Source organism: Nomascus leucogenys, chromosome X, assembly GCF_006542625.1.
Source record: "Nomascus leucogenys isolate Asia chromosome X, Asia_NLE_v1, whole genome shotgun sequence".
In the NCBI taxonomy this organism is placed as follows: Eukaryota; Metazoa; Chordata; class Mammalia; order Primates; family Hylobatidae; genus Nomascus; species Nomascus leucogenys.
In genome coordinates, this window is record NC_044406.1 from 22,629,766 (window position 1) to 22,773,944 (window position 144,179).

Below are 144,179 nucleotides of genomic sequence, written 5' to 3' on the forward strand. Positions count from 1 at the left end.
ACTAGAGGTGTGCGCCACAACAGCTGGCTAATTTTAAAAAATGTTTTGTAGAGAGGTCTCACTATGTTGCCCAGGCTGGTCTTGAACTCCTGGGCTCAAGAGATCCACCTACCTCAGGCTCCCAAACTGTTGGGATTATAGGCGTGAGCCACTGTGCCTGGCTTATTATTTTTATTAGAGATGAGGTCTGCTAAAATTTGGTTTGTTACTATTTTTTTTGTTTTTGTTGTTTATTAGAGTTGGGGTCTTGCTATGTGGCAACGGCTGGTCTCAAACTCCTGGGCTTAGGAGATCCTCCTGCCTCAGCCTCCAGTTAGCTAGGACTACAGGCATGCACCACTGCATCTGGCTTATTTTATTTAGAAGTTTTGCATGCATGTTAATAAGTGAGATTGGTCTAAAACATTATTTTTTAACACAGTTTTGTGAATTTGATATTAAGTTTGTATTAGCTCGTAATATGGGTTGAGTAAATTTCCCACTCTGTTTTCTGAAATATGTTATTTCAGAATTATTTAATATAGAGAGATTATCTTTCCTCTGAAGGTTTGGTAAGACTTTTTAGTAAAACTGTATGGGCTTGATATTTCTTATCGTGAGAGATACTTGATTATCAGTTCCTATTTTGGTAATCTGTATTTTTCTTGAAATCTTTCCATGGTATCTTGGTTTTCAAATGTCCTGGGACAAGGTTGTTCACAGTGTTCTCATATGTTATTAAAAATCTCTACTGTTATCATTTGTTATATTTCCTTTCTGTTCCTTTTATTGTTTATTTTCTCTCTTCTCCTTTCTGATGATCAGACTTGCTGGAATTTTTTCCTTTTTCTTTTTTAAATTAGAAATGGTGTCTCACTCTGTCGCCTAGTCTAGGGTACAGTGGCAGGATCATAACACCCTGTAGCCTTGAACTCCTGAGCTCAAGTGATCCTCCTGCCTCAGGATCCTGAGTAACTGGGTTTATAGGCGACAGCCACTGTGCCCAACGTTTTTTTCTATTTTAGTAGTTTTGTCAGAGAACAGGATTTTGGTTGCACTGATTGTCTTTTTCTTTCCTTTCTGTCATTAATTTCTGCTCTTATAGACTTTATACCCATCTTTCTACTTCTTTGGGGTTTACTTTTTTCAGTCTAAGATCCTGAATTGAATATATAACTCACTTATTTTCAGTCTTTCCTATTTTTCTTTTCTTTTCTTTTTTTTTTTTTTTTTTTTTTTTGAGATGGAGTTTCGCTCTTGTTGCCCAGGCTGGAGTGCAATGGTGTGATTTCCACTCACCGCAACCTCCGCCTCCTGGGTTCAAGCAATTCTCCTGCCTCAGCCTCCTGAGTAGCTGAGATTACAGGCATGCGCCACCACGCCCGGCTAAGTTTTGTATTTTCAGTAGAGATGGGGTTTCTCCATGTTGGTCAAGCTGGTCTTGAACTTCTGACCTCAAGTGATCCGCCTGCCTCGGCCTCCCAAAGTGCTGGGATTACAGGCGTGAGCCACCACGCCCGGCCCCTATTTTTGTTTTCACAACTTTTTTTTTTTTTTAATCAGGCCCCTTCCCCAGGAACCAGTGGGTTCAACATCCAGCCACAACAGGAACAGCCACTGGGCCTTGTCCTGTTCCTTGAGGCTTGAGGGATTATTTATTTTTGTTATTTATTTATTTTTATTATTTTTATTTTTATTTTGTTTTTTGAGATGGAGTTTCACTCTTGTTGCCCAGGCTGGAGTGCAGTGGCGTGACCTCGGCTCCCGGCAACCTCTGTGTCCTGGGTTCAAGTGATTCTCCTGCCTCAGCCTCCCAAGTAGCTGGGATTATAGGCACCTGCCATCATTTCTTGCTAATTTTTGTTATTTTTAGTAGAGATGAGGTTTCACCATGTTGGCCAGGCTGGTCTCAAACTCCTGACCTCAAGTGATCTGCCAGCCTCAGCCTCCCAAAGTGCTGGGATTACAGGCATGAGCCACCATGCCCAGCCCTTATTTTTATTTTTTTGAGACAGAGTCTTCCTCCGTTGCCCAGGGTGGAGTGCAGTGGCATGATCTCGGCTCACTGCAACTTCTGCCTCCTGGGTTCAAGTGATGCTTTTTTTTTTAATTTTATTATTATTATTTTTTTGAGATGGAGTCTCACTCCATCGCCAGGCTGGAGTGCAGTGGTATGATCTCGGCTCACTGCAACCTCCACCTCCCAGGTTCAAGCGATTCTCCTGCCTCAGCCTCCCGAGTACCTGGGACTACAGGTGTGCACCACCACACCTGGCTAATTTTTGTGTTTTTATTAGAGATGGGATTTCATCAGATTGGCCAGGATGGTCTTGAACTCCTGACCTCGTGATCCGCCCACCTCGGCCTCCCAAAGTGTTGGGATTACAGGCGTGAGCCACTGTGTCTGGCCTGGGTTGAAGTGATTCTTCTGCCTCAGCCTCCCAAGTAGCTGGGATTGCAGGCGTGTGCCACCATGCCCAGCTAATTTTTGTATTTTTGTATTTTTTTTTTTCTGAGATGGAGTCTCGCTTTTGTCACCCAAGCTGGAGTGCAATGGCACGATCTCGGCTCACTGCAACCTCCACCTCCTGGGGTCAAGCAATTCTCCTGCCTCAGCCTCCCAAGTAGCTGAGATTACAGGCGCCTGCCACCACTCCTGGCTCATTTTTTGTATTTTAAGTAGAGACAGAGTTTCACCATGTTGGCCAGGCTGGTCTTAAACTCCTGACCTGAAGTGATCCACCTGCCTTGGCCTCCCATAGTGCTGGGATTACAGGCGTGAGCCATCGTGCCCAGCCTTTTATTTTATTTTTTTATTTATTTTTAGATGGAGTTTCGCTCTTGTCGCCCAGGCTGGAGTGCAATGGCATGATCTCGGCTTACTGCAACCTCTGCCTCCCAGGTTCAAGTGATTCTCCTGCCTCCCGAGTAGCTGGGATTACAGGCGCCCGCCACCATGCCCGGCTAATTTTTGTATTTTTAGTAGAGACAGGGTTTCACCACGTTGGCCAGGCTGGTCTCGAACTCCTGACCTCAGGTGATCCACCCGCCTTGGCCTCCCAAAGTGCTGGGATTACAGGCGTGAGCCACCAGGCCCGGACTTATTTTTTATTAAATACAAGTCATATACTATAAACTTACCCTTTTAAAATATATAATTCAGTGGTTCTTAGTATATTCCCAAAGTTATGCAACCACCACCACGATCTAATTCTGAAACCTGAAACCCCATATCCATTAGGCAGCCATCCCAGCACTACCTCAAACACACACCCAGCCCCTGGCACACACTAATCTACTTTCTGTCTCTATGGATTTGCCTATTCTAGACACTTTTATTATGGACACATATAATATGTGGCCTTTTCTGCCTGGTTTCTTTCATGTTGCCAAACGTTTTCAAGGTTCATCCATGTTGTAGCAAAGTACTGCAAACTGGGTGGCTTAAAACAACAGAAATGTATTGTCTCAGTTCTGTAGGCTGGAAGTCTGAGTTCAAGGTGTTGGCAGGAATGGCTCCCTTCTGAGGGCTGTGAGGGAGAATCTGTTCCAGGCCTTTCTCCTAGCTTTTGCTGCCTTGCTGGCAGTCTTTGGCATTCCAAAGATAAGATGTGTCACCCTTATATCTTTTTTTTTTTTTTCTTTAGAGAGGGAGCCTCACTCTGTAGCCCAGGCTGGAGTGCAGTGGCGTGATCCTGGCTCACTGCAACCTCTGCCTCCCAGGTTCAAGCGATTCTCCTGCCTCAGTCTCCTGAGTAGCTGAGATTAGAGGCGCCTGCTACCATGCCTGGCTAATTTTTGTATTTTTGGTAGAGACGAGGTTTCACCATTTGGGGAGGCTGGTCTTGAACTTCTGACCTCAGGTGATCCGCCTTCCTTGGCCTCCCAAACTGCTGGGATTACAGGCGCGAGCCACTGTGCCTGGCCATGTCACCGTTATCTCTGCCTTCATCTTCATGGGGCATTTTCCTTGTATGTGTGCCTGTCTCTGTGTCCAAGTTTCCTCTTTTTTAAGGACACCAGTCCTGTTGGGTTAGGACCTATCCTAATGTCCTCATTTGAACTTGATTTCCTCTGTAAAGACCATATTTCCAAATAAGGTTGCAATCTGAGGTACTGGGGGGTTAGGACTTCAATATATCTTTTTGAGGGTCACAACTCAACTCATAGCAGCACTTCATTCCTTTTATTGCCAAATAATATTCGAATAATATGGATATACCACATTTTCTTTATTCGTTGATGGACATTTGGGTTGTATCTGCCTTTTAGCTGTTATGAATAATGCTGCTATGAACATACAGGTTTTGCGTGGACACATATTTTTGATTCTCTTCGGTATATGCCTGGGAATAGAATTGCTGGGATGTATGGTAACTCAGTGTTTAGCCTTTGAAGAACTGCCAGGCTGTTTTTCACAGCTGCTGCAGCATTTTACATTGCCACTAGCAATGTAGGAAGGTTCTAATTTTTCTGCATCCTCACCAGCATGTATTATTTTGATTCTAGCCATCCTAGTGGATGTGAAGTGGTATCTCATTGTGGTTTGGATTTGCATTTCCCTGACAAGTAAGGATACTGAGCATCTTTCCATGTATTTGTTGGCTATTTGCATATCTTCTTTGAAGAAATGTCTATTAAATCCTTTGCCCATTTTTTTTTTTTTTTTCCAAGACAGAGTCTTACTCTGTCATCCAAGCTGGAGTGCAATGGAACAATCTCGGCTCACTGCAACCTCCACCTCCCAGGTTCAAGCAATTCTGCCTCAGCCTCCCAAGTAGCTGGGATTATAGGCACCAGCCACCATGCCCAGCTAATTTTCATATTTTTAGTAGAGACGGGGTTTCACTGTGTTGGTCAGGCTGGTCTCGAACTCCTGACCTCAGGTGATCCACCTGCCTTGGCCTCCCAAAGTGCTGGGATTACAAGCGTGAGCCACCGCGCCCGGCCTCCTTTGCCCATTTTTAAATTTGATTATTTGACTTTTTATTATTGAACCCTTTAGGTACTCTAGATACAGGTTCCTTATAGATATATAATATGCAAATATTTTCTTCCATTTTGTGGATTGTCTTTTTACTTTCTTGATCATTTACAGCACGAAAGTTTTTAACTTTGAGGAAGCTCAGTTTATTTTTTCTTTCGTCGTTTGTACTTTTGTTACTGTGTCTAAGAAACCATTGCCAAATCCAAGGTAATGAAGACATACTCCTATATTTTCTTCTAAGAGTTTTCCAGTTTTAGCCCTTACACTCAGGCCATGATCCGTTTGAGTTCATTTTTGTGTGTTGTGTGAGGAAGAGGTCCATCTTCATTCTTTTGCATGGGGATATCCAGTTGTCTCAGCACCATTTGTTGAAGAGACTATTCTTTCCCCATGGAATTGTCTTGGCACCCTTCTCAAAATCAGTTGACCACAAATGTAAGGGTTTATTTCTGAGCTCTTAATTCTGTTCCATTGATGTATATGCCTATCCTTATGATGGTACTGCACTGTCTTGATTACTGTAGTTTTGTAGTAAGTTTTGAAATCAGGACATGTGAGTCCTCCAACTTTGATCTTTTTCAATATTTTTTTGGCTATTCTGAGTCCCATGCATTTTCATATGCACTTTATGATTAAATTATCCATTTCTGCAAAACAGCCTGGGATTTTGATAGGGATTCCATTGATTCTGTAGGTGAATTGGGGGAGTATTATCATCTTGACAGTGTTTGTTTTCCAATCCATGAACATATATATTTTTCAATTTTTTAGATCAAAAATTTTTTCAACAGTGTTTTATAGTTTTCAGTGTACAAATCTTGTGCTTTTTTCTTAAATTTATTCCTAAGTATTCTTTGGTTTTGCTGCTATTACAAATGGGATTGTTGTCCTAATTTGGTTTTTGGATTCTTCAATGCTAGTGTATAGAAATACATCTGACTTTGGCATGTTGATTTTGTATCCTGACACTTTTCTGAACTTGTTCCTTAGTTCTGATTGTTTCTTTAGCAAAGTTCTTAGGATTTTCTACATTTGAGACTGTGTCATCTGCAAATAGAGATAGTTTTGCTTCTTTGTTCCATCTGAGTGCCTTTTTATTTCTTTTTCATGCCTGATTGCTGTGGCTAGAGCCTCTTCTACAATGTTGAATAGAAGTGGGGAGAGCAAGTCCAGGTGCAGTGGTTCACACCTGTAATCCCAGCACTTTGGGAGGCTGAGGCAGGTGAATCACCTGATGTCACGAGTTCGGGACCAACCTGGCCAACATGGCGAGACCCCATCTGTACTAAAAATACAAAAATTAGCCGGTCGTGGTGGCTGATGCCTGTAATCCCAGCTACTCTGGAGGCTGAGGCACGAGAATTGCTTGAACCCCAGGAGGCGGAGGTTGCAGTGGCAAAATGTTGATTTTCTAATTCTCTCATTCTTTCTGTACTTTTTTATCTGGAATTCTTCTATGGAGACAAAGTATTCTCCATTAATTACTTGGTGACCTTGGGGTTCTGTCTGGGGACAGAAATGCCATGATAAATGTTTAATTCTTTCCATTTATCAGTTTGCAGAGTTATGAGATGGTGCTTTAGCATGGTGAGGGTTATTAAAATTATCTCTGTGGGCTCACATATATTATATATTTTACATACTTCAATCAATTACACTCATTATTGTTTCTGATGCTCAAATTATCCCTTGTTTGGCCAGTGGGAGCCCCTTCAAGGTGACTCCTGTGTCTTCCTGATAGTATCCTGGCAAGCTGTCCCAGGTTTGTGTTATAAATTTCCCGTCTCAGATGTGGAATCAGCCATCTGGGGGCTTTTCTTTTTTAAAACTTAATCCACTGGCTGGCCATGGTGGCTCATGCCTGTAATTCCAGCACTTTGGAAGGCCGAGGCAGGCAGATCATCTGAGGTCAGGAGTTTGAGACTAGCCTGGTCAACATGGTGAAACCCCACCTCTAAAAAAGTACAAAAATTAGCCAGGCATGATGGCGGGTGCCTGTAATCCCAGCTACTTGGGAGGCTGAGGCAGGAGAATCGCTTGAACCCGGGACCAGAGGTTGCAGTGAGCCGAGATCATGCCACTGCACTCCAGCCTGAGCAACAGAGCAAGACTCTGTCTTAAAACAAAAACCAAAAAAACCCAACTTAATCCACTTATGAATAAAAATTACCTCAAAATACTGATTTGCTACATCCAGTAAGTTTTGGTATGAAATAATAACATTCCAGTTGAGATATAAATATTTTGTTTTTTCTTTTTCTTTTTTTAATCTTGAGACAGAGTCTTGCTCTGTCACCCAGGCTGGAGTGCAGTGGCTCAATCACGTTTCACTGCAGCCTCAACCTCCTGGACTGAGGTGATCTTCCCACCTCAGCCTCCCAGGTAGCTGGGACTACGGGCATGGCCACACCTGGTTAATTTTTTCTATTTTTTGTAGAGACGGGGTTTCACCATGTTGCCCAGGTAGGTCTCGAACTCCTGGGCTCAAGTGATCCTCCTGCTTCGGCCTCCCAAAGTGCTGGGATTACAAGCCTGAGCCACTGTGCCCGGCCTATTTTGTAATTTTTATTTGGATTTACTCTTTTTAAAAAATAGTTTTATTGGGATGTAATTTACATACTATACAACTGACTGATTTAAAGTGTACAATTCAATGGTTTTTAGTATATTACCAGATATATGCCACCATCATGACAGTCGGGACATTTGAATCACTTCAAAAGGAAACCGTTCAGTAAGCTGGGGACACAACAAAGAAATACAAAAGAAAAATAAGAAAAGGAGAATAAAGAAAATCAATTTCTTAAAAAAAGGAAAAAAACAAACCATATCCTTTAGTTATCATTCACTCATCCCTCATCCTCCCAACCTCCCAACCTTAATAACCACAAATCTACTTTCTGTCTCTATAGGATTTTAGGTTTTTCTATATTGGACTTTTTTTCTTCTTTCTTTCTTTCTCTTTTTTTTTGAGACAGGGTCTGGCCGTGTCGCCCAGGCTGGAGTGCAATGGTGATCTTGACTCACTGCCACCTGCGCCTCCTGGGCTCAAGTGATCCTTCCCCCTCAGCCTCTCACATAGCTGGGATTACAGACGTGAGCTACTGCACCTGGCTGCTATTCTGGATTTTCATAGCATGGAATAATATAATATGTGGTCATGTCTTTGAAATTCATCCATGTTATAGCATGTATCAGTATTTCATTCCTTTTTAATTTTAAATTATTTTATTTTTTTTAAGAGACAGACCTGTCTCTCTTTCTCTCTCTCTCTGAGACAAGGTCTCACTCCGGTTTCCCAGGCTGGAGTGCAGTGGCACAATCTTAGCTAACTGCAGCCTCAACCTTTGGGGCTCAGGTGATACTCCCACCTCAGCCTCCCGAGTAGCTGGCACTACAGGCATGTGCCACCCACGTCCAGCTAGGTTTTGTATTTTTGGAAGAGATGGGGTTTCGCTATGTTGCCCAGGCTGGTCTCCAACTCCTGGGCTCAAGCGATCTGCCTGCATCAGCCTCCCAGAGTGCTGGATTACAGGCATGAGCCACCGAACCCAGCCCCTTTCCTTTTTTAAAAACAGCTTTATTGAGATATAATGTACACAGCACACAATTAACTCATTTAAAGTGTAGAATTCAATGGCCATTCGTGTATTTATAAAGTTATGCAACCATCACCACAGTCAATGTTAAAACCTTTTTATCCGGCCAGGCGTGGTGGCTCACGCCTGTAATCCCAGCACTTTGGGAGGCTGAGGTAGGTGGATCACCTGAGGTCAGGAGTTCGAGACCAACCTGGTCAACATGGTGAGACCCCCATCTGTACTAAAAATACAAAAATTAGCCGGGCATGGTGGCTCATGCCTGTAATCCCAGCTACTCCGGAGGCTGAGGCACGAGAATTGCTTGAACCTCAGGAGGCGGAGGCTGCAGTGGCAAAATGTTGATTTTCTAATTCTCTCATTCTTTCTGTACTTTTTTATCTGGAATTCTTCTATGGAGACAAAGTATTCCCCATGAATTACTTGGTGACCTTGGGGTTCTGCCTGGGGACAGAAATGCCATGATAAATGTTTAATTCTTTCCATTTATCAGTTTGCAGAGTTATGAGATGGTGCTCTAGCATGGTGAGGGTTATTAAAATTATCTCTATGGGCTCACATATATTATATATTTTACATACTTCAATCAATTACACTCATTATTGTTTCTGATGCTCAAATTATCCCTTGTTTGGCCAGTGGGAGCCCCTTCAAGGTGACTCCTGTGTCTTCCTGATAGTATCCTGGCAAGCTGTCCCAGGTTTGTGTTATAAATTCCTGTCTCAGATGTGGAATCAGCCATTTGGGGGCTTTTCTTTTTTAAAACTTAATCCAGTGGCTGGACTCAGTGGCTCATGCCTGTGATTCCAGCACTTTGGAAGGCCGAGGCAGGCGGATCATCTGAGGTCAGGAGTTTGAGACTAGCCTGGCCAACATGGTGAAACCCCATCTCTCAAAAAGTACAAAAATTAGCCAGGCATGATGGCGGGTGCCTGTAATCCCAAGTGGCTGAGGCAGGAGAATTGCTTGAACCTGGGAGGCCAAGGTTGCAGTGAGCCAAGATCATGCCACTGCACTCCAGCCTGGACGACAGAGGGAGACTCTGTCTTAAAACAAACAAACAAACAAAACAACCCAACTTAATCCACTTATGAATAAAAATTACCTCAAAATATTGATTTGCTACATCCAGTAAGTTTTGGTATGAAGTACTAACATTCCAGTTGAGATATAAATTTTTTGTTTTTTCTTTTTTTAATCTTGAGACAGTCTTGCTCTGTCACCCAGGCTGGAGTGCAGTGGCTCAATCATGGTTCACTGCAGCCTCAACCTCCTGCGCAGAGGCGATCCTCACACCTCAGCCTCCCAGGTAGCTGGGACTATGGGCACTGCCACACCTGGTTAATTTTTTCTATTTTTTGTAGAGATGGGGTTTCACCATGTTGCCCAGGTAGGTCTCGAACTCCTGGGCTCAAGTGATCCTCCTGCTTCGGCCTCCCAAAGTGCTGGGATTACAAGCCTGAGCCACTGTGCCCGGCCTATTTTGTAATTTTTATTTGGATTTACTCTTTTTTAAAAATAGTTTTATTGGGATGTAATTTACATACTATACAACTGACTGATTTAAAGTGTACAATTCAATGGTTTTTAGTATATTACCAGATATATGCCACCATCATGACAGTCGGGACATTTGAATCACTTCAAAAGGAAACCGTTCAGTAAGCTGGGGACACAACAAAGAAATACAAAAGAAAAATAAGAAAAGGAGAATAAAGAAAATCAATTTCTTAAAAAAGGAAAAAAAAGAAACCATGTCCTTTAGTTATCATTCACTCATCCCTCATCCTCCCAACCTCCCAACCTCCCAACCTTAATAACCACAAATCTACTTTCTGCCTCTATAGGTTTTTCTATACTAGACTTTTTTTCTTTTTCTTTTTTCTTTTTTTTTTGAGACAGGGTCTGGCTGTGTCGCCCAGGCTGGAGTGCAATGGTGATCTTGGCTCACTGCCACCTGCGCCTCCTGGGCTCAAGTGATCCTCCCCACTTCAGCTTCCCACATAGCTGGGATTACAGATGTGAGCTACTGCACCTGGCTGCTATTCTGGACTTTCATAGAATGGAATAATATAATATGTGGTCATGTCTTTGAAGTTCATCCATGTTATAGCATGAGTTCATTCCTTTTTATTTTGAAATTATTTTATTTTTATTATTTTATTTTTTTTAAGGGACAGACCTCTCTCTCTCTCTCTCTCTCTCTCAGACAGGGTCTAACTCCGGTTTCCCAGGCTGGAGTGCAGTGGCACAATCTTAGCTAACTGCAGCCTCAACCTTTGGGGCTCAGGTGATACTCCCACCTCAGCCTCCCGAGTAGCTGGCACTACAGGCATGTGCCACCCACGTCCAGCTAGGTTTTGTATTTTTGGAAGAGATGGGGTTTCGCTATGTTGCCCAGGCTGGTCTCCAACTCCTGGGCTCAAGCGATCTGCCTGCATCAGCCTCCCGAAGTGCTGGATTACAGGCCTGAGCCACCGAACCCGGCCCCTTTCCTTTTTTAAAAACAGCTTTATTGAGATATAATGTACACAGCACACAATTAACTCATTTAAAGTGTAGAATTCAATGGCTGTTAGTGTATTCATAAAGTTGTGCAAGCATCACCACAGTCAATGTTAGAACCTTTTTATCCGGCCAGGCGTGGTGGCTCATGCCTGTAATCCCAGCACTTCGGGAGGCTGAGGTAGGTGGATCACCTGAGGTCAGGAGTTCGAGACCAACCTGGCCAACATGGCGAGACCTCATCTGTACTAAAAATACAAAAATTAGCCGGGTGTGATGGCTTATGCCTGTAATCCCAGCTACTCCAGAGGCTGAGACACGAGAATTGCTTGAACCTCAGGAGGTGGAGGCTGCAGTGGCAAAATGTTGATTTTCTAATTCTCTCATTCTTTCTGTACTTTTTTGTCTGGAATTCTTCTATGGAGACAAAGTATTCTCCATTAATTACTTGGCGACCTTGGGGTTCTGCCTGGGGACAGGCGTGGTGGCTCACGCCTGTAATCCTAGCACTTTGGGAGGCTGAGGTGGGCGGATCACTTGAGGTCAGGAGTTGGAGACTAGCCTGACCAACATAGTGAAACCCTGTCTCTACTAAAAATACGAAAATTAGGTGTGGTTGTGGGTGCCTGTAATCCCAGCTACTCGATAGGCTGAGGCAGGAGAATCACTTGAACCCACGGAGGTTGCAGCAAGCCGAGATCATGCCACTGCACTCCAGCCTGGGGGACAAGTGCGAAACTTTGTCTCTAAAAAAAAAAAAAAAAAGCCAAAAAAAAGAACCTTTTTATCCCCTCAAAAAGAAACTCTGTGCCCTCTAGCCATCATCCCTCTACTCCTCAGCACCCTCCTCCACGCCCAGCCCTAAGCAGCCACTGCCCTACTTTCTGTGTCTATAGATTTCTAAGTTGCAAACTTTCGTATGACTAGAATCATATAATATGTGGTCTTTTCATTTATATGTGGCTTCTTTCATTTAGCATAATGTTTTCAAGGTCCATCAAAGCTGTAGCATCTATTAGTACTTCATTCCTTTTTATTGCTGAATAATATTCCATTGTATGGATATAACACATTTTGTTTATGCATTCGTCTGTTGATGGACATTTGGATTTCTACCTTTTGGCTTTTATGAATATTGCTGCTATAAACATTTTTTGTTTTTATTTTTCATTTGTTTGTTTGAGACGGAGTTTCGCTCTTGTTGCTCAGGCTGTAGTGCAGAGGCACGATCTTGACTCACTGCAACCTCTGCCTCTCGGTTTCAAGCGATTGTCCTGCCTCAGCCTCCTGGATAGCTGGGATTACAGGCACCCGCTACCATGCCCAGCTAATTTTTGTATTTTTAGTAGAGACGGGGTTTCACCATGTTGGCCAGGCTGGTCTCGAACTCCTGACCTCAGGTGATCTGCCCGCCTTGGCCTCCTAAAGTGCTGGGATTACAGGCATGAGCCACTGCCCCTGGCCTGCTATAAACTTTTTATATAAGTTTTTGTGTAGACGTATGTTTCCATTTCGCTTCAGTGTATACCTAGAAGTGTGATTGCTGGGTCATATGGTAACTATGTGAGTAACTGCCAGACTGTATGCCACAGCAGCTGCACCATTTTCCATTCCCACCAGCAATGTACGAGGGCTCTGATTCCTCCACATTCTCACCAGCACTTGTTACTATGACTTCTTTGGCTGTGTTCTTTTTATTTTACTCTTCAGCAGGTTTTCTTTTTTCTTTTCTTTTCTTTTTTTTTTTTTGAGACGGAATCTCACTCTGTCACCCAGGCTGGAGCACAGTGGCATGATCTTGGCTCACTGCAACCTCAGCCTCCCGGGTTCGCACCATTCTCCTGCCTCAGCCTCCCGAGCAGCTGGGACTACAGGCGCCCACCGCTGCACCTGGCTAATTTTTTGTATTTTTAGTAGAGACAGGGTTTCACCGTGTTAGCCAGGAGTCTCGATGTCCTGACCTCGTGATCTGCCTGCCTTGGCCTCCCAAAGTGCTGGGATTACAGGCATGAGCCACCGCGCCCGGCCATGTTTTCTTTTTAACTGAAGTTCGTAGCTTACATTAAGGTTCACTCTTTGCACTGTACATTCTGTGGGTTTGGACAAATGTATAATGACATGTATCTACCATTACGGTATCACACAGAATAGTTTTGATACCCTAAAAATTCCCCATGTTCCACCTACTTGTCCCTCCTTCCTTCCCTCCCTTCCAACCCTTGGCAACCATTATGTTTCCATAGTTTTGCCTTTTCCAGAATGTCATATAGTTGGAATCAAACAATATGTAGACTTTTTAGTTTGGCTTCTTTTACTCAGCAATATGCATTTAAAGTTCCTCCATGTCTTTTTCTGGTTTCATAGCTTGTTTCTTTTTTATCACTCAATAACATTCCATTGTATGAATGTACCACAGTTTGTTTATCTATTCACCTATTTTAGGACATCTTGGTTGCTTCCACATTTGGCAATTATGAATAAAGCTGTTATAAACATTCATGTGCAGGTTTTTTATGTGGACATAAGTTTTCAATTCATTTGTGTAAATACCAAAAAGTGCGATTGCTGGATCATATGGTAAGAGTATGTTTAGTTTCGTAAGAAACTGCCAAGCTGTCTTCCAAAGTGGCTATACCATTTTGCATTCCCACCCACAATGAATGAGAGCTCCTGTTGCTTATTATGACTTTCTGATTCTAGCCATCCTACTGGGTACAAAGTGGTATCTCATTCTCATTTTGATTTGAATTCCTCCAATGGGTAATGATATTGAACATCTTTTCATGTGCTTATTGGCCATTTATATATTCCTTGTAGAAATACCGATCATGTTATTCAGATCCTTTGCCCATTTTAAAAATGTTGGCCTGTCTTATTATTATTGAATTTTAAGAGTTTTTAATTCTAGATACAAATCCCTTAATGGATTTATGATTTGCAAATATGGTCTCCCATTCTGTGGGTTTTCTGTGCAATTTCCTTTTTTTTTTTTTTTTTTTTTGAGACGGAGTCTTGCTCTGTCGCCAGGCTAGAGTGGAGTGCAGTGGTGCAATCTCGGCTCACTGCAACTGCCACCTCCTGGGTTCAAGTGATTCTCCTGCCTCAGCCTCCCGGGTAGCTGGGACTACAGCCGCCCGCCACCACGCCCGGCTAATTTTTTTTTTTGTATTTCTAGTAGAGACGGGGTTTCACCGTGTTAGCCAGGATAGTCTCGATCTCCTGACCTCGTGATCTGCCCACGTCGGCTTCCCAAAGTGCTGGGATTACAGGCGTGAGCCACCGCGCCCAGCAATTGTGACTTACTCTTAAGCCCATGAGTTATTTGGTAACATTTTAGTGTTGTAAACATTTATTTTTAAAACTTATCTTTTTAGGCCGGGCGCGGTGGCTCACGCTTGTAATCCCAGCACTTTGGGAGGCCGAGGCAGGCAGATCATGAGGTCAGGAGATCGAGACCACGGTGAAACCCCGTCTCTACTAAAAAATACAAAAAAATTAGCCAGGCGTGGTGGCGGGCACCTGTAGTCCCAGCTACTTGGAGAGGCTGAGGCAGGAGAATGGCGTGAACCTGGGAGGTGGAGCTTGCAGTGAGCCGAGATCGCGCCACTGCACTCCAGCCTGGGCGACAGAGTGAGACTCCGTCTCAAAAAAAAAAAAAAACACAACTTATCTTTTTATTGTTCTTTTCTTTTTGAAAGTAAGGTTCTGACTGAGCATGGTGGTGCATGCCTGTAGTCCCAGCTACTTGGGAGGCTGAGATGGGAGGATGGCTTGGGCCCAGGAGTTTGAGGCCAGCCTGGGCAACAGACTGAGACTCTGTCTCTAAAATTAAAATAATAATAATAATAATACAGAGTGAGGTCTATTTAATATTAATTCTTTCCAATTTGTTGAGATTTCATTCATCATTTATATCTTTTTTTTTTTTTTTTTTAACAGAGTCTTGCTCTCTCACCCAGGCTGGAGTACAGTGGTGCAATCTCAGCTCACTGCAACCTCTGCTTCCCTGATTCAAGCTATTCTCCTGCCTCAGCCTCTCAAGTAGCTTGGATTACAGGTGCTTGCCACCACGGCTGGCTAATTTTTGTATTTTTAGTAGAGATGGGGTTTCACATGTTAGTCAGGCTGATCTTGAACTCCTGACTTCAGGTGATCCACCCACCTTGGCCTCCCAAAGTACTGGAATTACAGGTGTGAGCCACCGCATCCAGTCCATCATTTATATCTGAATTTTTTTTGTAAATGCTTCATATGTAACTAAGGAGAATGAACACATTTTTTCTTGTTGGTGAGTTTATCTTGTTTGGGGTTTGCTTATCTTGAATAAAAAACTTGCCTTTCTTGGCCGGGTGCAGTGGCTCACACCTATAATTGTAGCACTTTGGGAGGCCTAGGCAGGTGGATCACCTGAGGTCAGGAGGTCAGGAGTTCGAAACCAGCCTGGCCAACATGGTGAAACCCCATCTCTACTAAAAATACAAAACTTAGCCTGGTGTGGTGGCACACGCCTATAATCCCAGCTACCCAGGAGGCTGAGGCAGGAGAATCGCTGGAACTCAGGAGGTGGAGGCTTCAGTGAGCCAAGATCACCCCATGGCACTCCAGTCTGGGCAACAGAGGGAGACTCTGTCTGAACAACAAAACAACAACAACAGCAAAAAACTTCCTCCAAATTTGGGAAGTTCTCAGCCATTATTTCTTCAAATATTTTTTCTGCACCAATCTGCTGGGACTCCAGAGCCACAAAAGTTAGGTCTTTTGATATGTTTTCACAGGACTGAGGATCTGTTAAATGTTTTTCAATCTTCTTTCCATTCTTTATTTTTTTATTTTTAAAAATTTATTTATTATTATTATTTTTTAGATGGAGTCTCGCTCTGTCACCCAGGCTGGAGTGCAGTGGCACGATCTCAGCTACTTACAACCTCTGCTTCCCAGATTCAATTGATTCTCCTGCCTCAGCCTCTCGAATAACTGGGATCACAGGTGCTCACCACCACACCTGGCTAATTTTTGTATTTTTAGTAGAGACAGGGTTTCACCATGTTGGTCAGGCTGGTCTCTTAACTCCTGACCTTGTGATCTGCCCGCCTCGGCCTCCCAAAGTGCTGGGATTACAGGCGTGAGCCACCGCACCCAGCCCAGCCAGTATATTTTTTTTAGGTGTGATTAACATTTAAATCAGTGGACTTTGAGTACAGTAGATTATCCTCTATAATGTGAGTAAGCCTCATGCAATCAGTGGGAGGCTGTAGAAGTAAAGAGGAAGAAAGAATTCTGCCTCCAGACTGCCTTCAGACTCAAGATTGTAGCATGCACTTTTCCCTGGGTCTCCAGCCTGCTGGCCTGCCTTACAGAACTTGGACTTGCCTATGTGTATATATATCTATATATATATCTATATATATATCTATAGATATATATATATATATATATCTATATATATATATATATCTATATATATATATATATATATACACACACACACACACACAGACACACACACATATGTCCTATTGGTTCTGTTCCTCTGGAGAACCCTGACTAATATACATGTATTTCTGCTATTGAGCCCATGTAGTGAGCTTTTAATTTGATATGTTGTATTCTTATTATTTTTAGTGCATTGGTATTTTGTAGAGACTTCTTATTTATTTATTTATTTATTTTTAGATGAAGTTTCCCTCTTATTGCCCAGGCTGGAGTGCAATGGCACGATCTTGGCTAACTGCAACCTCTGCCTCCCGGGTACAAGCGAATCTCCTGCCTCAGCCTCCCGAGTAGCTGGGATTACAGACATGTGCCACCACGCCCAGCTAATTTTGTATTTCTATTTGAGACGGGGTTTCACCATGTTGGTCAGGCTGGTTTCAAATTCCTGACCTCAAGCGATCCGCCTGCTTCGGCCTCCCAAAGTGCTGGGATTACAGGTATGAGCCACTGCACCCGGCCAAGACTTCATTTTTAGAGCAGTTTTAGGGTCACAGCAAAATTAAGAGGAAGGTACAGAGATTTCCATATATCCCTTGCCCCACACATGTATAGCCTCCCACATGATCAACATCCCCCACCAGAGTGGTTCTTTTGTTACAATTGATGAACCTACATCAACAACCATAATCACCCAAAGTCCATAGTTTACATTAGGATTCACTCTTGGTATTGTATATTCTATGGTTTTGGACAAATATATAATGACATGTATCCATCCTCATAGTATCATATAGAGTATTTTCACTGCCCTAAAATATATTGTATTTTTACTCTCTAAAATTTCCATTTGGTTATTTTTGATAGTTTCTTTCTACTCTGCTGAGTACTATATTTTCATTTATTTAAAGAATGTTCAAGCCAGCTGTGGTGGCTCACTCCTGTAATCCCAGCACTTTGGGAGACCGAGGCTGGAGGCTTGCTTGAGCCCCCAGAGGGCGAGGCTGCAGGGAGCCGAGATCATTCCAGTGCACTCCAGCTTGTGCTACAGAGCAAGACCCTGTCTCAAAAAAATAAAAATAAACAAGAAGAAGGCCGGGTGCGGTGGCTCACGCTTGTAATCCCAGCACTTTGGGAGGCCGAGGCAGGCGGATCATGAGGTCAGGCGATCGAGACCACGGTGAAACCCCGTCTCTACTAAAAATACAAAAAAAAAAATAAATTAGCCGGGCGCGGTGGCGGGCGCCTGTAGTCCCAGCTACTCGGAGAGGCTGAGGCAGGAGAATGGCGTGAACCTGGGAGGCAGAGCTTGCAGTGAGCCGAGATCGCGCCACTGCACTCCAGCCTGGGTGACAGAGCAAGACTCCGTCTCAAAAAAATAAAAATAAAAATAAAAAAATAAAAATAAATAAAGAAAAAGAGTGTTCACCTTTACCTTTACCTCACTTCACAGAGCATAATTATAATCACTGCTTTGAAGTCTGTCTTGTAATTTCAACATCTGAATCATCTTGGATTTTGCATCTGTTGAATGTCTTTCCTCTTGAGAATTAGTTTCTTGGTTCTTTGTATGCAAAGTAATTTTAGATTAGATCCTGGACATTTTTGAATACTATATTGTAAGAATCTGGGTCCTGTTCAAGTCCTCTGGTGAATGTGATTTTTTTTTTTAAATCAGGCAATCAACCTGGTTAGGCTCAGACTGCAAGTTCTATCTTACCTTCTGTGTGCAGCTGGTTCAGTGTCAGTTCAATTTTCAAAGCCTTTGCCACGCTATTTTGGGCTTATTTCACATATGGCCTCCTCAGGGGTTAGTCTGCTGTTTTAAATCGTAGTTCAGTTTTCAAAGTCTGCTGTTTATTTGGGTCTGACCCACGCATGCTTAGCTCAGAGATGAGTCTGGGATTTGTGCCATGTTCATCATACACACACAATTAAAGGATCCTCTCTCCAGTTCTCTCCTCTGTGATTCCCTCCACACTGTCCAGTTTTCAGGGGCCCATTTTCTCAGTCTTCTGGCCAGTAAAATGGGGCCCCTTGGAGTTTTCTTCCTTGCACCGCCTACAGCAGCTTTGCTGGAGACTTCCTCACTGATAAATGTTGGAAGAGAGGGTGGGGAAAAAAATATAAGTAACTCATCCCTGTATGAGCACTGTTTCAAGTTTTGGTTTTTCTTCCCAATTTACCTAGTCTTGCTTACTTTTCAGAGTTCTCAGGTAGTTGCTTTTTGTGTTTTCTACAGAAACTTTAGTTGTCATAAGTGGGAGAGAGAGACTACAGTGGACTTACTCCATCTTGGCTGGCAACAGCAATCAGTACATCCATAATATTTCTTTTTCTTTTTGAAATGAAGTCTTGCTCTGTCACCTGGGCTTGAGTGTAGTGGCGTGATCTTGGCTCACTGCAACCTCCAACTCCCAGGTTTAAGCAATTCTCCTGCCTCAGCCTCCCGGGTAGCTGGGATTACAGGTGCATGCCACCACACCTGGCTAATTCTTTTTTTGTATTTTTATTATTTTTATTTTTATTTTTTGGGGGGAGACAGAGTCTCACTCTGTCACCAGGCTGGAGTGCAGTGGCATGATCTTGGCTCACTGCAATCTCTGACTCCCTGGTTCAAGCGATTCTCCTGCCTCAGCCTTCCAAGTAGCTGGGATTACAGGCATGTGCCACCATGCCCAGCTAATTTTTGTATTTTTATTAGAGACAAGGTTTCACCATGTTGGCCAGGCTGGTCTCAAACTCCTGACCTTGTGATCCGCCCGCCTCAGCCTCCCAAAGTGCTGGGATTACAGGCGTGAGCCACCGCGCCTGGCCTTTTTTTTTGTATTTTTAGTAGAGACGGGGTTTCACCATGTTGGCCAGGCTGACCTCAAGTGATCCACCCGCCTCGGCCTCCCAAAGTGCTGGGATTACAGGCGTGAGCCACCGCACTGGGCCCATAATATTTCTTTTAGTGAGTTTGTGAGTGGTAAACAATACTTTTTTATATGTCTATAAATGTCTCTATTTTGCCTTTACTCTAGAAAAATCATTTATCTAGGTATAAAATCCTAGGTGGCTAATTATTTCTTTTTTCACTTTGAAAATATCATTCTGCTGTCTTCTGGTATCAGTTGTTGGCAGATGCAAAGTTGGCTAATGATTTAATTTTCATTTCTTAGTGCTAATGCCTTTTTTTTCCTCTTTTGTTTTTTGGTCTAGACAGGTTTTTTTTTTTTTTTTTTTTTTTTTTTTTTGAGACAGAGTCTCGCTCTGTCGCCCAGGCTGGAGTGCCGTGGCGAGATCTTGGCTCACTGCAAGCTCCGCCTCCCGGGTTCACACCATTCTCCTGCCTCGGCCTCCCAAGTAGCTGGGATCACAGGTGCCTGCCACCACGCCCAGCTAATTTTTTTTGTATTTTTAGTAGAGATGGAGTTTCACCACATTAGCCAGGATAGTTTCGATCTTCTGACCTTGTGATCCGCCCCCCTCGGCCTCCCAAAGGCGTGAGCCACCGTGCCCGGCCTAGACAGGTTTTTTGTTCACTCTGACACCCAGGCTGGATTGCAGTGGCCTCATCATGGCTCACTGCAGCCTCCTCCTCCTGGGCTTAAGCAATCCTCTGCCTTAGCCTTTTGAGTAGCTGGGACCACAGGCTTGTGCCACCATGCCTGGCTAATTTAAAAAAAAATTTTTTTTTTTTTTTTGGTAGAGATAGGGGTCTCCCCATGTTGCTTCAGCTAGTCTAGAACTCCTGAGCTCAAGCTCTCCTCCTGCCTCAGACTCCCAAAATGCTAGGATTACAGGTGTGAGACACAGCTGGCCTCTTTTGCAGTTTTTTTTTTTTTTTTTTTTGAAACAGGGTCTCACTCTGTCACCCAGGCTGGAGTGCAGTGGCATGATTGTGGCTCGTTGCAGCCTGGAATTCCTGGGCTCAAGCCATCCTTCCACCTCAGCCTCCTGAGTAGCTGAGACTACAATGTACGTCACCATGCCTGGCTAATTTTTTTTTGTATTTTTTTGTAGGGATGGGTTTTTGCCGTGTTGTCTAGGCTGGTCTCAAACTCCTGGGCTCAAGCAGTCCTCCTGCCTCGGCCTCCCAAAGTTTAGCCACCTCGCCCAGCCTACTCTCTCTTTTGACTGAGGTTGCTTTTTTGTCCAGAAACTGGCTGGGTTGTAAGAAGATGTGGGCTGTAGATCTCCAGTTTCTCATGAGTTCAAAGGCTAGACTAATCCCCTTTTTATAGACAAAATGACATGGGTTCCAAAATTTTTAGATAGGGGTTGTTCCCACAGTCCACATAGTTCTCCTTTCTGGGCTTATATCCTACCAGTACCTATTTCTTTCACTGGTTCATGGAAATCTGCAGCTTTCATGAAGATAACTTCCTTCACTCGCTGACTTCCTTCGCTACATTTCTTTATTCCTTTTAAGATATTTAAATATATTTCTTGTTTTTGTGTTTTGTTTGTTTTGTTTTGTTTTTGTTTTTGAGATGGAGTCCTACTCTGTCGCCCAGGCTGGAGTGCAGTGGTGCGATTTTGTCTCACTGCAACCTCTGCCTCCCGGGTTCAAGCAATTCTCCTGCCTCAGCCTCCCGAATAGCTGGGATTACAGACATGCGCCACCATGCCCGGCTGATTTTTGTGTTTTTAGTAAAGGCGGGGTTTCACCATGTTGGCCAGGCTGGTCTCAAACTCCTGACCTCAGGTGATCCACCTGCCTCGGCCTCCCAAAGTGCTGGGATTACAGGCATGAGCTACTGCACCCGGCCTTAAATATATTTCGGAGTAACTTTAAAGCCACTTAAGGCCATCTCATGGATCTTTTGTCTCCTTCCTTCCTTCCTTCCTTCCTTCCTCCTTTCCTCCTTCCTTCCTTCTTTCCTTCCTTCCCTCCTTCCTTCTTTTCTTCCTTTCTTCCTTCTTCCCTCCTTCCTTCTTTTCTTCCTTTCTTCCTTCTTCCCTCTGTCCCTCTAATTATCCAGTCATTTACTTAACATTAATTGAATTAATATGCCAGGTTCTATACTAGGTCCAGGGATAGAGAGAGAAATAAAACTCAGACCCTTTCCTCAGGATTCCTCAGCCTCTTCAATGCATTAATCCAGGCTGGGCTTGGTGGCTCACGCCTGTAATCCCAGCACTTTGGGAGGCCATGGCGGATGGATCTCTTGAGGTCAGGAGTTCGAGACCAGCCTGACCAACATGGTAAAACCCCGTCTCTACTAAAAATACAAAAATTACCCAGGTATGTTGGCACATGCCTGTAATCCCAGCTACTCAGGAGGCTGAGGCAGGAGGATCGCTTGAACCCAGGAGGCAGAGGTTGCAGTGAGCTGAGATCACGCCACTGCACTCCAGCCTGGGCAACAGATCGAGACTGCATCTCAAAAAAATAAAAATTAAAAAAGTAATAAATAAATAAATAAAGCATTGTTAATCCAGAGAAAACAATTTCATGATGTAGAACAGAATTGTGAAGAACTTGTGAAGTTGTGCTAGAAAAGTCTTTGATTTAAGTTAATTTATTAGCCAGGCATGGAGCTCATACCTGTAATTCTAACACTTTGGGAGGCCGAGGCAGGAGGATCATTTGAGTCCAGCAGTTAGAAACCAGCCTGGGGAATATGGTGAAACCCCGTCTCTACAAAAAATTAGGCCAGGCTCAGTGGCTCACGCCTTAATCCCAGCACTTTGGGAGGCAAAGGTGGGCAGATCACTTGAGGTCAGGAGGCTCACTGCAGCCGTGATCTCCCGGGTTCTAACGATCTTCCCACCTCAGCCTCCTGGGTAGCTGGAACAACAGGCTCCTGGCTAATTTTTCTTTTTTCTTTTTTTGTAGAGACGAGGTCTCACTATGTTGCCCAAGCTGGTTTCAAAATCCTGGCCTCAAGTGATCCTCTCGCCTCAGCCTCCCAAAGCACTAGGATTACAGGCATGAGCCACTACACCGGGTCCACTTCCCTATTATAAGGATCTTTGAGATTATGTTGGCCCTGCTTGGATAATCCTGGATAATCTCCCCATCCCAAGATCCTTAATTTAGTGACTTCTGCATAGTCCCTTTTGCCATGTAAAAGGTTCCAGAAACTAGATTATGGATATCTTTAAGGGGCCATTATTCTGTCTACTACAGAATGTGGGTTTTAGTTTTTAGTTTTGTGTATGCATTTTCTAATTTTATGTAATGTGCATGAATTACTTAAAGTGCAGATGTTAAAAATAGGACAATGTTATAGTTTATTTTCAAGTGACATGAAATGTGGTTATTTATCTTTTATTAACTATCTATTAACTTTTTTTTTTTTTATTGTTTTTGAGACGGAGTCTGGCTCTGTCTCCCAGGCTGGAGTGCAGTGGCGTGATCTCGGCTCACTACAAGCTCCGCCTCCCGAGTTCACGCCATTCTCCTGCCTCAGGCTCCCGAGTAGCTGGGACTACAGGCGTGCACCACCATGCCTGGCTGATTTTTATATTTTTAGTAGAGACGGGGTTTCGCCATGTTGGCCAGGCTGGTCTCAAACTCCTGACCTCAAGTGATCTGCCCACCTCGGCCTCCCAAAGTGCTGGGATTATAGGCATGAGGCACCTCGCCCGTCCTGAAGCTTCAGTTTCATATGTAGCCAGTTATTACTTCATGCTAAATCAGAAAATTCCAATTCATAATTTTACGTTGTCAGAAATGGCAGCAAGTGTTTGGTAGCTAGGTCAGAAACTTCTGTGTGTTGGATGGAACAGTGACCCACAAATTGAGAAGTCATTTCTTCCATTTAGTGGACAGGAGCCAAGAATGTCATATGTCCTTCAATGCATGTGACATTCCTGCAAGGAAGAATTTTCCTACGTCTAACATAATTTTCAAATGTCTCCCTAGACATTTGTGTATATGAAAACCTATTTGTGATTATCTGAGCCTAAACTTACCTTGTTTTACCTGTAAACTCAAAGTACTATTTTTTTATGAAATTTATTTTTTAAAAAATATGAAATGCTTTCACAAATGTGCATGTCATCTAGCACGATGTCGTCTAACACGGGGGCCATACTTATTTTCTTTGTATCAATATAATTCCACTGTTAGTATATTGCTGCTAAAGCAAGCAATAACTCAAAGGATTTTCTGCACGGTTTTAATACATGTGGAATTTTCCAGGAATGGAACTACTATGTAAATTGAAAGGAGTGTGTGTTGTTTTGTTTGGAACTTTTCCAAGAATAGCTTAATGTTTTAGAAAATCACACCAATGACATCCATGTCATTTATGGGCTGTGCTGGATATCTTCCATTTGCCTTTCCAGACTCACTCCACCCTTCTTTACCTGCTCTGTGCCCAGCAAAGGGGCTGTAGCAACAGGTTTCCTTGCCTTCTCCAGCTTCTGGGTGGGTTCACTCAGTGGGAAGCATTGGCAGGAGATCTGGAAGGTGGGAGGAGAGTGAGGTGTGCCATTTGAAATGACCATCAAGGCTAGGTTGAATGTGCAAAGCCATACTCCATTAGAAAATGAAACCGTAATATATAAGTTTGGGTCCAAGCTGGTTGGAAGGCACAAGTAAACTGCATGAAGAGGTGGTTCAGACCCTCAAACGATGCTTGCTGCTACTGGTTTACTTCTCCTTTAACCCAGATCTGTGACTTCCCGGAGAGTTCCCTATGACTGGATAACAGAGAAAAAGCAAGGTTTATGATGCACAGTTTCCCAGCACCACCTAAAAGTGGGTGGTAGCTGCATTCTAGCCCCTGAAAGACAGTGGTGAAGGGGCAACACTTTGGGCAGTACTTCTTGTTGTCCCTTCCATGTGGACGGAGAGATGGCCTATTTTCTCTATGGGCATATTGTTGGGAGACGTGATCCCCCATGGCCCAGAGAGTTCCTGCTTGTTCTTGTTGGGCATGCCAAAAATGCAAGGTCCTGACTGCTCTTTAGCTGGGCCGTTTCTCAGGAGGGCTCTATTGCAAGGAGCTGCCTTGGGGGATGAGGTGATATCTCCTTCTGGGACAAAGAGCAAGCTTGCTTTCCCCAAGGCTGGTATTCCTTGGCTGTGAGGCAAACCTGCACTGTGTACACAGTATATCCACCTGGGCCCCTTCGCAAGGTCCTGTGGGACTTGGAGACTCAGGGAACCGCATGATCCCGTGGGAGACTTAGAGAACTGACACAAATATGCTGATGCTCATGCTGCTAGCTCGTGTTGCTGACATCCATGAAATGGATATGTGGATCCACAAAAGGCTAACGTGTAAATACGGGGAAATCCCAGACCCTGGCAAATATTTGTTAGAAACATTGCAGTTGGTTTTACAAGCTTTTGGACATCATGTGACTTGTATGTGATTTCACATTGAAGGGTACAACTCAATGATTTCTCTGTAGTTTTGGTCCCTAAGGGAAAAACTTTGTCACTTTTGTGTTTGAATGATTTTTTTTGTTGTTGTTATTCAGGCAAAACTCCACTGGCAAAGGTATCACTGCACATCTGTTGAGAAAAAACAGGTCATTTTCAATAACTTCATGAAAGTGTTTGACAAAGTTTCATAGCAAACAGTACTAATGACTAAGGGCAACTGGATTGCCAATATAATAAACCAGAAATTTAAATATTGTCATCTCAGGTGGACCACCTGAGATTGGGAGTTCAAGACCATCCTGACCAACTTGGAGAAACCCCGTCTCTACTAAAAATACAAAATTAGTGGGTGTGGTGGCACATGCCTATAATCCCAGCTACTGGGAGGCTGAGGCAGGAGAATCGCTTGAATCCGGGATGTGGAGGTTGCCGTGAGCTGAGATCGCGCCATTGCACTCCAGCCTGGGCAACAAGAATGAAACTCCATCTCAAGAAAAAAAAAAAAGTTGAAAAAATAAGAAATAAAGAAGCAGAGAGTAGAAAGGTGGTTACCAGGGGCTGAGGAAGTGGAGGGGTGCTGGTGTTGGGGAAATATTGGTCAAAGGATACAAAATTTCAGTTAGACAGGAGGAATAAGTTCAAGAGGGCTATTGTACATCATGGTGCTTGTAGTTCATAACAATATATTGCATACTTGAAAATTGCTAAGAGAGTATATTTTAGGTATACCACGAAACATGATAAGTGTGAGAAGTAATGCATATGTTAATTAGCTTGATTTAGCCATTTCACACAATGCATACATATTTCAAAACAACATGTTGTACAGGGTTAACATACAATTTTTATTTGTCAATTAAAAATAATAAAATAATTTAATTTTATGAAAAATATATGACATTACTGAAGATGGTGGGGAAGAAGTTGCTGATTAAGCAACGTTTGCTAAAAAGTGTTTTGACTAGATAGTGTGAGGCTAAAGACAAAAAGGACTGTACGTAGGCCAGGCGAGGTGGCTCACGCCTGTAATCCCAGAACTTTGGGAGGCTGAGGCGGGCGGATCACCTAAAGTCAGGAGTTCAAGACCAGCCTGGCCAACATGGTGAAACCCCATCTCAACTAAAAATATAAAAATTAGCCAGGTGTAGTGGCGGGCGCCTGCAATCCCAGCTACTAGGGAGGCTGAGGCAGGAGAATCGCTTGAACCTGGGAGATGGAGGTTGTGGTGAGCTGAGACCCCACCACTGTACTCCAGCCTGGATGACAGAGTGAAACTGTGTCAAAAAAAAAAAAAAAAATGTACATAAACACTGTACTTTAGTTGGGAGCATCAAAGAACAAAATCACAACAATGTAGTTTTAAGATCTTAGTTTGCTTTTTTGTGTGTGATTCTAGAATTGGGCAACACTTTATTCTGTAAAATAGAGTAAATATTCCAACGTACTGAGCAGAGGAGGTTGATTTTATAGACAGGGCTGAAGAAAGCAGAAACAAAGAACAAAAAGTGGACTGGTCATTTCGAAGTTACTTTCCTTGTAAAGTGGGAACAGGGAAACAGAACAATAGACAAATAATTGATTGGTTAACATGAGGTTACTTCAGATTACTTTTCGTTGTAAGGACTAAAGGCAAAGGGAACTTCATTATCATGCCGATGGAAACTGGCCTGCTTGGGAAATTGGGCTTTGTCTGTCTCCTGATTTCTCAGAAGGCCAGCTAACAACTCAGTTTTAGTCTGATGATGTAGATCTTTTGTTTTGTTTTGTTTTGAGGCAGAGTCTCGCTCTGTTGCCCAGGCTGGAGTGTAGTCGCACGATCTTGGCTCACTGCAACCTCTGCCTCCAGGGTTCAATCAATTCTCCTATTCTCCTGCCTCAGCCTTTCTAGCAGCTGGGATTACAGGCATGCACCACCACCACACCCAGCTAATTTTTGTATTTTTAGTAGAGACGGGGTTTCACCATGTTGGCCAGGCTGGTCTTGAACTCCTGACCTCAGGTGATCCGCCCGCCTTGGCCTCCCAAAGTGCTGTGACTACAGGTGTGAGCCACTGCGCCCAGCCATGATGTAGATCGTTAATATGAACGACTCCATTCTGGTTTGTAGTCTGCTCTGTTGGGGCCTAGTGTAGGAGCTTAGTCCAAAACAATGGCCTGATATAATTTTTATCTAATAGGAGATGTATACAGAAATATAGATGTATACGCATACATAGGTTAGTATACATAGATATATTTCCTAGCTTTGACTGTTGAGATGGGCTAGAAGCAGTGACATCCCAGCAGCAATGAGCACCCTTAGCACCCAGATCTTCGTTTCCAAATACCAGTCTCCAATAAAGGAAACCAGAGTTCCTTGAAGAAATGGCTGCCTCTAGGTCTAAGGCAGGAAAAATACAAGATGCGCATGGAACACGTGGTAGTACCAGAAGGAAAAGATAAGAAGAGCCTGCACCTGGCTTCTCCAGGCCCCTTGTGGAGTCGTCTGCTGTGGTGTATAGCCTGACTTTCATGCTCTTGCTATAGTGGGTCCCTTCCCTGTAATAAAGTGTAGACTTGTAAGCTTTGTCATTTGAGGTCCCGTGAATCTTCTTTAGCAAGTGAACCCTATTTAAGTGCCACTGTTAGTGCAGCTATACTGTATATTCAGTTTTTTTAAACATTGTGCAGGCACTAGGAAAAATAGGTATATTGTCTGCTATATGTGTTTCTTTCCAGGAAGCTGTTGAGGCTTATTATTAAGTGATTCTCTATCCTTAATATATTCACTTCATCCATTTCAATGCCACTTATTTATTTATGGAGTGTCAAATTCTATTAATGTAAGTATTTTTATCTTTGATTTCTCCTAATTTGCATTTGTTTTATATATGTCCCCTTCTCTTATTTTAATCTTTTTGTTGCATTTTGTGCTTATTTTAAATAACATAAAATTGAAATCTGAATTCAATTTGGGAATCTTAATTTTTAATAGAGGAGTAGAGTCTATTTATATTTATCATCGCTAATACATCTGTTTTTTTTTTTTTTTTTTTTTGAGACGGAGTCTCACTCTGTCTCCCAGGCTGGAGTGCAGTGGCGTGATCTCGGCTCACTGCAAGCTCCGCCTCCCGGGTTCACACTATTCTCCTGCCTCAGCCTCCTGAATAGCTGGGACTACAGGTGCCCGCCACCACGCCCTGCTAATTTTTTGTATTTTTAGTAGAGACAGTGTTTCACTATGTTAGCCAGGTGGTCTCGATCTCCTGACCTCGTGATCCACCCACCTCGGCCTCCCAAAGTGTTGGGATTACAGGCATGAGCCACCGTGCCTGGCCTCATCTGTTTTATTATACACGTCAAATTTTTCTTTTTTTGTTTTTGTTTTTAAGACAGGGTCTTGCTCTGTAGCTGGAGTGCAGTGGGGTAATCTCGGGTCACTGCAATTTCCATTTCCCGGACTCAAGCGATCCTCCCACCTCAGCCTCCTAAGCAGCTGGGACTACAGGCACACCTGACCACACCCAGCAAATTTTAAAATTTTTTTGTAAAGACAATGTCTCACTATATTGCCCAGGCTTGTCTCAAATTCCTGGGCTCAAGCAATCCTCTTGCCTCGGCCTCTCAAAGTGCTGGGATTACAGGTGTGAGCCACTGCACCTGTCATATTTTCCTATGCTATTTTTAATGTTTCCTTGTCATTTTTTCTTTTATGATTTTTCTTTTTTTAAAATTTTTTATTGAGATGGAGTCTTGCTCTGTTGCCTAGGCTGGAGTGCAGTGGCGCAATCTCAGCTCACTGCCAACGTCTGCCGCCTGGGTTCAAGCAATTCCTGTGCCTCAAACTCCTGAGCTGGGACTACAGGCGCATGCCACTACGCCCGGCTAATTTTTTTTTATTTTTAGTAGAGGTGGGGGTTTCGCCATGTTGACCAGGCTGGTCTCGAACTCCTGACCTCAAGTGATTTGCCCTCCTTGGCCTCCCAAAGTGCTGAGATTACAGGCGTGAGCCACTGTGCCCAGCCGTATGGTTTTTCTATTGTTTTTTTTTTCTTCTCCCTTTTGAGTGTTTGCTTTTATCTTCAGTTCCTTGGAAGGCATATACACTCCTTTTGATACTGGCGAATGCAACCTTTCAGTTTTTCGAAAGCATTCTGTGGGTACTGGGAAAGTAATGTATAAGGTGTTTTGTTTTGTTTTTTGAGATGGAGTTTCGCTCTTGTCACCCAGGCTGGAGTGCAATGGCGCCATCTCAGCTCACTGCAGCCTCCGCCTCCTGGATTCAAGTGATTCTCCTGCCTCAGCCTCCCAGCTAGGGATTACAGGCATGTGCCAGTATGCTTGGCTAGTTTTTGTATTTTTAGTTGAGTTGGGGTTTCTCAATGTTGGTCAGGCTGGTCTCGAGCTCCCAATCTCAGGTGATCCTCCTGCCTCGGCCTCCCAAAGTGCTGGGATTACAGGCATGAGCCACTGTGCCCGGCCTATATAAGGCATTTTAATAGCAAGAAAGTTATCAACAATTGCTAGGTTCCCGTCAAAAGGACTAAGGAGCTAACTTAAAGAAGTTCCTACTAGCCAAAATTAAAATAATTTGAGTATCAATAGAAATAATTGCAGTTGATTGAAACATCAAATAAGTTTGAGCCCATTAATATATAATATTACTAAACAAACTTATTTTTACCTTTAAAAAAACCTGATTGAGGTAGAGGACTTCCAAAATAGTGGGATGAGGAGATCAGTAGATATACTCCCAAATGGAACAAACTTTAACTGGTGAAAATTATTATTTTTTTTTCTTGTTGTCTTCATTTTTTTGGGGGGGAATAGGATCTCGCTCTGTCGCCCAGGGCAAAGTGCAGTGGCATGATCATGGTTCACTGCAGCCTCAACCTCCCAGGCTGGTCTTGAACTCCTCAAGTGGAGAAACTTATTCAAGAAAATCTACCTACTAAACCTTGGGAAGAACAATGGGAGTCTGTGGCATTTGAACCCCAAAATGCTTCCTGTCCTCTCACCTCAAGCTCAGTGTGTTAGAAACTCTACTCTGGGAAGACACAGCCAAGAAGATGGGGCACCCTTTCTTCCCAGATCCCAGAGTAGGGCTATGGTTTTACTCCAGGAAGGGCACGCCATCAGCATCTTTCCTCACCACCAGTTCTGTCTTACAGAAGTTGTATTCCAGGCAACTGCAGGGCAGAGGATTGGAGCTCCCTCCTCCTTCCAGCCTCCACCTTAGAGCAGAAGTTCTACTACATGGAGGCAGGCTGCAGTACTTTACTTGCTTATACATAGGGTAGAGTTTCCACACCAGGAGGAGGGAGATGAGAAGACCAGGGGCTACTATCTTTGCCCTGTGCCCCTCTTGAAGAGCAAGTGTGTCATTCTGGGAAAAGCAGGCCACCATCTTCCTCCCCCAGTCCAGCTCAGGAGTAGTGGTACAGAGGTTCTGTCCAGCAGGAGAGGCAAACCAAAATAACAGATTGCTGGCCGGGTGTGGTGGCTCACACCTGTAATTCCAGCACTTTGGGAGGCCAAGGCGGGCGGATCATTTGAGGTCAGGAGTTCGAGACCAGCCTGGCCAACATGGGGAAACCTTGTCTCTATAAAAAATACAAAAATTAGCCGAGTGTGTTGGTGGGCACCTGTAATCCCAGCTAGTCAGGAAGCTGAGGCAGGAGAATCACTTGAACTGGGAAAGTGGAGGTTGCAGTGAGCCAAGATCGCGCCACTATACTCCAGCCTGGGCAACAGAACGATATTCTGGGAAAAAAAAAAAAAAAAAAAACAACCCATAGAACAATCACCTATAAATTAGAAGAGGCTAACAAGTGGGTGTAAAGTAGACCAGCCAAAAGCTTAACAGTTCATCAGGGAAATAGATAGAGAGCCTAGAGTCAGTCATCGCTGGTGGTCATGGAGACTGTGTGTGCCCAAGGCTGTGGCCTTTGAGGAAGACACCAGCGGCTCCACATTGCATGGAAACCTGGACTTCACCGAACTAGTCCAATCAAGTCACTAAACAAATAACAAGCAAATACAATAGGTCCTGGAGGTAGGTAAGGGGGAATCAGTATCCAGAGTTGCTACCATAGTCTCTAAAATGTCGTTTTCAACAACAACAAAATTACAAGACATGCAAGAAAAAGGAAAGTGTGACCAATACATAAGGAAAAAGCGGGCAATAGAAATTGCTTTTGAGGGGTCAATGGGTTGAACTTAGCAGAACCTCAAAGCAGCTATTACAAATATATTAAAAAAACCAGGGGAAACCATATTTAAAGGGTTAAAGGAGGCCGGGCAAAGTGGCTCATGCCTGTAATCCCAGCACTTTGGGAGGCCCAGGTGGGCAGATCACCTGAGGTCAGGAGTTCAAGACCAGCCTGGCCAACATGGAGAAACCCCGTCTCTACTAAAAATATAAAAATTAGCTGGGTTTGGTGGTGCGGACCTGTAGTCCCAGCTACTGGGGAGGCTAAGGTGAGAGGATCACTTAAGCCTGGGAGGCAGACGTTGCAGTGAACTGAGATTGTGTGCCACTGCACTCCGGCCTGGGTGACAGAGTGAGACCCTGTCATAAATAAATAAATAAATAATAATAATGCACTAAAGAAAAAAGTGTCAAAATTAATTGGTGTTACCCTCTGGGACAGCTGTCCCTTAAAAAAAAAAAAAGAATCAGTTGCACCTAAACCCAAAGAATCACTGTTTCTTGAAGTGGTGGTTTAAACAGAGGTGCAAACAGCAAGCGAATCTCATTACTTTTGGTGGCTGTGGCCATGCTCCTTAAAGTGAACTTAGAGGCTCTACATCCCTGGTGGCCAGTGCCTGCTGGGACCAGAGGCTGTGGCCATCTGGCCCCCCAGTCAGCCCCAAGTCACGGCCCCCAGGCAATGGCTGTGCCTGATAGAGTGTACCAGGTCACTGGACAGGCACTCGATAGGAGGTTTGCCAAATGCCTAGAGTCCAGGAAATGCGGTTACCCTGCTCCCTCCCCCTTTTTATAGACCTAGACATGGGTGCCCAGCACCACACCCTGGCCCACTGGAGGAGATTACAGCCAGCAAGTGCAGTTCCATGACTCCATCAAGTTCCTGCTGCTCCACCGCGTCCTGCACCATCAGCACAAGCCATGCTTCACTACCAAGAGGACCAACACCGTCTGCTAGTTGCAGGGGCCTCTCGCCCCAGTGTGCCCCACATAAACTTGGGTATGCCAAGAAAGAAAAAAAGAAAGGAAGGAAGGAAGAAGGAACAAGAGAGAGAAAGAAAGAAAGAAAGAAAAAATCAGTAAATTTGAAGATCAATAGAGATTATGCAATCTTAAGAACAGAGTGAGAAAAAGAATGAAGAAAAATTAACAGCTTCACAGAAATCTGGGACACCATTAACCACACACCAATATACATGTAATGGGAATACTAGAAAAAGAAAAGGAGAAAGGAGAAGAGAAAATATTTGAAGAAAGAATGATTGAAAACCACAAAACATTGCTGAAATAAATTAAAGAAGGCTTAAATAAAAGGAGACATCCCATATTCTGAGATCAGAGAAGTTTACAGCATGGGCTCAGAAGATCAGACTGCCTAGGCTCAATCCTGACTCTTAGGTAAGTTACCTAACTTCTTTGGGCTTTGGTTTTCTCATTTGTGAAATCAGGATAAGAAGTCTTGTATTATAGAGTTGTTCATGGTGTGAATGGCTCAATATACATATAAAGCACTTAGAACAGTGCCTGTCACACGGTGTGTGTTTAATGCTTTTTAGCTATCCTGAAATTGTGAAAGACAATTTGGCAGAGTGTATGAATCTTCAGTTACAATCTTTTTCTCCAGAAAGTCCAGCTGTTGCTCCATTTTCTTCTGAAAGCTAATGTTGCAGAGAATTCTGAAACCAAAGAGGCTTTGTTTCCTTAGAGCAGGGTGGTTAAGAGTCTGGGGTTGGACTGCCTTGGTATGAGTCCTGGCTCTCCCATTTACTGGATGTGTGACCTTGGACAAGTTGATCTCTCCTGTAATGTGGGGCAACTCATAGATCCTCCCTTTCGTGGACCCTTTGCATTTGTTGGCCAAACCATCCTTCCTCCCTTTTAGTTGTTTGGGTTTTTTTCACTCCAACCTTTTGATTCAGGTGGGACTTCCATTCATAGCAGCTTCACCCCCTGACCAATATCTCACTGAATTCTGTTGGCCACTGTGCTGGATCTAAGTGTTCGAGCATGTACCCTGAAGACAACAGGAGTCCTTCTATGGGCAAACCAGGAGGGAGACTCTTTCTTCTTTCTGGGGTTCCTGAGCTAGGATTACGTGGACCTGGAGCTGCCCGGGCCTCACCTGGAAGCCTGTCTGCAGTAGGAGAGGCTCAGGCTACCACAAGAACCAACCGGAGCTGAACAGCTGGAGAGCAGAGGCACCCCGACAACATGGGTTGAGTTCCTGCATCCAGCCAACTTCCAGGCCGGCGCCGCCACTTTATTGGGATGCTGCGTGGTTTAAATAAGAGAATTCGTGTAAAGCACCAAGTACGTGTCAGACACAAGGCAAGTCCTCAAGAAAAGATGATCTGTCTCCTCCTGTCATAACGATTGCAGGAGTTTTTTTCCTTGTAGTTAAAAATTGTTGGGCCTGGAGCAGTGGCTCATGCCTGTAATCCCAGCACTTTGGGAGGCCAAGGTAGGAGGATCACTTGAGGCCAGGAGTACGAATCCAGACTGGCCAATATGCTGAAACCCCGTCTCTACTAAAAATACAAACATTAGCCAGCCATGGTGGCACGTGCCTGTAGTCCCAGCTACTTGGGAGGCTGGGGCAGGAGAATTGCTTGAACCCGGGAGGCGGAGGTTGCAGGGAGCCGAGATGGCGCCAGTGCACTCCAGCCTGGGCCACAGAGCAAGACTCTGCTCAAAAAAAAAAAAAAAAAAAAAAAAAAAAATTGTTGCCAAATGTGTGTACGTGTAGATAGCTGATTCTCCTGAAATGTGGTAAATTCCTTCAGTCTGCAGATACTGATCTTTCTTAAGCTTAGGAAAATTGTTTCCAAAGCTCTTTCATGATTGCATCTCTTGGCCAGGAACGGTAACTATCTGTGTGTTGGTGCCGCATTCTCTGTTCTCCATATCTGTCATCTCTCTCATAATTTTCTCTCTCCTCCACCTCCGAATGTAGGAATTCCTCAGGGCTTGGCCTTGGTGAAAGTATTAATTATGAGAGCAGTTGACTCCTTGTTCCACCCCAACCTTCCATCCAAGGGCCATCCAAGGGACAGAGGAGGAATCTTAAGCCACCGCCTGCCTGGAGCCCAGCCCCTTCCCACAGGCCACCCGGGGGAATGGGTTTCTGCCCCATCCCGGTCCCCCATTGTCTTTCTAGCAGTGGTGCTGGCAGGTGTGGGCGATATAGGACTTGGTGGCACAGACTTTATGCAAAGCCAGCGGGAAACACAACAGCTCTGCAGGATCCCAGAGAGCCCTGCTGTGCAGCCCAGCAGCTCCAAAGGCCGCATCTGAGAGCCCGTTGGAAACGCAGTCTCAGGCCCTAGCCTGGACCCCCGAATCAGAACGAGCATTTCCACAACATCCGTGGGTGATTTGTGTGCACATTAAAGTTTGCGAAGCTCTGCTCCAGGGTGCAGGCTCAATTTAACCCTTTTTTCGTAATCCATTTTTTGTGTACCTACAAAGTCATTCTTTACGGTGAAAACCCCCAACTCCTCACCAGACGAGATCATGTAATACTGACTCTCTTTACTATTAATACCTACTTCATTTTTATGTGATATTTTCCCTCAATATAATGATTTTATTTTATTATTATTATTTTTTCAAACTCAGAAATTCTTAAGAACAATGTAATATTATTACCATAAAGTGGGAGCTCCGTTGCCAGGGCACTTTGAAGTTTTGTATGCACAATTCAGACTTCGTTGAAACTTTAATTTTACTGTGTCCTTGGCTTGCCTCACCTTTTCAAGAGTTACAAAACTTTCCACAGTTCTGCCAGCTGCTTCTTCCTGTTTTGTTCTCAATTTGGGATGTTTATTTCTTTTGCTTGATGTCTGTATGCTAAAAGAAATAAATAAGCAGAACACATTGCGGTTCATTCAAGCACAGGGCACGATCCACATTCGTTCCATATGATAGTCTCTGACTAGGAATTCTTATGTCCTATAATTGGTGAGTATATTTTTGCATTAAGCTGTAATGTTGAATTATCACTTCTTTTAGCATATTTATTTAAATGTATGTTGGGGGTGAAAAGTCATCATGTCATTAAAAAAAGGAGTCTTTGTTCAAAAGGTGATATAAGTTTCGAGAGCTGCTTTGACAAATGTTAACTGAAGGGTCATTATGTAAGGTAGTTGTGTATTATGTTATATGTTATATATATTGTACAAACCCCAGTGCCATTACAAATATAGTTTGTAGAGCGGTGCCAGTCAGTGAACTCTTTGTTACCCATCTGTGATGAGATAAATACAGAAATTGAGAGTGTTTAGAAACTTTTATAACATATTTTTATGTCTGCTGCCTTTAACAGTAAAAATTTGGCTTTGTATTTTATACATCATTTTAAAATTTTATTTTTCTAGTGATTTATTTTTATTATATCTTACAGAAATATCAGTGTGCAATAGATGGGAAAATTTTTTTAAGTTGGTTTTTCACTGCAGATGGTTTGAACAGCACTGATATAGAGCATATTATCTGGCTTCAAGAAATCAAATTTGGTATAAATAATAGAATGAAAGTATAACCTTCTCCTGCCCCTAGTAGGGACATTTCAAAACATTTCTAAATAATGACTGGGTTAAAAAAAGAAACTGAAAAGAAAATTACAAAATATTTAGAGCTGAACAGCAACAGAACAGAATCCATGAAAGGTTGTGTGGGCTGGGTGCGGGAGCTCATGCCTGTAATCCTAGCAGTTTAGGAGGCAGAGGTGAGAGGATGACTTGGGCCAAGGAGGTTGAGACTGCAGTGAGCCATGACTGTGCCACTGCACTGCAGCCTGGACATCAGAGTGAGACTCTGTCTTAAAAAAAAAAAAAAAAAAAAAAAAAAAAGCTTGTGTGATAAAAGGTGGTATTTAGACAGAAGTTAAAGTTTTAAATGCATATATTAGACAAAAAAATTTACACTTAATGATCAGAATGTTCAGGAAAGGTAGAGAATCAGTACTCAGTACTTTTTTTTTGTTTTTTGAGACGGGGTATCGCTCTGTCGCCCAGGCTGCAGTGCAGTGGCAGAATTCAGCTCACTGCAGCCTCCGCCTCCCGGTTCAAGCAATTCTCCCACCTCAGCCTCCTGAGTAGCTGGAATTACAGGGGCGCACCATCACACCTGGCTAATTTTTGTATTTTTAGTAGAGACGGGATTTCACCGTGTTGGCCAGGCTGGTCTCGAACTCCTGACCTCAGGTGATCCACCCATCTCGGCCTCCCAAAGTGCTGGGACTACAGGCATGAACCACCGCACCTGGCCAGGCTCAGTACTTTTATCAATGAGTCCCCAAAATATAGAAACTTAAATAAGATAGACCACTATTTTCTTCTCATAAGATAGTCTTGTGGTAGGTGGCAGGTCCAGGGTTGGCAGGCATTTATGTGAAACTCAACATAAGCCTTTCATTTGCATGTCAAAAGTAGCACTATCTGGTTGTCATCACCTTTCAGTAATCAGACAGTGGAAATGAGCTCAACAGAGTGCACACACAATTTTTTTAAATGTAAGACCTGGGCTGGGTGAGATGGCTCCTACCTATAAACTCAGCACTTTGGGAGGCCGATGTGGAGTTCAAGAGGCCCAGGAGTTCAAGAGCAGCCTAGGCAACATAGTGAGACCCCGTCTTTACAAAAAATAAAAAAATTAGCTGGGTATGGCAGCAAACACCTGTGGTTCCAGCTACTTGGGAGGCTGTGGTGGGAAGATTGCTTGAGCCCAGGAGGTACAGGCTGCAATGAGTCATGATTCATGGTGCCAATGCACTCCAGCCTGGATGACAAGAGGGAGACACTGTCTCAAAGAAGAAAAAAAAAAAAAAAAAAAAAAAAAGACCCTGAAGGGTTCCTCCATTCCATTGGTTAGAACTTGGTCATATGATGACAGGTAGTGGCAAAGGGGATTATTAAGAACTATGCAGTTTAGATAAGAAGTCCTGAGTCCAATTACAATTCCATATCTCTGAAGGAAAGGGAAAAAGATATTGGGGGATGATTACCAAACTGCCATAAGCAACCATATTAGTAAACTCAAAGACAATTGAAGGAAGAAAACAGTAAGTATAAAAGCAGAATGTTATAAACAAGGATAACAAGGAACAATAGGTGATCAAAACTGAAAGTCAATTACTTTAAGAGAATTAAAAATAGGCTAATCACTTGGACTAATTGAGAAAAATAAGAGGCATAATAGACAATAGTACGAAGGAAAAAGGGCACACTATGATAGAAACAGTAAAGTTGCCAAAACTCATAGGAGATTATTATGATCTCTATAGAAATGCATTAGAAAACTCACAATGAAATAGACACTTTTCTAGAAAAATATAAATTTTCGAAATGAATTCAAGAGGTAATAGAATTCAGACACAGGCCATTAATGAACTGATACAATAGTGAAAATACTTAATCACCTAAAATAGTCACATACATAAACAAAATACAACCAGGCCCAGAGGGTTTTATAGGAGAGTGTTGCTCAACCCACGAGAAAACAGAAAACCCTTATCTTAATTATTTAAATAACAATAATAAAAGAGAATGCTATCCAACTCATTTAAGAGGCTACATTAACCTTAATATGAAAACTGGAAAAAGGCCAGATCCAGAGGCTCATGCCTGTAATCCCAGCACTTTGGGAGGCCGAGGTGGGCGGATCGTTTGAGTCCAGTGGTTCAAGACCAGCCTGGGCAACATGGCGAAACACATCTCTACGAAAAACACAAAAATTTGTCGGTGTGGTGGTGCACTCCTGTAGTCCCAGCTACTCTGGAGGCTGAGGTGGGAGGATTGCTTGAGCCTGGGAAGGTCAGGGCTGCAGTGAGCTGAGATTGTGCCACTACACTCCAGACTGGGCTACAGAGCAAGACTCTGTCTCAAACAACAGCAAAACAACAACAACAACAACAAAACCCAAAAACAGAAAAACTGGAAAAAGATCTCACATGGAAAGAAAATTATAAGCTAATACTGAAACCAACCTAACAGTCCCATAGACAGTTTTTTTGGTTGTTTGTTTTTTTGAGATGATGTCTCCCTCTGTTACTCAGCCTGGAGTGCAGTGGCGCCATCTTGGCTCACTGCAACCTCAGCATCCCAGCTTCAAGCAATTCTCCTGCCTCAGCCTCCCACATAGCTGGGATTACAGGTGTCTGCCACCCCGCCCAGCTAATTTTTGTATTTTTGGTAGAGACCGGGTTTCACCATGTTGGCCAGGCTGGTCTCGAACTCCTGACCTCAGGTGATCCAAGGTGATCCACCTGCCTTGGCCTCCCAAAGTGCTGGGATTACAGGCATGAGCCACTGCACCTGGCCAAGACAGGTTTTTTTGTTTTTGTTTTTGTTTTTTTTTATAAACATAGAAATTGACCTTTCTGGTCTTAAAACTTGAAACTCACCAGATCCAGGCAATGGGATACCAAGCCTCTCAAAAGGTATCAAATAACTGAAACTCACCAGATCATTACATCCAGACATTAAGACACCCTCATTCATCATGATTGCTTCCTCTGTTTTCCCATACGTAGTTAACATTTCTTTCCTGCTATATAAACCCCTAATTTTAGTTGGTCAGGGAGATGGACTTGAGACTGATCTTCCATCTCCTTGGCTGCAGCACCTGATTAAAACCTTCTTCCTTGGCAATCATTGTTGTCTCAGTGATTTGTCTTTCTGTGCGCGAGCGGCAGAACCTAGATGGAGCCCTTGGTGTTTTAGTAACAGATTTTGGTTCCCTGACCCAGTATGCTTTGCTTGTGGCTTGGCTGCAACGGGCTTCTGGGAGTCTCAGAAGCCCTCCTGAGCAGCTGCCCACCCAATTTAGGCTGGAGGTGAGTTTCCTTCTCTCTGGCCCCTCTGCAGCCAGCCCCAACAGGGTTCCTGATTGCCTCAGAAGAACAGCCTTTGAAATTTGACAGCTGCATCCAGATAGGATGAGTGCACTTTGTGGGCCCAGACAGCAGGATCTGCTCCTTTCAGTTTGGGAAATTTGTAAAGGAATTCCCATTTGCAGGTTGAACAATCCCAACTGAGGCTGAGCACAGTGGCTCACATCTGTAATCCTAGCACTTTGGGAGGCCGAGGCGGTCAGATCATTGGAGGTCAGGAGTTCGAGACCAGCCTGGCCAACATGGTGAAACCCCGTGTCTACTAAAAATACAAAAATTACCCAGGCGTGGCAGTGGGTGCCTGTAGTCCCAGCTACTCGGGAGGCTGAAGCAGGAGAATCGCTTGAACCCAGGAGGTGGAGGTTGCAGTGAGCCGAGATGGCGCCACTGCACTCCAGCCTGGGTAACAGATGGAGACCCCATCTCAAAAAACAAACAAATAAATATAAATAAATAAAATTATTGGTAAAATAAAAATAGAAATGTCTTCAGAGTTGTCAGCATACATTTTTGTTTGGGTTTTATATTTGTCTCTGCTAGATATCTTGAGGTATCAGGGTTTGGCACAGAAGGTTATAAAACTATAAACCCGGCCAAAACAAAATGATCTTTATGCACATTTTTAAATAAGTAAGACTAATTTAATATTATTGGTTTAATGAAAAAAAAAAAAAAACAGCAGAATATTCTGAGTTATTGGTGAAAATGCCCATGTAGTTACCTTTAAGGTTCTTAAAAGGTGAACACCTGATCACAGTTTGTAAAATAGATAACAAGGAAATGATTTATAAATAACCTAGATAAACTGTTAAAAACAAAATATCGATGAGTAAGTGCTATAGGTGAACTTTTTGTGTAACTTAAAATCTTAAAGTTATTTTTGCTGCTCATTGGATGTCTGGGTCATTTCCAATTAAGAAAAGATTATGATATGGGGAAACATGTTTCTAAAAATCGTGGAATGGTTCTCATCTATAAAATGCTAATATGTGATAGGCAGCTCAGGATTTCTTGCTTCCTAGGTTTTCACTAAATTTAAAGTTACTAAGGAAAAGAATTCTAGTTAAGATACAATTCTGTATATAATATGTGCACAAGAAGATTTTTTTTATTGAGAGAGAATAATTTTATCTAATTCAGAAGTTATCTGAAGATTAATTCAAATTACAGACTTCAAAATGATATTCAGGAAACAAGGTAGAAAGGAACCAGGAAGTAGAGGAGAGATGTGAAGAAAGTTATAGATATAAAGATATATTTTTGGTAAGGAAGGTTTTAAAGAAAAGAAAATTTAGGACAAAAACAGAAAGTCGGCCGGGCGCAGTGGCTCACGCCTGTAATCCCAGCACTTTGGGAGGCCAAGGTGGGCGGATCACGAGGTCAGGAGATCAAAACTATCCTGGCTAACATGGTGAAACCCCGTCTGTACTAAAAATACAAAAAATTAGCCGGATGTGGTGGCGGGCGCCTGTAGTCCCAGCTATTCGGGAGGCTGAGGCAGGAGAATGGTGTGAACCCAGGAGGCAGAACTTGCAGTGAGCTGAGATTGTGCCAGTGCACTTCAGCCTGGGCAACAGAGCAAGACTCGTCTCAAAAACAAAACAAAACAAACAACAACCACCACAACAAAAACCCAGAAAGTCCAAGCATGTACCGGCACTAAAGTACTTACTGGTCATGTGCCTACAGCAAATTTCTTAATTCCACGAAATGTATAGTGGTATTGGTAGATTTAAAGATACTAATTTGAGGCCAGGTACGGTGGCTCACACCTGTAATCCTAGCACTTTGGGAGGCTGAGGATCACCTGAGGTCAGGAGTTCGAGACCAGCCTGGCCAATATGGAGAAACCCTGTCTTTACTGAAAATACAAAAATTAGCTAGGTGTGGTGGTGTGCACCTGTAATCCCAGCTACTTGGGAGGCTGAAGCATGAGAATCGCTTGAACCTGGGAACCAGAGGTTGCAGTGAGGTGTGATTCCGCCATTTCACTCCAGCCTGGGCGAAAGGGCGAAACTCCCATCTCAAACTAACTAACTAACTAACTAAATAAAAAGACATTAATTTGGCTGGGTGTTGTGGCTCATGCCTGTAATCCCAGCACTTCGGGAGGCCGAGGTGGGGGGGGGATCTCTTTTGAGGCCAGGAGTTCGAGACCAGCCTGGACAACATAGTGAGACCCTGTCTCATTTAAAAAAAAAAAGTTCCCCAGGATTTTAATTGACTTTAAGATGTGCAACTAGAAAAACTACCTTAGACAAAGTAAGTTAAAAGACAAGCAGCAGACAAGGAAATGATATTTGTAACATACATAATTAGCAAAGAAGTATATTCAAAATGTAGAAAGTATTTCTACAAATGGATAAGAACAATAGAAAAACAGACAAAGGTTATTCCAAGGCAATTTTCAGATGAGGAAAACTATAGCTAATAAAGAGTGAAAGATACCTTGAACTTACTTGTTATCAAGGAAATGTCAATTAAAACAATTTTACCATTTCTCACTTCTTAGATTGTGAAAATGTATGAGCACATCAAGAGTTACGAAGGAATAGGGAATTGGGAATTCTCATATTCTGCTGGAGGGAATGTATATTAGGATAGTCATTTTGGAGAGTAATATTGAAAATGTGCCATATTCTGAAATTTTACTTATTTATACTCCAAGAAAAACTCTTATACATGTGGGCAAGAGGCATTTACAAGGATGTACTAATATTTCTTAAAGTGTTATTGGTGTGTGGATGACTTGTCTGTGTATCACCAGGACTCCTGGTTAAACTGGCCCTATCCCATACCTACTGTATCAGTCAGGGTTCTCCAGAGAGAAACAGAGTCAATAAGATATATACATAGATATATAAGAGGAGATTTATTATGAGAATTGTCTTATGTGATTATGGAGGCCAAGCAGTCTTACAGTCTGCCTTATGCAAGCTGGAGAACAAGGCAAACTGGTGGTGTAATTTGATCTGAGTCCAAAGGCCTGAAAACCAGGAGCTCCAACGTCCCAGGGCAGCTCAAGAAGAGAATTCACCTTTCCTCTGAATTTTTGTTCTATTTAGGCCCTCAACGGATTGGACGATGTTCACCCGCGTTGGTAACGGCAGATCTTTTTTTTTTTTTGAGATGGAGTCTCACTCTGTCACCCAGGCTGGAGTACAGTGGTACAATCTCAGTTCACTGCAACCTCTGCCTCCTGGGCTCAAGTGACCCTCCTGCCTCAGCCTCCTGAGTATCTGGGGTTACAGGCACTCACCACCACACCTGGCTAATTTTTTGTATTTTTAGTAGAGATGGGGTTTCACCATGTTGGCCAGGCCGGTCTCGAACTCCTGACCTCATGATCTGCCCACCTCGGCCTCCCAAAGTGCTAGGATAACAGGCGTGAGCCGCTGCGCCCGGCCGATAAGGACTAGTTTTTAGACATAATCACACCATCATTATATCTGAATGAATTAACATTACAATAATTTGTTTATATGAGCATATATCCAGTCAGTATTGACAAAATCCAGTGTTCATATTTCTCTAATTGTCTCATATTTTTAGTTTTTTGGTTTTTTTTATTTATTTATTTTTTGAGACAGGGTCTCATTCTGTCTCCCAGGCTGGAGTGCAGTGGCATGATCTCAGCTCACTGCAGCCTCAACCTCCTGGGCTCAAGCAATCCTCCCAACCTCTGCTTCTTGAGTAGCTGGGACTACAGGAGCCCCACTGTGCCTGGTTAATTTTTTTGTATTTGTAGAGGTGGGGTTCCATCATGTTGTCCAGGCTGGTCTTGAACTCATGAGCTCACTGGCCTCCCAAAGTGCTAGGATTACAGCATGCACCACTGCACCTTACCTACAGTTTGTTTGAATCAAGGTTGAAATGAGCCAGGTGCCGTGGCTTGTGCCTGTAATCCCCCCACTTTGGGAGGCCGAGGCAGGTGGCTCACTTGAGTCCAGTTCAAGACCAGCCTGGGCAACATGGCAAAACCCTGTCTCTACGAAAAATACGAAAATTACCTGGGTGTGCTGGTGTGCACCTGCAGTCCCAGCTACTCAAGAGGCTGAGGTGGAAGGATCACTTGAGCCTGGGAGGTTGAGGCTGCAGTGAGCCATGATTGCACTACTACACTCCAGCCTGGGCAACAGAGAGAGACCCTGCCACAAGAAAAAAAAATGAAATGAAGTTCATACACTGCCATTGATTAACATGTCTTTTAAGTCTTTTCTAATCTATTGATTTCCCCTCCTATTTTTTTCTAATAATTTGTTTGTTGAAGAAATGTATTTGTTAAATGTTGAATTTTTCTTATAATTTGTTTTCTTTTCTTTTTTTTTTTTTTGGAGACAGAGTTTCGCTCTTGTTGCCCAGGCTGGAGTGCAATGGCACGATCTTGGCTCACTGCAACCTCTGCCTCCCAGGTTCAAGCAATTCTCCTACCTCAGCCTCCCGAATAGCGGGGATTACAGGCATGCACCACCACGCCCGGCTAATTTTGTATTTTTAGTAGAGACGGGGTTTCTCCATGTTGAGGCTGGTCTCGAACTCCTGACCTCAGGTGATCCACCCACCTCGGCCTCCCAAAGTGCTGGGATTACAGGCGTGAGCCACCGTGCCCGGCCAATTTGTTTTCTTATAATTTGTTTATTCTTATCTTTCATTTGTCCTTTAGAGTTTCTCATCAACTGGATTTTGTCGACCGCATCCCTGTGGTTTCATTGATATGTTTCTCTGTTTCCTGTATTTCCTGTAAACTGGTAGGTAGAGCTAGAAGGTTGATCAAACTCAGGTTTGATTTTTTTTTTTTTTTTTTGTCTAGTAGCATTTTGTCCTTCCGTCTTGAGGCGTATTTCTGGTTTTTCTCTCTGCTTAGCAGCCACTGATAATCATTGCCAAGGTCCATTAATTCATTAGGTGTTGCAAAATGGTGATATTTTGTGGTCGACAAAATCCAAAATGGTGATATTCTAATTTCATCAGGACTTCTTCATGTATTAGTTGGAATACTTCTGTTAAAAGGAAGGTCCCTTCATCAACTATTTGGTTACTCTGAGGAGTAGATCTTACAGGCTTCATCTCTTTTTCTTCACTAGTTTTCAAAATATTGAGTTGGTTCCCTAGCATTCTCCAAAAGTGATCATTTAAAAAAATTGAAATATGACTCTTATACTATCAAATTCACCCTTTTAAAGCATACATACAAGTCACTAATTTCTAGTACATTTACAAAGCTGTGCAACCATCACCACTAGTTGATCATTTTTAAAGTCTCATAAATTCATTAACATATCCACTATGTTTCACTCCATAGCAATTATTTTTTTGACATCCAAATTTTCTTAATGTTAGACAACCTAGTAAGCTTGGACACTTTCTTCTTTTGCTTTCTGCTATAAGGAGATGTTCCTGGCTTATCTTATACTTTCCTCCAGCCCTGGAATCAATCACTTCTCCCTTTCCTTTGGTGGGAAACTGTAGAGGCCCCAATTTGGACACCAGGGGTGCTCACTGCTACTGCTCATTGTTTCTAGGCCTCTATATTGATTTTTTTTTATCTCTTTAGTGGAGCTAGTTTGTTTGCTGTGCCCTGTGATTTATAATCCATGAAGAATTTGGCTATTACTTTCAGGAATTAAACAATGTCTTGTTCGAGTAATGACTCATGTAAAAAGCACTGCTTGAAAATCACCTATTTGCCAGTCATTGTTTATTTTAAAATTATTCTCCTTGGAGAGAGTGTGTGGCTTAAGGGCTCAGATGAAAAATTCTTACTTGGCATTAATTATGGCCAACTGAATTCCAACAGAAGATGCAACTTCCTCACGCTAAGTATAACCTAAGTATCAGGTATCAGATAAATGGTTAATTTTTACAGGGCATGCTTAGTTCAATAAAACTAGGGCCTTTCTAGGGGAAGATAAATATTTTTTAATGTTTGGGATACAAAAAAAAAAATTACCACAACTTTTTTCAAGAAGGTCTACATTTTCTCATAAGCCAATAATTTATTGCTTCTTATTTGAATTCCCATCAGTCTCTGATGTGGAGTGAAAATCAACAGCTTCTTTTCTGACTAATCTTTCTCTGGAGAAATGATTGAAAGGCCTTCTATCGTTTCTGGCTCAAGGACCTATAAACATGTCAGGGATTTTTAGTTTAGTTATTAAAACACTGTCAAAACCTTGAGTAAATGCTTTTAACTGTCTGATATACATTAACAGCTCTGAAGGAACAAATACATTTTAGCACGTAATCAAAATTCCTTTTACTGCTTTGAAACCAGCTATTTTGTATTCATAGCATTCTCTTTTGAAATGTTCTGCTCTCGACCTCCCTAGATAAAATTTCCTTTTATTATGTTTACTTAAGTGAGAAAATGAAAGTACTTAGGAATGTTTTTATTTTGCCTTACACAGCCTCCTTATTCGAGTTCCCCAAGGGCAAGCACATCTTTGTTACTTCCTGTGCCCAGAATTCTAAAGGTCCCTAATACGAAAACAATTATCAAGGCAAGATAGGCTGCAGTAGGTCCTTTAAGTGCAAGATGTCTGGTGCTTAATTACCAAATGCTTTCAAGGATCTTAGGTGTCCTCAAGGTCCTATCGTGAGTACTTTCATAAAATGCATTTTGTATTTTGTCACTCAAACAATTTCTGATCTCTGCTGTTTACACTTCCTTTTCATCTTCACTTTATCATGAGTATAATACTAAGTATACTTCTAGTGAAATGATTTTTACCATTGTTCTTTTACCAGTTTAACAATGTTCTTTACAGACTTCCATAAATGGGCTTAAAGTACAAATTACCTTTTTTTTAACTAAAAAAAATATAGTTGACCTTATCTGTATAGTCATCTATAAAATAACTGGACTTTATAAAGTTTGCTGGACTTTAATAAAGGTTTATCTAATCTAACTAGGCTATCCTTTCTTTGTTTCCCACTAAAGTTAACAGTCTCTTCCTGTATGAAAAGTAATGACAAAGGGCTCTTTGAAAGTATCAATCCCTAAACTACTTGTGATCTTTTAAACTGAGAAAACATCTTTTTCTTTTATGCTCCTTGGACACTCTTAAGTGCTTTACACTGGTGGATGTGTAAGTATTTGATGGTAATTATGGAAAAACTAACAAGAATGGTGACATTAGGTTTTTCTGTCTTGAACATGCTGCTTACAGTTGCATGGATGATGAAGTGAGGCTCTATTCTTTTTTTTTTTTTTTTAAATAGAGACCATGTTACCCAGGCTAGTCTTGAACTCCTGGGCTCAAGTGATCCTCCCGCCTTGGCCTCCCAAAGTGCTGTGATTACAGGAGTGAGCCAGGGAACCTGGCCTCCATTCTTGCCATACCGTAGCATCACACTGAGGCCCTTGGAAAGTACTTAAAACGCTGGTTATCAATGTTTTGAAATATTAATGTGGGCGGCCGGGCACGGTGGCTCACGCCTGTAATCCCAGCACTTTGGGAGGCCGAGACGGGTGGATTACCTGAGGTCAGGACTTGGAGACCAGCCTGGCCAACATGGTGAAACCCCGTCTCTACTGAAAAAATAGAAAAATTAGCCAGGCGTGGTGGCACGTGCCTGTAATCCCAGCTACTCGGGAGGCTGAGGCAGGAGAAGCGCTTGAACCTGGAAGGCGGAGGTTCAGTGAGCTGAGATCACGCCATTGCACTCCAGTCTGGGAGTGCAGGAAATATTCATGTGGGCACACAAGCTATTTCTCATTTTTTTTATTGAAACAACATTGCTTAGTTTCATTTACCTTTCTGTGAAATGTCTGTGAAAGTCTCTACACAGCCTGATGTAATTTTTATAAACAATGAATACATGCTGTTACTATTTTTGAAAGGAAATTTAATCGCTCGGAAAAATTCAGACTAAAGCCCCGAGAGGAAAATTACCATCCAGTGCATGCTCAGAGATTTCTTCTTACTCTACTTTTGTTTTTCCTTTTTGAAAGTATTTGTGATTGAGAGATGTCTGAGGGAAGGGACAAATTGCATTCTGGGAGTTTTAAAGAGTTATGTCAGGCAACTAAAATACGTGGCCTCTGTATTTAAAGAGATTTCACACCCGTATACTATTTGCTTTATAATTTTTGTGTTTCTTATTGTTTAAAAATGTCTTTAACATTTAGTGCTGTGTTAAAGGACAGCATGCCAGATTCCAGATTAAAGACTCCACTATTTAACTTTTCCCCAGTAACTTTAAAACAGAGTTTGGGTTCCAAGTTCAGCATGGAAAGATAGCATAAACATTTAAACTAAGTGCAAAATACACATTTTTGAAGTTGGTAAGTGCTGTTTAATCATTTTCCCCTTCTCTCCCAAGTCTTTCGAAACTTCAAAAGGCTTGTTTAAGCAGTTTGTTAAAAAAAAAAAAATCCATACCCAATTGGGCTCCTCTCTATTAAGGAATGTGGAAAATTCATGATTTATGAAACGATGACACCAGTCTTACATTTCACAGGCTCCCAAGCTCTGAAACACGGGTACATAGGAAAATACACAGAAAATTCCTGTTCTTTGCAACGTGCGAAACGTTTCAAAATGCAACTTTTCTCATCTCCCTCCCCCGTACAAACTAATAAAATCAGTTTGGCTCTGACTGCTTATTTTTAAAAAGTAGACGGCCTGGTAGGTGCTCTAGGGATAACCCTTCTCCCCCCACTCCACCCCCCTTCCCGCACACCCATTTAGACTAGCAAGCCCGTTTTCATTTTATTTCAAAGATTTTTTTTTTTTTTTTTAAGCGAAGGCAGGGGACAGCGGGGGTTGCTAAATTTATCTTCCTCCCCAGCCACGGGGATGAAGAAAACACATTTACTGCGGGCGGGGGTCTGAGGGCCTGCAAACAACTCGAGCTGGAGCCTCGGCCAGGACCGGCGCGAGACGCGGTAGGTCTCCAGGGAGGCCCCCGGGGTGCGGCCGCGGCCCACCAGACATGGTAGGGGGCGGCCGGGCCGCCTGCCTCTCCGCGGGGTCGGCGGACCGCGGCCCCGCGCGGGCTTTACGGCCGAGGCGGCGGCAGCGGCGCGTGTGTGGCGGCGGCGGGAGGGAGCGCGGAGGAGGTGGAAAGAAGGGGGGCGCTGTCACGGAGACTCCGGCCGCCGGAGACCCCGCCGCAGCGAGGCCACTGGGCTCCCCGGTGGCGGGGCGGGAGCGGCGCCGACACGGGGCGCCAGAGGGACCCACCGGGCGGAGGAGGGGGCCTGTCTACCCTTCCGCATTTTCCTGGGTCTCTCTCCCGGGCGGTGACGTGACGTGCTGACGGCGGGCCCGTGCCGGGGAGCTGGGCCGCTTTTTGTCAGCTCCGAGCTCGGCCCCTCCTCCCTCCCTCCGCCCGCCCCACCAGCCGGAGCCCGGCCCAGTGCTCCAGAGAAAGGCCGGCCTGCAGCACCCGCCACCGTCGCCGGCCGCCCGCACGTCCGTCCGGTGAGTCCCGGGTGCCGCCGCGGCCGCGGGGCCTAGTGCGCGCCCAGCGGCCTGGTCTCGGCCTGGTCGGCGGCCCGCAAGGCACCCTCCCGCGCTAGGCCGGGCGGCGTGGCGCGCGGCGCCGAGCAGGCCCCGAGGAGGCCGCAGTTAGGCCCGGGGAGGAGCCCGGCTGCCCCGAGCGGCGGCGGAGGCGCGCTCCGTAAGCGGGCGGGGGTTGGGGGAGGGTCGCCCGGTTGTGCCGCAGGCGGCCGAGGGGCCCCAGGTCGGCTCCGCGGCCGACCCGGGGCACCGCGCCGGGGTGAGGCCTGGCGAGGAGGCGAAGGCTGCAGGCATGAGGTGAAGGCCGCAGGCCGGCCGGGCCGATTTTCGCTATGTAAATATCGGTGAGGGGGGGGGGAGGGACGGGGGACAAGATGGCGGCGGCTCGGCGCCTGCTGCAGGGGACGATAGAGGGGGTTGCCGGGAGGGGGAGCCGCCATCTTGGAGGCGGTGTCTGGAGAGAAAATTCCGCTACAGCCCGTGAGGGGGGGTGGGAGAGCGGGCGGCGGCAGCAGCGGCGCCGGTGACGGGCCCCGGAGGCCCGGCGCGCTGGCGTGTGCGCGCGGAGGGGCGTGCTCGCTCCCCGTGGCGGCCATTGCCCTTGCCGCCATGATGAGCGCTTGGGGCTCCAGGAGCTCGGCGGCAGCGCCACCTTCCTGCCATGCCTCCCGCAGCCCCGTGACTTGCTGCAGTTTCCGCTGCGTTTCAGCTGAGCTGCCGCAGGCGGCCACCGCCGCCGCCCGGACGCCGGGACCGTTTCGCCCTCAGCGCCCCCGGCCGTGCTCCTTCCCCCGCGCCTGTAGCCACCCGAGGGCAGTCGGGGCAGGTGGCAGTCCGGACACCTAGGCTTACCGGGGCATACAGGACCCCAGGAAATGTTATTTTTGCTTAAGTCAAATCATATGTGGCTGCTAAGGTGCTTTCGATGCAGTTGTTTTTCCAACAATCTTTGCCGCCCCGAATATCTGAATAAAGAAAGAAAAATAAAGATTAATGGGAAAGTTTTTGCCATTCTTTTGTCCTATAGGGAAAAAAATTGCACAACACGAAAGCGGAGGAATAAAATTTTGAATCATTCGTACTCATTTACGTGGAAACAACTTTGTTGAAAAACGATTTAAGCGATTAGTGATCTGTTGGTGGTATTTTTTTTTTAAATCGAGGAATAAGAAGGGCAGACTTTTTTATTTTCTTATTGGAGGACAACTTAGTGTGGTGCATATTTATTGTGCATTTGCCTGTCATGGTATTTCGATTTTTCATTTTTGAAGTTTTAAGGCGGAGTTTCATCCCCTAACGTACTTTTTTTGATTGCACACTGTACAACTTTCTTGATAAACTCGGAGCCTACTGTTAGCGATGCACCGTGTTAGATGCTAAGAAACATTAAAAACGTTCTTGTAATGCAGACGGTGGCTGCAAGAAGTCTCATGTTTAGAGGTAGGTGGGGCAAGGTGAAATGCAGTAAAGTGAGAGGTACAACTAATTACTGGGATTTCCGAGGGAAGCAAGGTTGCCATTGGAGGATCAGGGAGGGACGGGTTCCTGAAGTATTAATAGGTGGCATTTTGAGAAGGTTACCGAGGGATGGGTAGGACTTTGTTAGGTAGAGGTGGAGGTGGAGAAAGGACGTTTCAAGGGTGAAGCTTCTTCAGTAAACAGTAAGTATTTACAGTTTGGCAAAAGTGGATGGTATAGGTAGGGGAGTGGTGGGAATTCAGGCTAGAAAAGTTAGATTGCAGAAGCGCTTGCTTGCCAGGTGGAGGGACTTATACTCAATGGGGGAGGCAGCGGGGGTGCCCTCAACTAGAAGAGTGATGGCACACCTGAGCTGCACTTTGTTATTTACTTATTTATTTTTTATTTTGAGACAGGTTCTTGCTATATTGCCCCAGGCTAATCTCGAACTCCTGGGCTCAAGCCGTTCTCCCGCCTCCCACTGCTGTCTGTTCCCTGAGCTGTGCTTTACGGTACTTAGTAGTTCCATTGGACTAGGAAAAGTTTCAAAGTTGAAAAATAATGAGAGTAGTAAGTTGATCAGTGTTTTTATTATCAGAACGATTACAAGAATGTTCAGAAGTTAAGCAAATTTTGCTACTTTTAGAACGATGCGTCTGTATTAAGACAGCTGCTCCTTTTTTCTATCCTGATTTCTCATCCGAAATAATCTTTTGCTCAGAGTTGTCAGAATTTCTATGGTACACAAATAGGGAGGGGTTTCTAACATTTCATTTACCATGGTTGAAAAGTACAGGACTAGTGCTGTGGGTTATTTGACGAAAATGAGAAATGAGTATTCCCGTGGTAATTTTTTTTTTTTTTTTTTTTTTTTTTTGAGACTGAGTCTCGCTCTGTTGCCCAGGCTGGAGTGCAGTGGTGTGATCTGGGCTCATTGCAACCTCTGCCTCCCGGGTTCAAGTGATTCTCCTGCCTCAGCCTCCCGAGTAGCTGGGACTACAGGACCCTGCCACCATGCCTGGTTAATTTTTGTATTTTTAGTAGAGACAGGGTTTCATGTTGGCCAGGCTGGTTTCGAATTCCTGACTTCAAGTGATCTGCCTGCCTTGACCTCCCAAAGTGCTGGGATTACAGGCATGAACCACCGTGCCCTGCCTGTTTCCTAGAATTTTGTGATGGAAACCTTTAGGTGGCGTAGATACCCATTTTCAGTTTTTCCGTTTTTCTAGACTGTAACGGGTCATGAGCAGCAGTGCTCCATGAAAGGGCTGGAGGGAATGAGAGTCTCATGTTTATTATAAAGGGCTATGGTTTAGAAAAGTTCGAGAAACAGTGCATTGCATGAGGCTGACTAGAAGCAAGTTGAGAAGGCGGGCTGTGGTTGTTGAGGTGTTAAGGGTAAACATAAACTTAGAAGAACCAGGTGCTTTTATATTTTGACAGCTGGGAAAGACATAGAAGAACTATTAAGAAGATAGAATTGTTTTGCTGCGCAGTACAGCAACAGTGGATGTTCAAGATTAAGATTAGAGTCAAGTTGTGTGATTAAGACAGGTAAGTGTGTAGTTTAGTTTCAATTAGAAATGGTTAAATATAAAATTATTTTTGCCTGAAGGGGTAGACCTTGAAACTTTGGAAAACTGACTGGTGGAACACCTTCGAACCCAACCACCCTGGATAAATAAGGTGTTAGTTTTTAATTTCTGTGTATTTTTCAGATAGATGCAGATTTCTTTTTTAAAAAAACATGCTCACGAATGTGTTACAAATTTTTTTTTCCACATTGCTTTTTATAAATGCTTACTCATTGCAAATGCTTACTCTCACTTAACCCATTTAGACTGATACTGTCACTGATAATCTTCTTTGTATTATTTGTTCTTGTGTACACTGGCAATTCCAAACTTTTTTTCACTCTTTTTTTTTTTTTTTTTTGAGACGGAGTCTCGCTCTGTCACCCAGGCTGGAGTGCAGTGGCACAATCTCGGCTCACTGCAAGCTCCGCCTCCGGGGTTCACGCCGTTCTCCTGCCTCAGCCTCTCCCAGTAGCTGGGACTACAGGCGCCCGCCACCACGCCCGGTTAATTTTTTTTTTTTTGTATTTTTAGTAGAGACGGGGGTTTCACCGTGGTCTCGATCTCCTGACCTCGTGATCTGCCCGCCTCGGCCTCCCAAAGTGCTGGGATTACAAGCGTGAGCCACCGCGCCCGGCCACTTTTTTTCACTCTTAAAACTACTCAACGGGTCCTTGAAATCTCTCACCTTCAGCAAAGATTACCCAATCTTTCACTTCACTGAGAAGGGTAGATGGCCATCTGATAAAGAGCCAAGTCTCCCTCCCTTCCCCTTCGTGCCTTTCCTGTCTTCACCTAGGCCTTCCTCCTCTTGCCGCAGGGGAGGTTGCAGGAGGGATTGCTGTCTCACAAGCCCCACTGCTGCTCTGTGCCTGCTCTTCACCCTGGCTACCTCCTTAGGGACCAAGCTCTGTCGGTGATGCCGTCTCTTGCATCATTACCCTCTCTTTACAGATATTCCTAGGTTTGCTCATCTTACAAAAACCTCACCTGTCTTCGCTTTCTTTTCACCCCACTTGTTCTTAAATCCAATATTTCCCAAATTGGGAAACTTGCACAGCATGTTAACAGGTGTGTTATATAAAAGTGCTCTGTGTTTCAGAAACACTCTGTGCCTTCTCTGTCTTCTATGGTGGGATTTCCCTTAATTTAGCATTTAATGTATTATATTTGAATTGTGTGTTTATATTTTTCTCTTCTACACTGTGAATATAGAGACAAGTTCTGATTTATCTTTGTCTCCAAGCAGTGCCTGGCATATGGACCATTATCTTTAAAAGCAATCATTTTGGTTACTGGGTGCAGAGAATTTTACGTAGTTAATAGTTTTCAGCTGTTCAAAATCAGGTATCCAGTCAGTGTGTTTTTTGACTAAGGGACGTACATATTAAGGCACACTTATTAGGGCACCAGGTCAAGGAGTAACCCCCTCCCACCACCCCTTATCTGATTGGAATATGGCCAGCCTATTCTTATTCCTGCCAAATTATTTTTCCAGACAACATTTTATGAAACCCAGGTATCTTGTAATTGTATTTTACTCAAAGGAAGTATACTCTGAGGAAATTGTGTGGCCTTGAGGTACACAGCCATTAGGCATTTAAAAAATATATTTAAAAAGTTTTATGGAATATTTTAAAATTACTGAAAATCAGAATCACCCAGATTTAAGAGATCTTAATATTTTGCTACATATTTGATTCATATCTTTTTGTTGTTTAAAGAAGTAAAATCTCACAGATTCAAAGGGTCCCTCCCCATCCCCTTCCTGTCTTCTTTTCGCCAGAAGTAACCACCTGTCCCAATATGTATGTACCAAAACAATATCAGGTATTTCTTGTGTGTTTAACTTTACATAAACAGTATCATAACCATACCTTATATATTATTGTTACTTAACAGTGTGTTTTTGAGATTTATCCATGTAATGTGTTTAGTCCAGCAGTTTTCAAAGTGTGCTCCAGGGATTCCTGGGGATCCCTAAGATTCTTTCAGGGGGTCCATGAGGTCAAAACTATTTTCATAATACTTTTTATTTGCTGTTTTCACCCACATTTTCCTGTACACTATAGAAATACTGTACAGAGGCTGCATGACATATGATGTCATAGTAGATAGAATGCAGAAACACTTACGGGAATCCAGCCGGTTTCTATTAAGCCAGACATGAAAGAGATTTGCAAAAATGTAAAACAGTGCCACTCGTTTTACTATTTTTTTTTTTTTTTAGAAAAATAGTTATTTTAAAATAAATATGCAGCTATAAAAAAGAACGAGATCGTGTCTTTTGCAGAAACATGGATGGAGCTGGAGGCTATTATCCTTAGCAAACTAACGCAGGAACAGAAAACCAAATACCAAATATTCTCACTTACAAGTGGGAGCTAACTGATGAGCACAAAGAAGGAAACAACAGACACTGGGGGTCTACTAGAGGGTGAAGGGAGGGAGGAGGGAGAGGATCAGAAGAGATAACTATTGGGTACTGGGCTTAAATACCTGGGTGATGAAATAATCTGTACAACAAACCCCCGTGACACAAGTTTACCCATGTAACAAACCTGCACATGTACTCCCGAACCTAAAATAAAAGTTTTAAAAAATAACAAAAGGGAAAAAAGGAATAAAGAAAAAAAGTATTTTTATGGGTTAATAAGTGCTTTTAAATATCTCAGTTTTAATTTCTAGTATGATAAACATCTATAGATACAACCCACATAAAAACTCTTTGTGGTTCTTAATTTTTGTTTTTTGTTTTGTTTTTTAAATTTTATTGTGGTCCTTAATTTTTAAGAGTGCAAAGGAGTCCTGAGACCACGAAGTTTGAAAACTACTGATTTAGTTCATTCATTTTATTTGTATTCCAGTGTATAAATACACTGTGGTTTATTTATCTATTCTTGGAGGGACCGATAGACTATTTGCAGTTTCTGAATTTCAAACACTACTGCTATGAACATCCTTATACATGGTTTGTTTTTCTTGGGATTATATACATATAGTAGAAGTAGAATTGCTTCATTTAAGAAGTCTGTGCATTGTCAACTTTACTGGGAATTGCCAGAATGGCAAATTGTCTTCTATTTGACACTCCCGCTGTGTTTGATCCCGTTTCTGCAAATCACTGCCAAAGGATTAAATTTTGCAATTTTTTCCCAATCTGTTGGGTATAAATGGCATCTCCTTGCTATTTTCATTTTGCATTTCTTTTTTTTTTTTTTTTTTTTTTTTTTTTTTTTTTTTTTTTAGACGGAGTCTCGCTCTGTCACCCAGGCTGGAGTGCAGTGGCACCATCTCGGCTCACTGCAAGCTCCGTCTCCTGGGTTCACGCCATTCTCCTGCCTCAGCCTCCCGAGTAGCTGGGACTACAGGCGCCCGCCACCACGCCCGGCTAATTTTTTGTGTTTTTAGTAGAGACGTGGTTTCACTGTGTTAGCCAGGATGGTCTCGATCTCCTGACCTCGTGATCCGCCCGCCTCGGCCTCCCAAAGTGCTGGGATTACAGGCGTGAGCCACCGCGCCCGGCCTCATTTTCCATTTCTAAGATTACTAGTGAGGTTGACCTTTTTTCCCCATATATTTATTGGCCATCAGAGTTTTCTATGAATTGCTTATGCCTACCTTTGGCTCGTTTTTCTGTTGGGTTGTTGCCTCCTCCTTGTTGGTATATGGGTTTTATTAATTTATTTATTTGAGATGGAGTCTGGCTCTGTTGCCCAGGCTGGAGTGCAGTGGCACGTGGTCTGGGCTCACTGTAGCCTCTGCCTCCCAGGTTCAAGCAATTGTCCTGCCTCAGCCTCCTGAGTAGCTGGGATAACAGACGCCTGCCACCATGCCCGGTTAATTTTTGTGCTTTCAGTAGAGACGGGGTTTCACCATGTTGGCCAGGCTTGTCTCGAACTCCTGACCTCAAGTGATCGGCCCTCCTTGGCCTCTGAAAGTGCTGGGATTACAGGTGTGAGCCACTGTGACTGGCTGGTTTATGGGTTTTATATTCTGGATACTAATTTGTGATTATATACACTGAAAATGTCTTTTCCTGGTCTGTGGCTTGGCTTTTACCTCTGTTTGTGGAAAGTTTTTTTATGTAGGACTTCTTAATATGATGGTAGCCAGTTCTCAATTTTTTTCATTTATGGCTTGTGTTTTCTTACGTCTTCAATATATTCTTCCCTTACCCCAAGGTTGTAATGATACTGTGCTTTTTCATATTTAGGTCATTAATTCACCAGAGTTTTTTCTATATTGTGTGACGTAGGAATCTAATATCTTTTTCATGTGGATTTATCAAATAGTTCAGCGTTTCTCCCCACTGATTTATAATGTAACTCCTGAGGTATATCATATTCTCACATACTTATCTGTTTTTAGTTTCTCTCTTTTGGTTTCATTGGTCTTTTTGCCTATCTCTATATCTATACTATCCTGATTTAATAATAATAGCTTTATAATTAAAACTTAATATATATTCTTTTCCTTCAGGATTATTTTAGCTGTTTTCCTCCCTTTGCTTATTTTGGGGTTAGTTTGTCAATTTCTGTGAAAACTGTTGGATTTTTTATTTGCCTCAAATTTATAGAATAAATACATAGATTCATGTAGATAAATGCTAATAGAGCTGGGATTTGAATTCTGGGTATGTGCTACTACTTTTCATAAAGCTCTTGCACAACTTCTGTTAGATATTTTTGTTAGATACTGTGTAATTTTTGTTGTCATTGTGAATAGAATTTTCTTTTAGTTATAATTTCTATTATTGCTGATGTATAAGGATCACTGTTGACTTATATGTATTGATCACGTAACCTTGTTGAACTCTCATCATATTTCATAGATCCTGAGGTACACTTCCCCCCCTACATCTTCACAAATCTGAAATCAAAATAGATCTTTGATGGTGTCCTATAATCGCTGTTGTCTAGGCAGCAGTCATGATGTAGTTTTCATTGCCTGCACATGCACAAACTTGGTCAGGGCTCTTCATTTTGTCATCACTTTAAATGAATATGTGCATTGCTGTATTGTTATTTCATGCCAAACAATAAAACTGGAGGCGGAAGAAATTGCGAAGTGGGTGTCTGCCTTGAAAGAAAATCCCATAAATAATAATGGATCATTTTAAGAAGTGCTGCATCACCAACAATCTTATTGGCAGAGCACAATATTGTTAGCAACAGTTGAACAGTTTTGAGTGGAAGAGCAATCCATAGTAGGACCTTGAATGTGAAGTTGTAGGAATACCTTACCAATTTATTTTGCTTCTTTTTTTTCTGTCGCCCAGGGTGGAGTGCAGTAGCACGATCTCAGCTCACTGCAACCTCCGCCTCCTGGGTTCAAGCAATTCTCCAGCCTCAGCCTCCCGAGTAGCTGGGACTACAGGTGCACGCTGCCACGCCCAGCTAATTTTTTGTATTTTAGTCGAGACAGGGTTTCACTGTGTTTCCCAGGCTGTTCTCGAACTCCTGAACCCAGGCAATCCGCCCGCCTCGGCCTCCGAAAGTGCTAGGATTACAGGCATGAGCCACTGTGCCCGGCCAATTTCTTTTGCTTCTGTATGCACAAGATATGATAAAAGTCTGTCTAAATAAGTCTGAATTGTCTTGATAAATCTAGAATGAAAATCCTAGATAATAAGAAAATACTGTATAAGTTTAATTGGCAATGTTTTTTTCTTAGTCATGTAAAATAAGGGTACAGCTTACAATTGGTATCTTCAGAGTCAGTGAAATGTAGTAGTAGTAACAGTTCATGGCCGGGTGTGGTGGTTCACGCCTGTAATCCCAGCACTTTGGGAGGCCGAGACGGGTGGACTTTGTCTCAAAAAAAACCAAACAAACAAAAAAACCAAAAACAAAAAAACACAGTTCATAATTCTTTTTGTATTTTCTAAGTAGTTTTAATGTCTGTGAATAATACAGTTTTATTTTATTTATTTATTTTATTTATTTATTTATTTATTTTATTTATTTATTTTTTATTATACTTTGGGTTTTAGGGTACATGTGCCCAATGTGCAGGTTTGTTACATATGTATCCATGTGCCATGTTGATTTCCTGCACCCATTAACTCGTCATTTAGCATTAGGTATATTTCCTAATGCTGTCCCCCCCCCCTCCCCGCACCCCACAACAGTTGCCGGAGTGTGATGTTCCCCTTCCTGTGTCCATGAGTTCTCATAAGAGACGTAGTCTTGCTCTGTCCCCCAGGCTGGAGTGCAGTGGCGCGATCTCGGCTCACTGCAAGCTTCGCCTCCTGGGTTCACGCCATTCTCCTGCCTCAGCCTCCCGAGTAGCTGGGACTACAGGCACCCGCCAACACGCCCGGCTAATTTTTTGTATTTTTAGTAGAGACGGGGTTTCACCGTGTTAGCCAGGATGGTCTCGATCTCCTGACCTCGTGATCCGCCCGCCTCAGCCTCCCAAAGTGCTGGGATTACAGGCTTGAGCCACCGCGCCCAGCATACAGTTTTATTTCTTTCCATTCTTTCTTGCCTCCTATTTCTTATTCTGGTTTTACTGCATTGACTAATTCCTCTATTGAAGTGTTCAGTAGAAGCATTGATAATGGGCATCTTTCTCTAGTTACTTTAATGGAGTGTTTCTAATGTTGTATCATTGAATATGATATTGTAGTGGGCTTTTTTGAGAAGGGGTGCCGATGATATTTTTATTTATTTTTTTTGAACCGGGGTCTTGCTCTGTTGCCCAGGCTGGAGTGCAATGGTGCGATCTTGGCTCACTGCAGCCTCTGCCGCCTGAGTTCAAGCCATTCTCCTGCCTCAGCCTCCCAGGTAGCTGGGACTACAGGCATGTGCCACCATGCCCAGGTAATTTTTTTTTTTTTTTTTTTTGTATTTTTAGTAGAGATGGGGTTTCACCATCCTGGCCAGGCTGGATGATATTTTTAGTTGCAGTTCTCTTTTACTTACCATTTTAGAGTTTCTACTGTGAGCAGGAGTTTAATTTTGCTAATGCTTCTGCTACATCTATCTATTGGTGTGATGAAGTCCATTAATCTTCTATTTTGTTTTTAGTTTTTTTTATTTTTCATTTTGAGATGGGGTCTTGCTCTGTTGCCCAGGTGGGAGTGCATGACTCATTGCAGTCTTGACCTTCTGGGCTCAAGCCATCCTCCCACCTCAGCCTCCCAAGTAGCTGGGACCATAGGCATGTGCCACCATGCTGGCTTGATTTTTTAATTTTTTTGTAGAGATGGTCTTGCCATGTTGCACAGGCTAGTCTTGAACTCCTGGTCTCAAGCAGTTGTCCTGCCTGTGCCTCCAAAAGAGCTGGGATTATAGGCGTGAGCTACAGCATGGGTCCTACATTTTCTATTTTAAACTATTTTTGGATTTCTGGATATTTGCATATCTTTGTTATTGCCATGTACTTGTCCTTTTTTATGTAATCTTGTTTGGATAACAAAGTTGTATTAACCTCATAAGATAAATTGGGGAGTATTTTTTTCTTTTTTCTTTTTTTTGTTTTTAAACAGTTGCTATTTAATAGAGACAATCTGTTTCTTTTCTTTTTTTGGAGACAGAAAATCTCTCTGTCACCCAAGCTGGAGTGCAGTGGCATGATCTCGGCTCACTGCAATCTCTGCCTCCCTGGTTCAAGTGATTCTCCTGCCTCAGCCTCCTGAGTAGCTGGGATTACAGGTGCCCGCCACCATGCCTGGCTAATTTTTGTAGTTTTTAGTAGAGATGGGTTTCACCATGTTGGCCAGGCCTCAGGTCTGGTCTCGGAACTCCTGACCTCAGGTGATGGGCCTACCTTGACCTCCCAAAGTGCTGGGATTACAGACGTGAGCCACCGTGTCCGAGTGAGACAATCTGTTTCTTAAAAGAACCCATCTGTGAGATTATCTGTGCTTGGTGTCTTTTGAGTGTAAATTTGTGGTTTCTGATTTGTTAATTGTTTCCTTCATGATGATGTCTTTTTTTAGCTGTTCTTGAGTTTTTTTGGTCATTTATACAAAACGAACAATTTTCTAGAAAAATATTAAATTTCAAATGCATTATTATAAAATACAGATTTCCGTGATGACTTTTAAAAACCTAATTTTGTTAGTTTGTTCCTTTTTTTCTGATCAGTATTGCCAGTAACTGCCTTTATTATTAGACTTTTAACATAGTTATTTTTATTGATCCTTTCTATTTCTACTCCTGTGGTTAATATTTTCCTTCTGCTTTATTTGCATTCATTCTGACATTTAAAAATGTAAGTTAGAGGCTTAGCTCATTCATATTTAATCTATTTTTATAATATATACACTAAAAACTATAAAATTTTCTCTAGACTATAATTGGATGCTATTTAAAAAAATTGAAATGCTTTTTTTTTTTTTTTTTTTTTTTTTTGAGAGTGGGTCTCGCTCTGTCGCCCAGGGTAGAGTGCAGTGGCGCACTCTCGGCTCACTGTAACCTCTGCCTCCCGGGTTCAAGCGATTCTCTTGCCTCAGCCTCCTGAGTTGCTGGGATTACAGATGTGCACCAGCACACCTGGCTAATTTTTGTATTTTTAGTAGAGACGGGGTTTCACCATGTTAGCCAGGCTGGTTTCAAACTCCTGACCTCAGGTGATCCACCTGCCTTGGCCTCACAAAGTGCTGGGATTACAGGCGTGAGCCACTGAGCCCACCCAAAATGTACGTATTTATGGGGTAGGGTGATTATGTACATGTATACAATGTGTAATGGTCAAATCAGGGTAATTAGCATATCTGTCACACCAGCATTTATCATTTCTTTGTGTTGGGAACATTCAAAGTCCTTTCTTCTAGATATTTGAAAATACATAATGAATTATTTTTAACTATAATCACCCTACAGTGCTATAGAACACTAGAACTTATTCCCCCTATTTAGCTGTAATTTGTATCTGTTAACCAGACTCTCCCTATCTCTGGATACTATGATTTTTGACATGAATTGGTTTTTATTATTTAGTTCTAAGTATATTGTGATCTCCATAATTTTCCTGTTGCCCATTAAAATTATTTAGAACTTTGTATTTACAGGATTTTCTTTTTGTATTACTGTTATCTCTGTGATATTTATTTCTAATTTTATTGTATTATACTTGGGGAACATTGAGATGCAAAAATCAACTCTGTTTCTCTATACCAGCAGCAAACAATTTGAAAATCAAATTTGAAAACTAATATAATTTATAATAAGGTCAAAAAACATCTGATACCTTGAAATAAATCCAACAAAGCATACCAAGGCCTTCAGTAAAAACGTTACTAAGAGAAATGAAAGAAGACCTAAATTAGTGGAAAGAGATAACCATGTTCATTGGATTGGAAGTGTCAGTATTGTAAAGATGTCAGTTCTAAGTTGATGTATACAGAAATTCAGTGCAATCGCAATATCTCAATAGGGCTGTTGCTGCTGCCACTGCTGCTTTTTTTTCTTTTGGATAGGCTAGTTCTCAAATTTATATGGAAAGGCACAGGGCCAAGAATGGCAAAGGCAATATTGAGAAAAAGTTGGAAGACTTAACACTAACATATATCAACACTTACTATAAAGCTACAGTGATTAAATTAGTGGGCGTAAAGCCAGATTGACGAATGGCACAGGATAGAGTCCAAAAGTTGACCTACACATACAAGGTCAGTTGATTTAAAGAAAGATGTATTTGGATTTTGATTGAATGTAGAGGTTAATTAAGGGAGAAGTGATACTACTAATCTAACATATTCTTTTTTTTCCTTTTTTTTTTTAAAGACAGTCTTCCTCTGTCCTCCAGGCTGGAATGCAGTGCAGTTATGCAAATTCGGCTCACTGCAACCTCTGCCTTCTGTGTTCAAGTGATTCTTCTGCCTCAGCCTCCCGAGTAGCTGGGATTACAGGTGTGCGCCACCATGCCTGGCTAGCTTTTGTATTTTTAGTAGAGACGGGGTTTCACCATGTTGGCCAGCCTGGTCTCAAACCCCTCACCTCAAGTGATCTACCTGCCTCAGCCTCCCAAAGTGCTGGGATTACAGGTGTGAGCCATTGCACCTGGCCCTAATGTAATATATTCAAGAGCAAGATTGCTTTCTCTATTTGTCTAAAAGGGGAAAAAAAAAATCCCTAGCTGGGCGTGGTGGTGCAGGCCTGTAGTCCCAGCTACTTGGAAGGCTGAGGCAGGAGAATCGCTTGAACCTGGGAGGTGGAGGTTGTGGTGAGCTGAGATCTTGCCATTGCACTCCAGCCTGGGCAACAAGAGTGAAACTCTGTCTCAAAAAAAAAAAAAAAAAAAAAATCCCACACAGTAGAGTTTTTAGTTACTCTTATCAGTGGGATTGTTTCATTCTTAGGTGTTTACATGAGAAAGCTTTTGTCTTCAAGTATATTAATTTTGTACCAGCACACTTTATGAATTCATACTGATAAGTTTTTCAGTTGATTCTCTTGTATTTCCTAGACATAGCATATGCAAATAAGTTTAATTTCCTTCAAGTAATAATTATATCTTGTATTTCATCATCTTACCTAATTGCACTGGCTGGCATTTGTCACACAATCCTATAATAATAGTATTAATGGCCATTCTTAATTTTGACTTTAGAGAGAATACTTCTAATGTTTTGCCTTAGGTTTAATAGATGTCTTTTTGTTATAAAGTGATAACTGACATCATTCCCATATCCCAAAACACATGTTCTGACATGAACTGGTTTAAGATTGCATATACTTGAGTATTTTTTAAACAGCTTTATTGAGATAAAGCTATTATTAAATCTACCCTTTAAAATGTACATTTCAGTGGTTTTTTAGTAGATTCAGCGTTCTGTAACTATTATCAGTAATTAGAACATTTTCGTCATCCCAAAAAGAAACCCTATACCTATTGGTAATCACTCTCCTCTCCCCACTTCCTTCATCCCCTAGCAACCACTAATCTACCTTCTGTCTGTGGATTTGCTTGTTCTTGACGTTTCATATAAATGGAATCCTATAACGTGGTCTTTCGTGTCTGGCTCCTTTCACTTAGCATATTGTTTTCAAGGTCATCCATGTTTTAGCATGTATCCTATTTATTTAATTTTTTAACTGTTAAAATATCTATCCCAATTTGACTCAAAAGTTTGCTTTAAATCAAAAGTAGGCGTTCAGTTTCAACTTTTCAGCATCTGTTGAAAATATCAGGCGGTTTTTTTTTTTTGACCTATTAATTTGGGCCATTATTTGGCTCCATCCTTGAATTCTAGAGTACCCATACTGTGCCAAGGTCTGTGTGTGTGTGTGTGTGTGTGTGTGTGTGTGTGTACGTGTACGTGTACATACATGTACATGGATGTGCTTTTTTTTTTTTTTTTTTTTTACATGACGGATCACATTTGCGGATACTTGGGATTCATAATTAACCAAGTTTGTAATTTGGTTAAATTATTTTTGTTAGGTTTTTTTTTTTTTTTTTTGGATACAGAGTCTCACTCTGTCGCCCAGGCTGGAGTGCAATGGCGTGATCTCGGCTCACTGCAACGGCGTGATCTCAGCTCACTGCAACGGCATGATCTCGGCTCACTGCAACCTCCGCCTCTGGGGTTCAAGTGATTCTCCTGCATCAGCCTCCTGAGTAGTTGGGATTACAGGCACCTGCCACTATGCCCGGCTAATTTTTGTATTTTTAGTAGAGATGGGGTTTCACCATATTAGTCATGCTGTTCTCGAACTCCTGACCTCAGGTGATCCTCCTGCCTTGGCCTCCCAAAGTGCTGGGATTACAGATGTGAGCCACCGTGCCCAGCCTAGGTTTTGTTTTAAATGGTAAATTAATTTTGTAAAAGGAGTTGAGAAAGCTGTCTTCCTCAATTCAGATAGTTTTGCCAAAAGGCCGGATATGGGGCTCATGCCTGTAATCCTAGCACTTTAGGAGGCTGAGGTGTGAGGATCACTTGAGCTCAGGAGTTCCAGACCAGCCTGGGCAACATAGTGAGACTTCATCTCTATTAAAAAAAAAAAAAGCTTTGGGGAAAGACTGCAGCTTTTTGAAAGGGGTAACATTAGACAAATTTTCTCTTTCTTTTCGTTTTTAAAAGATATAGGGGCTCACCCTGTTGCCCTGACTGGAGTGGAGTGGGACAATCATAGCTCACTCTAGCATTGAACTCTTGGGCTCAGGTGATCCTCCCACCTCAGTGTCCCGAGTAGCTGGGACTACAGACATGCGCCACCATGGCTAGCTAATTTTTTTGAGACTGAGTCTCACTCTGTTGCCCAGGCTAGAGTGCAGTGGCGTTATCTCGGCTCACTGCAACCTCTGCCTCCTGGGTTCAAGTGATTCTCGTGCCTCAGCCTCTCGAGTAGCTGGGACTACAGGCGCGAGCAACCACACCCAGCCAATGTTTGTATTTTTAGTAGAGATGGGGTTTCACCATGTTGGCCAGGCTGGTCTTGAACTCCTGACCTCAGGTGATCCACCCACCTCAGCCTTCCAAAGTGCTGGGATTACAGGCATTAGTCACCGTGCCCGGCCGCCTAGCTAATTTTAAAAATTATTTTGTCAAGATGGAGTCTTAGCTATTTTGTCCAGGTTGGTCTTGAACTCCTTGCTGCAAGTGATCTCCTGCCTTGGCTTCCCAAAGCACTGGGATTACAGGTGTGAGCCACTGTGCCCAGGCCCCCTCTTTAAAAAAAAAAAAATTCATGATGATCGGGTTTTCTTTTATTGAGTTAATGCTGGTAATTTACATTTTCCCTCAACGTGCTAACGTAGAATTCTAGACCATTTTCATACAAGTCGTTTTCTTTTTTTCTGTATCTGTGCTTTTTTTTTCCTTATCTCAAATTATATATGTTTGTGCTTTCTCCCAGTTTCTTCCCCTCTTTTAGATTATTATCTTGTATTTTATTGTCTTCCCAACCCCCTGGAAAAAGCCTGGTTTGGAGATTTTTTGGGGGTAAAAATTAGCTGGCTACCTAGCTTTGCTCCAGAGAATGGTCATGAAATTAATGATTGCTGATACTCAACCTGGAGCATGCTTATTGTTGGTCTTGTGAGAAGCAGGCGTATTTCAAACCTGCCCCTGCATTGCCCAGCTTGTTCTTTTCTTTTATTATTTTTTTAATGATTAAAGGATTTATTAAATTCCATGTGCAGAACACATTGCTGATTGCATTAGCAAAAGATCAGTGTAAAAATACCCCACAATTCTGGAACTGTCCATTTAAAATATTTGTTCTAGTTGTTGAAAGGCCCAGTGTTATATTCTTGCCAGTGCTTCAGGTATACAGAGAATACTGTAAGTGTTAACACTAAGTTTACAGAACCTCATAGGCTGAAAGTAATGTATTTAGGAAAAGCAATAGTAGTAAGTATGCATTCATGTAGGTGAGATATAGTATGGTCAGTATGAGTCAAATTACAGTGTTGGTGATCAGTGACAAGGGAGTTGGCAAGACAATTATGTTAAGAAAGGTCATAGTTTAAGAATATTTAGGGCTGGGCATGGTGGCTCACACCTGTAATCCCAGCACTTTGGGAGGCTGAGGCGGGTGGATCACCTGAGGTCAGGAGTTCGAAACCAGCCTGGCCAATGTGGTGAAACCCTGTCTCTACTAGTAAAAATTACAAAAAATTAGCCAGGTGTGGTGGTGCATGCCTGTAAATCCCAGCTACTTTTGGGAGGCTCAGGCAGGAGAATTGCTTGAACCTGAGAGGCGGAGATTGCTGTGAGCTGAGATCACGCTATTGCACTCCAGCCTGGGCAACAAGAGTGAAACTCTGTCTCAAAAAAAAAAAAAAAAATTTAGAATGTTTTAAAAACTGTAAACCTGCAAGGCATGATTTTTACAACTAGTTACCAGAAAAGGAAGGAAAGCACTTAATTAGCTTGAATAAAGTAACATGAAAGCGAGGCTGCGCTAATTAAAAAAACCCCAAATCCTAATACAGTATCAGAAAAATATTTTCTTTTCTTTTTTTTTTTTTTTTAGACGGAGTCTCGCTCTACCGCCAGGCTGGAGTGCAGTGGCACGAATTTGGCTCACTGCAACCTTCGCCTCCTGAGTTCAAGCAATTCCCCTGCCTCAGCCTCCTGAGTAGCTGGGACTACAGGCGTGTGCCACCACGCCTGGCTAATTTTTTGTATTGTAGTAGAGACAGGGTTTCACTATCTTGGCCAGGATGTTCTCGATCTCCTGACCTTGTGATCTGCCTGCCTCGGCCTCCCAAAGTGCTGGGATTATAGGCGTGAGCCACCATGCCTGGCCAGAAAGATTTTCAAATACAAGGAGACATATTGCTCATTGAGAAGGGGTTTGATAAGAAAAGAACTTACTAAGTTAACAACTATGTTAATGACTAGTTCAGAGATAAATTAAATGCCCAATTTTGGGAAAGGTAGCAGGTGCAAGAAAAAGGAAATGTGTAAGAAAACAGTTTCTGATACTTAAACTTTTCTTCATCATGTACTGCATTTGACAGAAATTAACCTTTTAAAAATTTTACCTAGGATGGTTTTATTTCATTTATTCCATGTACAATGTAGTCTAAATCTCCACTTGATACTATGTCAAAATACTGTCTTCATCCTTTGATTACATCAAGTGTTTCTCACACTGCTCGAACTAAGTCTGCAACTAACGGTAGAATACTTCAGTAGAGGAAACGTGAATAGAATTTCTTTTCAGAATTGCAGCAAAAACTAATAAGCTATTTTAAAGTTTTTCACTATGAAATAAAAGAGTGATCCAAAGAGTTGAGCTGTTTTACTCATTCCATTATGATATATGGTAGAATGTTATGTAATGAACATGGATATTGCCATATTATTGAATGCATTAAATGGCAATACTTTATTAAGGAGGCTGTACTGCTTTAAATATCTGAAAACTAGTTAGAATGTGTGCATTTCCTCACATCAAGCTAAGCCTTAAAAACAAAAGCATTTAAAACTAGTGTTCGTAGCTCATTGGTACAAGTAAGTTCAGAGAGTATTGTGTCAACTCTTAATCTGAGCAGGAATAGAAGCTTTGAGAAAATAGGCTTTAAGAAGGTTTGTCATTTTACAGCCAAGTTTTAATAGATTGTGAAAGTTTGGACTCTTAGATTTTAAACAAACAAAACCTTGAAATTACTGATTGGCTCAGCGTGGTTTTATGGAAAAACTAATACAAAAACTTGGCCTTGAATAGTTGAGCAAAGCCTACAAAAGTTCCAAATGGGACAGGGCAAGGAAGGATGGGGCTCTATTTACAATAGCAGATATTTTCTTTTCCTCTTCTTGACATGGAGTAGGCAGGACTGTTTGAAAATAAAATATTCTTTTCTTAGAGAATGGAATTTTAATTACAGTTATTAGATTAATATTGATTATATACATTTTCTTTTTCCTTTTAGACTAGTTGATCTGTTAAGTGTTGATAGAATTGTTGCAACCTTCCGCTACTATTGATTTTTTTATTACTGTCTCATAGGTTCTTTTGCTTTTTTTCTATTTACATATTTCCATGCTGTTTTATTTGGCACATAAAAATGCATAATGACTTCAAATTCAACATAGACTAAAGAACACACACACTTATTTTTTCTTCCTTCTAAAATCACATAACGAATATAAAAACAAATCCAGAGAAACATGAAAACCTCAGTGGTATGAATCAGAATATGATGAATTTTTGGTTGAATAAAGCAATTGGAAATCAATTAATGGCAAAACCCAAGAGAGCTTAGTGAACGTGTGACCTTATTCAGAAAGTAGAAAGGACCAGCTAAGAATTGGCATCCTGCAGTACCACCAACATCAAAAGCAGGGAGGCACTTGGAGTTAGAACAAGCCATGAGTACAGCCAGATAATTAAAGCCATGGAAAGCTAAGCCATTTACCTATTAGTATAGGTGCCCGTAATGGTTTTCCTGCTGGGATAATGCCCAAAATTCAGCTATCTGAATTGCTTGTTTGTCCATAGGAAATTCCAAAGTGAGTGCTGTATAGCAAGAAAGATGGGGCAGTAGTTTAGGTAGCTTGTGGCTATCCTGAAGGATATTGAACCTCTAGCACCTGGAAGATGGCATACTCTTCCACCATTAAAGGAGAACCTGGCTGGTTACATGGTTTCTTTCTCGCCTGTGGACTCATTCTAGATAGGACTCCTGTGATCTGAATTTAAGTTTATTGTTGGGCAAACAGGAATTACCGCTTGGGCTGGAGAAGTTCACCCCAGCAGTCAGAATATAACTCTAGTCTGGACCTTTATCTACAAATAGGAATAGACAACCAGGAAGAACCATGCTTTTCAGGAAAACCAGCAGTTTAAAAGAGAGGCACCAAATTCAACTAACTGAATAATGAAACACCAGAGGAGACAGTTTATATAGGGTACAGAATGAACTTTAAATCCACAGAGAGATTTGGGAAGATATCGTGTCCACCCAAAAAAGAAAAGATTGCTATGGAAAAGAAACTATTGGAATTAAAATATGATCTTTTAAAGAAAAATTAAGTAGATGGGGTGGAGATCAAATTAGCTAACTTAGAAGAAAGAATTCAGGGATTCTCTGAGAGTGTAGTAGAAAGACAAAGATAGAAAATATGAGAGAAAAGTTAAAGCAATATAGAAGCTAGATTTAGTAGCCTTTTTACGTCCTGTAATAAATGCTAGTAAGAATGAACAGAGAAAATGGAGGAAAGTATAGAAACAACAAGAAACTTTCCTAAGTTCAAGAAGGGCTCAAGTCTTTTGATTGAAAGGCCCTACATGGTCTGCATGTGGGAAGAGAACTTGTTAGAGTGGTAGCAGTGGGAATAAAGAGGAAGTGATAAATATTGAGTTACTGGCTTTGAAATGAATTTAATTTAAGGGCTGATAAGAGTCAGAGAAGTGAAATATGACTCCAGATTTGAAAATGAGATATCTGGAGAAATGATGGCTAACATTGAACAACATGGGGGAAAAATTAGGAAAGAAATGCAGCTTAAGAGAGAAGATATTAATTAGGCCTTAAATATAAGTTTTCACCAGTTCTGATTTCCTTCTAAGACAAATTGTTATAGACACATTTGCCTTTGTTTGCCTTTCCTGCAGCTTAAGCATTCCTTCTACCATGTATAATAAAATTTGGTTCTCTGAGTGTGACTTAGAAGAATTAGAGTTGAGTCATAGAATTAACAGGCATTGAGGTTTTGGGAGATCAAAAGCAGAAAAGTGATTTTTATATGCATATTAGCTGCAAAAAGCAAAGTGAATAAATAAGAATCCTGTTAACTTGCCCAAGAGGGAGATCACAGAAGTATCTAAGCATTGAAGGATATAAAACAAACAAATTATATCTGTGATCCCTAATTTAAGATAGATAAAATGCCATTGCTATACCTGTTAACTTTTATTGCTTTATTATATATTTTATTTGTAATTACCTTCTTCTAGGATGATATTGCTTTATTTTAAAGAATGGAAGGACATTTTTGTGAATTTCCTAGGTTCTCCCAGCCCATTATTTCCCTTAAAACTGTGTTTTTCTTTTCTTTTTTTTTTTCTTTTTTTACTTTCTGTCCTCGCAATCCGTTCCCAAAAACTATGTTTTTCCACTGTGAATTATTTTCAGGATCATGATTCTCGTAACTGGGAAGGGAATATCTTACTGAGTTTGAGGTGTGTTAGTAGAGTCCCAGAAATACCTTGAGGGCATTTGATAGTAAGACTAACATTTAGTCTTGTTCACCCAAATTCTGAGATTCTTGGTTCTCTGAACCATCCTGCTTATTTGTCTTTAGGTTCAACTGATCTCTGGGCTTGGTTTATACTTACAGAGGCATGGACACTGCCAGTTACATTATAACGTACCTTCTTTCACCCTTCCTTTATCACATCTGAGAACTCCTCTGAGTCGGTTCTGTTCTGAGAACACAGTTTCATTCTGATTGTCAAAGGGAATTAGTATTCTAACTCCAGAGGGGTTACAAAGTTGAGGTATAGTCATCTCTGTTTAGAATGTTTGAATATTTGTAATGACAAAACAGAAGGGAAAATGACCAGGCAAAACAATAGTTTGTTGAATAATTACTGCTCACTTAAGATGAGATGAGCGGGCACCCCCAGGTAGGCCAGAATTAGGAAATGCACATGATGTAAAAGGATGGGAAGAAAGCAGATCAGTCTGTTAATGGTAGCTTGGGTTAATACTGCAGAGCCTCTGAGTATTGAGGAACTGCTGAAGTGTTCAGAGCAGGGAAGTGGTATGATCAAAGCAGTGCTTCAGGAGAGTTAATCTGCCTACAAATTGCAGAAATGCCTCAATACTTGGCACCAGCCCTTACGTGTAATATTAGGGTTTCTAGTCATTTGTTATGGGAGTTGCAGAAAGGAGCAAGGCCAGTCCAGAGGCTATTTTCATCCCCCAGGGATCAGGAAATATGAAGCTGAGTGGGAATGGTAACTAGGAATTTTTTTAAAAAAAAAAAGGTGGATTCTTGAGACGTTGAGGAGAATCGACAAGATCTGGCAATCTGACTGTGAGCAGGGAGGAAGAAAAAGGCCATAGTGGTCATATTAGGAGAAGGCTGGGTTTTATCTGGATGAGAATATTCAACAGTCTGTTGGACATGTTAGGATGATTGTAGGAATCATTGCTGTGGAAATAGTAGTTGAAACCAAGAGAATAAAGAGCAGAAGAGGAGAGGGTTGAGCACACACCTGGGCAGAGCCGCAGTAAGGGGTGAGGGGAGGCCGAGCAGCCAGCAGTTAAGAAGGGGGAAGAGAACTAGAAGTCACTTAAAGCAACAGAGGAAGGAGAGCACTTCACAAATTAGGGAGTTGATTGTTAAACTCTAATAGAAATGCCAAGGAGGATGATGCCAAGAAAAGTTGTTCTGCAGGTTGAGAATTCGTAGAGCTGATGGGATTGGGTTTATGTAGGGAAATTTGCGCGGTGAGGGGCTTAAATACCTTAATGTACCTCCTTTATTGCTTTCTTAATTGGCTTGCTTTAATGTCATAGTGTTTCATAATGCTTAGAATTTTTTTTTTTTTTTTTTTTGAGACAGAGTCTCACTCTGTCGCCCAGGCTGGAGTGCAGTGGCGCAATCTCGGCTCACTGCAACTTCCACCTCCTGGATTCAAGTAGTTCTCCCTGCCTCAACCTCCTGAGTAGCTGGGATTACAGGCACCCGCCACCACGCCTGGCTAATTTTTGTATTTTTAGTAGCAATGGGGTTGTGCCATGTTGGCCAGCTGGTCTCGAACTCCTGACCTCAGGTGATCCACCCATCTCGGCCTCCCAAAGTGCTGGGATTACAGGTGTGAGCCACCACGTCCAGCCAATGCTTAGAAGATTAATTTATGTTTATCATTTTTAAAAGGGGGAAAAGGTATTCTATAGCCAGAGGTGGTTTTGCGGGAGTAGGGCAGTAGTAACTTTTTCAGAGCATGTACACTTTCTGTTTTTCATTTGCTTTAATTTTCTTTAATTTTTTTTTTTTTTTTTTTGACACAGAGTCTTGCTCTATTGCCCAGGCTAGAGTGCAATGGCATGATCTCGGCTCATTGCAACCTCTGCCTACCGGGTTCAAGCGATTCTCCTGCCTCAGTCTCCTGAGTAGCTGGGATTACAGGCATGCACCACCATACCCCGCTAATTTTTTTGTATTTTAGTAGAGGAGGGTTTTCGCCATGTTGGCCAGGCTGGTCTCGAATGCCTGACCTCAGGTGATCTACCCACCTCGGCCTCCCACGGTGCTGGCATTACAGGCGTTAGCCACCATGCCCAGCCCATTTACTTTTATTTGAAACAGTTTGAATAAATAACATGAAACATGCTATTTCTTAAAAATGAGTAGAATATATCTCAGAGTTGATATGTTGAGAATTCCTTTTATGAATGTTAATTTTCTCAATTAACATTTAATGGATATTTCCATTACTGTTCCATGTTAATGGATTTTTTTAAGGACTATATATGTAATTTAGTATCTGTAAATAAGACATATATAAATAATCATAATATGACAAACCAGTACAATAAGAGAAGAATAGAGTGCTGTGGAAATTTCAGAGGGAAAAATTATTTCCAGCTTTCTCTTTTTTTGTGGGGAAGGAGATTTAGGGGGAAAGATCAAAGCAGAGATAATAGGGGAAAGGTGTTCCAGGTAGAAGGAACCCTGAATCAAATATGAAGTTGGGGTTTTATGGGGATGTTGAGCATTTTTGTTTGGCTGAACTTTGTGTGGGTGGGGGCCGTGTGTTTGTGTACATGCTGACAGTGGTAGAGGGAAGTGCTTGAAGGAGAGTTAGGGGAGATGATGATGGGAAGGTAGTTTGGGCCAGAACTTAGAAGATGACAGGTGTTTGAACTTTATTTAGAGGGAGCAAGAAGCCATTAAACATTTTTGAACAGAGGAATGATGTCACCTAGCTTTAGAAAAATGACTTGTGTTTCTGTTATTTGAAATTTTAATAAGCATGTAGTACTTACAAAATCAGCAAAAAAAGTGGTAAAGGTGAAAATTACTGGTTAGAGTTCTTTTTGTCAGAAGTTTTTGGCTTAAGTAGAAAAGGGAGAATTAAAGCCATTGGAATGTCTTATAAGAATTCAAGGCAGGAATATAGCTGTACCTCAGATAGTTCTAGAACCAGGAGCTAAAGAGCTGTGTCCCCTCCCTGCTTACTCTATTCTATTACTCAAGGCACTCACAGGATTCTTTTTATTTTTTATTCACTAGTCTAAGCCAGAGTTGCAAAATGACTTTCCTCAGCTCTTATGTTCCAGCCACCAGGACAGAGAGAGAGAGAGAAAGAGAGAGAGAGAGACAGACAGACAGAGACAGACAGACACTGATTCTTGCTCATGGTCTTGGATTCTCAGGGATAGGACTTTGATTTTTTTGTGCTTAAAGATGAACTTATTGTTTACTGCTTTATAGCCAGTGCCATTCAACTGTGGCCCGGAGAATATAAATACACTATGGGAATTTACTTCCCTAGATGAGAGGGTTAGTTAAGAGAGGTTAGGCAGAATCCCAAAGGTGGTTTACTACAGTTATGCACTTTGAATTTTTATCGTTGTGTAATCTACTGGTTGGAATTTAGTAGACTAATTAAATATAGAGAATATGAAAATTGTGCAAAAATTTCCCCCAATAAGCTACAGAATGTATTTTAAGTTGAATCTTAACAAAACTGGTTACCCTTGTGGGAACATGGGGTGTTACAGACTGAGGACACAAGAGTGCTGGGGTCTTAAAAAGTTCTATATTTTGATCAGGGTAGTCATTACAAAGGTTTATGTATGTATCAGAATTCAAGATGTGTGCACTTGATGGACCTAAGCAATACATTTACTGCTTCAACTTAAAAAGAAGTCCAGGCAAAGTTGACTAGTTTATCTGCCCTGCTTTGCCATATAGATGCCCATTTATCATTGTAAATCAAGTAAGTTCTATTTTACTTTAGATAGGTTAGTTTTTGATACACATTTATCTTTCACATAATTTGAGTGTCTCAGAAATGAAACTATCATGATGACATTTAATACCTGATATGAAAAAACTAATGGCTTTGGTTTTTTTTTTCCCCTGATTTAGGAGCTGTGACTGATGAGAATTAAAGGCCATGGATGAAGATGGGCTTGAATTACAACAAGAGCCAAACTCATTTTTTGATGCAACAGGTATAACTACTTGAATTGTTCCACTTCCCATCTACAAGATTTGGAGTTGGTTGTCATCAATGTATTGCTAGAACTCTCACATTGATCATTCACAGGTTATCTTGTTATCCTGTCAAAATTCACAGATGTTACGGTGAGCACATTATTATTACCCTCCTTAAAGATGTGGCTCCCTCACAACCAACTCTCATTTCTTGTCAGTAACAGCGGCGATATCAAACCTTAGTTTTATCTTCAGTTATGAAGATAATATCTTGCCGAGTTATGTCCCTAATTCCTGTTGTTTTTCCCTTTGAAAATATTCCTTGTTAGCTTTGTTTGGACCTTTGTTTAAAAAAAGAAAAAGAAAAAATATTCTTTGTTTACATCTGCTCTTCTTCATCCTAGTGCCTACCACATAGGCTCTGTGTCTCATTCTTAGTCTGGAAATAACTTTTGCATTATTTTCCTTACCCTTAGTCTCTCTTATCTAGCCTGCTGATCAGAGTACTCACTGTAAAATAACATGTGGATCCTGTCATTTCTCTGTTCTCCAATACCCAGCAGATAAAGAAGGTCTCCCACATTGACCCTGTCCTATTTTTATAACTCTCTCTCTCACAAGTTCCCAAAAAGAGACTTCTGCTTCAGGAAGATGGAGTCTTCACTCCCCATAGTGTACAAGGAAAAATTATACTCAGGAAGTTCTAAAAATAGGAAAAAAACAGTATTAGAAAACATGTATTTCAGATTACCCATGGTTATAATTATATAACGTTGTAAAGTGGTTACACTTGTGTTTTGGGTTTTTTTGTTTTCAGACAGGGTCTCGTTCTGTCACCCAGGCTGGAGCACAGTGACGCCATCTGGGTCCACTGCAACCTCCGCCTCCCAGGCTCAAGTGATCTGCTCAGCTTCCCGAGTAACTGGGGCTACAGGTGTGTGCCACAATGCCTGGCTAATTTTTGTATTTTTTTTGGGGGGTAGAGACGGGGTTTTGCCATGTTGCCCAGGCTGGTCTTGAACCCGTGGGCTCATGCGATCTGCCTGCCCGGCCTCCTATTATAAGTATTAGGATTACAGGCATGAGCCACCGCGCCTGGCCTATACTTGGTTTTATAACATAAAAGGGATTTGAGGCCAGACACGGTGGCTCGCACATATAATCCCAGCACTTTGGGAGGCTGAGATGGGTGGATCACTTGAGGCCAGGAGTTCCAGACCAACCTGGCCAACATGGTGAAACCCCGTCTCTACTAAAAATACAAAAAAATTATCTGGGTGTGGTGGTGCACGCCTGTAATCCCAGCAACTCGGGAGGCTGAGGCACGAGAATCGGTTGAATCTGGGAGGCGGAGGTTGCAGTGAGCTGAGATCGCACCACTGCACTCCAGTCTGGGTGATAGCATGAGACTCGGTCTCAAAAGAGAAAAAAAAATAAAAATAGAAGGGTTTTATATCACACCAGGTAGCTACCCTTATTATAAATGCTAATAAGTTTTCCATTGGACTGTAAATGATCAGATTGTAGTATATTAAAGAAATAGCAATGAACTTTATCAGGAAATTAAATGTCAGTGATTTTAAATTTAAATTTTTTTTTTTTTATGAGACGGAGTCTTACTCTGTCGCCAGGCTGGAGTGCAGTGGCATGATCTCAGCTCACTGCAACCTCTGTCTCCCGAGTTCAAGTGATTCTCTTGCCTCAGCCTCCCGAGTAGCTGGGACTACAGGTGTGCACCACCACGCCCAGCTAATTTTTTTGTATTTTTAGTAGAACGGGGTTTCACCATGTTGGCTAGGATGGTCTCGATCTCTTGACCTTGTGATCCGCCCGCCCTGGCCTCCCAAAGTGCTGGGATTACAGGGGTGAGCCACCGCACCTGGCTGTAAAATTTTCTTTTTATTATTATTTTATTTTTCTTTTAAAGACAGGGTCTCACCCTGTTGCCTGGGCTAGAGTACGGTGGCATGATTATAGCTCATTGTAACTTCAGACTCCTGTGCTCAAGGGATCCTCCTACATCAGCCTTCTGAGTAGCTTGGACTACAGGTGTGTGCCATCAAGCCCAACTAATTTTATTTTTTGTGGAGACGGGGTCTTGCTATGTTGCCCAGGCTGGTCTCGAACAAGTGATCCTCCCACCTTGGCCTCCCATGGTGCTGGGATTACAGGTGTGAGCCACTATGCTCGGTCAAATTTTAAAATTTTCTTTTATCTCTAAATCGAGTGGGGATGTGTGTGTGTGTTTCTTAACAACTTGGGATAATCTTTTAACTCGTTTGGTAATTTCAATTTGATAATGATAAACGTAAGGTTAATAATTCTTCCTTGGAACAAGAAATGTAAGTAATATACTTGAAAGAGACTAAACTCTTTGGAGAAAAATGTGCAGTGTTTGTTCACTTAATCTTGCCACAGGCAAACCTAGGTAATGGACTAAGTGGTAGATTGAAGGGCTATTGCGTTTTAGTCTTGATTGATAACACTTAATGGTATTTGTTTATCTTTGAGCAAGTCACTTAATCTGCCAGGCCCTCCGTTTTCATATGTCATAATAATAATGAAACCTCTCATTACAGTTTTTCAGAACACTTCCCATACATTCCCATTTGATCATCACCACAGTCCTGTGAGGTATGCATGGCAGATACTACTGTCCTCATTTTACTGATGAGGAAACTGAAACTCAGAGGTTAAATGACTTGCCCAAGGTCACAAAACTAATAAGTGTCCTACCCTGATGTACTCTCTGATTTAGATTTTTTTTTTTTTTTTTGGTTTTGTTTTGTTGTTGAGATGGAGAATTGCTCTGTTGCCCAGGCTAGAGTACAGTGGCCATGATCTCTGCTCACTGCAACCTCCACCTCTCTGGTTCAGGTGATTCTCCTGTCTCAGCCTCCTGAGTAGCTGAGATTACTGGTGCAGACCACCACGCCTGGCTAATTTTTGTATTTTTAGTAGAGATGGGGTTTTGCCATGTTGACCAGGCTGGTCTCGAACTCCTGACCTCAAGTGATTCGCCTGCCTTGGCCTCCCAAAATGCTGGGATTACAGGCGTAAGCCACCGCGCCCGGCTGATTTACATTTTATAACCAGTGCTCTTGCATTAGATGCTTTCATCTTTATGTATGCTAAATGGAGATTAGTGATCTATTACTTAATGATAATATTGTGGATATTGAAAACAAGTATAAAGCATTTTGTAGAAATTCTGTAGAAATTAAAGTGAACATACTCTTTTTTTTTTTTTTTTTTGAGATGGAGTTTTGCTCTTGTTGCCTAGGCTGGAGTGCAATGGTGCCATCTTTGCTCACCACAACCTCCGCCTCCCGGGTTCAAATGATTCTCCTGCCTCAGCCTCCCGAGTAGCTGGGATTACAGGCATGCGCCACCATGTCCGGCTAATTTTGTATTTTTAGTAGAGATGGGGTTTCTCCATGTTGGTCAGGCTGGTCTTGAACTCCTGACCTCAGGTGATTCACCCACCTTGGCCTCCCAAAGTGCTGGGATTACAGGTGTGAGCCACCATGTCCAGCCTAAAGTGAACATATTCTTTTTATTATTTCTAGATATAATTAAAATAGATATTAGTTGACTTCTATAATTTTTAATATTCTTTGGCCTTTGATTTTTTTTTTTTTTTGAGACAGAGTCTTACTCTGTCGCCCAGGCTGGAGTGCAGTGGTACAATCTCGGCGCAATGCAACCTCTGCCTCCTGGGTTCAAGCGATTCTCCTGCTTCAGCCTCCCGAGTAGCTGGGATTACAGGCATGCACCACCACGCCTGGTTAATTTTTATATTTTTAGTAGAGACGGGGTTTCACCATGTTGGCCAGGCTGGTCTCGAACCCTTGACCTCAGGTAATCTGCCCGCCTTGGCCTCCCTAAGTGCTGGGATTACAGGGCGTGAGCCACCGCACCAGGCCTGATCATTTTTGATTGTTGATTAAGCTGTGTATTTCTCTGAGGGCCTGGCCAGTGACACACAGTCATTGAGTTAGGCACCTGGTTGGACTCAGCCTGGTCTGAGTTAACCAGAGGCACTAATCTACTGAGTAGCTATTTAGGTAAGACTTTTATAAAACTTTCTTTGCTTTTCTCTAGAACAGAAGCCAAGATATTTTATTTATTAATTATTGAGATGGAGTCTTGCTCTGTCGCCCAGCCTGGAGTGCAGTGGCGCAATCTCAGCTCACTGCAACCTCCGCCTCTTGGGTTCAAGCAATTCTCCTGCCTCAGCCTCCCTAGTAGCTGGGACCACAGGTGCGTGCCACCACACCCAGCTAATTTTTTGTATTTTTCATAGAGATGGGGTTTCACAGTGTTAGCCAGGATGGTCTCGATCTCCTGACCTCGGGATCCGCCCACTTCGGCCTCCCAAAGTGCTGGGATTACAGGCGTGAGCCACTGCATCCAGCCTTCTTTTATCTTATATTTTTGATAAGGATATTTGATTTCTATTTCCATTTGTGACATTCATTTAGAATAATATTTCTGAGCACCATACACTGTGCAAACTGTGTGATCTTGGTTAAGTCATTTAATCTCACTGGGCGTCAATTGATTCAGTCCTTTACCTTCATTCCTTAACTGCAAAATGGACTAGAGTAGGGGGACTATGTTCCGAGGAACTGCCTTGGGAGTTGGGGTCTAGGGGGATGGGAGGAGGCTAGATGGAGGCAACGTACCCTGGTGAAGTTGGGGCAGCTCCCGCTCCAACTACTCTCAACCTCCACCACTCCAGTGCAGCTGCACTTGTATTTATCCTATCAGTCTCCAGAGCCTTCTCAACCCAGTTGTCTTTCCTCCTCAGCTGTGGCCTTTTGTCCCTCTTTTAATTTATCCTTTGATCCTTGTATGTCCTAGATTCAGAGGATGATTTCTAAATTTCTATAGCCATAGATGGAGCATATTGGTGGTATATTGCACCAGAACAAAAAGGGAAGTGTGTGAAGGGAGAAAGGAAAAAAAAAAAAAAAGAAGTAAAAGAAACACATGGGAGAGATGGAAAGAAGAACAAATATGAGTTGAGGAGAGGGAGGTGGAGCAAAAAGGTAAAACACATATAATGAAGGAAAATAGTATGTTTGTCACCTGAAGTTGCATTACTTAATTTTTTTTTTTTTTTTAAGAGACTTAGAGACGGAGTCTTGCTCTGTCACCCAGGCTGGAGTGCAGTGGCGCGATCTCGGCTCACTGCAAGCTCTGCCTCCTGGGTTCACGCCATTCTCCTGCCTCAGCCTCCCGAGTAGCTGGGACTACAGGCGCCCGCCACCACGCCTGGCTAATTTTTGTATTTTTAGGAGAGAGGGGGTTTCACTGTGTTAGCCAGAATGGTCTCAATCTCCTGAGCTCGTGATCCGCCTGCCTCGGCCTCCCAAAGTGCTGGGATTACAGGCGTGAGCCACCGTGCCTGGCCTACTTAATTAATTTTTGTAATCTTCCCTTAAGTACCTATGTGTATGGTTTTCTTTTCTTTTTTTTTTTTCTGAGACGGAGTCTCGCTCTGTCGCCCAGGCTGGAGTGCAGTGGCGCGATCTCGGCTCACTGCAAGCTCCGCCTCCTGGGTTCACGCCATTCTCCTGCCTCAGCCTCCCAAGTAACTGGGACTACAGGCGCCTGCCACCACACCTGGCTCATTTTTTTGTATTTTTAGTAGAGATGGGGTTTCACCATGTTACCCAGGATGGTCTCGAGCTTCTGACCTCGTGATCCACCCGTCTCGGCCTCCCAAAGTGCTGGGATTACAGGCCTGAGCCACCGCGCCTGGCCTTTTTTTTTTTTCTTTTTCTTTTAAAACAGAGTCTTGCTTTGTTACCCAGGGTGGAGTGCAGCAGCGCCACCTTGGCTCACTGCATCGTCCGCCTCCCCGGTTCAAGCAGTTCTGCTTCAGCCTCTGAGGAAGTTGGGATTATACGCTTGTGCTACTACACCCGGCTGATTTTTGTGTTTTTAGTAGAGATAGGGTTTCGCAGTGTTACCCACGCTGGTCTCAAACTCTTGGCTTGAAGTGATCCCCCCACCTTGGCTTCCCAAAGTGGTGGGAATACAGGTGTGAAGCCATTGCACCTGGCTATATATGGGTTTTATTAGTGTGCCTAGAATTTTACTTTCATGTATATATTTCTTCTGTGACTGCCTCAATTGCTTTGTTCTCCTAATTTTTAAAAATCTATTGATTTGAGATTTTTGCAAAAGTTCTGGGTTAAAAACGTGATTCAAAAATAGATTCCCTCTTTATTTCTTTAATCTATCTTAATGTTTAAGAAAACTGAGGAGCTAGTCTGTTTTCTCAGTAGAAATTAAGTAACATTTACGTTAATTGTAGTCATGCATACTTACCTGAAATTTGTCATTTTAATTTTTTTTTTAAGGAGCTGATGGTACACACATGGATGGTGATCAAATTGTTGTGGAAGTACAAGAAACTGTTTTTGTTTCAGATGTCGTGGATTCAGACATAACTGTGCATAACTTTGTTCCTGATGACCCAGATTCGGTTGTAATCCAAGATGTTATTGAGGACGTTGTTATAGAAGATGTTCAGTGCCCAGATATCATGGAAGAAGCAGATGTATCTGAAACGGTCATCATTCCTGAGCAAGTGCTGGACTCAGATGTAACTGAAGAAGTTTCTTTAGCACATTGCACAGTCCCAGATGATGTTTTAGCTTCTGACATTACTTCAGCCTCAATGTCTATGCCAGAACACGTCTTGACGGGTGATTCTATACATGTGTCTGACGTTGGACATGTTGGACATGTTGAACATGTGGTTCATGATAGTGTAGTGGAAGCAGAAATTGTCACTGATCCTCTGACTACCGACGTAGTTTCAGAAGAAGTATTGGTAGCAGACTGTGCCTCTGAAGCAGTCATAGATGCCAATGGGATCCCTGTGGACCAGCAGGATGATGACAAAGGCAACTGTGAGGACTACCTTATGATTTCCTGTAAGTCTTGGGGTACAGTGATTGTCGAAGGTGTTTTTGTAGGCTACCTCTCCTAATTTACATCGGGGGTGAAATTTTCTTGACTTAAATGTCTGTAAATCTCATAGATCTACTTGCATTGTTGTTTCCATTTGCAGCCTACAAGATAACTGAACATTAAGAAAAGTGAGGCCGGGTGTGGTGGCTCATGCCTGTAATCCCAGCACTTCGGGAGGCCGAGGCAGGTGGATCACCTGAGGTCAGGAGTTCGAGACCAGCCTGGCCATCCAACATGGTGAAACCCCGTCTCTACTAAAAATACAAAAATCAACCGGGTGTGGTGGTGGGCGCCTGTAATCCCAGCTACTCGGGAGGCTGAGGCAGGAGAATCGCTTGAACGCAGGAGCCGGAGGTTGCAGTTAGCCAAGATTGTGCCACTGCACTTCAGCCTGAGTGACAGAGCAAGACTCCTTCTCAAAAAAAAAAAAAAAAAAAAACTGAAAGGAACAGAACTGAACTTTGGAATCATGAAGAATGTGATTAGGCTGTTATCAGCCTTTATTAGAATTACGAATGCTCTTGAAACCTAAAAGGAGTTCAACTTGGAAAAAAAAAGTCTAACCAAGCTACTTATATTCTTTTTTTTTTGGAGGGAGAGTCTTGCTCTGTCGCCCAGGCTGGAGTGCAGTGGCACGATCTCAGCTCACTGTAAACTCTGCCTCTCGAGTTCAAGTGATTCTCGTGCCTCAGCCTCCCGAGTAGCTGGGATTGTAGGCGCACACCACCACGCTTGGCTAATTTTTTGTTTTTTTAGTAGAGAGGGGGTTTTGCTATGTTGCCCAGTCTGGTCTCAAACTCCTGAGCTCAGGCAATCCGCCTGCCTTGGTCTTCCAAAGTGGGAGGATTACAGGTGTGAGGTATCACGCTGCTACTTATTTTCTTGAGTATGGATACACAGTACTGTTTATGTAATACTTACATACTTATATGTAAAACACTACATAACATAACATGAAAAAGAGCTCTGGTATAGTATGAAACATGATTCCAAAACATGGTATCAAGTATGATGGATTCATATTAGGTTATTGGAGAAAAGTAAAGTATTTTGAAACACACCTTTACATGTTTATCTTAGCATCTGGAAAGACAGCCGTTATCTTCTTACAACATACTTCTTGGTACCAACTTCGGAGATAAAATTCTAGATTGGCTAGGCCACGGTTCTGACCCAGTATGGAAATTCTTATGCCTTAAGGAACTAAACTTAAAATATAAAGGATTCACAGACTATTTATAAATTTACAAGAATATTTGCTTTGTTCGAATACCTGTTTTAATACAGGAATTTAATATAACATTAATATATTGGAGTCCACCAGCATTTTAGGAAACTTCTTTGAGATTTTGAAACTCCTTTGAAAACTTCTTGAGATTTTGAAAATCAAAGAATTACGTGGAAAAGGGAAGAAAATGCCTTCATTCAACAGGTTTATTGGACCCTTAATGTGTGAGATGTTGTAGGTAGCGTAGATACAGATATGTGCTAAGTAAATACATACATAAGACCATTATCCCTGGAGAGCTTTTGATCTGCTGTGGGAGAGAAAGTTTGTAGTGTGATGCAGAGGTGTGACTAAACTGCCATGGAGATGGGATGGAGTAGCTGACCTTTGAAATCAAGGATGAATTGTAGTTTTACAGGATGAAGGGCACAGGTGGCAGGAAGACATTCCAGGCATATAGTATAGTATATTACAAAACAAAAAAAGTTCTGGCCTTTGCTGATATTGCTGATAATGATGGGAACTTTAGGATACACTTTTATATCTTTGTGTATGTTCTGTTTTATTCCTTAGAATAAATTTGTAGAAATAGAATTGATAGATCAGAGGGTGTACACATTTACAAGTTTGGTTATGCTTGAAGTTTGGTTAAATTCTCTTGGTATTTTGCCTTAATATTCCCTTCAAGTTTATGAGAATGTTCATTTCCCTACACTGGAACCAACACAGAGTATTGTTTTTCTTTTTAGTTTTTGCCAGTCTGATAGGGAAAAATACGTTATCCTCTTTCAATTTTGAATTTATTTTAGGATGATAATCCTTGTATGTGGAATAAGACTTAAGTGAGGGAGAGATTAGTGGCAGTGAACTGTTGAAATGGTTCATATATAAGATGATCTGAAGTACAGTAATTAATAGTAAAGGGGACATAGAGTTAGCTGCATTCAAGAGAGATTAGGAAGAAAAATGGATGAGATTTGATGATAGATAAAAGAGGCTAGGGGTTTGAGGAAGAAAGATAATTCAAGCATGACGCTAAGTGTTCTACCTTGGGAGATTGGATGCCTAGTCATGCCATTACCTGAAAGGAGGAGTAGGTTTGGTGGGGGAAGGTGGGGGAAGGGGGAAGATTTGGGATCTGTTACAGTTTGAGTTGCTTGCTGATGGATGTTTTTTCTAGGCAGTTGAAAATATGACTTTGGTGCTTTCGAGAGAGTTTGTTGCTAGAGGAAGAAATTTAGGACAACAGAATGTAGGCAGTATGGTATATGGAAATGGATGGTAGTCCCCAGAGCACGCTTGTCAAGTAAGAGTGTCAAATATGGCTCCTTTAGGTATTTAAGAAGTAGGCAGAAAAGAGTCCTTGAAAAATCAGGAGGTTTTGGGAAGAGAAGGAGGAGAAAAAGTGTTTCCAACACTGTTAAGGATAGAGTTTCTACAAGTTATCAGCCACTGAGGAGAAAACAGGCTTTTTTGTTTGGCATTTAGGAGGTCATTGGTATCTAAATTAGAGTGGGTTCAGTAAGGCATGGGCTAGTGGAGAGGAGATGGAAGAGATGAGCTGTGATGGATTGAGAAGTTAGTGGAAGTAGAGTTAGGTGAAGCGGTTTGGATAAATTGCCATTTTGGTCAGCAAAGGGACTGAAGAGGTGAGAGTATAGCTTTTGATGGTTGCCTGGATGGCGAAAGTAAGTTGAACATGTTTATAGACTTAAGGGAAAAAAAAATCACTGGACAGAGAGAACCTGAAGATAAAGAAAGGAAGGGCTAGTGGAGCAGGTTCCAGAGAAGGGGAAGGGACTGGGGTCCAGGGCTGCAGGAGATGGCTGTTAGGTAAGTCCTGGAGAGGGAAAGTGAGTCCCCTTCTCTGAGACAGGAAGGCAGTTAAGGATGAGGCCCCTTTCCAGGGACAGAAGGTAAAAGGAGTGTTTGAATGTTGGGAGCTATTTTGTCTGTGAAGCAGGTTCATCTGCACATGTGGAAGGACTGCAGAGGTTGGGTGGAAAGCTGAAGGATAATGGCAAAGGGTTGAAAAGCTTTAGTCTTTTGGGGATGGGCCAGTGTAGGAAGCCAAGAATTTATGAGATAGATTGCTGAACCACATGGAGGGGCCAGCTGAGGTTAGGAGTCTATTTTATTTTATTTTATTTTATTTTATTTTATTTTTGAGATGGAGTCTCACTCTGTTGCCCAGGCTGGAGTGGAATGGCGCCATCTAGGCTTACTGCAGCCTCCGCCTCCCGGGTTCAAGCGATTCTCATGCCTTGGCCTCCCGAGTAGCTGGGATTACAGGCACTCGCCACCATGCCCAGCTAATTTTTGTATTGTTTAGTAGAGACGGGGTTTCAGCATGTTGCCCAGGCTGGTCTTAAACTCCTGACCTCAGGTGATCCCGCCCGCCTTGGCCTCCCAAAGTGCTGGGATTACGGGCGTGAGTTACCACGCCTGGCCAAAAATTTTAAAATGCAGGTTGAGCATCCTTAATCCAAAAATCCAATGTCTGAAATGCTCCAGAATCCAGAACTAAGTACAGACGTGACACCACAAGTGGAAAATTCTACACCTGACACTTGCTTTCTGAGGGTTCAATGTATATAAACTTTATTTCAGGCACAAAATTGTTAAAAAAAAAATTGTATAAAATCACCTTCAGGCTATATGTATAACGTGTATATGAAACACAGATAATTTTTTTTTTTTTTTTTTTTTCTTTTAATTTGAGACAGTCTTGTTCTGTCTCCCAGGCTGGAGTGCAGTGGCTCCACCTCGGCTCACTGCAACCTCCACCCGCTGGGTTCAAGTGATTCTCCTGCCTCAGCCTCCCGAGTAGCTGTGATTATAGGCACGTGCCACCATGCCGAGCTAATTGTTTTGTATTTTTAGTAGAGACGGGGTTTTGCCATGTTGGCCAGGCCAATCTCGATTGAACTCCTGACCTCAAGTGATCCATCCGCCTCAGCCTCCCAAAGTGCTGGGATTACAGGTGTGAGCCACTGCGCCTGGCCGAAACACAGATAAATTTCATGTTTAGACTTGGGTCCCATCCCTAAGATATCTCATTATATATATGCAAATATTGCAAAATCCACGAAAGTGTGAAACACTTCTGGTCCAAGTATTTTGGATAAGGGTTACTCAACCCTTACAACTGCCAGATTTTCTATTAACAAGACTGGGCAACCCAGGACCAAGGCTAGAGAAAGCAGAGAGTTGAGTTCATCCCAGTTTGTGAGGGGAAGAGGGCCTGGTGAAATACTGAAGAGGAGAAAGCACTCTCGCTTCTCCTTGACTTCTCTCTGCACTTTTTGCCCTTTCTGTCTTCCTCAGCTTTTTTGCTAAGGAGTAAAATGCATGGTATTGGTTTGCCCTGTAACTGCACACTATCTCTTGCCTTTACTTTCTCCTCTTTTAGGAAGTTCAGCCCTCCAAGGAAGTCATTGAAAAAAACCCAGAAGTTGCTTTAGTAACAATTGACTCAGCATATCAGATTCTTGTATTACAGAATCTGTAATACAAGACATGTAAAATTTTACAGACTTGTAAAAAAATTTTCATTAAAAATTTTATTTATAGTCATCTTTAGACCCTGGGTTTCTTCTAATTTATATAGATTTTAATGTTCCTGAAAAAGTAAATATGGATTAACATTAAATGGCTATCAGTGTATTTTATATATTTTAATATATGTTTTATGTGTGTGTATATATTTTGGTAATATTTCTTTCCTTTTAAAATAAAACATCCAAACTCAAATAATGCAGAGACACATTTAAACAAATACATACACACATGAGCATTTGCATGCACACATGTGCTATTCCCCTATTTCACTATAATGAAATGGTTGTTTTTAAATTGGGTTTAGAGATGGTGGCCTTTAGTAGTATCTTTTGTCTTCTCTATTATTATTATTTTTTTTGAGATGAAGTCTCGCTCCCTTACCCATGCTGGAGTGCAGTGGTGCCATCGCGGCTCACTACCACCTCTGCCTCCTGTGCTCAAGCAATCTTTCCACCTTAGCCTCTCGGGTAGCTGGGATGACAGGCATGCGCCACCACACCCGCCTAATTTTTATATTTTTTGTAGAGAGGGGGTTTTGCCATGTTGCCCAGGCTGGTCTTGAACCAGCCTGGGCTCAAGCAATTCGCCCACTTCAGCCTCCCCAAATTCTTCAATTCAGGTGTGAGCCACCTTGCCCGGCCTCTACAGCCACTTTTGCACTCTTATTTCCCTCTACTTCATCATCCCCTTTCCCTTCAAAGTAATGATTATATTTTAAAATTTACTACTGGCTTTGGGATCAAAGCAGTTGAACACTTCAGAATTAACTAACATTTCTCTTGGCTGTGCCTCCCAGCAAAGATACTTAATGAGGCATTTTATTTTAATTAATTTATTTTTGAGACAGTCTTGCTCTGTCGCCCAGGCTGGTGTCCAGTGGCATGATCTTGGTTCACTGCAGCCTCCACCTCCTGGGTTTAAGTGATTCTCCTGCCTCAGCCTCCTGAGTAGCTGTGACTACAGGCATGTGCCACCACACCTGACTAATTTTTGTATTTTTAGTAGAGACAGGGTTTCGTCATGTTGGCCAGGCTGGTCTCAAACTCTGGCCTCAAGCGATCTGCTCACCTCGGCCTCCCAAAGTGCTAGGATTACAGGCGTGAGCCACCGTGTCCGGCCTTAATGATGCATTTTGACTTAAAACCTATATTGAGGTCGGGCACAATGGCTTATGCCTGTAATCGCAGCACTTTGGGAAGCCGAGATGGGGGAGGGTCTCTTGAGCCTACGAGTTCTGAGGTTACAGTGACCCTTGATTGCGCCACTGTACTCCAGCCTGGGCGACAGAATGAGAGCCTGTTTCTTAAAAAAAAAAAAAAACCCTCCCAAAACCCCCCTAAAACACCTATATTGATTTCAGAAGTTAAGGATTAACAAAGGTTTTGTCGTAAGTATATAGAGGAACTATGGGCTGATTTGATCCATGATAGAGAATGTGGAGATACCATTATTGGTAGTCAACTTTAATGCTTTTCATATTATGATGAGAGATGGTAGTATCTCTGAATTCTTATATTAAACATTGTCTTTAGGTCAGAAATGTGGCCAGATGTCCGAGTACTCTCTTTTCTTTAAAAGTTTCAGTAAGTTACTGGATCTGAGTGTCTAATAAACAGCTTTTATAATGTCTTTAGTATCTATCTTGGCAGGTTTCTTCCCTCTGCAGGTCTCATTTAAAATGATGATGGGCCAGGTAAGGTGGCTAACACCTGTAATCCCAGCATTTTGGGAGGCTGAGGTGGGAGGATCTCGAGGGTAAGGAGTTCGAGACCAGCCTGGGCAACATGGCGAGACCCCATCTCTACTCCCCACAACCCCCCAAAAAAAGATTAGCTGGTGTAGGCGTGTGCCTGTGGTCCCAGCTGCTCAGGAGGCAGAGGCAGGAGGATCCCTTGAGCACAAGAGTTCGAGGTTGCAGTGAGCTGTAATCATACCATTGCACTTCAGCTCGGATGACAGAATGAGACCCCATCTCTAAAAAAAAACCAAAAACCAAAAAACCACACAAAACAACAATAAATGATGATGAAGCAGTCCTCATTCTTTATAATATCATGGTTGTGTATATAGACACACATGTTCATTGTCATGGTATTTAGCTACCTTTGAGGTCAGGATGACTGACTTCTTTAGTCTTTGCAATCTAGATTTTATGATTGGCTTCTAAGTTAATTATATGTTTCTTGAGGACAGGAACTATTTACTGCATCTTTGCTGCTTATGTATCTTCCCCATCACACCATATGTATATTAGGTATGAAATAAATATTTGTTGAATAAATGAATATATTAATGTTATAGCTGAAAGTCTGTGTACATCATGCCTCATCCAAGGCATTAACGATACATTTCTTCCCTACCAGTAGCTATTGTCTCTTGATAAAAATAGGTAATAGTAAATCTTCAGTAAATGATATCTATGTGCCGGAATTGAAAATAGTTTTTGAGATGAGATCTCACCGTGTTGCCCAGGCATACATACATGCCTGGCATACATACCTACATACCTACATGCCTGTAGATGGGGCTATCTGCAGGTCTGATCATAGTGCACTGCAGCCTCGAATAATAGCTTCTCCAGGGTCACACCCAGCAGCATTAGGGTGAGGCTTTGAAACCAGTTATGTTTTATTCCAAAGTGTCCACTCTTAATTCTCTTATTGGCCCCCCCTTTCTCTGTGTCTCTCTCTGTGTATGTATGTTTGTATGTATGTGTGTATAATTTAATACTACAAAGCAGTAGAGTTCATGATAAATAGTGCTTATTGGTAGATGGGGGAGGCAAATAGAATTCCAAAGATAACTACAATTTACAATAATAATGAATACCAAATTTCAACAATGTTAAAAAATAATTTGTTGGGAGGGGTTAAGCATTTTTTTTATTTAATTCATTCTAGCAGAAGCCCAGACAGCTTCCAAACCCCATCCTGTTGTTTTTCTAACTGAAAAGTATTAATTTTTTTCAAATTTATGTTTACATGAGAAAAAGGAATCATATATAAGCTATTACTTTTACTCTTGCCAGTGTTGATTTTTCTTTTGCCTTCATTCATTCAGAAAACATTTATTGATCAGCCATAATGAGCTGCGAACCTCACTAGGGGTTGGAGATAAACAGTAAAATCCCTGGCTTTTTAAGTTCACAGTCTGGGAGGGAAGAGAAACAGAAACAGGCAATTACAGTTGAGTGTAGGAAGGTATATAAATAGATATACAAAGTACTTTAGAAGCACTAAGAAAATGGGGCCAGGCGCGGTGACTCACGCCTGTAATCCCAGCACTTTGGGAGGCTGAGGCAGGCGGATCACGAGGTCAGGAGTTCGAGACCAGCCTGACCAACATGGTGAAACCCTGTCTCTACTAAAAATAGAAAAATTAGCTGGTCATGGTGGTGCGCACCTGTAAGCCCAGCTACTCAGGCAGCTGAGTCAGGAGAATCGCTCGAATCTGGGAGGCAGAGGTTGCAGTGAACTGAGATCACGCCACTGCACTCTAGCCACTGCACGCTGGTGACAGAGTGAGACTGTCTCAAAAAAAAAAAATTTTTTTTTTGGTACGCTTGAGGGAGATGAATGCTACAAAAGAGTTATAAACTGAAGTTCTGTGGAAGCTCACTTGAAGATATTGACCAAGTTTATTTCATCTCCTATTCATTTTCCTCCCTCCTGTATTTTAAGCAAATTCCACATAACATTTTTTTCATAAGTATTTCAGTATTTGCTTCTCAAAGACAAGGATTAAAAAAAAGTTTTCAAAGCTTTAAAAAATAATTTGAGATGAACTCAATCTGAAGGGTGTATAAAATAAAATGTTCATTAGGTGGCTGAGGAGGGAAGAAAGGCAGATGTGAGAGATCGTTGAATGTTCAGAGACCTATTCTTTGGGTGCTAATAATGTCTGGTGAGGAGGATGGAGAAAGTGGTGAGAAAGAAGATTGGCAAATAGGGCCCAAAACATAAAGGCTCTTGAACATAGACGCCTGCTTTACTTTTTTGGACGTGAGAAGCTGTTAAAGGATTTTAGGCAGATTAATAATAACATGTTTAGATTTATAGTTTAGAAAGATAATGGCAGTGTTCAGGGCAGGCGCAAGTTAAGAGCGAATTCAGAAACAAAAAGTACATTTCGGAAGGTTATTGTGGTAGTTTAGGTAAGAAACAGATGATAATAGTTCGAAATAAGCTTGTGTTTTGTTTTTTTGAGATGGAGTGTCGCTCTGTCACCCAGGCTGGAGTGCAGTGGTGTGATCTCTGCTCACTTCAAGCTCTGCCTCCTGGGTTCAAGCAATTCTTCTGCCTCAGCCTCCCGAGTAGCTGGGACTACAGGCGTGTGCCACCACACCCGACTAATTTTTTGTATTTTTAGTAGAGACAGGGTTTCGCTGTGTTAACCAGGATGGTCTCGATCTTCTGACCTCGTGATCCGCCTGCCTCGGCCTCCCAAAGTGCTAGGATCACAGGCGTGAGCCACTGCACCTGGCCTGAAATAAGGTTTTATCAGTAGAATTTAGCAGAAACTGATTCATGACATATGTAGGAAGTAGAATTTGGATTAAATCTAGGATTGAGGAAGAGGGGAGGGTTTGCAGCTCATTTCTTGGTTTCCAGCTTATGCAGCTGGGCACATGGCAAAACTGTTACTAGAAGAGGAGCAGATGGACATGCTAAAGATTTATTTACAGGGTTGCTGCATACCACTACAATGTAAAGGGACTCCTGCAAATGTGTAATGAGGTGGCCCTGGTTTGTCCTGTCCATCTAGTTTAGGTATTTTGACCAATCATTCTAATATTAGCTCCTAATTAAGCATGACTTTGGTCATAGTAGACATCCAATAAAACGTGGTTCAGGGAGCGAATAAATACATAAAGTCCAAACCCTTATGTTTAATGTATAAACCCTGAGAGTCAACACAATCTGATAGTTTATTGATTGATTCTAGGGACTGTTAGCACAGAAGAGATAGTAAAATATTTACTCTTTCATTCCATGGGCTAATTATTGGCTAGGTATGTATTTTACCATTATTTTTATGTATGTACCCTACCAGTTTTTTTAAACCAGGGAGCCAATAAATATATAAAGTCCAAACTCCTATTTTAATGTATAAACTCTGAGGGTCAACACAACCTAATAGTTTATTGATTGATTCTAGGGATTATTAGCACAGAAGAGATAGTAAAATATTTACTCCTTTGTTCCATGGGTTAATTATTGGCTAGGTATGTATTTTATTATTTTTATGTATGTACCCTACCAATTTTTTTTTTTTTTTTGAGACGGAATCTTTTTTTTTTTTTTTTTTTTTTTTTTGAGACGGAGTCTTGCTCTGTTGCCCAGGCTGGAGTGCAGTGGCGCAATCTCGGCTCACTGCAAGCTCCACCTCCCGGGTTCACGCCATTCTCCTGCCTCAGCCTCTCCGAGTAGCTGGGACTACAGGCTCCCGCCACCACGCCCAGCTAATTTTTTTGTATTTTTAGTAGAGACGGGGTTTCACCGTGGTCTCGATCTCCTGACCTCGTGATCCGCCCACCTCGGCCTCCCAAAGTGCTGGGATTACAAGCGTGAGCCACCGCGCCCGGCCGTACCCTACCAATTTTTAAAAAACCATTTGATAAAACACAGGAAAAAGTTTGGAATTTGAAAAATATATATCTACATGGGAATATTTCTGAAATGTGAGAAAAGTGTTATTTACTGAACTAAGGATATGTTGGAGAAAGTGTATTGAAGATTTTTAAAATTTATTTCATTTTTTAATTAATTTTTTTAGTTGCCCAATAAAAATGGTATATATTTATGGTACACAACATGATGTTTTGAAATATGTATGTGTTGTGGAATGGCTAAGTGAAGCTAATTAACGTATATTACCTCACATTCTTATTTTTTTGTGGTGAGAACACTTAAAATCTGTTCTTAGTGATTTTCAAGTATACAGTACATTGTTATTAACTGTAGTCATCTCAAGCATGTTTTTAAAGCTTTTTCAGATAAAATTCGAAAAGTGGTTATTTTAATCCATCTAAAATTGTATCTTTACTGTAAACACTGAAATTTATTTAGAAATCAACACTACAATTAATGACTTAAGAATTTTCAGTATAATGTTCAATCTAGGTGTTGGCTAGCTTTATAACAAGAATAAAGCACTCAAATAAGGCAAAGATGTTTTAGTTTCTCCCTTCCCCTGCCAAAAACAAGGGTGGGAAAAGGTCTCTATTTTGAAAGCATTACAAGCAATTGGAGCTTCAGACTGGCCTTGTGGTTAATATTTACTGTTTATCTACTGAAACCTAGACAAAAATGTCACCTTGCCCTTTGAACAGATATATGATTACTTTGTGAGGTAATGGGTTTGGGGAGGGAAGAGAAAAGGAGAGAGGGAGAGAGAGAACATACCTCTCCTTGCCTATCTTAGAGAAGCAACATCTGGTATATGGAAACTCAGCTTGCAGCTGAGTCAGACAGCCTTGGATTTGGATACCAGCTCTGCTACTCATTAGCTGAATGAATTCGGGCAAGTTAACCTTTTTGTTCTAGCTTCCTTATTTGTGAAATGGCAGTAATACTGCTTGACTTCCAGGGTGGTTGTGAGAATGAGAGATCCTGTCAGTCACTGCTAGCCATTGCTGTCGTTATCATCCAGAGGCTTTCAGTCAGTGGCATCCATTGGGCTAGCAAGGCTCAATCTCGACTAGCTTCATTATGACCTTTCTGTTGTCCCATCAGGGAATTCTTCTTGGGTAAGGGCAGGTACAGGGTGGGATTGTTAACAGTTATTCCTTTCTTTTCCTCCTGAATGTATAAAGAAATCAGTTATTGTTTTACTAGTTTTAGACCTATTCAACTATTTTTCATTACTTAGGTCTCTGACACCAGGCTACAGATCACTCTAACTTAGGACAGGGACCTGAATGGCACTGTTCCTTTAATTCCTCATCTACGGAATGAGGCTAATTTCACTAAACCTTTGAACCACTCTAGGAATGTTTCAAGAATTAAAGGAGATCAGATCATACCCAATTCTTTCAAGTCTCTTATAGGCTATATAATAAAAATAAGGTGGAATTTTAACCCCACAAAGAGGGTTCCTGAGGAGGAAGTTAAGAGAGGAAGGTCTAAGAGTGAAATTTAAATGTATTTATCTACTAAAGCATTTGCCTTCTTGACAGAATACTTCCTGCAAGTTACTCAGTCTTTTAGGTGCTCTGTTTTCACATATGTCAAGTAGAGACAAAACATCTAAGTTCTGGGGTTGTCGTCATTGATTTCGTAATAAAATACAGGGAAACTACTTACCATAGTGCCTGGGACATAATAGTTGCTCAGATATCCTTTTAGGAGGAAATACCCATCTTTGATATCTTCATTGGATTTTTTTTTTTTTTTTTTTTTTTTTGAGATGGAGTCTTGCTCTGTGCCCCCAGGCTGGAGTGCAGTGGTGTGATCTTGACTCACTGCAACCTCCATCTCCTGGGTACAAGCGATTCTCCTTCCTCAGCCTCCCGAGTAGCTGGGATTACAGGTGTGCGCCACCACACCCAACTAATTTTTGTATTTTTAATAGAGATGGGGGTTTGCCATGTTGGCCAGGCTGGCCTCAAACTCCCGATCTCAGGTGATCCGCCCGTCTTGGCCTCCCAGAGTGCTGGGATTACAGGCGTGAGCCACTGAGCCCGGCCTTCATTGAGTATTAAATAGCCATCCACACAGGGACCCTGAGGATGTTGAATAATATCAAGTCTATCCTACAGTTTTTCTTTTGATTGGATTTTGGGGTTAGAGGTTTAAAAAACATTCTGGTAATTAGGTAGTAAGACTATTAGACTTGCCATAGTAAGTTAGAATAGGCTCATTGTTCACAGAACCTAATTTTATCTTAGCAATAGTGAGGTGTATGGTAAGGAAAGGCCTGGTTTCCCTCCTTGACATCAGTCCCAAGATCACAGGTGTGAATCTTGTTAAAACTTTAGAAAAGGTTTGTGTATTCATACTGCCCCTTGAGGTAACTTACTTAGGAAGTAAAATCATCTTTATTTTTCTCTCAGATTAGTCTGTTTAAAGATTTATCAGGTGTCTGGGAGGCTGGGATTTAGTGAATGAATTTGTGTCTACCTTGTGAGTATTGGCCATAGGTTTATCGACTTCAAGTTTAATTAGAGTTTGAGACTGATTGTGTCCTCATGGCATAGATTTTCCCTCTTGTTTGTGCCTCCTAGATAATTTCAGTTGTTTTCAAGACGAGCACAAGATCTTTTCAATCTTTATTGAAATGTGGCAATCAGAGTTGCAGTGTTAAGATTTTGAGGCCTGGCACAATGGCTCGTACCTGTAATCCCAGTGTTTTTGGAGGCTGAGGCGGGAGGATCACTTGAGCCCAGGAGTTCAAACTAGACTTGACAACATCGGGAGACCCCATCTCTAGAAACAATTAAAAAAAGAAAACAGCTGGGTGTGGTGGCGCATGCCTAGGAGGCTGAGGTGGAAGGGTTGCTTGAGCCCAGAAGGTCAGGGCCATAGTGAGCCATGATTGTGCACTGCATTCCAGCCTGGGTGACAGAGCAAGACCCTGCCTCAAAAAAAAAAAAAAAAAAAAAAAAAAAAAATTTGAGCTTATTTTAATGACGTTTAATGACTTCTCTTTTCTGGGTTTAAGAGATCATTTCTTATCTTTCAGGTCTTGTTTCTTTTATACTTCCAAAGGCTTAGTACTTCCATGTTACGCCCTTTTACTGTCATTAGCAGACACTAGTATATTGGTTTAAAGATGTAAAACCAGATGGGCCATTGAAAACATGTTCACACAAAAACTTCTGCACATTCGTAGCAGTATTATTCACATTAGCCAAAAAGTGATGACAACTTTGATGTTCATCAGCTGATGAATGGATAACTGAAATGTGGTATATCCATACAATGGGATATCATTCAGTCATAAAAAGGAATTAAGTTTTGTTGAATGCTGCAATATGGATGAACCTTGAAAGTGTTATGCTTAGTGAAAGAAGTCAGGCGAAAAAGGCCACATGTTGTATGATTCCATCTATGTGAAATGTCTAGAAGAGGCAGATCCATAGAGAAAGTAGATGAGTGGTTTCCAGGAGATTGGGGGAAGAATGAGTTGGGCCTGACTGCTAATGGGTGTGGTGTTTCTTTATGGGGAATTAGAAGGGTGCTGATGGTTGCACCACAGTGAATGTACTAAAAATCACTTAATTGTACACTTTAAAATGGATTTTGTTATGTAAACTGTGTCTCAATAATGATAAAATCCAAAAGGGCCAAGCAACAATCCCCTAGAGCCTTTATTATTAGCTTTTCTATTTACTAAAGGCCCCAAATTAGCTTTTCCTCTTTAAGCAATTACTTTTTTCAATAAAATATCTTCAGGTATCATGAGGGATGTTTAAAAAAGGAGAGGTGATAGTTGTGGAATTGTGGTAAAAGCTTTTAATTTAGTTTTTAAAATTATTTTTTAATTATAAAACACACATACAATTTACCATCTTAACAATTTTTTAAGTATACAGTTCAGTGGCATTAAGTGCATTTACACTGTTGAGCAACCATCAGTATCATCCATCTCCAGAACTCTTTTCATCTTGCAAAACAAACTCTATATCCATTAAACACTAACTCTCCAATCCCCTCCTCGCAGCCCCTGGCAGCCACCCTTCTACTTTCTGTCTCTTAGAAATTCGACTACCCTGGCTACCTCTTATAAGTGGGATCATACAGTATTTTTCCTTTTGTGGCTGGCTTATTTCACCTAGCATGATTTTTCAAGATTTATTCATGTTGTAGCTTGTGTGAGAATTTCCTTCCTTTTTAAGGCTAAATAGGATTCCATTGTATGGATAGACCATATTGTGTTTATCCAGTGAAAAACTATTTTAAAGCAGTAATCCTTTGCCTTACCTACCCTTTGTTCTTCCTGTCTCATCCCCCCCAAAGCAACTGTAGCAGGTCCTGGAATAACATGTTATTTCCTTATAATGTTGATGAGAAAGAAAATCGACTTTCTGCTGGGGCCACTGTCCCTGTGGCGTTTGCACATTCTCCTCATGTCTGTGTGGGTTTCCTCCCACATCCTAAAGCTGTGCACATTAGGTTAGTTGGCATGTCTACACTGTCCCAATGTAAGTGAGCATGCCCTGTGATGGTTCCTGCCTGGTACCCTGAGCTGCTGGAGAGGCTCCTACACCCACGACCCTGATCTAGAATCATTGGGCAAATAATTATCTTGTTTTTACTAATCTTTCTTAAATATATGTGGAGAATGGCGTGAACCCGGGAGGCGGAGCTTGCAGTGAGCCGAGATTGTGCCACTGCACTCCAGCCTGGGCAACAGAGTGAGACTCCGTCTCAAAAAAAAAAAAAAAAAAAAAAAAAAAAAAAAATATATATATATATATATATATATATATATATATATATGTATGTATAGCCCACATTTATTTCCATGTTTAATGCTACAAGTGTTTTAGACTATATTTAGATGTTTGGTGATGTTTTTGTGACCAGAAATATGCCATAGGAACTTAACTCTTGTTTATATCAATTAGCCTACAGTAAAAATTTTTTTTTTTTTTTGAGGCAGAGTCTCACCCTGTCACCCAGGCTGGAGTGCAGTGTCGCTATCTCCGCTTACTGCAACCTACACCTCCCTAGTTCAAGCAAATCTCCTGCCTCAGCGCCCCAAGTAGCTGGGACTACATGCGTGCACCACCCTGCCCGGCTAATTTTTGTATTTTTAGTAGAGATGGGGTTTCACCATGTTGGCGAGGCTGATCTTGAACTCCTGACCTCAAGTGATCCTCCCACATTGGCCTCCCAAAGTGCTGGGATTACAGGCGTGAACCACTGCACCTGGCCAAAAAATTGCTTTTGTTATATACTACGTTGTTTGGCTGAAAGTCACAATTTCCGAGAACCTACCAATGACATTACGTAAGGACTTATACTGTACTTCTCTTTCAGCTATTTCTAATGGTACTTTTATCTATAGGATTTAAAATAATACGCTTTCTTGATTTTTTTTGAGACGGAGTCTCACTCTGTACCCAGGCTGGAGTGCAGTGGCGTGATCTCAGCTCACTGAACCTCCACCTCCCAGGTTCAAGCAATTCTCCCTGCCTCAGTCTCCTGAGTACCTGGGATTACAGGTGCCCGCCCGCCACTGTGCCAAATTTTTTTTTTTTTTTTGAGACGGAGTCTCGCTCTGTTGCCCAGGCTGGAGTGCAGTGGCGCGATCTCGGCTCACTGCAAGCTCCGCCTCCCGGGTTCACACCATTCTCCTGCCTCAGCCTCCTGAGTAACTGGGACTACAGACGCCCGCCACCACACCTGGCTAATTTTTTTTGTATTTTTAATAGAGATGGGGTTTCACCATGTTAGCCAGGATGGTCTTGATCTCCTGACCTCGTGATCCACCCGCCTCGGCTTCCCAAAGTGCTGGGATTATAGGTGTGAGCCACCACGCCCGGCGTGCCCGGCTAATTTTTGTAGTTTTAGTACAGACGTTTCACAATGTTTTGCCATGTTGGCCAGGCTGGTCTCTTGTGATCTGCCCACCTTGGCCTCCCAAAGTGTTGGGATTACAGGCGTGAGCCACCACACCCAGTCACTTTCTTGATTTTTATTACTTCTGTTTTATATGTTCTTTCTTCACGTCCTGCTGTGATAGCTGACAATTTTGCTCACTTTTGTTCTCACCTCCCTTTCCCATAACTTTTCATGATAAGTGTGTTAAAATTTTTGGTTCTTTTGCCTTTCAAAATTTAAGTAATACATTAACATCTTTATTTCTTGTTCCATCAAATGTGGACAGTATGTTTTGACTCCCGCTTTTTAAGATGAGGATATCAGTGCCTTTGCCCTCCACTTTCCTTGAGCTGTTCAGCTTACCTTCCAGTCTGTTTACTTTGTATTGTTGAGGCTGATCCATCTAAGTTTATTTTTTTTGAGATGGAGTTTTGCTCTTGTTACCCAGGTTGGAGTACAGTGGCATGACCTCAGCTTACCACAACCTCTGCCTCCCGGGTTCAGGCGATTCTCCTGCCTCACTCTCCTGAGTAGCTGGGATTACAGGAATGCGCCAACACGCCCGGCTAATTTTTCTGTTTTTAGTAGAGACGGGTTTTCTCCATGTTGGTCAGGCTGGTCTTGAACTCCTGACCTCAGGTGATCTGCATTCCTTGGCCTCCCAAAGTGTTGGGATTACAGGCATGAGCCACTGCGCCCAGCCAATCCATGTATGTTCTGTAACCATTAGCCTTCCAATAAAGTAGAAAATCAGTACTCAGTGCTTACATTATTTTGATTGTGAAAATATCATTTGCAGCATAACCATTGATCACTTTGATTACATTTTTGCATACAGCTTTTTTCCCCTAGAAATTTTAATTGTCTACTTTCCCCCTTGTATTACTTTTTTTTTTTTTTTTGGGAGACAGGATCTTGCTCTGTTGCCCAGGCTAGAGTGCGGTGGTGTGATTATGGCTCACTGCTGCAACCTTGGACTCCTGGGCTCAAACAAACAGTCCTCCTGCCTCAGCCTCCTGTGGAGCTGGGACTGCAGGCATGTGCTACCACACCCAGCTAATTTATTTTATTTTATTTTTTTGAGACGGAGTCTCGCTCTGTTGCCCAGGCTGGAGTGCAGTGGCGCAATCTCGGCTCACTGCAAGCTCTGCCTCCCGGGTTCACGCCATTCTCCTGCCTCAGCCTCCCGAGTAGCTGGGACTACAGCCGCCCGCCACCACACCCGGCTAATTTGTTGTATTTTTAGTAGAGACGGGGTTTCACCGTTTTAGCCAGGATGGTCTCGATCTCCTGACCTCGTGATCCACGTGCCTCAGCCTCCCAAAGTGCTGGGATTACAGGCGTGAGCCACCGCGCCCGGCCCCCAGCTAATTTATTTTATTTGTAGAGATGGGGTCTCACTATGTTGTCCAGGCTGGTCTCAAACTTCTCACTTAAGTGATCCTCCCACCTTGGCCTCCCGAAGTGTTGGGATTACAGGTGTGAGCCACCACGTTTGGCTGTAGGTTTTCTTGTTTGTTTATGCATTGTATTTTCATGCATGGGAGCCCTTTAAATTGGGAGATTTCCTTTAACAGTAGCCACTAGCCACATATTTGGCTAAATAAAGTTGTTAAAATGAATTAAACATACAGTTCCTGCATTGCACCAGTCACATTTCAAGTACTCAATAGCTACATGTGGCTAGTGCAGAGCATTTCCTTCATCAAAGAAAGTTCTGTTGGTTAGCACTGATCTGCAGGCTCAGTGAAATTGCAAACAATATGATGTCTTTTTAAAAACTTGAGACAGGCCAGGTGTGGTGGCTTGTACCTGTAATCCCAGCACTGTAGGAAATGGAAGTGGAAGGATTGCTTGAGGCCAGGAGTTCGAGGCCAGCCTGGGCAACACAGTGAGATCCCATCTCTACCAAAACAAAAACAAACATTTATTATATATTACAAGGCAATAGGGGCAGTTAGAGTAGAAATTGGTAAAATTCAGAAAGAAGCTGAAGAGAAAAAAATATGATCAAGGTAAAAGCCACCATAGAAGCAACAATAAGAAAAAAAAAATGTATCTTAGCATATAGCCAGGGACAGAGGGATTGGGCTTTAGGAAATCACAAAATGAAATTGTAAGAAAATAAAATTGTGAAAATGCTTATGGAGAAGAAGGATAGATATGGAGAAAGATAAAGGATACAAACACACATAAGTGAAATTCCAGAAGAGAACAACTAATGAACTAGAAAAATACTTATAATGGGAGATTTTTTTCCTGAAATAAAGATTAGGATCTTTCTTGTTCCCAGAAATTGTCAAAATGGTAAAAACAACCAAATCATAATCATACTGTTATTTAGTGAACTTTAAGGATCAAGAATTACAGGGACATCCACACAGAAATGCTCAATGCTAGGAGACAGTGGAACAATGTCTGCAAAGTTCTGAGGAAATTGTAACCTAACAGTTTTATACTCAGCCAATTCATTCTTCAAGTAAAGGCCATGGACCACCATTTTCAAGTATTCAGGAATTCAGGGACTGTAGTACCTATTGGCCTTTCTTGACAGGGATGGGGGAACTATTTGGTATTGAATCTAGCAGATGATAAAGGATCAATAGAAAGAACCCTAGAATGGAGAAACTGATTTAAAAAAACTAGAAATGAGCACTGAATTCATTTAATAGCAAACTAGCTATAAAATATTTGGGGGAGCAGAGAAGTCGAAATGTTAACTTCCACATCTTTCACGGTAAAGTGACAGTAGATGCTGGCTCTAAAACTTATTTGTGTATTATAGGCAAAATATGGATGCTTTTCTAATATTTTTTCTTTTATTTATTTTTTGAAGTGGGGTCTCGCTTTGTTGCCCAGGCTAGAGTGCAGTGGCACGATCATGACTCACTGCAGCCTTGACCTCCTGGGCTGAAGTGATCCTCCTACCTCAGCCTCCCGAGCAGTTGGGACCACAGCCCCATACCACCATGCCCAGCTAATTTAAAAATTTTTTTAGAGATGGTCTCACTGTGTTGCCCAGGCTGAAGCAATCCTCCCACCTTGGCCTCCCAAGTGTTGTAATTATAGGCATGAGCCACTGCACCTGGCTTTTTTTTTTTTTTTTTAGAGGGTTAAGAACTAATATCTTAATGACCAAACATTTACTTGAAGATTAGCATTCATATATTTAACGAATGAATGTTGCGTGCTTACTGTATATGCTGAGCAGTGTTGTAGGCACGTGGGATACATTAGTGAACAAAACACAGGGAAGTTTCTTTCCCTCATAGACATTACATTCTAGCAGAGGTACACAGACATAGGTGAGTGATACAGCATATTAAAAGGTGATACGTACTTAGGGAGGTAAAAAGCAGTATAAGGAGGATTTGGGTTACAAGTACGGTCAGGGTTTTGCTGAGAAGGTAACATTTGAGCAGAGACTTACTTTTGAGATATCTGATAGACATCAAAGAGGAAATACATATACAAATCTGAGTTATGGAGACAGGTCTAGAGTGGAGATGTAAATTTGGGAGTTGTTGGTATATAGATGAAATTTAAGCCATCAGACAGAAAGAGATAACCAAAGGAGTGATTGTAGACAAACTAAGACTAAGGACTAAGCCCTGGGGTTTGCAGCATTAGGCGGTAAGAGGAGGCTCCAGCAAGAGTGAGGAGGCATGGTCATGGTCAGTGAGGTGAGAGGAAACCAAGAGGTTGGGTCAGGGGAGCCAAGTGAGGAAAGTGAATCACAGAGAGTGAGCATCTGTCAGATGCTGCTGCTGCAAGTCACATGAGGGCTGAGAATTGGTCACAAGTGACCTTGATGAACAGTTTTGGTGAAGTTATGGGCAAAGAATGACCTGATTGAAGTGAACTTTTCTTTTTTTTTTTTTGGAGGCAGGGTCTCACTGTCTCCCAGGCCAAAGTGCAGTGGTGCAATCACAGCTCACTGCAGCCTCGACCTCCCAGGTTGAGGTTGTCCTCCCACCTCAGCTTCCTGGGTAGCTGGGACTACAGGTGCACACGACCATGCCTGGCTAATTTAATTTTTTGTAGAGATGAGGGTCTCACTGTGTTGCCCAGGCTGGTCTCTAACTCCTGGGCTTAAGCAATTCTCCTGCCTTGGCCTCCCAAAGAACTGGGATTATAGGTGTGCACTGCTGCACCCAACCTTGAAGTGACTTTAAAGGATGAAATGAGGCTAATTTGAGAAATGGAGGTGGTGAAGAAATGGGATCAAGCGTTTTTGCTTAGCCCGGCATGGTGGCTCACGCCTGTAATCCCAGCATTTTGGGAGGCTGAGGTGGGTGGATCACCTGAACTAAGGAGTTCAAGACCAGCCTGACCAACATGGTGAAACCCCATCTCTATTAAAAATACAAAATTAGCCAGGTGTGGTGGTGCACGCCTATAATCCCAGCTACTTGGGAGGCTGAGGCAGGAGAATCACTTGAACCCGGAAGGCAAAGGTTGCAGTGAGCCGAGATCACACCATTGCACTCCAGCCTGGGCAACAAGAGTGAAACTCCGTCTCAAAAAAAAAAAAAAAAAAAAGTTTTTGCTTGTTTTAAGCAGGGGAGAAAGAATGGCTTGTTTGTATCCTAATGAGAATGATCCAGTAGAGGATGCAGGGAAAGAGAGGGGTGAGGTGCTCAAGCAGTGAAGAAGGGGCTTCAAAAAGAGGGGATGGGCATTAGGTAGGAACACAGTGGTTTGTGGGAACAGGCTGAAGACAGCGTTTGTGGGCTTAGTTGCTGGTAGATGGATTAGATGTGATAGCGAATCTTCTCTTCTGATTGAGTTCTAGGTGAAGTAAGAAGTAAGAGTGATGATGGGGAGGTGGTATTAGAGATTTGAGGGGAGACAAGAATAGGGAAAGAGAACAGAAAGTAGCAGAAATGGCTCACTGCAGGTTCCGGGTTATGAATTTAAAGTGAAACCATCTGCCGGGTGTGTGTTTGTGTTTCTGTGTGTTTCCAGCCACATTTAGCTACATAGGTGCTGGTGCAGAGGCAAAGAGGCAAATTGTAAAGTGTCTGATTGTGCCAAGCCTGTGTGATGAAACAAAAGAAGGGGTAGGGAAAGGGAATTGAGATCGTGGGCAAGGGAATGGGATCGACTTTGGAGTTAAGATTGTTTTGTTGTTGAGTTTAAATTCTAATGTTGTAACCTTTGTTTAAAAAGAGCATGTTACAATATCTTATTTTTACAAAAAATTCTGTTCTTTCTTCCATCCTTTTATTTGTAGTATGCGTGGAGAAATGTCTAATGATCTGTAAATTCTGTTGATAGTTCCCAGTGGCAGGATTTTGAGCACATTTTCATTTCTTTCAGAAGATGAAGATAAAGGTCTGAGTTCTAAAGACAGGCACCTTACTTTCTCTTCCACTTCTCACTTAGTAGCTCATTGACTTTGGGCAAATCACATGCCATTTCAGAGCCTGTATTTCTTTATCTGGAAAAGATGAGAATCAAATGTAATAAAAAAATATAGAAATGCTAAGGAAATTGCAAAATGCCATGCAAATGGTAGTTATTATTAGAAGTAGTCTTAATTTCTAGAAATTATGCTCTTCTATTTTGGAGAGGCCTTATTCTAAAGCTTTAGTTCTTCATTACTACCTTAGGAGAAGGCACTTATGCAGGAATCATAGGTAGGATGACTCAATTTTATCGAAGCCTTCTTTGTCTGTTTTTAGAAATTCATTTTTAATAATGGTAGCTTTAAAATCATAGTGAAATTTTGAGTACTTAACAGGACCATAAAAGTGTCTTTTTTTTTAAAGATAAATCATTCCCGTAACATTTCATATTCAGAATAGTTCTATAGATTGAGTTAGTGGGATAAATGTTCAAGGTGAAAATCTGAAGGTGAATTATACTTACGTAATAGAATAGCTTTGCTACCAGGTAAGCTCATATATTTGGAATGTGTTTTCCCACACATTTGTGAAAGCAAACAAAGGTCTTTTACTCCAAGTTACAGGTAAAACCATGACATTTTGCAAGCTCTAAAATGATTGGATTTTCTAGTCATCAAAGGTTTAACCTGAAGGGTACAGACAAACTGACATGCAAAAACAACAAGCCTGGCCCTGTTCTTTGTAAACACAAGGACATTGGATTTTCCAGTACTTGTTAGAATCAATTTTTACAAGCCTTGTCAAAAGAGGCCAGCTTTATCAACAACATCAAACTGTTTCGAGTTGAGTTATCCGAAGATGTTACAAATTTCTACCTAGTTTGGTGATAACTTTATCCCTCCATTGCTACCTCAGTTTGAAATTCCAAACCACCTTTAAGAAAATAACCTTGGCCCAGTTAGCCAGGTATATCATAAAAATAGCTTTGAAAAAGGGTAAGTACATATCAGTCCAGAAGTAAGAACATTAATGCTGACTCTTTCTCCCTACAAACCATTTTTATAAAGCATAATCAAGATACTTTAATTTAGATAGTTAAGTCCAGCGTTTAGAGAACCTGTAGTTGTTTTCTAACTGCAAAGACTTTAACCAGCTGGACTCTTTAAGCCTTCATGTCATTAAGCTTGTCCTGGATCACTCATTTTCTCTAGTTTCTCAAGCTCTTAACCCAGTCTGTTGTTTTCTCACTGATTATCCAAGTTCTTGCCTCCTGTTTCATACCTATGATTGAAGCCACCAGCCATAAACTACAACTTTCTGCATTATCACCTTCCCTGCTTCCCTAAACACAGCATAGCTACATTCTCATTCAAGTCTCAGAAGGATAGCATGTTTCTCTTCTATTTAAGGAAAATTCCTTCATCTTTGCTCCTAGTTTCATTTATCCTTTTTCCTCTGAGATCTGGATCCCAAAATTTCATCATGTCCTCTGGCTTCAGTCTCTCACTTTCTATTCTGTTTTTTCCCACAGACCGAGCATGCTTGAGTATTTTTATCTATTAATACTAAACAGAAAAGTCCTTGACTCTGCAACCCATTCTAGTTATTGTCCTTTCGTTTGCCTTGTTAAAACTAGACTTGAAGAAATTCACATGTTCCATTGACTCCTCAAGCCCACTCTAGTCTGACCGCCTACAGCCTTCACTCCACTGATTTTAACCAAGAACATCAGCGACCTCATGCTACTACAGTGGACATTCCTCCTCCACGTTCCTTCTTGTGTGGTGCTGCATTATTGCCATGGGCCTTACTAGGGTTCCTGCATCTTTTAACTCCCTAGCTTCCTTCATGCCCTTCTACCACCCTCTCCAGCTTTCCCTTCTCTGGTTTCTTTATGAACTACTCTTGACCCTCCCTTCAACTGTGGCATTCCCTGGGACTCTGTCCTCACACTGCAGATTCTCACTGCATGATGGCAAAGCTTAGTTAACACAGTTGAGGGCACCCCAAACTGTGTTAGCCTTCCACTTTCAGACTTGAATATTAAGCAGCTGGCTTCACATCTCATTCATTCAGTGAATTGTTGATTCATCAATATTCTGATCATCTACCATCACCAGACTGGGTCTTAAAAGACTGAGTAATGAAAATACAGGTTCTGCTGTGTCAATGGGAAAGACGGGGAGAAAAACCAGACAGTGGCCACACAGTGAATCATGTATTCCAAGAGAAGCAAGCAAAGGGTGCCGTGAGCACAAAGCAATAGCGACAATCACTGGTTCTGAGGGCTTTTCAGGACGTTATCCTTGGGACCTTAAGTTAATCAAACATGCAGGAAGAGAGATCCTTTTCCTCATTTCTCTCACATTTCTTACCCCAGTCACTCAGTCACCTAAATTTAAAAAACCCAGTTATCCTTGGCTTCTTTGTCATGTTGGGTTTTCAGTCAGACACCAAGTTCTACTCATTTCAGTCCCAAGATAGGCCTCAAATCCAGCCCACTCCGCCAGTTGTACTACCTCCGTCCTGATTCAAGGCCTCGTCATCTATCACCTGCATTACTGCAGTAGACTCAAGTCAGCTCCATGCTTTAATCTCATTGGATCCACGTTTCCAAGGCCAGTAAAAATGGGCACCTGACTTAGTCACTGCTCTGTGTGAAAGTCTCCCAGTCCTGCAGCAGATGTTCTCCAGCCTCTCATCAGAGTCCCAGAGGCAGGGCGCCCCTAAATCTGTTAGGAGGTCCCAGCACTGCAGATTCTAATTCTGTAGAGCTGCTGGACTGGATGCTTTGTTTTTAAATTCCCTAAGAGATTCTGACACCTGACCAGATTGAGAAACCCTTGGCCTGCAAGGATAAAGTCAGAGCCCCTCTGCCTGTGCATGAGGCCCTTCATGACCTGGCCTCAGCTTAGCAGTCGGCTGCATTTCCTGCCATGTCCTGTGCCACACTTTACCCTCACATTCCAGCAATATTGAACCATGCAATCCCTTACCGTCACGCCATTTTGTGTCTCCCTTCATTTGTCCCTTCTCTTTCTCTTAACCTGAATGAGGTATCTTTCCTTTGTTCCCATGGCAGCGATCAGTGCACAATGATGTTTGCCAGTCATTTCAGACTCTCATCCTCTCATTTTCTGTATCAGTTTATTAAAGATTGCATTAGAGGGTTCAACATTAATGTCATCTTACAATGTACATAAACAAGCTTTTGCTTTTTTCTCATAAATGACCATTTCAATTTATGTAAGAAAAAGTATAATTTATCAACAAGTGCATTTTTAAGTGACTTGTTTGGTTTTGAAACTGAAGGTACATTAAAATGTGGTTTGCTGATTAGTGATATCAAAAATAGACCAAAACAACAACTGCTTTCAGTGACCCAGAGTTTGGGATTCTTGAACTTTGCATTTGAAACAAGCTGATTAAATTTTATAATTTTTATGTTTGTAAATAACAAAGGTTTGGGGCTGCCATTTTCAAGCTTTTCTTTGCAAGTAATTTGGGATGTGGATGGTCCTGATTCTCAGTAAGTCAGAAGTTAAGTTGACAAATTGTCACTGTATTTTTGCTTTTTAATGTTGGCTTTTGAGATATTAGATTCATCTTGATGTTCTATGTAAGAATTTTGATTAGGTAAACACAGTTTTTGGATCTGATGGAGATTGCGACAGAACTTTGCAGAAGTATCATTTCAAAGATGTCAGAATCTGAGTTCTGTCTTGGTATAACGGGTGTAAATTACACAAGGGATGACTGTGAATTTTAAAAGTTATAGTGGTCAGAACCACCACCACCTAGACTTGGTTGCAATACTGATTATGCCTGCCTGAGTCATGACCTGAGTCATGAGCACATTCATTTGTTTTCCACGAAAAGAAAGCATGTTTAGATAGTTACACTATTTTTTGATTTTTCAAAAATCACAGTTGCCTCTACCAATTTAAACCCCATGCTCCAAATTCCAGAAGTTGACGAGCCCTGACTGGGACTAACGTAGCTTGAGATCTGAATTGTGTGACTCCAGATAAGTTACTCAACCTCTCTAAACTTCAGTTTGCTTTGCTGTAAAATGTAGAGAATATTGTACCACCTGCCTCACAGGGTTGTTGTGAGTATTAAGTAGTACTTACCATAATCACTTAGTAAATGGTAGCTGCATTATTATTACTACATTTAAAAATACTCACCTGTTTACTTGTCCACTTTGCCACAAGACTGTAAATTTCTGGAGCCCTTGACTTTTTCATATTTGCATCTCCAGTACCTGCCTAGAGTCTAATGTAGTTGTGATTCACTGTTTGCCGAACTGAATAAAACAATGTCCATCCAAAAGGAAAACATATATCTAGCAGAGGAACACCAGAAAGGGAACTAAAAGGGCAAAGGGGAAATGAAAAGGCTTGTTGCAGGTATTACAGACAAGCTCAATGAGCCTTCTTTTCTGGGCCTCGGTCCTGCTCCCCTCTAGTTGGTCTTCCACCATGCCAGGTAGGCCAGCTGGGCCTAGAGCAGAGAGGACATTCCTTCAGTATTTCACTAACGGACTCAACATTGAAAAACCCAACTTTTGTGATAAATTAAATTGTACTGGGTGCTAACTTTTCATTAGTCTTTGCCACACTTTTTGTTGAGCTAGAGATAGCAGTGAGTGCCCATAAGTGACATGTAATGTAAGGCTACATTATATGGGGATTATGCTTTTGGTATTTATTCAAATCCAGAGTCTGTTATTTGAAGACGCCATTTTTTTGCAGCTTTATTTTCCAGGTCCTGTGAATAACAGGACACTTATTTTCTTGGCTACTTTGTAAAGTTTTAAAAAATGTGATGTTTGGCTGGGTGTGGTGGCTCACGCCTATAATCCCAGCACTTTGGGAGGCCGAGGTGGGTGGATCACTTGAGGTCAGGAATTTGAGACCAGCCTGACCAACATGGCGAAACCTGTCTCTACTAAAAATAAAAAATTAGCTGGGTGTGGTGGCGGGCGGGCGTCTGTAATCCCAGCTTCTTGGGAGGCTGAGGCAGGAGAATCGCTTGAACCCAGGAGGCAGAATGAGCCAAGATTGTGCCACTGCACTCCAGCCTGGATGACAGAGACTCTGTTTCAAAATAAATAAATAAATAAAAATAAAATAAAATATAAAATAAATAAATAAATGTGATGTTTGTTGTATATCCCCTGAGTCTCTACTATTGGAAATCATATGTACCTTTTTTTTAAAATTTTTTTCTTTTATTCTCCCCGTCTTTTGTTTGTTCATTTTTTAACACATACAGGCTATTATACCTTCATTAATGAGAGCAATGGGTATATGAGAATATGTTTAAATTCACGTATTGCTGCATTTGCCAGCAAGGACCTAGACTCAATATTGTCATAAACTAAAGTTGTGTGTGTACGTTATGCATATTTACATTTAAGCAGATTGAAGCTGAATTTCCATTGACCATCTCATTGCAGTGTACCTTTCTGGCAATCATGTTTTGATTATTTTCAAACGTATTATTCTATTGCAAATAGATCATATGAAATGATATTCAAGAATAGTGACCATGAAGTACTGCTTATAAAATATTTGTATGAAGACTTATTTCTTGATTTTACTTCTAGGACATTCTTCTAAGTTTTTTGTTATTGTTGTTTTGAGACAGGGTCTCACTCTGTAACCCAGGCTGGAGTGCAGTGGCATTATCTTGGCTCACTGTAACCTCCACTTCCCAGGCTCATGTGATCCCCCCACCTCAGCCTCTTGAGTAGCTGGGACTACAGGCGCATGCCACCATGCCCAGCTAATTTGTGTGTGTGTGTGTGTGTATATTTTATTTTATTTTTTTGGTAGAGATGGGGGTCTTGCCATGGTGCCCAGCCTGGTCTCAAACTCCTGGTCTCAAGTGATCCACCCACCTTGGCCTCCCAAAGTGCTGGGATTACAGGCATGATCCACTGCACCTGGCCGGTTCTTTTAAGGTTTTAGTATTAGAAGAATATCTTTAATATAGGAGTGCTTTTACCTTATGGCTTAGCAAAGGCTGTAAAGATATTCTTTTGTATTTACAGTTTTCTAGGCTACCAGGAGTTTTCTCTATGTGTAGTATTTTTTGCTTTAATATCTGATTCTGTTTTTAGAAGTCTTTAGAAATGTATTTATTGAATCTTCTAGTTGTCTAGGTAAAATCCAATTTTATGTGAATCAAGTTAGAGATATTTGTAAAAGAACTTTTGCTGGGCACAGTGGCTCACACCTGTAACCCAGCACTTTGGGAGGCCGAGGTGGGCAGATCACGAGGTCAGGAGATCGAGATCATCCTGGCTAACACGGTGAAACCCCATCTCTACTAAAAATACAAAAAATTAGCCGGGCGTGGTGGTGGGCGCCTGTAGTCCCAGCTACTCGGGAGGCTGAGGCAGGAGAATGGCTTGAACCTGGGAGGCGGAGGTTGCAGTGAGCCTGGGTGACAGTGAGACTCCGTCTCAAAAAAAAAAAAAAAAAATTTTTTTTGCAAATAGTAACATTTTATTTAAATATCTGTTACTATTTGTGATTTATTTCCTTCCTTTTTAGTGGATGATGCTGGCAAAATAGAACACGACGGTTCTTCTGGAATGACCATGGACACAGAGTCAGAAATTGATCCTTGTAAAGTGGATGGCACTTGCCCTGAGGTCATCAAGGTGTACATTTTTAAAGCTGACCCTGGAGAAGATGACTTAGGTAAGAAGAAGTGTTTAGACATTATACATCCTCATCCACATGTTTCAGCCTGATTACTTTTGGGTTATCTAGATTGAGAACATTTGGAGTCTCTTCTGAAGTAACTTTTATATAAGAATTCCAATGTAGTAATAGCAAAGTTTGTAAAAATAAGAAAAGTATGTAAAAAGAAATAGGTGGAAATGAAGTTTTCACATAAATTATTGAAGCTGTCATCTTCTCTGATAGGTGGAACTGTAGACATTGTGGAGAGTGAGCCTGAGAATGATCATGGAGTTGAACTGCTTGATCAGAACAGCAGTATTCGTGTTCCCAGGGAAAAGATGGTTTATATGACTGTCAATGACTCTCAGCCAGAAGATGAAGATTTAAGTAAGTAGGTGGCCTTTTTGTGGGAGAAAATTTTATGTTTCTGGAGCTTTTAAGTGGCCAGTGTTTGAAATAAGTAGCATTATTTTAGAGATTATTATGTTACTACATTCCAAGGGAAACATCAGTGACTCTTTTATATATGCTTATGATGTTGCTTTAAAACCAAGTTATGGTGAAAGCCAAGAAGTAAATGATTCATTCAACAGATATGTATTGAGTGCTTACTACATGAAAGCTATGTTCTAGGTATGTAATATTTGGACCTTCTTTCCATTTTGTCTATTAACTGAATTCAAATAAAAACGTGTTTCCTGTGATCTCTGTAAACCTGGTCACAGAAGTTTTTGTAACTTTCTACTTAGATGTTGCTGAAATCGCTGACGAAGTTTATATGGAAGTGATCGTAGGAGAGGAGGATGCTGCGGCAGCAGCGGCAGCCGCCGCCGTGCATGAGCAGCAAATGGATGACAATGAAATCAAAACCTTCATGCCAATCGCATGGGCAGCAGCTTATGGTAAGTTGCCCAGCAGCTCTTAGCATTGAAGAAGTTGGTTCTTGAACATGAATCCATGATTGAAAAATGGTTTCTGTGGTCTTAGGTTTCAGAAGTCTGAAATACCAGTATCCTGTAAGGATTATTTGAATTGAATTAGAGTATAAAGTCTACTTTTTGTCTTTATTTTTAACAGGAATTTCCTTCATGTGTATATTACGTAGAAGGAAGTACTGCAAGAAGTACACTGGCTTTCAGGCTGAAAGTTTTCATCTTGATTATGTTTGGCCCATGACTTTTTCATTTTGGGAGACAACAAGGGAGTCCATGGGGCAAAAATGCTGACATGCATTTTTTAGCTTTGGAAGCTAGGCGTTTCCCACGGTCTCGCGATAATAAATGTGCTCATAAAACCCATGACCTAGAATGGGGAATTTCTGTCATTCATGAGTATCATGGCTTACTTTTCGTTGTTGTAGTTAATAAAGAATTCCTAATTCTTTAAAATTTATAATACTGTATAATTTTGTTTTTTAATACACATTGTTAGGTAATAATTCTGATGGAATTGAAAACCGGAATGGCACTGCAAGTGCCCTCTTGCACATAGATGAGTCTGCTGGCCTCGGCAGACTGGCTAAACAAAAACCAAAGAAAAGGAGAAGACCTGATTCCAGGCAGTACCAAACAGGTGAGGGCGCACGAGTTCCATGGCGCAGCGTGCTCTGCGAGCTCTCAGAGGAAACTCTAGTATGTATCCACAGGGGTGTCAAAATGGCATTTTAGCTGCTAGACCATATATAGCTTTGTCTACTGAACTTGAAAATATAATTTTCAGAATTCAGTGATATTCATGAATGATTTCCTTGGATAAAAAGCAACAGGGCTGAAACATGGATGAGAAAAATTGAAAACTTGGATGATTTTTATGTGTACATGGAATGAAATCCCTCAAATATGTTATAAGCATTAACTTTTAAAATAATATATTTAGAGAATCTGTGTCAGCATAAAGCAGGCATAATTTACAGAGCAGCAGGATAAGTACTTTAGTTCATATGACATTCCTATTGTATGATTTGCATATTAAAAATTTTATGGGTATATTTAAACTTTGCTGTAAGTTAATGTAACTTATGTTTTTTGGAATAAACAGTGGAAATTTTTGTCACCAAAGTTTATGAATAATTTTCCACCAGTTTATTTACTTATTTTTTTTGAGGCAGAATCTTGCTCTCTCACCCAGGCTGGAGTGCAGTGGCGTGATCTCAACTGACACTGCAACCTGTGCCTCCTGGGTACAAGTGATTCTCTTGCCTCAGCCTTCCAAACGTCTAGGATTACAGATATGTGCCACCGTGCCCCACTAATTTTCGTATTTTTAGTAGAGACGGGTTTTCAGCATGTTATGTTGGTCAGGGTGGTCTCGAACTCCTGAGTTCAGGTGATCTGCCTGCCTCGGCCTCCCAAGGTGCTGGGATTACAGGTGTGAGCCACCATGCCCAGCCAATTTTCCACCAATTTCTAAATTGCTATAGGTTTAATCACTAATTGATAAAAGTTACATATTCATTAATTTTATTAAACTAGAGGGAGTGAAGGTGGTACCGTCCTCATGAATGAAGTTTCCAGACCATTTTCTCTATGACTAGGTTGCTATATCTCTTGTGTTGAAAAACAGTAAAAGGAATGTTAAGTAGCAAATAGTCCAATTTAGGAGTCCTTGGCCAACCGTGGTCAGAACCCACACTTTACATTCGCAAAGAAACTGGAACAGAACTTGGTTTGAGCACTCATACTCCTTTCTTTTCCTTTCTTAGCAATAATTATTGGCCCTGATGGACATCCTTTGACTGTCTATCCTTGCATGATTTGTGGGAAGAAGTTTAAGTCAAGAGGTTTTTTGAAAAGGCACATGAAAAACCATCCCGAACACCTTGCCAAGAAGAAATACCGCTGTACTGACTGTGATTACACTACCAACAAGAAGATAAGTTTACACAACCACCTGGAGAGCCACAAGCTGACCAGCAAGGCAGAGAAGGCCATTGAATGCGATGAGTGTGGGAAGCATTTCTCTCATGCAGGGGCTTTGTTTACTCACAAAATGGTGCATAAGGAAAAAGGAGCCAACAAAATGCACAAGTGTAAATTCTGTGAATACGAGACAGCTGAACAAGGGTTATTGAATCGCCACCTCTTGGCGGTCCACAGCAAGAACTTTCCTCATATTTGTGTGGAGTGTGGTAAGGGTTTTCGTCACCCGTCAGAGCTCAAAAAGCACATGAGAATCCATACTGGGGAGAAGCCGTACCAATGCCAGTACTGCGAATATAGGTCTGCAGACTCTTCTAACTTGAAAACGCATGTCAAAACTAAGCATAGTAAAGAGATGCCATTCAAGTGTGACATTTGTCTTCTGACTTTCTCAGATACCAAAGAGGTGCAGCAACATGCTCTTATCCACCAAGAAAGCAAAACACACCAGTGTTTGCATTGTGACCACAAGAGTTCGAACTCAAGTGATTTGAAACGACACATAATTTCAGTTCACACGAAAGACTACCCCCATAAGTGTGACATGTGTGATAAAGGCTTTCACAGGCCTTCAGAACTCAAGAAACACGTGGCTGCCCACAAGGGCAAAAAAATGCACCAGTGTAGACATTGTGACTTTAAGATTGCAGATCCATTTGTTCTAAGTCGCCATATTCTCTCAGTTCACACAAAGGATCTTCCATTTAGGTGCAAGAGATGTAGAAAGGGATTTAGGCAACAGAATGAGCTTAAAAAGCATATGAAGACACACAGTGGCAGGAAAGTGTATCAGTGTGAGTACTGTGAGTATAGCACTACAGATGCCTCAGGCTTTAAACGGCACGTTATTTCCATTCACACGAAAGACTATCCTCACCGGTGTGAGTACTGCAAGAAAGGCTTCCGAAGACCTTCAGAAAAGAACCAGCACATAATGCGACATCATAAAGAAGTTGGCCTGCCCTAACAATGCTTCTACAGAACGTTTGTGGAGATAATTGGCCTTGAAGCAGAAAATTCATTTTAAAGCCAATCAGTCTCGTTCACATATAATACTGTATATTGATTTATGCTGTGTACAAATAGAATTATTGCTTCTAGTTGACTTTTTTTAATATACATTTTGTTCAGTAGTGTGTTCTGAATTCTATTCAGTTTGTTTAATAAATGGGGAAAACTGGCAACATGCTAGTTACTTTTAATAAAGTAATCCCTGATTCTATACCGAAGTTTTATATCTTAGAATTTTATATTTATTTAAATATTTACCTTGCTTACCTTGATGGTACTCTTCTAAGACCATTAACTTAAGGTAACTTTATATTGGTAACTCTGAAAGTATTCATGTTGACTCATTTTTTTTCCCCATACATTTCTCACAATAAAATTGTCAGAGACATCTACTAATATAAATGGGAGATTTTACAGTCAGGTCTAATTATCGTAACATGGAAGTCATTTACTTGTCTTGCTTAATATTTTCAGACCACTTGACAGTGAGAGTTTCCATTTGAGCTTTTGCGTCCCTGGCTTTGCTGAGTAAAGAGCAGTGGCTGGGTTCGTGTTTACTTTTCAAATACACTTCTTTTGGCTTTCTTTGGATTATTTACATCTTTTGTCAGCATAGCAAACTTTTAGAAAACCTTATTGAAAAATTGTGCTTGATCATGTTGTATTTTGATTATTCTGTCTGTGCGGCTTCGTCTTGGAATGGTTGTGTGCTACAAATGACACTTACTGAGGACTGCATTTTGGAATCTCCTAGAGGTAACTCATGGCTTATAGGATCTTTTGCAACTTTATGTATGTAAATGTACCCTGAATTATATATATACACATATATATCATGTACCTGTGTGTATTGCTTATTTTGCATATTTATACACACAGCCCCAAGTAGTAGTTGTTTAAAATCTATAATGAAAAGTATTAAATTTACAATAACATGAAAGATCCAGGGATGCATGAGAGAGCATTTTGTAAGTCATGCTCTTCAGAGAGACTACTCAGGTGAAGAATTAGAAGGAAAATAAGGACACTAGTATTTTTAAAGAGTAAAGATATTTTCTTTTAAATATCTTTGGTAATTGAAAAATAGAGGTTAAGATGTTTCTAGGTAGAATGTTTTCATACAATTTCAGCTCCATGTCTTTATATTTTTCTGAAAAGCAAATGAGTATCCAGACATGACTCCCACAGTTCTCTTTGAGAAGCCTGAGAGGGAACTCTGTCTGTCTTACCTAGTGAGGGGGATGGAAAAGAAGCGATGGCTCTGTGGACCAGAGAACAGGTGCTAATTATGACTTCACACTCGGCAAGTTCAGGCCGATCTCTTATTTCTCAGTTACAGTTAGCAAACTTTAAAAACTTAACACTCAAGTTGGCTTTGATTAAAAGGTAAAGATGTGTTTTAAGTGGATAAGGAAAGTCTGAGGCCTTACTTGGAACATCACTAAGTCTTCCACAGGTTTTTTTTTTTTTTTTTTTTAAGACGGAATCTTGCTCTGTTGCCCAGGCTGGACTGCAGTGGTGCGATCTCAGCTCTTGCAACCTCTGCTTCCTGGGTTCAAGCAGTTATCTGCCTCAGCCTCTCGAGTAGCTGGGATTACAGGCGCCCACCACCACGCTCGGCTAATTTTTTATATTTTTAGTAGAGATGGGGTTTCACCATCTTGGCCAGGCTGGTCTTGAACCCTAACTTCGTGATCCACCTGCCTCGGCCTTCCATAGTGCTGGGATTACAGGCGTGAGCCACCGCGCCCAGACACCACATAGGTCTGAATCAGTGTCATACATTCATAAAACAAACTCGGTTAATTAGAATTTGGTTATGTTAAGACGAATCTTGGAGAACAGGAAACAGTTTTTGGGGTCCCTTCAGTTGGCTATTGGTCCGTATGCTTCTAGCACATTGTAGGAGATTTAGAAATTGTCTTCCCACCCGATAGCTGCCTTGTCACCTCATTATGGTGCTCCATTCCCTGTGTGCTTAGGTTTTTACCTTTCATCTTTCTCTTTGCCATTGATGTTTGTATTCAAGAGTTATATTTTTAGGGTTAGAAATAAAAATATTTGGTGTTTGGCAAACCTCTGAAGTGCCAGACTGACTTAGTCTAGTTTTAAACCAAGTGCTTTAGGCAGGTGTGAACTCCAGCCCAAATGCCAGTCAAAGTCAAGGCATGGGTTTTCCTAGCCTATCTTATAGGAAATTCCTGTACCTTCTTGGCCCCCATAATGTGCTTTTTTTTTTTTTTTTTTTTAAACTTAGAATTTTGTGATCCATGATTCATTGCCCTGTGATTCTTGAAAGCTCTGTCTGTTTTTTTGTGAGAACCTTTAAAATCTCCCTTAATTTTTATTTTCCCAGAAATAATGTAAAAACACTTAAAAGAAAGTGGAAATGTATTAATTTTAAATCCTATAAAATTAATACAGAAAATATAAATGATTGGGTCATTTAACTATTTTTTTTAAATAAACTGAAAGATAAAGAACACAACACTTCACACATTTTATATTTCTCTTACATACTCTGGAATCATACACAGTTCTTTTCTTTTTAAAGCACAACATTAAAACCTTTAAAAGGTATTTAAGGGTTTGGTCAAGTGAATATGATAAAACATACTTGTCTGTATAAAGAGAAAATGAAATCGTAGTCACTGTTATGTACTGACATTAGTTACAACCTAGTTTTAATTCTTAAAACAATTTTGATTAGCAAAGCTAAAAAAATGGATGTTTCAGTTAAATGTTTTAAAGAGGTACAGATTTTTACAAGGACATAATATAAGTTATTGTTCTGTAGAAATATCCTATTAAATATTGTATGTCCCTCCCTCTGTACACTTTGTAAAGAAAGTAAAATACATAAAAAGAAAATCATATAGGGATGTGTGACATTATTGTAATTGTGTACTTGAGAATAACGTGCAAAAATAAAAATCAGAATATTTTCCTGTTATTGAATGTTTAGTCTATTTGATACCAGTACTAAGTTAATGCTTTTTCTTAAGGAAAAAAAATGTACAGTTTTTGTAAACCTAATAAACATCAAAAGCAGTGGATTATTTTCATCCCCCCATTTCTTAATTTCTTTTTCACAGCAGTGGAATGCAAAGTGCTTGATTGCTTTGAATTTTGTGACTCGGATGCAAATACTGGTAATATTTCAGTTCTGTGAATTTGCAAGTAATATTTCAGAGAAGTTAAGAGGTGATTGGTGAGTCCTTTGACGAGCATGTCCTTGGGATTCATTTTTTCTTTTATCTTCATAAAGGATTTATTTTATTAGCATCTCCAATTCCCTTGAGATAAATTACTCATGCATAAAGTGGTTTTTGAGAGCACTTAAAGTTCATTTCAGTATTAATTTACAGCATATTTAATCAGTGGGGACTGTTACCACCTCCACAACAGAAATCATGCCCTCGAGTTACCCCACTGCACCCAGTTCAGAGGATTAGTAGATGCTAACATACTAGGGAATGGTCATTGCCACAGTTAAAAATCGGCAGTTAAGTAAATGTCAGGAGTCAAAAAGAGATAGAGTTGTGCCATCTTTGATTTTATAGACAAGATTCTGCAGTTCTTCCAACTGTATGAACAAACAAATGTTTGCCTAATAGTTGAAACAATAAATTAAAATTTTAGGTAAATGACGAAGGGAATGTGGTGAATGTCACTGTAGAGAGCCATAAATCAGACAAAACCATACATACCATGCTGAAAAACTTTGGTAATGGAACACCCAACAAATGACACCTAACCTGTCTGTGATCCAACAAGTCAGATAACATGCTGCTTTATTTGTATTCTCTGGTAATCTCAGTATTAATAATTTCATTTCCCACAAATTCTAGCATTCATGTAAGGAAAAACATGGCTAATCAATATCTTAAAGGGGCAATCTTTCAGAGCAGTGGTTTTCAAAGTGTGGCCGGGCAGCATTGGCAGCATCTTAATCTGCTGGGACTTTGTTAAAGATGCAAATTCTCAGCCCCACCCTAGTCCTACTGAATTGGGAAACTGGCGTGGGACCTAGCAATCTTTATTTTAACATGTTCAGGTGATTCTGATGCCTGTTCAAACTTGGGAAACACTTTTAGAGCACTTGAGGAACCTAAAAGATGACTGGTTCACCATTTTGTGTGGTAGATAAGAAAATCACAAAAAATCTGAAATGAACAGTGAGAGAAAAATAGCACCCCAGACAGTTTATACCTTCCATTTGCTGTTTTAAAAGTGTGAGCCTGCCAAGTCAACAAGTATGCCTTTAGCGCACATGTAAATAGCCTGCACTTCCTAAATCTTGTGTGGCCTCCCATAGTTACATTCCTGAAAGGTAAATTGAGTTCAGAGGAAGATTCAGCATTTAAAAGAGAAGGGTTGAAAAAGGTGTGTGTGTGTGTGTGTGTGTGTGTGTGTGTGTAATTGGCCCAGGGTTACTTAAGTAAATCATAACCATTTTGCCACATTCTGTAACTGTTTAGTTAAGGTCAAATTAAGTTTACCCTATGGATTTTGTTTCATCTTTTGTTTCGTGTATATACTGTTTGCCTTTTTCATAAAAATCTTGGATTTGTTATATATTGTTCCTGTTATTTTTGACATCTTTGCTATTGTAAATAAATTACTATTTTGTTTTAAGTTACCCTAGTGGAGTGTTGGCTATAGACAAGGTATATACTCGAAATGAGGAGACTTAAATCACACAGTTAATGAATTCCCAACTTGTTCGAAGCTGGAGGTGATCCGACTCCCTTCAGTAGTTCAACACTAATAATAGCACCAAGGAACATGTCACTGGTGCATATAGGCGTAGCATCTGTACCGACTTGGATTTCAAAATCATGTTCTGACCTCTGCGATGGAAATACTCAGTCCATCAAGTTTGAGGTCAAAATCAAGAATTACTTTCCTTTACTTGGTTTTTCCTATTCAATTGGTCTCCCATGTTACTTGTATTGCTGGTATTGGTGGACCCAAAGGATCTGGCATTACAGTGACCTGTTGAGACTGTAAAGCTACCAGGAGACTTGGCTACTAAAAACCTGCTCAGGACTTCTAGATGTCGTTTGGCTATGTGAACCACCACAGAAGTATCTAAACACATTGACTAAAAGTATAGAATAGTTAACTAGACCTATATTATTTTGCTTTCTAAGAGGCCAGTTTCTGCTTTTAAATGCAGAACCCATTTCCTTTTGTCTGAGATTCTTTGAAATAAGAGGGGTATTGCAAAGCCATCTGTTGGGGTTTTGAAGGTTCTAGTCACCTGTCCTCCCCTCTTGAGTTCTAACCACATTGAAAATAGACAAGAAACCACCAATTAAGTGTGCAATTTATTCTAGTAAGGCTGGATTGGGAGACCCAGAGGCTGAGGTGAGTCTGTTTCCAGTCTATTTCCCTCCAATGTAGGCCTTGACTGATGCAGCCAGTCATTTGAAGGCATGGGGCCTACCTTCCACTCCTTTGTGAGCTATCAAGAGACTAGTTCTCTCATCAGAGAAAGGGAGCATCTACTCCAGCCCTCCCAGGCTAGAACACAGGAAAAGGGGGAGAAGAGTTCCCTTACATCATCCTGATAAAGGTTAGTCCAATTCTGGATTGCCCTCTGACATTAGCACACTAGCAACATGTGAGGTTTCCCCATTAGCCTTGCATGTTTGTGTCCACTTTTATTTTTACTGTTCCGCCTTGAAGTGGCAGTTGTGGCAGACTTTCTAAAGTTCCTTTCTCTCTCAAGGCAGTATGCTTTGGTTGTTCTTCAGAAAATTAATTTTTAAAGGGCAAATGTACTTACTATACAAAGATGGAAATCTTGCAAGTTATTTTTATTGCATGCTTTCGTAACAAAAATTGGGAAAATGACCCACAAGGCCACCACCTTTATTAAAGGGATTGCTTGTCTTTTTTCTCTTCTAATCTTAGTCCATATACATAAATCTTTTATCTGTCTTGTAACCACAATATCAATTCGATTCTGGGTTCAGGGATTTTCTTTTCAAACATCAAATGTAATTCATGTGTCTACACCAGTATATGGGAGAGTTCGTTCCCCTCAACCTTACAAACAGTGGGTGTTACAGCTAATTTCACAGGTTAAAAAAATAAAGAATATGTCATAGGTGGGAATTGAACAATGAGAACTCATGGACACAGGAAGGGGAACATCACACTCCGGGGACTGTTGTGGGGTGGGGGGAAGGGGGAGGGACAGCATTAGGAGATATACCTAATGCTAAATGACGAGTTAATGGGTGCAGCAAAACAACACGGCACATGGATACATATGTAACAAACCTGCACATTGTGCACATGTACCCTAAAACCCTAAAGTATAATAATAATAAAAAAAAGAATATGTCATTGCTGTTTCAATTTGCTTTGAGTGGACTCCTAGTGGAGTTTAATACTTTTATGTATATAATAGCACTTAAGTTGTCACTCTGATAAACTGCCTATTCAAATCCTGTGCCCCATTTTCTATTTGGAGTTCTTTGTACATTAAGCCTATTAACTTTCTAATACATTTGCTGCACATTTTTGTAGTCCATGATTTATCTTGTTATTGCTTATGTAATCTTTTCATATATAAAAATCTTTAATATTTGTGTAATCAAATGTTTTTTTTTTTTTCCCTTTATGATTCCTAGTGTTTCTTGTTCTACTTAAAAAGGTCTTTTCTGGCCGGGCGCGGTGGCTCAAGCCTGTAATCCCAGCACTTTGGGAGGCCGAGGCGGGCGGATCACAAGGTCAGGAGATCGAGACCATCCTGGCTGACACGGTGAAACCCCGTCTCTACTAAAAAAATACAAAAAATTAGCCGGGTGCGGTGGCGGGTGCCTGTAGTCCCAGCTACTCGGGAGGCTGAGGCAGGAGAATGGCGTGAACCCGGGAGGCGGAGCTTGCAGTGAGCCGAGATCGCGCCACTGCACTCCAGCCTGGGGGAGAGAGCAAGACTCCGTCTCAAAAAAAAAAAATAAATAAATAAATAAAAAATAAAAATAAAAAGGTCTTTTCTATCGCAAGGTTCTACAAATATATGCCTAGATTTTCTTCCTATATTTTTATTGTTTTGTTTGGATTTTTTTATGTAATTAAAATTATTTTGTTTAGCAGATGCAATGGTGATTTAAAAAACTAGTTTGAAAAAAAATTACCTGGGCAAGGTGGCACACACCTGTTGTCCCAGCTACTCTGGAGACTGAAGTGGGAAGACAGCTTGAGCCCAGGAATCCAAGGCTATGGTGAACTATGATCGTGCCACTGTACCTCAGCCTAGGTGACAGTGAGACCCCATCTCAAAAAAATTTTTTAAAAATATATTGTTTGGTAGGGCATCTAATTTCTGTTTTCTCTTGGATAGAGAGCCACCTATTCCAGTACTGTTCATGAAGTCACCCTTTACCCTTATGAGCTGAAATGACACTTATGTGGTCATCATATATATCCTTGGATTTATTTCTGAAGTCTATTTTGTTTTACAGATCTGTTTGTCATTTTTCTGCCAATGCCATATTGTTTTTCTCACAATACTCTGGTGAACCAGAAGGCAAGTCCCTCTTTAGTTCTATTCTTTTTCATAGTTTTCTTGACACTTATTCCATAGGAACATGAAAATCATTTTACCCACTTTCCCTTAAAAGCCTCATTGGGATTTCTGATTCAGATTGCATGCATTTTTTTTGTTTTTTTGAGATGGAGTCTCACTCTGTCGCCCAGGCTTGAGTGCAGTGGTGAGATCTCGGCTCACTGCAACCTCCACCTCCTGGGCTCAGACGATTCTCCTGCCTCAGCCTCCCGAGTAGCTGGGATTACAGGCATGCTCTACCACGCCCAGCTGATTTTTGTATTTTTAGTAGAGACGGGTTTCACCATGTTGGCCAGGGTGGTCTTGAACTCCTGACCTCAGGTATCCGCCCACTTTGGCCTCCCAAAGTGCTGGGATTATAGGCGTGAGCCACCACCCCCAGCCGAGACTAATACTAATTAGTTTGCATATTAATTTAACTCCAGCTCTAAAAAATAAACTTGGAAACTTTTCTACAATCTCCAATAGTTTAAAAACTAGAAGCATTATCTAATCCTTGAAGATTAGATAGAACTCAGTTATGAAAGCATTTGGGTCTGATGCCTTTTTATAAATGGTAGGTCTTGGGGCCAGGCGGCGGTGGCGCACACCTGTAATCCCAGCATTTGGAGGGCGGATCACTTGAGGTCAGGAGTTGGAGACCAGCCTGGCCAACATGGTGAAACCCGCCTTTACTAAAAATACACAAATAGCTGGGTGTGGTGGTGTGCCCGTGGTCCCAGCTACTCTCCGGGAGGCTGAGGCAGAATTGTTTGAACCTGGGAACCTGGGCGGTGTTGCAGTGAGCCAAGATCGTGCCATTGCACTCCAGCCTGGGCAACAAGAGCGAAACTCCGCCTCAATCAATCAATCAATCAAAATAAAATGGGAGGCCTTTACTTTTCCGATCTCTTCTATATTAATTAGCCCATCAGCTTTTCTTCTTAAGATTTGGTATCTTTGAAAATCATCCATTTTCTCTAGATCAGTACTTCTCATGTATTAATGTGCATATGCATCATCTGGGGTATGTTGTGAAAATGCTCATTCTGATTCAGTGAGTCTAGAGTGGGGCTTGTGATTGTGCACTTCCTGCCAGCTCCCTGGTGATATTGATGCTGTGGTCCATGGACCACGTGGTCCAAGCCCTCGAAGAATTCAGTGGTTCTTGATTTCGGTCATAGAATCCCACGGGGCAGCCTTTGAACTTCCCAGAGCCCGGTGGGAATGGGTCTCAGACAGTAATTTTTCAACTTCCTCAGGTGATTACAATGTGTAGCCAAGATCTGAACCACTCTTCTAGATTTGCAGTTTATTGCCATAGAGATACAGTATTTTCTTACTATTTAATAGTCTCATTTTATTCTCTTGCATTTCTGGTTGCATCTCTTTTCTCATCTTAAATGTTATATGTTTTGTTTCCTGTCATATTTCTTTTTTTTTTTTTTTTTTTTGAGTCGGAGTCTTGCTCTGTCACCCAGGCTGGAGTGCAGTGGTGTGATCTCAGCTCACTGCAACCTCTGCCTCCTGGGTTCAAGAGATTCTCCTGCCTCAGCCTCCAGAGTAGCTGGGATTACAGGGGCATGCCAACATCCCTGGCTAATTTTTGTGTTTTTAGTAGAGATGATGTTTTACCATGTTGGCTGGGCTGGTCTCGAACTCCTGACCTCAGGTGATCCGCCTGCCTCAGCCTCCCAAAGTGCTGGGATTACAGGTGTGAGCCACTGTGCCTGGCTCATATTTAAGTGGCTTTCAGAGGTTTTGCTATTTCATAGGTAGTGTCAAAGAAACTGCTCTTTTATTTTTTGGTTTTCTACTTAATTTTATCTTTCGTTTTTTTTTTTTTTTTTTTTTTGAAACAAGGTCTCACTCTGTTGCCAAGGCTAGAGTGCAGTGGTGTGATCACAGCTCACTGCAGCCTCGACCTCCTGAGCTCAAGTGATCCTCCCACCTGTGATCACACACCGCCATGCCCAGCTAAATTTTGTATTTTTTGGTAGAGACAGGGTCTTGTCATGTTGCCCAGGCTGGTCTCAAACTCCTGAACTCAAGCTATCCACCTGCCTACCCCTCCCAAAGTGTTAGGATTACAGGTGTGAGCCACCCTGCCTGGTCTATTTTCTTTTCCTATTTTCTTCTGGTATATTTTACTGTCTAATTAAAATGTCTGATGTTTCGTATTTCATTAATTTTCATTTATTTTTAAAGGAAATTCTTGAAACCTGTATATTTCCTTTGGTATACAACTTTAGCTATAGGCCATTGTATGAGTTGTCCTTTTTTGTATTCTAGATAGTTTTACATCTGTTTTGATTTCCTATTTACAGTAGAGTTTAACTTTCAAGTAGTAAACATTTTTATTAATCCCTTTAGCCTTGATCTCTAGTTTTGCTGGTTTGAGTTCAAAGTATGGCCTGTATGACCTCTACATTTTTTTTTTGGAATTTTTGAAGTTTTCCTTTTCGGCAAGACATAATTTTTTTGAAAATATAACACAGATATAGTATAACATGTATCTTTACATTTATAGGTATAAACTTATAGATAAAACTGAGCTTGTTGATTATTCAGATCCTTTATATCCTATATGCTTGCTATTTTTTGACTACTTGAGTTTTTTTTTTTTTTTTTTGAGACAGGTTCTCACTGTGTTGCCCAGGCTGGTCTCAAACTCCTGGGCTCAAGCGAGCCTCCCACCTAAACCTCCCAAAGTTCTGGGATTACAGGCATGGGTCACTGTGCCTGGCGACTATTTGGTTTTTAATTTTTGAAAAAATATCAAAATATCTCACTATAAGGGAGTTTTATGGAGTTTCCTTGTACTTAAATTTTGCTTTGTGTATTTGGTTTCTATCGATTTTTGTTTCATAGATGTTTGACAGATCTTATTTATGATTGTACCTTTTACAGGATATTTTTGTCCTCTTTAACATATTTGGTCTTGAACTCTACTTTGATATGTGTTTTCTATTTCAATCCTTTCTTATGTCTTATATTACAAATTCTCATGTTATCATAATTAGACATAAGTGTACACTGCAGAATTTTTGGCTACTGCTGTTTCTTGTCCATTTCATCTTTCCCCATTTGACATCTCTGTGCTGAATAAATTTTCATTTGGTTGATGTATACTTCGTTTGTTCCTTCATATTTGGTATGTGGGTGTATATTCTAAAACCTTGACTACCCCAAAACATCTATTTTTGCCTTGATAAATGATCTTAGTAGGTATAAACTTTGGTTCACAGTCTCTTTTCTTTCACAGTTTATAGATGTTTCATTGTTTTCCAACTTCAGTGTTAGGAGAACTCCAATGCCTCTTCCTTTGTTTCCTGAAGTTCATATGAACTTTCCTTTGTCTTTGGAACTCAGAAAGGTCACTAGAATCTATCTAGGGGTGTGTGTGCGTGTGTGTGTGTGTTTGTGTGTACTTCAATCACATCTGAGATTTGTTATTTGCTGATTCCTTTCTGTTAAGTCTCTCTTCAGCTAAAGAAGTTTTCTTACATCTTGTGTGTAATTATTACTTATCATACTGGCATTTTGCTTCTTCTGGAATTCCTATTTTTCACATATAACATCTCTTGGATTTGTCTTGTCATCATAAAATGGCACCAAGAAGAAAGAATCCCTTTAATCCCGTGCCCCAGCATGTGATCATTATTGTACCGAAAAATTTAAATGTTTGAAACGGATGTCTCTTGAAGAGAGAAGCAAGGTATGTCCCCAGTGGTGGGACTGCTGAAAGAAAAAAAAAAAAAAAGAAAAAAAGAAGCAAGAGAGTGATAGTCTGTAAATGTACAGCCTGTCCTGATGGAGTAACAGCGCTCCTGATTTATTTCTCCCTAGTAGAAGGAACTTCAGCCAGAAATTTCCTTTCATAGAATAACAGCATTCTGAGTACCTTCTTTGCCTCAACTTTAAATAAAGCAGCATGTAAAAAAGTCTTAATGCTAGGTACACAGTGCCGAATAAGAGTTCTCCATCTCTTCCTTTCCCTGTACGTTACACATTTTGTTAAATGAGCAAGAATGAGAGCATTGTTGTAGCACACATCACCATTGTCCCTGAATGTCATTCCTGATCTTATTCAAATTTAACATGTGTGAACAAATGTGAACCTGAGCCAATCATTCAAGATGGATCCCCAGTGGCTAACTGGGCCTAAATTTGAAATAGATGTGAACCAACTGGTATAGGAAAAAAAAAAAAAAAAGGAAAATATAAAAATAAAACAGAGCCAAGCAGGCATTTGCTGACTAGAGGTCACCCATATTCCCTGAATTCCCCCTAAATCCACACCTCTGTTCAACTTTGGGACTCCAGAACTCACCTGAACCAACTAATCGGAGCATACCTGCCTCAGTCAATCAGGGCTCAGCTGTATCAACCAATCAGAACTCAGCTTCACTGACCAATCAAAACTAAGTTTCAGTCCTTTATTTGCATGAACAGACCAGATTGGGAACTTGGCCGAGAACTTTTGCTATGAGACCCTAACTTTTTGTTCTCTGGAAAATACCTTTGTTTTACAGGGAAGCCTTCCTCTCCCTAGTTTGCAAACCATGCACTGAAATAAAGTATCTTTCCTCCAAATTCCTTTCCAGAGAACTTTTGTTCACATGTGCAATGCTAAGCTTTGTTTCAAAATGGACCAATTTACACTCTTCACAGCAAAATTGGAAAATACTGAGTTTTGGTGAGGATGTGCAGCAATGAGAACACTGTAATATTGGCACACTTTTAAGTTTTGCCAATTTTGTGCATGTAAAAGAATATTACATTGAGATTTTAATGAACATATCCCTAATTATGAATAATATTGAGCATCTTTTCACATATTTATTGGTTATTCACGTTTCCTCTTTTGTGACAAGCCTATATCGGTTTTTTTTGGCCTATTTTCTATGAATGGCCCATTTCTATTGGATCGCTTACCTTTTTCTTGTTGATCCATAAACATCTCTATCTATCTATCTATCTATCTATCTATCTATCTATCTATCTATCATCTATTTTAAGAGACAAGGTCTCACTATGTTGCCCAGGCTGATCTCAAACTCCTGGGCTCAATCAAAGAGCTGGGATCACAGGTGTGAGCCACCATGCCTGGCCCCTTTATATAGTCTTGATATTAGTCCTCTGTCAGTTATATGTAATTTTATTTTTTATTTAGTTAGTTTTTGAGTCAGGGCCTTGCTCTGTCACCCAGGCTGGATGGAGTGTGGTGGCGCAATCTCGGCTCACTGCAACATCTACCTCCTGGGCTCAACCACCCCTCCCACCTCAGCCTCCTGAGTAGCTGGGACCACAGGTGCATGCCACTACGCCTGGCTAATTTTTCTATTTTTTTCTTTTTTGGTAGAGATGGGGTTTCGCCATGTTGCCCCAGCTGGTCTCAAACTCCTGGGCTCAAGTGATCCTCTTGCCTTGGCCTCTCAAAGTGCTGTGCAGGTATGAGCCACCACACCTGGCCATACATGTAATTTAAAAATCTCTGTAAATATCTTCTCTTGGTCTGTGGCTTGCCATTTTACTCTATTGTGTCTTTTGATTAACATAAGTTCATCATTATAACATGGTAAAGTTGGTATCTTTTCCTTATGATTAATGCTTTATGTGTCTTAAGAAATCCTTCCTGATAGTAATGAAGTTATTCTCTGATATTAGTTTTTTAAAGCTCTGTAGTTTGACTTTTCATACTTATGTCTTTAATCCACATCGAATCAGTTTTAGGATATAGTGTGAGTTAAGTATTCACTTTAACTTTTTTCAACTTCAACTTCATACAGTTCAACTCTTTATTGAAAAAAATCAATACTTGCCAACCAATTTGCAGAGCCAGCTCTGTGATATGTAAAATATTCCTATGTATGTGGATCTGCTTCTAGGATCTCTGTTTTGTTCCATTTGTCATTTGTCTTTCTCTGTAACTGTGCCCCATAACTTTTTTTGTGGGGGTGGGGGAGAATGGAGTCTCACTCTGTCCCCCAGGCCGGAGTGCAGTGGTGTAATCTCAGCTCACTGCAACCTCCACTTCCCGGGTTCAAGTGATTCTCCTTCCTCAGCCTCCCGAGTAGCTGAGACTACAGGCGTGCACCGCCACCCCCAGCTAATTTTTGTGTTTTTAGTAGAGACAGGGTTTTATCATGTTGGCCAGGCTGGTCTCGAACTCCTGGCCTCAAGTGATCTACCCGCCTCAGCCTCCCAAAGTGCTGGGATTACAGGCATGAGCTAGCGCACCTGGCCCCATCATGGCTTTTTAAAACAATCTTTACTGGGATATAATTCACACACCGTAAAATCCAACCATTTAAGGTATACAATTCAAATTTTAGTATATTCACAGAATTGTCCAACCATCAACATGATCTAAGTTTAGAATATGTCATCACTCTCAAAAGAAATTTCATACCCAGTGCCGGGTGCGGTGGCTCACGCCTGTAATCCCAACACTTTGGGATGCCGAGGAGGGCAGATCACCTGAGGTCAGGAGTTCGAGACCAGCCTTCCCAATATGGTGAAACCCCATCTCTACTAAAAAAATACAAAAAATTAGCCAGGTGTGGTGGTGGGCATCTGTAATCCCAGCTACTCAGGAGGCTGAGGCAGGAGAATTGCTTGAACCCGGGAGGTGGAAGTTGCAGTAAGCCAAGATCACGCCATTGCACTCCAGCCTGGGTGAGAAGAGCAAAACTCCATCTCAAAATAAAAAATAATAATAATAAAAAAGAAATTTCATACCCATAAGCAGTCACTTCCCACTCCCCCCATCCTCCCAGCCTCTGACATCCACTAGTTTACCTTTAGTCTGTATAGGTTTGCTATGCTGGTCATTTCATATAAATGGAATCATACAATATATGCTGTTTTTGACTGGCTTATTTCACTTAGTAAAATGTTTTCAAGTGTCATCCATGTTGTAGCATGTCTCAGTACTCTGTTTCTTTTTAATGGCCAAATAATATTCCATCGTATGGATATACCACATTTTGTTTATCCATTCTTCCATCAGTTGATGGACATTTGAGTTGTCCCACCTTTTGGCTATTATGAATAGTGCTGCTGTAAGTATTTGTGTACAAGTTTTTGTGTGTACATGTTTTCACTTCTCTTGGCCATGAACCTAGAGGTGAAGTTGCTGACTCATATGGTACCTTGACTTTAACATTTTTAGCAATCGCCAGACTATTTTCCAAAACAGTTGCATGATTTTACATTCCCATCAGCGGTGTATGAAGGTGGAAGGATCACTTGAGCCTGGGAAATCGAGGCTGCAGTGAGCCGTGACTGCACCACTGCACCCCAGCATGGGCGACAGAGTGAGACCCTGTCTCAAAAAAAGAAAAAAAAGGAGAAATATTTGTTAAGCCTTCACATTGTATCCTGTATGTCTCTTGCACTTTTAAAAAACATATTTTCCATGTTTTAGGTCTCTCCATGCTTCATTCTGGATAGTTTCTTTTGACCTGCCTTCTAGTTCAGTAATTTCATTATGGGCTACATATCATCTCTTAACTCTGCTACTCCTTTTTTTTCCCTTCTCAGTCTTGTTTCTTGCACTCGGAACCATTATTTTGAGATTCATCTCTATTGCTGCATATATCAATAGTTTATTCCTTTTAATTGCTGAGTATTATTCCATCGTATGGATACAGCACAATCTGCCCATTCACCTCTTGATAGCCATTTGGATTGTTCACAGTTTTGGGCTATTACATATAAAACTGCCATGAACATTTATATATTTGTGTGGACATATGTTTTCAATTCTTTGGGGTAGGTGGAATGACTAATTTGTGTGGTAGGTATATATTTAATATTTTAGACATAGCCAAACTTTCCTACGTAGTTGTACCACTTTACAATTCCACCAGCAGTGTTAAGAGTTGCAGTTGCTCTACATCCTCGCCAGCACTTGATATGATCAGTCTTTTAAACATTTTAGCCATTTTAGGGTGTATGTTGTGATATCTCATTGTGTTTCTATTTTACTTTTAAATAATAAAGAGTACAATTGACCTATTTGGTGTACAGGTCTGTATTTAGAAGGTAACACATAGTAAAATTGATGCTTGTTTTGGTGTAAAGTTCTATGAGTTTTAACAAATGTATAGGTTTATATAACCTCTACCACAAACTGGATATGGAATTCCATCATCCCCAAAATCTCCCTTAGGCTGTGTCTTAGTAATTACACCCTCATCCCACCTCTAAGTCCTGGCAAACAGTCATCTGTTCTTCATCACTATAGTTTTCCCTTTCCCAGAATATCATATCAATGAAATCATACGGTATATAGTCTTTGAGGGTGTCTTCTTTCATTCAGCATAGTGTCATTAAGATTCATCTATGTAGTTGCATGTATCAATAGTCTGTTCCTTCTTACTGTTCAGTAGTAGTCCATTATAAGGCTATACCACAATTGTTTGTTCATTCACCCATTGAAAGGCATTTGGTCACATAAAAAGCTTCTGCACAGCAAAGGAAACAACCAGCAAAGTGAAGAGACAACCCACAGAATGGGAGAAAGTATTTGCAAACTACCCATGTGACAAGGGATTAATAGCCAGAATACATAAGGAGCTCAAACAACTATATAGGAAAAAGTCTAATAATCCTATCAAAAAATGGGCAAAAGATTTGAATAGACATTTCTCAAAAGAAGACATACGAATGGCAGACAGGCATCTGAAAAGGTGCTCAATATCACTGATCATCAGAGAAATGCAAATAAAAACTACAATGAGATGTTACCTCACCTCAGTTAAAATGGCTTATATTCGGCCTGGCGCGGTGGCTCACGCCTGTAATCCCAGCACTTTGGGATGCTGAGGTGGGCGGATCACCTGAGGTCGGAAGTTTGAGACCAGCCTGACCAACATGGAGAAACCCCGTCTCTACTAAAAATACAAAATTAGCCGGGCTTAGTGGCAGGTGCCTGTAATCCCCACTACTCGGGAGGCTGAGGCAGGAGAATCACTTGAACCCTGGAGGCGGAGGTTGTGATGAGCCGAGATCGCGCCATTGCACTCCAGCCTGGGCAACAAGAGTGAAACTCCACCTCAAAAAAAAAAAAAAAAAAAAAAAAAAAAGCTTATATTCAAAAGACAGGCAATAACACATGCAGGTGAGGACATGGAGAAAAGGGAACCCTCATACACTGTTGGTGGGAACATAAATTAGCACAACCACTATGGAGAACAGTTTGGAAGTTCCTCAAAAGACCAAAAATAGAGATCCAGCAATGGATCTCTACCATATGATCCAGCAATCCCACTGCTGGGTATATACCCAAAAGAAAGGAAATCTGTACATCAAAGATATATCTGCACTCCCACGTTTGTTGCAGCACTGTTCAGAACAGCTAAGATTTGGAAGTAACCTAAGTGTCCATCAACAGGTGAATGGATAAATAAAATGTAGTACATATACACAATGGAGTACTATTCAGCCATAAAAAGAATGAAATCCTATCATTTGCAGCAACATGGGTGGAACTGGAGATTATAATGTTAAGTGAAATAATCCAGGCACAGAAAGACAAACATTGCATGTTCTTACTTATTTGTAAGATCTAAAAATCAAAACAATTGAACTCATGGACATAGAGAATAGAAGGATGGTTACCAGAGGCTGGGGATGGGAAGTGGGGGGATTGGGAGGAAGGTGGGGATGGTTAATAGGTCCAAAAAATAGTTAGAAAGAATGAATAAGACATACTATTTGACTGCACAACAGGGTGACGGTAGTCAACAATAACTTAATGGTACATTTTAAAATAATTAAAAGAGTGTAACTGGGTTGTCTGTAACTTAAAGGATAAAGTCTTGAGGGGATGGATGCCCCATTCTCCGTGATGTGCTTATTTCACATTGCATGCCTGTATCAAGACATCTCACGTACCCCACAAATATATACATCTACTGTGTACCCACAAAAATTAAAAATTAAAACATTTTTTAAAAAAGTAAAAAAAAGGCATTTGGGTTTCCTTTTTTTCACAATTATGGTTTGAGCTGCTATAAACATTTACGTAAAGGTTTTTGTGCACATAAGTTTTCATTTATGCAGGGTAAATACATGGAAGTGGGATGGCTGGGTAGTGTGGTAAGTATATGTTCAACTTTTTAAGAAACTGTCAAAATATTTCCTAGAGCAGCTGTACCATATTGTATTCTGATTAGAAATATATGAGAGTTCCAGTGGTTCTGCATCCTTGTCAGCACTTGGTATTGTCAGTTTTCTTTTTTAGCCTTTTATTTTTTTTTTGAAAGAGGGTCTCACTCTGTTGCCCAGGCTGGAGTGCAGTGGCATGATCCGGCTCACGATGGTCTCTGCCTCCTGGGTTCAAGTGATCCTCCCTGCCTCAGCCTCCCGAGTAGCTGGGTCTACAGGCATGCGCCACCATACCTGGCTAACTTTTGTATTTTTTTTAGAGACAGGTTTCACCATATTGCCCAGGCTGGTCTCGAACTCCCGAGCTCAGATGATCCACTTGCCTCTACCTCCCAAAGTGCTGGGATTACAGGCATGAGCCACCACGCCTGGCCTTTTTTAGCCATTTTAATTTGCATTTCCCTAATGACTAGTAATGTTGGGCATCTTTTAATATCCTCACTTATCATCACATACCATTTTTGGTTTAATACATTTTGCTCATTTTCAATAGGCTTTTTTTTTTTTACTGTTATGAGTTTATTATCTGGACACAAATCATTTGTTGGGTATATGATTTGCAAATATTTTCTTCTAGTTTGTATCTTGCAAAACTTTTGGCTATTATTAATCTGTTATTAATTCCAGCCAGTATATTTCATCTTGGACATTGTAATTCTCATCTCTTGAAGTTTGATTTGGGTCTTTAAAAGAAATCTTCCATGTCTTAACTTTTTGAACATATGAAATACTGTTATAACTCTTAATGTTCCTGTCTACTAATTCTAACATCTGTTCATTTAGGGGTTGGTTTTTATTTATTCCCCACCCACCCCCCTATTTTGGGTTGTATTTTCCTTCTTTCCATGCATAGTAATTTTTTTTGTGTGTGTGACACAAGGTCTTGCTCCGTCACCCAGGCTGGAGTGCAGTGGCGCGATCGTGGCTCATTGCAGTCTTGATCTCCCAGGCACAAGCGATCCCATCCCAGCCTCCTGAGTAGCTGGGACCACAGGCATGTGCCATCACACCTGGCTAATTTTTAAAATTTTTGGTAGAGATGAGGTCTCACTATGTTGCCCAGGCTGGTTCTCGAACTCCTGGGCTCAAGTGAGCCTCCCACCCTGGCCTCCCAAAGTGTTGGGATTACAGGCATGAGCCACAGGCGTGTGCCTGACCTGTGCCTAATAATTTTGGATTGGATACCAGACGTTATGAATTTTACCTTGTTGAATGTTTGATGATTTTTATTCCCATAAACATTCTTGAGCTTTATTCTGGGACACAGTTACTTGGAAACAGTTTGATCCTTTCAGGTCTTGCTTTTAAAATCTGTTAGGCAGGACCAGAATCCTTTAGGATTAATTATTCCCACAACTGACCCAAGACTCTTCTGTGTACTCTACCAAATTCCCTGTGCATTTTGAGGTTTTCCAGTCTCGTTAGTGGAAACAGTCCGTTTCCACTTGGCGCTGTGTAAATTCTCAGCACCATTCCCACTAATCTCTTCAGTTGGTTCATTCCCTGGCCTTGGGTAGTTTCCAAACATGCTTGCACTGATTAGTACTCTGTTGAATACTCAAGGGGAACCCTCTGCAGATATCTGGAGTTTTCTCTGTCTTTGCAGTTTCCTCCTCTCTGGTACTCATTCCTGCAGATTCTGGCTGCTTTGCCACCCCAGATTCTCAGTTTGTCTCCTCAACTCAGGCTGTTTGTTAGGTTATGCTTGGGTTCTCCTTCCCCGCACCGTGACCTGGAAACTCTTTCAAGGCAGTAATGCAGGGCAATTTTAGAGTTTACCTTGTTTCCAAGCTCTCTCCATGACTGTTATTTGTTGCTTTAATGTTCAGTGTCTTGTAACCTATTATTTTTCCCCCTCATCTTTTTGGTTGTTTTGGATGGGAGGATAAAGGTAATCCTTTTAGTCGATCTTGGCCAGAATCATCCTAATAGTTTTTCATTGAATGTTTGATATTGCATATGAAAAATTATAGACATAATTTGATTCCCTGTACAGTGTTTTTTCTTTTTTGAGACAGTGTTGCTCTGTCACCCAGGTTGGAGTTCAGTGGTGTGATCTCTGCTCACTGCAACCTCTCCCTCCCAGGTTCAAGCAATTATCAGATTATCTCCTGCCTCAGCCTCACCAGGAGCTGGGACTACAGGCACATGCCACCATGCCCGGCTAATTTTTTTTGTTTTTTTTTTTTGGTATTTTTAGTAGAGATGGGGTTTCACCATGTTGGCCAGGCTGGTCTCAAACTCCTGACCTCAGATGATCTGCCTGTTTTGGCCTCCCAAAGTGCTGGGATTACAGGTGTGAGCCACCACGCCCTGCCTACGGTGTTATTTTCTTATAGTTTTATTTTAGCTTCTGGCTGTCAGTTGAAAGTGGGCCAGTTCTTCTTAATCTACTCAGGGATTGAGCTGATTTGAATCTGGGAATAAGTCTTTTTGAGGGCTTATTCTCTTCTGATTCACCAGTTTTCCAAATATTTGGCCTTTCAGATATTCCAGCTGAAAGCATGGAGTGTTTATGAGGGGTCTCTTCCTTGGTGGACTCTAAAGTCTAATTTCCTCCCTATCCCTTTGAGACTGTTGGAAGCACTGCACAGCTCCTCGGTATATATGAGTCATCACTTTCTGCTCAGCTTTGCAGCCTTTCAGCTGTGTGTGTGTTTTAAATCAGTAGATGACTCGAGGGAAAAGCAGCACTGAATGTTGGTCTCATCTTTGTATGTTTCTCATCTATCTTTGCTCTCACGTCCTCATTGCACTAGTTCTGATACCTTCAAATGGATCTTAAACATCTTATCTAGTTTTTCTGATTGTACTTAGTGAGAGAGTTGGTATGCAAAAAGTTAGTCTACTTCTGCCTGAAATAGAAAACCTACCTTTCATTTTTTTGTTGTTGGTTATTTTACTTCATCAAAGTGTTTGGAATTGGCATTCTATCCTATGGTCATAATTTACAGAGTTGTTTAGTGGTAGTTCTAAATGTGTATGGTTACACTATTCACCACCAACCATTTCACCACTGCAGTGCTGTTTTTGAGCTGTTTATTTTGATTCAGGATTTAGTTGGCTGGATTTTATTCACAAAAATTTTTCTCTGGGATCCTCCTTCCCCTGTTCCAACTGGCTTGATTTCTCTCCAGGTTTATTTGTGCAGCTGCTATCTTTGAATTACTTATTATTTTCCTAGTTATATCTACTATTTCTTTAACATTATATCTTTCTCTTTCTAGGCTTACATAGTCACATGCTGGAACACATCCTCTAAATTCCTGAAAAGGGTTTAAGAAGATAAATATTAAGTCCTTGCATTTCTCAGTACGTCTTTCTTCTGTTCTCACTCTTGACAGTTGCAGCTATATTAGTGCATTTCTTATTACATTTAGAGGTACTGATGAGAATTCTAAGCATAATCTTATTCCGTTTTATTTTGAAGCAGTATGTCTTTTCTCTTTGGTAACTTTACAAATTTTATTCTTTATTCTTGGTGTCCTGATATTTTCCCATGATAGACCCAGATATATTTTTAAAAATTGATCTTCCTTGCATTTGAGCGACTCTTTAAATATGAAAACTGGTGTCTTGTTTTTACCTCTGGGGAATTTTCATCCCATTTCAAAAATGATTTTCTCCCCTCTCTTTTCTTTAGCTTCTCTGGAACTTTCATTAGATCAATGTTGATCTTGGTTTTCTAACTTTTCTTAGACATTTTTGTCTCTTTTGTTCCCCTTTTGCACTGTGGTTTTTTTTTTTTTTTTTTTTTTTTTTTTTGAGATGGAGTTTTGCTCTTATTGCCCAGGCTAGAATGCAATGGCGTGATCCTGGCTCACTGCAACCTCTGCCTCCCAGGTTCAAGTGATTCTCCTGCCTCAGCCTCCCAAGTAGCTGAGATTACAGGCATGTGCCACCATGCCTGGCTAATTTTGTATATTTAGTAGAGATGGGGTTTCACTATGTTGGTCAGGCTGGTCTTGAACCCCAAAACTTCAGGTGATCCACCCATCTTGGCCTCCCAAAGTTCTGCAATTACAGGTGTGAGCCACTGTGCCCAGCCTGCACTGTGTTTTTAAAAATCACTCAGAAAAATTTGTTCTCCACCTAGAGTTTTTTGATATTCAATTTTTAATTTTCTGAACTTTCACTGGTTTGTTTCTTCACAGCCAGTTCTTGTTTTATGAACGTGATCGCCTCTTTAATCTTTCTCCAGATATTAATTATAATGGATTTTAAGTCATCTTGTTTTCCATATGTACCCCTAATAATCTTAATGTAAATCAAGACCATATGTAATCCATTTATTGCAAGGCATCCATCCAAAGAAATCTAGGTCAGCAGCTAAAATTCATGACAAGTAATTTGCAGCATTTTTTTCTTGAGAAGAGCCAAAGAGGAAATGTATTTTTAATGCCTAACATCTTAAATATTTCTTCTCCCCAAATATACCCTACACCTCTGGCAATAGAGCTCTGAAAATCTCTCCAACTAGCACTTTTCAGCCCTACCCAAGTCCCCTCTAATATCTAGTCCATACAGCTTCTATTTTTCCCTTTTGCCCATCTTTTTCCAACTTGGAATCTCTGATACCTTCAAATAGATCTTAAACATCTTATCTAGTTTTTTTGAGACAGGGTCTGTCTCTGTCACCAAGGCTGGAGTGCAGTGGCACGATCATGGCTCACCACAACCTCTGCCTCCTGGGCTCAAGCGATCCTCCCATCTCAGCCTCCCAGGTCGCTGGGAATACAGGCGTGCACCACCACGCCCAGCTTTTTTGGCCATGTTGCCTAGTCTGGTCTCGAACTCCTGGGCTCAAGTGATCCGCCTGCCTCAGCCTCCCAACCAAAGTGCTGAGATTACAGGCATGAGCCACTGCGCCTGGCCTTATTTCCTTTTTTTTTTTTTTTCTAAATTTCTCCTTGTGGGTTCTCCACAACAAAGGAAACCTAGGAGCTGTAACATGAAGAATTTTCCTCCCTTAGAAAATGAAGATAGTGAGGAAAGATTGTGAATTTTTGTCCCTGTTAGGCTTTTCCCAAGGAAGTATTTGAAAGTCTCTCTAAAACAGAATCCTGGTATTTTATGGTAGCACACAGAGACGACTTTTCTACCAGTTCAATCTTTATCCTTTTCTTTTTGGGGTGAGTTTAATTACTTATTTTTTGAAATCCTGGAGGTCCTGCCAGGTCGAGCTTGACTCAATTAATCATGATTCCTTCTCACAAACTTCAGAGCCAGGGAGTGGCAGACACGCCAGTTTCTGCCCTACATAATGTGAAAAGGAGGATATGCTCGCCAAGCGGTTATCTTCGTGTTTGTAGACTGCTGCTGCATGACCTTCTTTCTTTGTGGCTTGAAGCAAACCCAGGACACATAGAGCCTCCCAATGTTTGGAGCTAGCCCTTTAGGTTTCATTTTGCATGTGTCTGGGTTTCCAAAATGCCAGGATATGAGCAGCCAAAAACTTAGTGCTACCCAATTTTTTTTTTTTTTTTGAGATGGAGTCTCACTCTGTTGCCTAGGCTGCAGTGCAGTGGCATGATCTCAGCTACTGCAACCTCTGCCTCCTGGATTCAAGCAATTCTCCTGCCTCAGCGTCCTGAGTAGCTGGGATTACAGGCACGCACCACCACGCCTGGCTAATTTTTGTATTTTTAGTAGAGGCGGGGTTTCACCATGTTGGTTATGCTGGTCTCAAATTCTTAACTCATGATCTGCCCGCCTTGGCCTCCCAAAGTGCTGGGATTACAGGTGTGAGACACCGCATCCGACCTGTGCTACCCGACTTCTAACTCATTCTGTTCAGCTGAAAGCAAATTAGTGGGTGCAGTCTTGTAACTGAACTTTTGGGAGGGAGGCCCTATTCAGGTTTCAGACCTTGCTCATGCAAACCACTGGGATCTTGCTCATCCTGGGTACATCTTGTATTTGGAATCACTTCTCTCACACAGATCTCCACCAGAATCCTCCATCTGAGCTTTATCATGTGATATGGTTTGGCTGTGTCCCCACCCAAATCTCATCTTGATTTGTAGCTCCCATAATTCCCACGTGTTGTGGGAGGGACATAATTGGAGATAATTGAATCATGGGGGCAGTTTCCCCCATACTGTTCTCGTGGTAGTGAATAAGTCTTACTAGATCTGATGGTTTTGTAAGGGGAAACCCCTTTTGCTTGGCTCTCATTTCTCTTGTCTGCTGCCATGTAAGACGTGCCTTTCACCTTCTGCCATGATTGTGGAACTGTGAGTCCATTAAACCTCTTTTTCTTTATAAATTACCCAGTCTTGGGTATGTCTTTATCAGCAGGGGAAAACAGACTAATACATCATGTAAGCTTGCTTTTGAAGAACAGATATGGTAACCTTTTCCTGTCCCTCAGATCAGCTACACCAACTATGAGAATTCTGAAGATCATGATGAAGTCCATGATAACTGAATACATCTTGACTATAAATTAGGATTACAGGCCCTTCATCTACATCAGAGGCTCTTAGCTCTAGCTACATGCTAGACTCATCTGGGATCCTTTCAAAGTTCCTCTTTGCAGGACTCAGGCCAGGCCAATTGAAGGTGAATCTCTTGGGAGGAGGGCAGGCATCAGTATAAAAAGCTCCCTAGGTGACTCTGTGCAGCCAAGGTAGAGAGCTGCTGCTCCTGGCGCCTCTGGCCCTTCTAGCCTTGCTGGCTTCTTCCCCAGTAGATGCCTGCTGTGATCGTTGTTCCAATCTGAAGAAACAGAGGTGCCCTTTCTCCTTTCTCACCAACCTGTGCTGATAAATTGGGCCTATGAATTTCAGCAGTTGTCCATTCTGCTATTCTAAGGGTATAAGGCAGCCCTCAAACACCAAAACCAAAACCAATTTTGGTGACCTACGGTTCATGAACAACTCTCACACTGGAGTCACTTAATTGATGTTCACTTCTTGGGGCTTCCACCTGTTTACTATTTCATTGGCACCTCTAATCACAGATCAAGGCTTCCGATCTGGTACCTTAAGAGGTACTTCTTACTAATTTGTTTCTGGTAAGCCGATGTTGTCACAAACCTCACGGAGGCTGCTAAGTCCCAGGGAGCTGATAGCATTGGTGGAGCCCAATAGGACCCTGAGGGCATGTTGATCATGGATCCCCTGTCCCCATCCAGAAGCAACTTCAATTTCTTAAGAAACTGGCCATCTTGCAAGGGTGACTCACAACTGTAATCCCAGCACTTTGGGAGGCCAAGGCAGGCGGTTCACTTGAGATCAGGATTTTGAGACCAGCCTGGGCAACATAGCGAAACCCCGCCTTTACTAAAAATACAAAAATTAGCCAGGTGTGGTGGTGCACACCTGTGGTCTGCACCTGTGGTCCACCTAATTGGGAGGCTGAGGTGGGAGGATCACTTGACCCCAGAAAGTCAAGGCTGCAGTGAGCCTGGATCATGCCACTGCACTCCAGCCTGGGTGACAGAGTGATACTCTGTCTCAAAAAAATAAAAATAAGGGGCAAGGCGCAGTGGCTCACGCCTGTAATCCCAGCACTTTGGGAGGCCGAGGTGGGCAGATCACGAGGTCAGGAGATCGAGATCATCCTGGCTAACACGGTGAAACCCTGTCTCTACTAAAAATACAAAAAATTAGCTGGGTGTGGTGGCGGGCACCTGTAGTCCCAGCTATTCAGGAGGCTGAGGCAGGAGAATGGTGTGAACCCGGGAGGCGGAGCTTGCAGTGAGCCGAGATCGCGCCACTGCACTCCAGCCTGGGCGACAAGTGAGACTCCATCTCAAAAAAATAAATACAAATAATAAGACTAAGGCCAGGTGTAGTGGCTCACACCTGTAATCTCAGCACTTTGGGAGGCCAAGGAGGGCGAATCACCTTGAGGTCAGGAGTTTGAGACTAGCCTGGCCAACATGGTGAAATCCCATCTATACTAAAAATACAAAAAATAAATTAGCTGGTCATGGTGGCACAAGCCTATAATCCCAGCTACTCGGGAGGCTGAGGCAGGAGAATCGCTTGAACACAGGAGGCAGAGGTTGCAGTGAGCTGAGATCCCACCACTGCACTCCAGCCTGTGTGACAGAGTGAGACTCCATCTAAAAAAAAATAAAAATAGAAAAAGAAATTAGTCATCGGTGGAGATTAGGTTTTATTTTTATTTAGCTCTGTCGCCCAGGCTGGAGTGTAGTGGCGCGATCTCGGCTCACTGCAAGCTCCGCCTCCCGGGTTCATGCCATTCTCCTGCCTCAGCCTCCTGAGTAGCTGGGACTACAGGCGCCCGCCACCATGCCCGGCTAATTTTTCGTATTTTTAGAAGAGATGGGATTTCACCGTGTTAGCCAGGATGGTCTCGATCTCCTCCCCTCATGATCCGCCCACGTCAGCCTCCCAAAGTGCTGGGATTACAGGTGTGAGCCACTGTGCCCAACTGAGATTAGGTTTTAAAAAGACAATGGATTTTCTCGATTTGGTAGACTTACATAATATCACATATGTTTGGCTTTCTCTCTGGTACATACAATTCAAACAGCATATTCTCCCCAAATGTACCACTCTGATACCAGACTGCACAGTCTCTCTCTTGGGCTATCTGGGGTTAATGTCAGAATTATCATGGCTTGGAGCTGGGCAGCTCCTGGTTTTTGACATCATTGTTGGTGAAACATGGTGAAAATGTTTTCTGGATCAGGTTTAGCATGAAAGGTTTTTTTTTTTTTTTTTTTTTTTTTTTAAATAAGGCAGGGTCTCACTGTTTCGGCCAGGCTAGAGTGCAGTAGTGAGATCACGGCTAACCACAGCCTTGACCTCCTGGGTTCAAGTGATCTGCCTGCCTCAGCCTCCCAAGTAGCTGGGACTACAGGTGTGCACCACCATGCCCGGCTAATTTTTTATTATTTTGCTTATAGAGGTGGAGTTTCACCATGTTGCCCAGGCTGGTCTCGAACTCCTGGGCTCAAGTGATCCTCCTGCTTCAGCCTCTCAAAGTGTTGGGATTACAGGCGTGAGCCACGACACCCAGCCAGCATGCAACTTTTAATCTGAAGTCCATCTGAATATCAGACCTTAAACCCCAAACATGGTTTACAGCACTCCAAATGTAACCCAGGTCCTATGCCACTTGCTTTGTTGGAGAAGGGACAGGACAGTCAATAACTATCCCCTGCGTGACCTTTTCCTGTCTTTGTCTTCTACTTGGGAAAAAGCAAAGTATTCTGGGTGATTAGAGAAGTAAAACGCGTAGCATGCCCACACCCTCAGCCAAGGAAACATACGAAGTTGGTTATTTCCTTCATCTTCTGTGCCATATGGAGTCTAAAGATCTTGGAAGGTTGGCCCTCATCCATTCAGCTCATCTTATGTACCTGTGTCCGGTCCTTCAGTCAGTAGAGAGCGACCTCCTTGAACCATTTCCTTCCCATCTTTGTCCCTTTCCCCATATTCCTTAGTCTTTTTATCTTTTATCCTCTTTCATCTTCCTGTCTCCTCTTCTGTCATGGACTGTCGGTTACATTGTACCCCATCCACTTTCCCTCTTGGATAGAGGTGAGGGGGAGAAACCTTTAGGGTCCTGAAGGTGGAAGTCGACAGTGGAAGAGTTCATCGTGATGCCGTGACTTGTGGGTGAAATAGTTATAAAGCAATCAGACATTTCTGTGAAGGAGAACTTCCTGTTGGTGTATATTTTGAACTTAATTATGCTGAAAGAGTTCATGTCTCCTTCTCAACATTTAATTAGGTTTTTTTTTTTTTTTTGAGATGGGGTCTCACTATATTGCCCAGACTGTTTCGAACTCCTGGCCTCAAGTAATCCTCCCATCTTGGCCTCCCAAAATGCTGGGATTACAGGCGTCATCGGTTACGTTTTTAAAAAGCCCTCTTATCACCTCTATCTTGGGATGTGGCAGGCTCCTCGAGGTGGAGTGGAAAGAAAAAAAAACACACAAAACTATCTCTCCATAAGCTGTTTCTTGTGTCGGTTGAGCTTGGTGCCTGTCTTTCACGGCAATGGATTTCTTCGGGTGTTCTGTGGTTTTTGTCTGTGTGCTCATGTTGCTGTGTGAGAACTTCTGCTTGTGTGGCTGCGGATGCCGGCTCTGATGGCGAAGCTTGTTTTGAGGATTATGGGGTTGAGTGGAGTGGGGGATGTTAGGCTGCCTTTGTCACTTGGGGAATGGTGGCCCCGGGGGCAGTTTTAAGCAGAGTAAGCATAAGCCCTTAGAGAAAATGGGAGAGAGGACAGGGGGCGGAGAGGGGGCTGAGAGGGGGCTGAGGGGGCTGAGCGGGGGTGGAGGTGGGGGGGTGGGGAAAGGGAGAGAAAGAGGGAGAGAGAGGGAGAGAAAGAGGGAGAGAGAGGGAGAGAAAGAGGGAGAGAGAGGGAGAGAAAGAGGGAGAGAGAGGGAGAGAAAGAGGGAGAGAGAGGGAGAGAAAGAGGGAGAGAGAGGGAGAGAAAGAGAGAGAGAGAGAGAGAGAGAATATTCCACACGTAGTCTTCAAATTAACCACCCGGAAGATTGTCCCATGACCCCCGCACACTCCATCTATTGCTCCCCAATTTTTCCAGTCTCCTTCCTCAGTTTCCTCTTGGGTTTCTCACCTTCTATCTTTCCTTCAAGAGTTTCTCAAATCTTTTGGTTTGCAGTGTTTGGCTTTCTAGTGGTATTATACATAAATAATTAAAATTTTTTTTTCCTGTGATTTCAGTCATTTGGAAGGGATTTAGGTGCATGTGATCCATCTGAAATTTGTATCTAAATGCCAGGAGGCTGCCTTGGAAGGGAGCAAGCTCCCCACCGTGACAGGTTTCTACGTTTAAGTAGAAGGAAGATGGAGAATATTTAAGTATGTGACAGGGAATTACTCTACATTGATGAATTTTAAAAAATGTTCACTGTGACCTGTAAGAAGAAATACGTTTTACATAGACGTTCATTCATGATACAGGTAACTGAGACAAGAGTTTCATTAAACAATGTTTACCCTATGTGTAAGGCATTGTGAATTTTTTTTTTTTTTTTTGAGATAGAGTCCCACTCTGTTGCCCAGGCTGGAGTGCAGTGGTAGTCTCGGCTCACTACAGCCTCTGCCTCCCGGGTTCAAGTGATTCTCTTGCCTCAGCCTCCCGAGTAGCTGTGGACTATAGGCACCTGCCACTACGCCTGGCTCATTTTTTTTTTTATTTTTAATAGAGACGGTTTCACCATGTTGGCCAAGCTGGTCTTGAACTCCTGACCTCAGGTGATCCACCCACCTCGGCCTCCCAAAGTGCTGGGATTACAGTCATGAGCCATCACGCCTGGTCTGATTTTTTTTGTTTTTTGAGTCAGGGTCTCCTCTGTCGCCCACGGTGGAGTGCAGTTGGATGATTATAGCTTACTGCAGCCTCTGCCTCCCAGGCACAAGTGATCCTCCTACCTCAGCCACCTCAGCCTCCTGAGTAGCTGGAACTACAGGTGTACACCATCATGCCGGCTAATTTTTTTTTTTTTTTTTTTTTTTTTGAGACAGAGTCTCGCTCTGTCGCCCAGGCTGGAGTGCAGTGGCGCGATCTCGGCTCACTGCAAGCTCCGCCTCCCGGGTTCACGCCATTCTCCTGCCTCAACCTCTCCAAGTAGCTGGGACTACAGGAGCCCGCCACCACGCCCGGCTAATTTTTTTTGTATTTTTTTTTTAGTAGAGAGGGGGTTTCACCGTGGTCTTGATCTCCTTACCTCGTGATCCACCCACCTCGGCCTCCCAAAGTGCTGGGATTACAAGCGAATTTTTGTATTTTTTTGTAGAGACAAGGTTTCCCTATGTTGCCCAGGCTAGTCTTGAACTCTTGAGCTCAAGTGACCCACCCACCTTGGCCTCTCTAAGTGCTGGGATTACAGGCATGAGACACTGTGCCTGGCCACATTGTGATTTTTCTATTGTATTTCATGAAGACATTCATTTATCTAAATATGGCACTAAAAGCACAAGAAACAAAAGAAAAAATAGATAAATTGAACTTCATCTAAATTAAAAGCTTGCATGTTTCAGAGGACACTATCAAGAAAGTGAAAAGATGACCCATGAAATGGGGGAAAGTGTTTGCAAATCATACATATGATGAGGATTTAACATCAAAAAAATATAAAGAACTCCTACAACTCAAGTACAAGCAAACGACCCAATTTCTAAATGGGCAAAGGACTTAAATAGACATTTCTCCAAAGAAGACTTACACATGGACCAAAAGCACATGAAAAAATGCTCAACATCATTAGTCATTAGGTAAATGCAAATTAAAACCACAATGAGATGTTACTTCATATCCACCAGGATGGTTATTATAAAAAAAAAAATGGAAATAACAAGTGTTATGGGGATACAGAGAAACTGGAACCCTTGTATATTGCTGGTAGGAATGTAAAAGGTTGCAGCTGCTGTGGAAAACAGTATGGTGGTTTTTAAAAAGTTAAACATAGAATTACCATATGATCTGGCCTGGCTAACAGCGGTAATCCCAGCCCTTTGGGAGGCCAAGGTGGGTGGATCATTTGAGGTCAGGAGTTCGAGACCAGCCTGGCCAACGTGGTGAAACTGCGTCTCTACTAAAAATACAAAAATTAGCCGAGCACGGCGGTGCACACCTGTAGTACCAGCTACTTGGGAGGCTGAGGCAGGAGAATAGCTTGAACCCAGGAGGTGGAGGTTGCAGTGAGCCGAGATCATGCCACTGCACTCCAGTCTAGGCAACAGAGCAAAGACTGTCTCAAAAAAAAAAAAAAAAAAAAAAAAAAATTACCATATGATCCAATACTTCCAATCTGAGGTATATACCCCAAATAATTGAAAACAGGAACTAAAGTTCTGATACATGTTACAACATGAATGAACTTTGAAAATGTTGTGTTAAATGAAACATACCAGATGTAAAAGGACAAATAATATATTATCCACTTATATGAAACATCTGGAATAGGCAAATTCATAGAGACAGAAGGATAGAGGTTTCCAGGGGCTGGAGAAAGAAAGAATGGGAAGCTATTGACTATGCTACAGTTTTTGCTTGGGATGCTGAAAAAGCTCTAGAAATAGATAGTGGTGATATTTAAACAACTTTTTTTTTTTTTTTTTTTGAGATGAAGTCTTACTCTGTTGCCCAGGCTGGAGTGCAGTGGCGCTATCTTGGCTCGCTGCAACCTCTGCCTCCAGGGTTCAAGTGATTCTCCCACCTCAGACTCCTGAGTAGCTGGGATTACAGGCACCCTCCATTGTGCCTGGCTAATTTTGTAGAGACAGGGTTTCACCATGTTGGCCAGGCTGGTCTTGAACTCCTGACCTCAAGTGATCCACCCGCCTTGGCTTCCCAAAGTGCTGGGATTACAGGCATGAGCCACCGCGCCTGATCTAAACAACATTTTAAATATACATAATGCCACAGAATTGTACACTTAAAGTGATTACAATGATATATTTTAGGATATGTACATTTTACCATTTACCAAGAAAAATTGTGATATAAATTTACTTATCAAAATCCACCAAGTTATTTTGATCCACGAATAAATCACATATGATAGGTAGAAAAGCACTGCTAGATGATCTTTAATATTTATAACAACCTAGATATTTTAACCATATGAAGAAAGGTTTAAAAGTTATGAATTGGTGCATTGTGAATGGCACAGCCATGTTTTTTGGAAGTATATTTTGTTAGGCACAAATGATCACATGTTGAATTTATCAGTTGTGATGCTAACTTAAGGGACCCTTAGTGTAGAATGACTGCTGTCTTAGTAAAACATCCTGGCTTGCGTGCAAAAACTTTACATGTCATTATAATTTGCCACCGTACGTGTCAAAATCTGCAAGAAAATTTGAAAATCATATAAATCACTTAGAATGGTAACAGAACAGAAATTAATCATAATTTTTAAAAGAACAACTGCATAATATGCAAAAATTCCCTATTAACAAGAATATTCGATTGGCTGCTTAAATCTTTATTACCAGAGTCTGTTGTGTTAGGTGCTATTCTCAAGGGGCTGGGGACCCTTGTTCACAGTGATGGGTGCCACCTACTGGATATACTAATGTTTTCTCTGACAACATCAGAAATTCTCTTTCAGGACTCTTTTGGAAGCGAGTATTCCCTCCCTTCCCTTCCCCCTATCCCACTAGCCC

The 144,179-nt window shown here is 41.7% G+C and overlaps 1 protein-coding gene and 1 non-coding gene across 5 annotated transcripts; both read left to right on the forward strand.

Moving 5' to 3' along the window:
• Window positions 1–31,492: 31,492 nt before the first annotated feature.
• LOC115833438 lies at window positions 31,493–31,625 on the forward strand. Its single transcript, XR_004028869.1, has one exon. It is a non-coding gene; the product is annotated as a small nucleolar RNA SNORA68 (small nucleolar RNA).
• Window positions 31,626–47,952: 16,327 nt separating this feature from the next.
• ZFX (zinc finger protein X-linked) lies at window positions 47,953–116,949 on the forward strand. Of its 4 annotated transcripts, XM_012500968.2 has the most exons (10): window positions 50,255–50,350; window positions 51,282–51,392; window positions 72,930–73,015; window positions 73,816–73,932; window positions 79,373–79,951; window positions 108,244–108,393; window positions 108,622–108,765; window positions 109,128–109,280; window positions 109,810–109,950; window positions 111,080–116,949. In XM_012500968.2, the coding sequence occupies exons 3-10, from the start codon at window positions 72,958–72,960 to the stop codon at window positions 112,261–112,263; spliced, it is 2,526 nt and encodes an 841-aa protein (XP_012356422.1). In that variant the 5' UTR covers window positions 50,255–50,350; window positions 51,282–51,392; window positions 72,930–72,957; the 3' UTR covers window positions 112,264–116,949. The 4 variants fall into 4 exon arrangements, with proteins under 4 accessions (XP_004092429.1, XP_004092430.1, XP_012356422.1 ...); XM_030806837.1 differs by lacking the exon at window positions 73,816–73,932; XM_004092381.3 differs by lacking the exons at window positions 50,255–50,350; window positions 51,282–51,392; window positions 73,816–73,932 and adding an exon at window positions 47,953–48,341.
• Window positions 116,950–144,179: the final 27,230 nt, after the last annotated feature.

What these genes read in the sequence shown, in the direction of transcription:
- ZFX (XM_012500968.2), top strand. Translation starts at nt 72,958, where the DNA reads ATGGATGAAGATGGGCTTGAATTACAACAAGAGCCAAACTCATTTTTT. An exon ending in CCGAGTAACTGGGGCTACAG is followed by an intron (nt 73,933 to 79,372) that starts GTGTGTGCCACA and finishes TTTTTTTTTAAG; the next exon opens with GAGCTGATGGTACACACATG. An exon ending in CGCATGGGCAGCAGCTTATG is followed by an intron (nt 109,281 to 109,809) that starts GTAAGTTGCCCA and finishes ACACATTGTTAG; the next exon opens with GTAATAATTCTGATGGAATT.